Source organism: Leopardus geoffroyi, chromosome B3 (assembly GCF_018350155.1).
Source record: "Leopardus geoffroyi isolate Oge1 chromosome B3, O.geoffroyi_Oge1_pat1.0, whole genome shotgun sequence".
NCBI lineage: Eukaryota > Metazoa > Chordata > Mammalia > Carnivora > Felidae > Leopardus > Leopardus geoffroyi.
Genome location: NC_059337.1, coordinates 88,305,871 through 88,427,132, shown reverse-complemented (window position 1 = coordinate 88,427,132; position 121,262 = coordinate 88,305,871). Strand labels below are relative to the sequence as shown.

The 121,262-nt window shown below is 36.2% G+C and overlaps 1 protein-coding gene across 16 annotated transcripts; it reads right to left on the bottom strand.

The window, feature by feature from the left end:
- Window positions 1–2,915: 2,915 nt before the first annotated feature.
- Window positions 2,916–114,145, bottom strand: MIA2 (MIA SH3 domain ER export factor 2). 16 transcript variants are annotated; one of them, XM_045450767.1, is made up of 31 exons: window positions 113,826–114,145; window positions 110,952–111,085; window positions 108,323–108,409; window positions 101,587–102,790; window positions 93,584–93,802; window positions 93,377–93,477; window positions 78,774–78,905; window positions 69,683–69,704; window positions 69,503–69,591; window positions 63,169–63,240; window positions 61,040–61,066; window positions 59,187–59,297; window positions 58,471–58,542; window positions 51,599–51,703; window positions 46,864–46,986; window positions 45,242–45,350; window positions 44,514–44,522; window positions 43,965–44,011; window positions 43,111–43,201; window positions 40,838–40,976; window positions 36,519–36,620; window positions 35,532–35,592; window positions 34,473–34,508; window positions 30,640–30,707; window positions 28,998–29,080; window positions 27,241–27,369; window positions 23,453–23,611; window positions 10,675–10,797; window positions 5,657–5,715; window positions 4,554–4,788; window positions 2,916–3,483 (listed from the first exon to the last, which is right to left on the bottom strand). In XM_045450767.1, exons 1-31 carry the CDS (start codon window positions 113,938–113,940, stop codon window positions 3,317–3,319), a joined length of 4,230 nt encoding a protein of 1,409 aa, XP_045306723.1. In that variant the 5' UTR covers window positions 113,941–114,145; the 3' UTR covers window positions 2,916–3,316. The 16 variants fall into 16 exon arrangements, with proteins under 16 accessions (XP_045306723.1, XP_045306722.1, XP_045306724.1 ...); XM_045450766.1 differs by lacking the exon at window positions 44,514–44,522 and having other exon boundaries at window positions 45,230–45,350; XM_045450768.1 differs by lacking the exon at window positions 44,514–44,522 and having other exon boundaries at window positions 113,826–114,144.
- Between the last annotated feature and the right edge of the window lie 7,117 nt (window positions 114,146–121,262).

Sequence of the window (121,262 nt, the reverse complement as noted above, 5' to 3'; positions counted from 1 at the left end):
CTGTGCTGACAGCTCAGACCCTGGATCCTGCTTCAGATTCTGTGTCTCCCTCTCTCTCTCTCTGCCCTTCCCCTGCTCGTGTTCTGTCTCTCTCTCTCTCTCTCTCTCTCTCTCAAAAATAAACATTTAAAAAAATTTTTTTTAATAAAAAGAACATACAAATAGTAAAACACACAACAGAAAAGACATGAAGAATTTTTTAATTAACACATGATAATGGCAAGTAATATGAGGGAGAGAAAAAAAGAAGGGAGAGGACTTGGCTCAAGTATAAAGTTAACCAAAATATGTCATTATTTTAGGCTATTATTGATAAACACAGGAAAAGAGAGTGGGGTAAGAAAAAAATCACTCATTGACCTTGATATTTAAGAATATTCTCTTAAGGGTGACCCAGAAATGATACTGGGATTCACAGAGAAGGAAATGTAAACTTAATACATAATTTGGCCTGATAGTGAACAATATTTAAATAATGATAATGATGTAAATGCTGTTTATTTTGAATTTTAGTTCAACTATGGACCAAGTATAGAAGATGGTTATGCTTGTAGGCATATTATTATTAGCAACCCTGAAAATATAATGTATAGCTAAAAGAAAATAGGATTTTGACCAGAGTTGGGGAAGTGGGGAGAGGAATAAAGGAAAAAACTATTAACAAAGGTTTAATTTAAAATTACAAAGGTAACAACAGACAACTTTAACTTGGATAAATATCAAAAATGAAGAGGAAAGGAGAATGGGAATAGCAAGAGTGTGTGGGAAGTCCTAATTTTTCATCTCAAGGAATCAATACATGAACTGATAAATGTAATAAATCAAGTTGATAAATCAAGGATCAGAGGCATAAGCATACCTTCTAAAATTCTAAAACCACCAGAATTAAATAGGAAAAAAGGATTAAAAGAGAGCCTAACTAGGAAGTATAATTGGGAAAAAGAAATAAATGGGAGAAAACTTGCTATTCATCCTAAAATACTATCATTTGATTTATCCCCATTTGGTTACAGTCTTTAATTAAAAAATATTTTAAAGCTAAATATGTTCATTTACTCTGGAACCCCAAAGTATTCTAAACTACTCAGCCCATATCAAGTCTTTCTGTCTTCTACCGTGCTCTCAACTGTTCTCCTTGCCTCCTCTATGATTTTGCTTCTTCACTTCATTGCTGTTCTCTCTCATGTTTGATTTGCCCTCTCTTCTCTCTTCTCTTCTGTCTTAAGTCAAAATAGTTCTCCTCCATCCTGGTGCAAACAAAAAAGTTCCACTTGAATGGAATGTTCTCCATCACTATTGTTTCTCTTTTTCCTTTGACTTTACAAATTTCCAAGTAGTCTAGGGACGCCTGGGTGGCTCAGTCAGTATAGCGTCTGACTTCGGCTCTCTGTATGATCTCACAGTTCGTGAGTTCAAGCCCTGTGTCTTAGCGCAGAGCCTGCTTCAGATTCTGTGTCTCCCTCTCTCTCTCTGCCACTCCCCTACTTGTGCTTTCTCGTTTAAAAATAATAAATAAGCATTAAAAACAAGTAATCTATTTCCCCTAAAACCTGGCTTTTAAACACTAAGTGTAATGATAGTCTTATAGTCCTCAATCTTCATAATACTTTATCCAAACAATTCATTTCATGAAGCCTTTCTGTTTAGCCCTTTTTCCTAAGGCGAAGGTGAGAATGGAGAGGAAGTAGAAATACCTCACAAGAAGTGTTCCAGAGAACACCTGGGGAAATGCTGGCACAAAGGTTCCAATACAAGTACAGATTGCTTTGTTCAAGAACATTTAATCTTTAGAAAACAGATGAACATAAGGGAAGAGAAGCAAAAATAATATAAAAACAGCAGGGGACAAAACATAAGAGACTCTTACATATAGAGAACAGAGGGTTGCTGGAGGGATTGTGGGTGGGGGGATGGGTAAATGGACAAGGGGCATTAAGGAAGACACTTGTCAGGATGAGCACTGGGTGTTATACGCAGGGGATGAATCACTGGATTCTACTCCTGAAATCATTATTGCACTATATGCAAACTAACTTGGATGTAAATTAAAAAAAAAAAAAAAAAAAAGAATATTTAATCTTCTGTGTTTTGGCACTGAAGAAAACTTCCAAGTAAACAACTAAACTAAAATCAACCAGCTTCTCAACATAAGTATTGTAATATTTATTAGCTATACTTATCTTTCCTTTCATAATCATATTAATGTGCACGAAGACTAATAATAGAATACAAACCTGAGTTAAGGAAACATTCAAAAGATATTAAACTGAGTCCCAATACAATATTCCTAGAGTGAATTTCAACATTCCCCACTAAAAACAGTAAATACCTTACAAATTAAAAGAAAAGCAAGCCAGAAAGAAAACTGTACAGGATGCTACTGAGTGAACTGTGAACACCCAGTGAACTGAGTGAAGATCCAAATTCTAAAAACTTACCATTAAACAATATCCCAGTTTTCTCTGAAATATAATCAACGTTGAGGCACCTGGGTGGCTCAGTTGGTTAAGCATCAGACGACAGTTTAGGCCATGATTTCACACTTCCCGGGTTCGAGCCCCACGTGGGGCTCTGCGCTGACAGCTCAGCCCCTGGAGCCTGCTTTGGATTGTGTCTCCCTCTCTCTCTGTCCCTCCCTGGCTTGTGAGCGCTCTCTCGCTCTCAAAAATAAATAAAACTTTAAAATATATATATAATCAATGTTGACTTTTAAGTGTATTAACCTGTTGCTTTGGTCACTCATGTTCACTTCGAAGAAAGAGTGCACATTCTTGGTAAGATAATCAAATGGGCAAAACCCATATAAAGCACTAGTTTTGAGCCCCAAAGCTATTGGGAAAAGTGAAAAAACTAACTTAGTGAGTCACATTTAGGGAAAACTAGCTGATTTTATTATTATCAATACCAAACAAGTCTTTAAGTCAATTAAAATTTATTTAATTAAGCATAAAGTTACTTTCACATTTGTCTACAACCATAGTAAATACAGTTCTTGGCAAAAAGACACAGTCTTTGGAGTTTAAAACATCCCCAACTGCAAGATTACATATATAAAACTCCCATTATTGTTTATGTGATAGTGAATTCATTAATCAAATTAAAATAATTATACTATCTAGAATAAAATAAAAAGGAAATAATTTACTCATAAGATTCATATTTAAATCATCTTTATTTACAAAATACTATCCTGAGAATTAAAATTCCATTAAGCTTCAATTTGAGCAAAAGTATAATTACTTAAGTAACAGAAGTTACTTAAACTGAAAATGAGAGAGAAGTCAAAATTACTTTTGAAGAGACATCAAAAATATTGTCAAGTTTCTTGTTGTGGTTCTGGATGTTCAGTAGTAGGCTCATTTGAAGGTGGAATCAACCCTGATGGGAACTCACTTCTACTTTCTGGATGTGGGGGTGGGGGGAAAAATCCAGCTCTCGGGGGAAGATAATGAGGAAAACCTCTCGGTGCATAGACATTTCTCACTGTTCAAAGAGATTGGTAAAAGACATTTTTTAACTTTAAACACCTGTACCGCAGCCCTAATAAGTGATTAGCTTATAACTTACAGTACCTATATTTATATTCAAAAAGTGACACCACAATAATTATTTGAGCTAACAAATGAATTTTTACAACACTGAGAAAAAAACAGACTCTCTCTCTTCAACTGCATAGGATTGAAGGGAATATTATTAATTTTAGACAGTTTTAATTTTATGAAAACCTAACATCTTAACATTTTTGAAAAGAACAGAAATGATTTCAAAATACATAAACATTACTTTTAAAAGTTTTTATGTAATTTTCACCAGACTTAAAATTCAGATCACTAATTTCCAATTCTAATTGGATATTATCCTAAAACATTTAGTTATATCAAAGACTGTCTTGGAATTCCCCAAAATTCACTTTAATTCACCTTAAACTTTAAAATAGAGGAGAAATAAGGTGAGAAATAACCATATCAGGCACATAACAACCTTCTGCCTAGTGTTTGGTAACCATGTATTTATTCTACAGAAACCTATAGTTCTAAATGGCAATGTATAGATATAAAAGCAAAAAATGATTCCTTTTTTCTTATATGTGACGCTATGAAAAAATTTCAATGAATTCAACAATTAGTCCAAACACGATAAACATATTTTAGGTTTTAAATAAGTAGGACTACATAGGAACTACTTATGAAAAAGACTTTTAAAAACACTTTAGCCAGTAATTTTAATGTTAAAATATATGTTGTAATTATTTTTACTAATTGATGCAGTTACCAGTTTCTATCAAATAAGATATAAATAATTTTGGTCTTAACATAAGACTGCTACAAAAGGCCAATGATTTTCCCAATTACTGAAACACAGAGTAATTCCCATATTATTAGGATGAATCAAGTTGAGGCCTCATTACAGTCTACTAATAGTTGGCTACCTTCCCAATTTGAAGAATAACAGTATACTTGTGGTGAGAAAACTTAATATATGAATAGGAAATAGAATTATATCTTTGATTTACTCTATAAAACACATATTAAGTTCAAAGAAAAAAAACATACCTGCAAATGGAGGATGTGGTGGGCCAGGGAAATCCCTTGGTGGGAAAAAATCTCGGGAAGCTCCATACATGCTCCCTGGAGGAGGTGGAGGAAAAGGAGGACCTCTTCTCATGAAGGGGCCCCTTGTATCCATTGGAAACAATGGACCCCTGATTGGAGCAAGAGGTGGAGGAACAAAGCCAAGGCCAGTTGCTTCACTTTCGGCAGGGAGAGATGAATCAGGCACATTTAAATTCTATAACAAATTGACATACAGCAGTCACTAAAACAACAGCAAAATTTGCAGTAATGTTGCTGAAAACCTTAGGTTTAAAAGAAAGCACCTAGGCACCTCGCCAGAAAGCAGTCTATAACAGTCTTAACAGTCCCCTGAGAAAGATTCAGTTTTCTACATCAGACTGATTTTTGCTATCACAAATATTAACTCAAAAGAAAACAGTTTTAACCAAAACAAAGTAATATTCTGGCTAAAGATAAAACAGAGAGGGTACCTGGATGGCTCAGTCGGTTAAGCATCCAACTTGATTTGGGCTCAGGTCTTGATCTCACAATTTGTGAGATCAAGCCCCACAATGGGCTTGTGCTGACAATGTGCAGCCTGTTTGGTATTCTCTCTCTCCTGTCTCTCTGCCCTTCCCCCTATTCACACGCTCACTCTCTCAAAATAAATAAATAAATAAAACTTGAAAAAAAAAGAAAAATAGTTGAAGAGTATCAAAATATACATTCTTTATCAAGCATATACTGAAAAAAAGAAAAGGTGTTTATATTTTCAACATAAAGTGACCAAAAGCAAAAATTGTAAACATAGTAACAAAAATATACTTTAAAACATTGAAATAAAAATCCAAGGGGGAAAAATCCAAATTCTCATTTAACTTTAGTAAACTAAGACTCTAGTCTGTAAATTGTACTTTTTCACCACAGAGTACAATCCAGAAAAGAAACAGCTATAATGCTATGCAGGAAGTATATATAGTTGTCAAAATGGGAGAAGTAGTTTTGTATCAACAACTATATTGCCAGCTAAATTTCTATTCTAGTAAACCAAGAGACTGGAAAGCTCCTGAATACATGGATAAAATTCCATTTTCAATACTTACACCAAGATCGTCTTTGCTATCATTTCTACTGGATTCCATTTCTGAAGACATTGGCCCATCTAAACATAAAAATTAAACCAATTAAAATACGTAACTGTAGGGGGACCTGGGTGGCTCAGTCAGTTAGGCATCTAATTTCAGCTCAGGTCATGATCTCGTGGTCTGTGAGTTCAAGCCCTGTGTCAGGCTCTGTGCTGACAGCTCACAGCCTGCTTCAGATTCTGTGTCTCCCTCTCTCTCTCTGCCCCTCCCCGCCTCATGTTCTGTCTCTCTCTGTCTCTGAAAAATGAATAAACCTTAAAAAAAAATTTTTTTTAATACATAACTGATCACTCCATTCCTAGAATACCTCCAGATCACAAAGAATTGATATTTCCCCACTCCCCCTGTCAGTACCTAAACCAGCCTGATACCAGCATCCTGCATTAGGGCCACAAGAACAGCTTCAGGACACTGGAAATTTTGGCACATTCAAAGTTCTGCAAAGGCACATGGCAGAGATTTTTGTGGCTTGTTCCTAGGCAACCCTGCTGTAAGAGCATCATAAGGAGATTTCTGGAAGGTAGCATCCCTCTCCCTTCTTCCTCCTTTCCTTCCTTTCCTTTCTCCCTCCCTCTCTTCTTCCCTCCTTCCTTTCACTATTTCATTCTACCTTCCTAATTCCTCCATCAGGTAACACAGACTAGCATTTGAACTTAGCCATTATTTGAAATAAGTGTTCCTGGACTTTGTTATCATCAAGAACTGCTCAGTCTATGAGAAGGTAAATTCAAACAACCCTCTTCTCTGACCACAACTACCTATCCTTGCCTAGCCTACTCATTTAGTTATTCTCACTACACCTGTTCTTGTCACTGAAGCTTCCAGTCCTTTGGTCTAACTCTTCAGTTTCCTCCTCTCCTCATTTTCTTCCCTAATTAACTGGACTTCAAGGTCCATCACTGCATCCAGTCATCAATGTCCTTACCCCACTGGCCATATTTTACATGTGCCTGACAATGTTCCAGCCCTAGATTAATCCAAGTCTCCGATTCCATTCTGCCTACACCTGAGCTATTTACCACTTCTGAGGGTAAAATAAACCATAGATTCGTGTATAGATAGGCTCCACTCCAAGCTGATGGATTTCTAGCCATACTTTCAGCTGCTCAGTGATTAACTTTCTTTGTCTTCCACATCATGTTTCTCCTCGGCATTTTAAACCTCCATTCTCTTCAAACCTACTACACTAAGTCCCTTAGAAACTCCCTTAACTTTTTGTAATCAAACAAATAAATGTATCAGCAACTATATTCCTATCATCTTTCCTCCTATTATCATGGAAAAGGATCCTTATAGATGATTTTTGCCCTGATTCTGTGCTCAGCATCCCACCCTTACAGCTTCCTCAGAGATCTTCCTCTCTGTTACCTCCCTCCTCCCTTTCAGCTAAACCCATTCTATTAGCAAGTCTCTCCCAACTACATGAGACAGAAAAATGAGACAGAAAAAGGAAATTCCCCTACAGCTATCCTTCTCTTCTGTAATCAATAACTGTTCTATATATATTGTTTGGAATGCCTCTCATTTTGGGCTGCTCACACTGCCATCTATTTACAACATCCACTACTCCACTGAAATTACTTTTGTGGAAAATTAAAAGACACTTTAGTCCTCATTTTATATTACTTCTCATCCTTGTTGACTACTCTCTCCCTCTTTAAATCTTCTCAGCCTTCAATTTTTGTAATGGTACCCTTCTTTCTCTCTATCTTTCCGTGCTAGTCACTCTTCAATCTCTTTGGTGGGCTCCACTACCATAACATCCTTGACATCCTTAAATGGTGGTCTTCTCAGAGTTCTACCTCAGCCCTATTCTTTCATTCTCTTTTGAAAAATCCCATCCACTCCTACAGCTGTAATTTGATATATACTACTAATGATTTCCAGACATGTAATTCAGATCTAGATATTTCCCCTAGGACTGGAAAGCTTGAACTGCCTATTTGAATACTCATACAGGTGTATCACAGGTGTTGCTAATTTTTAAAGTTCAAAATGCAACTTATAATCTTTCTTGTCAAACTTGCTGCTGCTCCTTTTTCAATGAATGGTCCAGATGCCACAGCCAGGAACCTGGGCATCAGCCAAGACTCCTCGTCTCCCCCACAATCCCACATGCTTTCAATCCTAAATCCTCCTAATTCTATTTTCTCTAGGTCTGTTCACATCTATCTCTCCCCTCTGTTAAAACACCACCCTCACCCATGTAGATTCCTGTCACAGTCTCCTAAAAAGCTACCCTGCCTCCAATCTTGACTGCTCCCTCCAATCCATTCACATAATACAACGACAGTAATTTCTCTAAAATACAGATCTGATGATATTGTCATTTTTAAATCCTTTAATATGTTCCATTACCCTATGAATATGGTCCAAATTTTGACCAGCTTTGCAAGGCCCTAAGAACTCTATGCACTGCTTAACCTTTTTACTACTTGTTTCAGTATTCCCTGACTCACACTCCATGTGGCAGCCAGAATTTATTAGGACATCTTAACTCTTAATAGCATCTTTAAAGATGCTATTCTCTTCTCCTAGAACATGATTGCCATTATTTTGATCCAACTAATTCTGGACCTTTAATTCTCAGCTTAAATGTACTCCAGGAAAATTCTAACTATCCCACACTCGAAACACCAATACCTCATCTTGGTAAGTGCCCCATATGGTCCCATAGCATTTTGTATTCATTACTTTGTTACTGTGTAGTGTAACTGCATATAGGTCTTTACTAGACCTCAAGTTATAAGGAATGCTGAGCTCTATTCACCACTGAAATACAGCAACTACCATAACACCTGTCAAATGGTAAGCTTTCTATAGACATTTAGTGCATCGAAAGTTAGATCCACTACCATCTCATTTCAATAATGGATAGGGATCAAGACCATTGCTCTGGACAGACAAGCTTGAGTTCAAGTCTTGCCTCTGATACTTCCTACCTGAGCACCATTTTGAGACTTGATTTGTTCATCTGTAAAATGAGACAATAGCGTCTACTTCATAGGTTCATTGTGAAGATTAAATAATTCACTTTCATTCAACAAATGTTTATGAGCACTAGTGCTAGTCAGATTTTAATATGTTTCAATCAGAACTCTCATCATTCTTCTCCATGGGACATATACTGACAAACCAATAATAATATTTATTATTATATATTTATAGAACTTTTACAAAAGTTTATACAGAACTTTTCTATTTACAAAGTACTTCAACACATATTAATTCACTTAACTTCATAAGACTTTGTCAAGTGATTAATATCTCAGTTTTATAACCATTATTCATCAATGACTTGAGCTCTTTTCTTTGTTTTTACTTATGCTGTTCATCATTACTGACACAGATCCCCACCTCTCAACCAATTTTTCAAATTCCCTCAAAAGCAGCTCAAATGCTACCTCCTTCATGGAGTTTTCCTTGATCCTTCAACTACACGAGAGTTCTCTCAGTGAACACAGCATATTTTCTAATGGAACGTACTATTCTGATCAGTATTAATTAAAGATAAAGATTTCTTTCTCCGCATTTAATTACTAGCTTCTTACAAGCAGAAACTACATCTTATTATAATTACGTTATCTGCCATATCATGTAGGGCACCTTCTAAATAGTAGTCGCTTAAAAATTATCTGATTAATTGGATATTATTCAATAACAACAAAAAAAGGACATGTAAAAAATCTTAAATAGCATTAGTTTAAAAATAAATATTTAATCACATAATACTTTCACTCCATTAAGCTTGAATTAATGGGGGAAAACAATCTCAAAATCCAAAGAGTTAGAATTTATTTCATTATAACTAATAAGAGAAAATCCAGGCCATACATCTGCTTCTTTGCTTATTATTCAAAAAAGATTGATTTTCTACAATAAATAAAATTCCGTTTGCTGAGAAAACCTTCTACCAATAAATTTATTTTAATTTTCTATTTACTTTTCATTTTTTTAATATTAAACAGTTTGACTGGTACACTGGATATATATATTTCCCGACTTCAGTGGTTTGCTGTGAGGTGGTTTAAAGAAAAGAGTGCCTGGGGAGACTGAGTGGCTCAGGTGGTTGAGTGACCAACTTTGGCTCAGGTCATGATCTCACAGTTCATGGGTTTGAGACCTGCGTCAGGCTCTATGCTGACAGCTCAGAGCCTGGAGCCTGCTCTGGATTCTGTGTCTCTTTCTCTCTCTGCCCCTCCCATGCTTGTGTTCTCTCAAAAATAAATAAATATTAAAAAAAAATTTTTTTTTTAAAAAGAGTGCCTGACAAATAGTAGGTTACTCAGTAAATGTTAGTTAAATCTAAGTAAGAAATGACTAAATAAGGTAACCTGTTAAACCAGCAACAGAGCATGCATCCAAATTATTTTTCTGGTGGATTTTCACATATGCATTTACACTAGCTTACCCTCCCTGATTACAAAACAGGATACATGTAAGTGGACTGGAAAAATTTTTATAATTAATCATGGAATAGAGGAAAATTTGCCATCAGAGGTACATATAGTAGACCCATTACAATAGTGCCCAAACCAACCATTAACATATATGCAGATGCCATGGGTACAAACAATATATCAAGAAACATAAAACTAGAAAGTTTTCAGGAAAGATTTTGGCATTAAGAGCTATTGGAGGTAGGGGCACCTGGGTGGCTAAGTCCATTGAGTGTCCGACTTCAGCTCAGGTCATGATCTCATGGTTCATGAGTTTGAGCCCCCATGTCGGCCTCTCTGCTGAAAGCTCAGAGCCTGGAGCCTGCTTCAGATTCTCTGTCTTCCTCTCTCTCTGACCCTTCCCCACTTGTTCTCTCTCTCTCTCTCTCTCTCAAAAATAAATAAACATTAAAAAAAATATATTTTTTTAAAAAGAGCTATTAGAGGTAGCAGTTACTAGTCCTTTTTTCAGCTCCCAATTCTTTAGTGTGCCATCATTATTAAAAAACACATACACATACACAAAGTATTTCTTACCCAATTTATCCAAAGATGGCATATTAAAACTTCTGAGTTCTGCTGGTCCGGACAGTCTACCAGAATTAGAATAAAATCTGTCTTGCCTTTGTGGAGGAAGAGATGGATCAGGATATGGTTGGCCTAGAAAATAAGTTTTTAAAATATTTTCATCAATATAAAAATAAATCAAGTTTACTTACGTTTAATATATTGAATATAGACATTTCTCTTGCTTCCTAAAAATTGACCTATATCCTTGGTAGACAATAGTAAGTAATTTTAGGAAAATTATTTACTAAAGGCAATAACTTTACCTTTGTAGTAAACACAATTATAATATGCTACTCTAGATTTTGAAAGTTTCAGTTCAGTGAAGGAAGTAAATACATCAACATATCAAAAACATCACTGAGAAGATCGCTACTGACAAAGAAAAAAGAGAGTATGTTGTAAGCATATCAAGAAATTTAGCAGAATAGACGATGATAAAAGAAATAGTCACCAAAGCAAGAAGTATTATTCAGAGGTCATCAAGGATGAAATTTTTAGTAACTTCAATATTTTGGAATTTAGCATCCCTCCAAAATGAAAGGGGAAGATCTCTCACTCAATAGATGAATGGAAGGTTCACAATGCTCAGATTAAGGACACCTAGACAGACACAAATCTGGGCACAGACTCTGACTCAGGTGCTTCTACAGCTAACCACCTTTGCCCCCAGGTGTCACTTATGATAACAAAATGATCATTCCTGGGTCCTTGTAGAACTCCTCATTCTTGAAAAAATAGAAGTAGTCCATCTCATCTTGGCTAGGCGATGGCAGATTTTTATACATTAGGTATGATATGCCCAACTCCAAAAATAAGAGGAAAGTCAAAGGGGGTGAATTATGTGACTCTCTCTTATCCAGATGGATAAGGAAAAACAGCTGCAAATTGCCTTCCGTGACTATTCTAAGCAGCAATTCATAATGCGAACTCCATACAATGTTGGATAGGTCACCCCTCATCTGACTCAGCCACAAGGGACCTTACTGACACACCTCTCCCACACAAAGCCATGAAAACCACTTGGCATCAACCAGAGTTAATAGAATTATATTTAATGAGCTCCCAAGGGTCAAAGGATGTGCATTAGGAGAGAAAGATCTGGACAGGCTCAGGCTCATTTCCTCCCCCTTTCAGAATCTTAGCAAAAAGCTGTCTCTAGGAGTCTGAATTAGCCCAGTGAAAAGAAAGGCCAATATAACCACTGAGATCTAAAAGGAGTTTTCCCTTTCTACCGCAAACATGGGATTAATTAAATGGCAGAATTTGGCCAAGGGGATAAAAATGGGTAAACCTGAAAACTTCCCACCTCTTTCTTAATCAAGTCTCAAGATACCATACCATATCATTATTTTGCTTCTAAATTACATCTCCACAATATCAGCAACCTCAGAAATAAAAAATTTTGCTACAAGCTTACTATTTTATAAATCATATACCCATGTTGCCCTCCACTGGCCAATATAATTAACTCCTTAAATCTACCAAGACCTATTGTGTACGTGGCAGTAGTGATACAAAGCTGGTTTTGATACAGTCCATGCTTTCATAGTCTAATGGTGACAGAAATAAATACAGTGTGGTCAATGCGTTAATAAAGAGGTATACAAATTATATGAGTGGTAGCCTAATGAATTTTGATTGGAGGAATCAGAAATGGTGTTGTTACCAAGGAGGTGAAGCTTGCCCTGAGAGAAAAGGACAGATGAACAAGTAAGCAGAGTATTATGCTCAAACACAAATACACACACACACACACACATAAACACGCCCACAAACACATACACACATGCAATATGATAAAGCTATAACCAATGAGACTAAAATAGAGAAAATAAAGACATAGTTCCTTGCTTGCTTGCTTACCCTTGTTTTTTTACCACCCTTATAAAAGAAGACATGATTAAGAAGAAAGAATGGGAGAAGGAAAAGGATCAGGGGGAAAAAATGAATAAAGGCTGTCAATAAGTGTACACAGCATTCTGAAGCAGTTTCATAAACTAGAATTTGAGTAAAACCCAAGATGTCTATGTTAAATAAAAATGCTGTTCATCTCTTTGCATTCCATAACAAATCTTGGACTGTGATAGTTCCCTCAGTACCTATTTTAATAATCTGGGGTTCTATCACATAAGAGAAACATCAAGTTGGTTAACAAGAGAAGCATAAAGATGGATAAAGGATTGGGATTTTTTTTTAGGTTTAATACTGCCTAATAACCAAGTACAATAAACATCTTCACTCACAACATGAAAAAAATAGTTTATCCTAATAATTAAGGAATTTAAATGGAATGAAAAGCAAAATTTCCAGAAAGCAGATGATAGCAGCATTGATACAGATAGGTTACGAGTCTGGAATAAAGAGACCAATGGTATAGAAAGAATGTCTAAGAAATAGATCTATGCAAATATGGACATTTAAGATAAAAGTAGTATCTCAAATTGATGAACCAATATATAATATTAAAATAACTGTCTATTCAATGGAATAAAATAATTCCTCGCACTAAACACTAAAACAGAAATCAAACCCAAATTGAAAACTTAAAAATTAAAACAAAATTTTAAGATTTTTGAAAGAAAGAAAACAGAGAATATCATTTTGATCTAGGGACAGGCCTTAAACAAAACAAAAATTCCATAAAAATAAACATGGATTAACTTACCCATAAGAAAATTTGAAACTTATGTATAACAAGAGCATGCGTAATAACAAACCAATAGAGTATTGCAAAAGACAAAAGATTAGTATCCAAAATGTACTAAGAATTCCTATGAAGGGGGTCCTGGGTGGCTCAGTAGTTAAGCGTCTGACTTTAGCTCAGGTCATGATCTCACAGTTGGTGAGTTCAAGCCCTGCATCAGGCTCTCTGCTGTCAGTACGGAGTCTGTTTGGGATCCTCTTTCTCCCTGCTCCTCCCCTGCTTGTGTACATGCTCTCTCTCTCTCTCAAAAATAATTAAAAAAAAAAAAATTAAAAAAAAAAAAGAATTGCTAGCAAGCAGGAAATAAAATGGGTCAGGCAATTTGCAGCAAATAAATACAGGTAATACAAATGACCAATAAACATGAAAAGATGTTCAAGCTCACTAATCAAAGAACTACAAATAAAAAGGAGATAATAATTTTAACTCCTATTGCTGGAAATATTCAAAAAGTTTTATATCAAGTATTGGAGAAATAAGTACTCTCAAATCCTTTATGTACAGCCACTCTTGAGGACAATATGGCAACATCTATTAACACTAAAAACAGGGCACCCTGGTGGCTCAGTCAGTTGAGCTTCCACTCTTGATTTCAGCTCAGGTCATGATCCCATGGTTTCTGGGATTAAGCCTTGCGACAGCCTCTGCACTGAGCATGGAGCCTGCTTGGGATTCTCTCCCTCTCTCTCTGCCCCTACCCTGCTTGTGCACGCACATTCTTTCTCTCTAAAATAAATAAACATTTTGGGGCTTCTGGGTGGCGCAGTCGGTTAAGCGTCCGACTTCAGCCAGGTCACGATCTCCCGGTCCGTGAGTTTGAGCCCCGCGTCGGGCTCTGGGCTGATGGCTCAAAGCCTGGAGCCTGTTTCCGATTCTGTGTCTCCCTCTCTCTCTGCCCCTCCCCCGTTCATGCTCTGTCTCTCTCTGTCCCAAAAATAAATAAACGGTGAAAAAAAAAAAAAATTAAATAAATAAATAAATAAATAAATAAACATTTTAAAAAATGATTCTTTCTCCCTCCCTCTCCTACTCATGCTCGCTCTCTCTCTCTCTCTCTCTCTCTCTCTAAAATAACAAAGAAAAGGAAGGAAGGAAGGAAGGAAGGAAGGAAGGAAGGAAGGAAGGAAGGAAGGAAGGAAAGGGAAGGGAAGGGAAGGGAAGGGAAGGGAAGGGAAGGGAAGGGAAGGGAAGGGAAGGGAAGGAAAGGAAAGGAATGGAAAATATGCTTATCCTATTACTCAGCAATTTCATTTCTTCAGCTCATCTCTAAATAACATATATGCAAGGGGTATTAACTGCAGCATTGTTACTAACAGTGAAACACTGGAAACACCCTAAATGCTCATCAAAGAACATTGGATAAATACATTGTGGTATATTTATATACAGAAATACTATATAGTAATTAAGGTAATAAACTTTATATTAAAATAGAAAGAAATCAAGAACATAATATTAATAAAAAACTTGATAAAATAGAAAAAAACTTTTTTTTTAAATTATATATGGTCTGTAAGTTTACACACACTAAATGCATGAGTAGTCACCTCTGGGAAAGAAGGATAGTAATGGCTCCAGGAAAGGAAGTAGAATAAACTCATTTATATAGTGTGCTATTTTTTTCTTTATATGTTTTATTTACATGCTCTCTCTCTCTCTCTCTCTCTCTCTCTCTCTCTCTCTCACCTGAAGCAAATATTAACATGCAATTTTAGAAGGTAATAGGCAAGATTTTACATTATCTTTGTTTTTGTTCCTTTTTCCATAAAACAGGAGTAACACTCCTGAGTGTTAGAACAATCAATAAAAAGCACTTAACATAATAACTGGTGCAAAATAAGCATCCAAAGTAACTACATGAGAAATTAAACATTTTATATTTATAAACCATATAAAAGCATAATAGTGACTGGTCTCATTCAAATTTATGACCATAAATTTCAAATAGATACTCAACACTGCCCTGTAATCGTACTACACTCCAGTGAAGTTTGAGTTCCTTCACTCTACTAAATGGCTATTGTGTATCTTTTTCTCTCTCTTCAAATCTCTGACAACTCCCTCCGCTCATCCCAAGTTAATGATCTTGCCACACCAAGAATTGATGGAACTAGACAGCTTCACTCACCCTTACCCAGTCTCTACATCTGTACCTACTTGTGCCTTCCTTCTTTTTCAAATGAATAAAGTGACTTAGCTCCTAATTTCTCACTTACACTCTGGATCCCATCCTTTCTGTTTACCACTCAAGTGTTTCACTTTTATAATTATACTGTCTCCCATACATCATCAATTTCACTTTCTACCTTGCATTATTCCCATCAGTAAATAAATGTTGCAATATTTTCCATCTTAAAAAAAAAAAAAAAAAAAACTCTCCCTCCCAGCTACCATTTCATCTCTCGCTTTTATTGAAAGCAAGATTTTTTGGGGCACCTGGGTGGCTCAGTCGGTTGAGCATCCGACTTCAGCTCGGGTCATGATCTCGCAGTTGTCGAGTTCGAGCCCCGTGTCGGGCTCTGAGCTGACAGCTCAGAGCCTGGAGCCTGCTTCGAGTTCTGGGTTTCCCTCTCTATCTGCCTCTCCCCTGCTCATGCTCTGTCCTCTGTCTCAAAAATAAAGATAAACATTATAAAAAATTAAAAAAAAAAAGAAAGCAAAATTTTTCAAAACATCGTCTACATTTCTCCCCACATCCTACTCTCTCCTCAATCTACTCTCTTCATAAAGATTGGAAAATTAAAGATTTTTAGAGTTAATTAAACATGTATAGCAGTAACCTGTCTACCAAACACAACCAATACAAATCATTAGAATTTATATAGGATCATTACAAGAAGTGATAGTGATACAGGAGATATACACTCCAAAACAAGGGGTAGCCCAAAAATGTAGAAACAACTTTTTTTTTTAATTTTTTTTTTCAACGTTTATTTATTTTTGGGACAGAGAGAGACAGAGCATGAACGGGGGAGGGGCAGAGAGAGAGGGAGACATAGAATCTGAAACAGGCCCCAGGCTCTGAGCCATCAGCCCAGAGCCTGACGCGGGGCTCGAACTCACGGACCGCGAGATCGTGACCTGGCTGAAGTCGGACGCTTAACCGACTGCGCCACCCAGGCGCCCCTGAAACAACTTTTAAGCAAATACCATTCCCTAAGAGGATAAAGGCATCATTGAAGCTGTTAGGACACCTTATTAAGTATATGAAGACTCCAAAATCTCAACAAGGAGATCAAAATGGGCCTAACTTAAGACCAACTCTTATTCCATCAAGTGAATCTTGTATAAAAGAATGTTCACCATGAAGAACAATTATCTGCATAAAAGTTTACAAATTAGAGCCAGTAAAGTAAAAATCTATGCCTGCACTTCTAATGCTATCTAAAGTTGGCTTTATGCTGCTTTTGTTTCTCAAGGTAAAATTTAAAACTATCATCCTCAATTTGGCCGTATGTATCTCTTATTCAGCCCTTCAAGAGATAAAGCATGTTTTTAAACATCCAAGGCTGAAGACCAGACTTAATTCATAATACTATCAAGGTAGAGCTGCTAAATCTCTTTGCTACCCCTCACATATCTTATCCAAACTAGTAAAAGATAAGCAATGACAAAAATAAGAGAAGCTACATACACACTTCTTGCTCTTTTAACAGAAACTCTAAAAATATTAAAGCTTTAAAAAAGGAGGGGAAGTGACATAATCCTCCTTTAATTTACATCTGTCTACTCTAGCAGAGAATTAAGATTCTTCATTCTTTTCCATTACTTCTTCCTGATGGAAAAGGAGGCTGTGTGGCCAATTATAGGAGTATAAGGATATTGAAATTAGTGCACTAAAATCAAAAGGAGCACTGAAATCAAGAAAACCAAGGAATAAAAAAATGAAAAAAAACTAAAACTTTGTTTCATTAAAGTATCTGTGGTTTTCTTACTCTTTTTTCTCAGCTAAAATACTACCAAAAATATTTATATGAATTTAGACATAAGTAATACCTTTCTTGTTGGATTCTTACTAGCTTCATTTATGTATGACAAATCATTACTCTGATTAATACCTGCAGTAGAAATTAACTATAACTTCTTTGTGGTACAATTCTCAAGAATTATTTAAAAGGCTAAAGGCCAAGGTTTCTGCAGATTTGTTCCCTCATGGTCAAAAAGATATCATTTAAAGCCTAGCAGCATTAGTTTTCTTATTTGAATTATTTGCTACTAATACTGTTGAAACATGTCACTAATCATAATTTATATAAGATACAAGAATATTTTAAGATTCATGACTCTTAAAACATAATGGTAAATGCTAAATGTTAGTTAAGAGACAGTATTTTAAGATTTTCTAAAAACTCACTTAAATTATTACTCTTTGTTTTGTAAAAAAAAAAAAAAAAAAAAAAGAACAAGTGCAAAGAAAGCAAGGCAATTACTTAGGAACCATTTATTAGAAAAACTAAACAAAAAATTACATTATTTCTTTCTTCTAAAGAGTAATTTTAGGGGCACCTGGGTGGCTCAGTCGGTTAAGCGTCCGACTTCAGCTCAGGTCATGATCTCACAGTTTGTGAGTTTGAGCCCCAGGTCGGGCTCTGTGCTGACAGCTCAGAGCCTGAAGCCTGCTTCAAGTTCTATGTCTCCCTATCTCTCTCTCTCTCTGCCCCTCCTGCCCCTGCTCACACTCTGCTTTCTCTCTCTCTCAAAAATAAACATTTAAAAAAAATTTTAAAGAGTCATTTTAAAATCTAAGACATTATAGTATACAAATACATTTTTTACATATAGTTATACAAGTGAAAACACATTGTAAAAGTATAATCCCTGTGATATACCGCATTCATGATCTCAATTCTTCACCATTCTTGTACCTTTGTCTTCAAGAGGCAGAATATATTTCCTGCCCACTGATTTTAAATTATGTCATGTGACTTGCTTTGGTCAATCAAATGTTAGCTGTTCTGACTCAGAGAGATTTAAAAAAGCATGTTTTTGCTTTTCTACTCCTGTACTTCAGCAACAAGAATGAGAGACTCAAAGAATGAAGCTCCATTTCTTATGGAGCAAAGCACTGAGTCAAGTAAGTCACTTTGGTTAAATTTCTGTTGCATAAGTTCTTATTTATTAAGAACTTACAGGGGTACCTGAGTGGCTCAGTCAGTTAAGCATCCAATCCAACTCTTGATTTCAGGTTAGGTTATGATCTCATGGTTCGTGAGACCAAGCCCCATGTCAAGCCCTGTGTCAAGCCCGCCTCCAGCCCCACCACCAGCCCTGCATCAGGTCCCGGAAGAGGCCCCACAAGTAGAGTGTGGAGCCTGCTTGGGATTCTCTCTCTCCCTCTCTCTCTGCCCCTCTCCTGCTCCTGCACTCTCTTGCTCTTTCTCTGTCTCTCTCTCAAAATAAATAAACTTAAAAACAAAAACAAAAACAAAAAATGAACTTGTAATGGGTGAGTTATTTAGAACATATTCTTGTTAAAATTCTAATCCAATTATTGTATGATATGTGAATGTTAACTTATTTATATTACCCATCAATAACATTTTTTTCCTGCAAAGTTGAAAAGATTTCTAAGTTCCTAAGATGAAGAAAAATGAACTGAAAACAGCCTTGATCTGAATGCTAGTTATACAAATGTGCTCAAATTATGAAAAGACCAAGTTATATGCTAAAGAATACTTGCACTTCTTGTATATGTACTGTATCCAATAAAAAGGATTTCATTTTTACTTTTGATTTTAAAATAAGGATTCCCAGAAAGCTGCAAAAATAATACAGAGGGAAAAAATAATAATAACACAGAGAAGTCCTACACACCCTTTAGCCCATTTCCCCCAATCTTCCGTAACTAGTGTGCAATATAATAACCAGGAAACTAATACTAATACAATGCAAGTATATAGTTCATGCCAACTTATCACATGTGTACATGTGTGTAATCACCACCACACTCAAGATACTGAACTATTCCATCACCAGAAAGATCTCCCTCATGCTACCCTTTATAGTCTCATCCACACACCTTCCCTTACTATCTCTAACCCATGGCAAACCCCTAATCTGTTTTCCATTTCTATCATTTTGTCAGTTCGAAAATGTGATATATATGTAATTATACAGTAGCTGACCTTCAGAGATTGTTTTCATTCAACATAGTGCCCTTGAAATTTATCCAAATTGTTCATGCATCAACAGTTATTTCTAGTTTGATTCCACTGTAAACACAGAATACCATATATAATTTCAATTATTTTCAATTTGTTTGTTTCATGGCCCAGGATATGATTTATCTTAGGAAATGTTCCTTTGGGGCTTGGAAAGCATGTATATTCTGCTGCTATTGGGTGGCATATTCTATAAATGTAGATTAGATCCTATTGGTTAACAGTATTATTCAGTTCTTGTATATCCTTGCCAAATTGTCTAGTTGTTCTACCAACTGTAAAGAGAGATACTGAAGCCTTCAACTATAATGGTACATTTACGTTTCTCCTTTCAGTTCTATCACTTTTTACTTCACATATTTTGTAGCTCTCTTGCTTGCTATATAGACATTTGCATTTGCTATGTCTTCTTGATGCTTTTTATCATTATGTGATGTTTTTCTGTCTCTGGTAATTTTCTTTGCTTTTAAGTTTACTTTATCTGATGTTAATAATAACCACTCCTGCTGTCTTCTGATTAATATTTGCATAGTATTACCTTTTCCCATCCTTTTACTTTCAACCTATCTACTTATACTACTATATTTGAATGAGTTTTGCACTTAGCAAATAGTTGAGTCATGGTTTGTTTTTTAATTCATTCTACCAATTTGTCTTTTAACTGCTGATGTTAGACAATTTACAATCAATGTAATTAGTAATACGTTAGGGCTTAAGTCATTTTTTTTGTGTCTATTTGCTCCCTATATCCCCTCTTCAAAGTATTTAACAGTGCAAAAACAAATGATTCCTTAGAATTATAGAATTTTTTATATTTCTGCTTACTTGTCTTAAATCAAAAAAAATTTTTTTAATTCTTGCCAAGTTCTAACATGTTAAGGAAATATATGAAATTTACAAAGCATGTTTCATAGGACTACATTATAGAAAATCTCAGATAACTACAGAATCTATATTCCTCAGAAATTCACTTATTTCAGTTGCCATTTTTTATTTTTTATTTATTTATTTATTTATTTATTTTTTGGTTTATTTTTAGGACAGAGAGAGACAGAGCATGAACGGGGGAGGGGCAGAGAGAGAGGGAGACACAGAATCGGAAACAGGCTCCAGGCTCTGAGCCATCAGCTCAGAGCCCGACGCGGGGCTCGAATTCACGGACCGCGAGATCGTGACCTGGCTGAAGTCGGACGCTTAACCAACTGCGCCACCCAGGCGCCCCTCAGTTGCCATTTTTTAACATGAGTGTTTTTTAAACTAAAAAGATGACCCTCATGTCAGAATGATCATTCGTCTTCAAAGCAGCTACTATAAAATTATGCTTATGACATTTAAAAAATACTTACAATGAATAAAAAGAAATCTCAGCAGACAGTAAAAGTATTAAAAAAATGAAAATTCTAAAACTGAAAAATACAATATCTAAAATAAAATTTTTCCACAGGGCATTTGGGTGGCTCAGTCGGTTAAGCCTCCAACATCGGCTCAGGTCATGATCTCACAGTTCGTGAATTCGAGCCCTGCGTCAAGCTCTGTGCTGACAGCTCAGAGCCTGGAGCCGGCTTCGGATTCTGTGTCTCCCTCTCTCTCTGCCCCTCCCCCGCTCACGCTCTCTCGCACGCGCTCCCTCTCTCTCTCTCTCTCTCTCTCAGAAATAAACATTAAAAAAATTTTTTAAATAAAATAAAATAAAACTTTTCCTGGATAGGTTTAATATATATCAATAGCAAAATAAAAAAAAACAAAAATAATTTTTTTTTAAATTAAAAAATATTAATAGAATGGAGATGACAGAGAGAAGAGTCAGTAAACTTAAAGACAGATCAATAGAAATTATTCAACTTTCAAAAGAAGAGAAAAAAAACTGGAAACAAAATGAAAAGAGACTTAGGGATCTATGAGATAATACCAAAAGTCTAAAATTATAGGCTTCAGGCAATTTTTAAAGGACATGTAAAAAATTTTCTAATTTTATGAATGAACAATAACAAAGTCAATACTGAATTCTAGTCTCAGCTATCTACCTAGCTACTTTAACCTAAGACTGCCAACTAATCTCTTGGAGGACTGCGTGCTCTTTCCATATAATAAGGGCAATGGTTTTATATGGATTAGTGGTTTTTAGATTTAGCTATTCCTCAGAACCTCCAAGGGAGTATTTTACAAATATAGGCCTTACCTCTGAAGTTCATGTTCCAAAGGTCTGATCAGAAGGGGGACCCAGATATATCTGCATTTTCTTGAAGTTTCTTAGGCTACTTCTGAAGGTAAGCCAACTTTGAAAACCACTACACCAGATTTTACTTGGAGAGTTAGCGCATATGACAGGGATTCTTGGTATTAATAGCTTGTAAATTCTCAAAGGAAAGTTCTCTATACAGATGTAGCGATACGATAATACACCAAAATCTTGCAATCGAGTTCTTAGAGAAAGGGGCTGTAGGTTATTATCTTTATTTTTATCATAGCAAAACTTTTAGTGAATGTTAAAGTCAAGAAAGAATTTTTGAAAGATGTTCTGTGCCACTCCCCTAAAAGATTCTTTTTTTTTTTTTTTGAGAGACTGAGCGTGCAAGCAGGGGAAAGAGGTAGAGGGAGGGAGGGGGAGGGAGGGAGGGAGGGAGGGAGAGAGAGAGAGAGAGAGAGAGAGAGAGAGAGAGAGAGTCTTAAGCAGGTTCCACACTCAGAGCAGAGCCTGACATGGGGCTTGATCCTACACCCTACACCCCTGGGATCATGATCCGAGCCCAAATCAAGAATCAGACACCCAATCAACTGAGCCACTCAGGCTCCGCAGGAGCCACCATTTCTTAGAACATATACACACTACTAATACAGCAAGAGCTGATTCTTGGAATTAAAGTTATTTTACCATGATATTCTTACTCTCTCCAACTCCTCAGGAAGGAATCTGAAGTAGTATGTTTTTTTAAATTTATACAAAGCAGGCATAGCTCACTTCACATAAGAGGTGTCCCTGAAACACTGCATAAATAAAAGTTTAGCAAACTAAAAAATTTTAAATACATTCGTTGGGAGAGTAAGAGCTATTAAAAGAATAGCAGTTATTGCCTTCCTTCAGGATATTCTGCTGTGACTCTTCCGGTAAATATATTTATTTTAGCAGTTAATCTAAGGTATACCGTTTAATGAAGAAAGACAATTACAAGAAGGTGAATAGTGTAATTGCACAGAAGTGATGAGGGGATTTTTCTATTTATGTTTATGAACATATACAAAAAAAAAAAAAAATCCCTAAAATATATAAAACTAAATACCTGGAAAAGCATGCTAAGATGATGAGGGAGATTTTTTTCACTTTCCTAATTACACATTTCTTCATTGTTTGGACTTTCTAAAATAAACATGTATTACTTCTATGAGCAATAAAAATAATAAAGATATTCCATGAGAGGGTTGGGAGGGAAACAAAGCAGCTTTCGGTAACATGAACAATTACCCCTAATTATTATGGTTAGAAATTTGTGTTATTATTGTTTTCCAATATGTATCAGTTTTTCTTAAAACAGGACATACAGGGGCGCCTGGGTGGTGCAGTCGGTTAAGCGTCCGACTTCAGCCAGGTCACGATCTCGCGGTCCGTGAGTTCGAGCCCTGCATCAGGCTCTGGGCTGATGGCTCAGAGCCTGGAGCCTGTTTCCGATTCTGTGTCTCCCTCTCTCTCTGCCCCTCCCCCGTTCATGCTCTGTCTCTCTCTGTCCCAAAAATAAATAAACGTTGAAAAAAATAAAATAAAATAAAATAAAATAAAATAAAATAAAATAAAACAGGACATACATGTACTCCTCTTTTCTTCCATTCTTCTGTGTTTCATATACTGCTTACCTTTGAAATATAAATAATTACACTCTCTCCATACCTGATGGAGGGATCATCATCCTACGATCCTGCTCCCATGGAGGTGAAAGGGACCCAGTGTCAGAAGGTGCTCTATGGGCATCAGTTAACCTATCACAGCTTGATTCTCCTCTTTCATTGGTATTCTGATGGTCCAGAGGATTCCCTGGGCCTCTTGAGCCTAATTAAAGAAAAAATTACAATTCTGTTTTATCTAAGAAAGTATTATAAGACCTATCATCAAATGAAATCCAGGCAGCTTTTAAAAAGTGAAAACAATCAGATTCCAACGAAGTTTCCCTAAGACATATTAGACTGTAATTCCATCCTACCAAAGCCTAGGACAAAGACTAGGACAATGAGGAAAAAATAATCTTGCCATGTGTATAAACAAATAATTGCCTATAAAAGTCATTTATAAATGTTACCACCATCATCATTTACATAGAAAATCAGTGGCTAAATTATAAATTAATTATAAATTATAAATACTAACTCTGAAAAATAAAAGTATGAAGTGAATTACAAAGTAAAGACCTCTATATCAGATGGAATAACATAATTATGAGGTTTTTGTTGCTTACACTAATATGCCAATAGTCAAAAAGAGCATGATTCTTTTAACACAGTCATCTTAGAGGTTATATACCTATTTCAATAATTCTACAACTATTCAAAGTATTTTTAGAACAACTCTTTTAGAAATGTACTTGGATTAACTTAAGAGACACTCAAGAAATCGCATCTCAATGCTGAAACAGGATTCTACTTCTGTCCGAAAATGATTTTAACCAGTCTAATTACAAACTTTATACCCACCAGATAAATTTGGCTTTAAAGGGCTTTTAGCAATTTCTGAATATCAAATTCACCTTCAAAAAGAGCTCACAACTCTGAAGGCAAGTCTAAAACAAAAGTTTCAAAAACAACAGCACTGTTGGAATAAATACTTTGAACAAGGTAACACTCATTTGGGTAAGGAAATCTGGCATGCTTACATTTATAAAGAAAGACCATCATTATAAAGTTCCCTTCTTATGACCACAAAAAACACAGTACCTCAATTAATATCACATATTCAATTAAAATGGAAAAAACAAATACAAAAAATTTTTTAACATTAAATAACAAAATATGTTAGTACTTCATTTATCTGTCACTGAGGGGGGAATGCAGTCCTCTCAAAACTATATTGCCCAGAAAACAAAAGCTTTTTTCTTTTTAACCTTCTAAGGAATAGATTTTTAAAAAAAAATTTAATAGAAATCTTTCTAAAATGTCTCCACAGTTCAGAACACCTTTAAGAGACTAAAACTAATTCAACTTTTCTTGGTAACTTGTACAAATCAATATAAGAATCTTTTTTAAAAAATACATAATAATCTTTAAAAAAAATTTTATCTGCTCTCTTTTGTACAGTCAGGAGGTAAACTGACTTTTATATTCTGAAAGTAAGTCAACTATCTCTTTTCCTCATAGTTGTATATTCCCCAAATCTTTCTTTCCAGCTTGTTCATCCTTCTAATAAGGTCATTAGAAGAAAAAGCCTAGGAAAGCAGAAAATTAAACTGGAAAAAAAATGTGCGTCAATTAGGCTGAGTTCATCTAGTGTGAAGCACAGATCTTTAAAGAAGACATTCAAAGACCTTCTCTTGATTGCTTCCTTTCAGAAGACCAAAATACAGGCCAACCAACTGACTACCAGGGAAAAAATTACAAACTTAAAAATGCTAAAGGTTAAAATTTTCATTTAGACTAAAAGTTACATGAAATTTACTCTAAAAAATTATTTTCCTTATGTTCCATCTGATTCAAACATATATCTCATTCAAACTTTCAAATTTAAAAAGATAATAAAAGGAAGGAAAAGGGCACTATTCACCCTTCTTCAGTGAGTCATAGTAACTTTTACTCCAAAGCAACTCTTTTAAGACCTACTAATAACTTACCTAAAACTTCTGTAGCTCTTCTAACAAACAGTAAAACACCCTTGCAAATAATCTAAACACATCATTTCTCAAAAGTAATAAAAAGGAGAGGAAAGTAATTTAAATAGGAGAGGAGAAATCAAAGGTAATTCTTACTTATTACAAATATCCAATTGACTACAAGCAATCCTTGACTTATGTCATTCAACTTCTAGTGATTCACATTTGCAATTTAGCCAATTATACCTTTATTTCTAGGGAACTGTTTTTCAGATTGCTGGCTGCAAACCATCATGGTGCATGAAATTAGTCTTAATGAGCAACTTTTTTAAATGAAATGGAACAGAAATGAACACAAAATACCAGAAAGCGTCAAAAATAGTAAGGGTAGTACTACTTCATGTAAATGGCTTCTATTTACATTTATGTTGGCATGTAATGTGACATGATATAAAATATATTTCTTAATATAGGTCAAAAAAACAGGGGGAAAATGGATTTGAGGGCACACATGTGAATTTCAAAATTAGTCTCCTTCCTCAAATGCTCAAAGGAAAGGTCTCCCAGGGCTCCAAGGGTCAGTCTGCAACTCACTCTTTCCCTAGGAGTTTTCAGTTCAAAGCCAACACAAGCAAAAGTTCTCTCTGAAATATCCCCAGGCCGTGGGTCCAATCAGCAGTGGGACTGGGAAGTGGGAGGGACCAATGGGAAGTATACCAAACTGAGGATACAAAGACGTAAAGAGGAAATGGGCAAAGGGAGAATATCCCATAACCCATAGAAATTTTATTTTCTCATTCTTTGGAGGGAATCCCAAAGAAAGAGCTCCAAAAATATTTAAAATAATGGCAGTTTCAACAGAACAGGACAGCATCCCTGAGAGACTATTTTTGGTAAGTAGTAACCATTTGAGTATATGAGCTGTGAGAAGTTGGATTTAGTTTGGTGTTTTTATTTAGTCTCATTACTTTCTGTTCCTACCTCAGACTCAACATGCTAGATTCACTGATAAAAAGGGGGGAATAGAGACACAACACTGATGAAGAATGTTATTAGCTCTTATACAACACAGATTTGGGGCTAAAAACCTAAGACTTTTGGCTTGGGAATGAACAGCACTGTTTACCTTTTAATTTTGCCACAATTCAAGGGAAAATTTTAAAGCAACTTGACAAAGTGAGGTGAGAAATCAAAAGAGGAAAACTCCAGGTACACAGGTAACGCCAGGATGAGCGCTGATGAAGTAAATGGAGAATGACCAAGAGCTAATGCATAGGCTTGAAGTAGCTGCTAAAATTTGCAAAACCCCATACAGGGTAACAAAGCAATCTTGGGTCAGTTTCTCAAAGTATTAAATCATTTCCGTCTCCCTTAAGGCTCCCATCAAAACTCTTCTTGAGGAGTACTCAAGATAGTACTTCTGTATTACTCCACTCTAAAAAGAAGGTTCTTTCTTTTACTTTCTGATTTTGTAAAATAAAAAGATCATGATAATGAAGTAAAAAAAGATTTTAGAAATTCTACATTTTAATAATGTTTTGTTAAAATACAATTTTATGCTAGGTTATATTGTTATCATATTTCATGTATTCTTCATAAAGTGTTGTATTATGTAGTATAATATATAGTTTTTAAGAAGTCAAATGATCTAAAAAGATTAAGGGCTTGACCAAAACATAACCTACTATACCTGTTTCTAAGAGAAAAATATGGTAAAATTACATGTCATAGAGCTCCTTTTCCAAACAAAAACCCACAATAAGTGCAAGGAATGCCTGTATTTTCCAAAGATTTATTTTAAAGATCATTTTAAAGATAAGTTGAGATGAAAATATAAAGTAAGGAAGAAATCTAGAGTAATAAAGATGTTTAAACAATATACCTCTTCCTCCTCCCCCTGGAAGCAAAGGTGAGAGTCTGAGTGGACCCTCCAACAAAGTTGGAGGGGAGAGAAAAGCTCTCGTTTCAGATGAAGGTCGACCCAATGGTGAGGGACCATATGGGGAATGCTCTGGAATAATTAAAACAGCATATTTAAATTCATAGTTTCAGTTAGCTACACTATAGATTAGAATCCCATTTCAACAATTTCCATCAAGTCACCCTATTGTCAATTTAAGTTTAATCCACATCCTAAACACTCTGGGTTTTATTAATACGGGATAGAATTAAATATGGAACCCTGTGGTTTAAAGTCTGTCTACCAAGTGGACACTGTAGTCAAGAAAAATATTATTCTCTTGGTAATAATACACTTAAGTAACCATACAATATTAAGCAAAGGATACTGGTGATATTTTAGAACCATGAGAGGATTTGGGGGCCATGAAGTTTGTTTGGTTTTGCTTTTAATGGCAGTATGCTTCCAGACATTTCAGCTGATAAGAGTTGTAATATGGAAGGGCTCAGTTGAAATTAGGGCCAGATAGGCTAGGCCATGTTGAGCCATGAATTATTTGAGTGAAGCTCAGATTTTTCAAAATAGAAATGCAAAATCCTCTGAAGCATCAGAAACAACTTTTGATTCATTACCACTGAAAATTCAGTTTACATATACTTATTTATCAAATAAATCACTTTCTAAACCATATAACCAGGAGCCCTATCATTTTACAAACTTCACCACTCCCAAGTAATGATTATGCTTCCAAAGATCTAAAATCAACATCAGAAAGCAAACTTAAATACCACCAAAATAATACTTTTTAAATATGTTAAATTTTATTATGTAGTTTATATAACGGTCAAATGCAATTACAACAAACGATCAAAGCATTATTTAATCTTTTCGAGACTTCTGCATTACGTTCAGTCAAGAATTCCTTCTGTATAATTGCCCCCACTCAACCTTTTGTTACTATTTGAAATTAATAACCTGTTATTTTGTAATGTAAAAACATTTTCATTCTAATGAAATTAGACTCTCAAAAGTGATTTTTACAACTTTGAAATGGTTATTAAAATGGGATTCTACCTATATAAAGTTAGGTTTATTTTCCCTGCCTTAGATGCTTAATTCCAATTCAACCAAAAATTATTTTGAAAAATTTAAACTACTTGGAACAGTATGAGATCATTAAAGATGCTAACTCATTAATGAATAGACAAAAATATTAAATACATCTTCCAAAGACCTGGTCATCTCTTGGAGGTAATTAAAGCAATCAAATCTCAGATTATTAATGTTTTCCCACCTTCTTAATTGATACTTTTAAATAATTAAAAACATCTGTTTTAAATCTTGTTTTTATAATTCAAGCAAATCCCAATGAGTAGTGGATATATAAACAGTCACAATGTTATTCCCTTTAAGCACTCCTTACTCATTTTCCCAAGAAATATTGAGTACCTTACTACATGCCTTTCACTTTGCTTTTCAAAGAGCTCAATGTGCTAAATATACATCATCTTACAAAAGCCCACTAAGAAATAAAGGCAGCAATTATTTACATTATTTCCAGGGTAACAAAACTCAGAAACTTGGGAGATTTTGATAGAACTCAGATTAGAATCCTGGCTCCAAAATCTAAAATATTTATAAATAATAGTATTAATTTACACTAATATAAAAGGTATGTGCAATATATACATATATATGTATTTTAAATGAGGGTTTAAAAAAAAAAAAAAAAAGACTACCTCTGCCAAATGCTGTATTTGGAACATCAAGTGCATAAGGATCTTTTTCTAAAAGTTCAAATTTAAACTCTGTTTCAGTTAATCTGCAAATAAAGAACAAACATCTCTAAGTTACTCATCTAAGAAAAGCACCCACATTTCAAGAAAAATGCCTCTTCCAAGTACAAGGATCTCTTCACTATCTCAATATTTACACAGAAGAAACAAATCTTTTAAAATTATTCTGACCAGTAATAAATGGAATTGTTGAATCACTAAATCATACACCTGAAATATAACACTGTGTATTAACTACACTGTAATTAAAATTAAGAAAGAAAACAAAATAAACAAATAAATCAATATTCTGACCAAAACACCTTTTCATAACAGGTAATAGGGTTCTTTCTGCCTAGTGATAGTGACGTTTTACTGAGGTTTGAAATCACTTTGTTTTGTTCTGTGTTCAAAACTAGACTTCAGTGAATACTATTACACAGAATCCAAATTTTAGAAATAGCAGGGCTTTCCAAGGTCAACCAGTTCTAATGTATCAGTTTACAAGTAAGGAAACTGAGCTAAAAGTTTACATGATTTATTCAAAATTAAAGTAACAGGATTAAAACACAGGGTTCCTAGCTCTGCATCACACCTGCTTTCCATTGTAATGTTACCCAAATGATTCTAATCACAACACAGAATAGAAATCCAGTGAACTCATCCTACTACTTTATTCCTAAACCTTTTATCTTAAAATTGTGACATTTTAAAAGAATCTTATTTCTAGTTCTTGATCATAAGATCTGACATAGAACATTTAATCATGCAGTTTTAATTTCAAAGTAGAAAAGACAAGCAAAAAGACTACACTATCATGGAATAATGTTAATGGTACATTCTGGCAAGAAATTAGAACACCTGGGAAGAGATGTTTGCTCCTAGAAAAGCATTTATTCTTCCCTTCGATCAAACATTGTAAGCTTTTATTCTTTCATTTTATTATTGCATGGCAATGTCGCCCAATACAATAAAACAAGAGAATGAGAGAAATAATAAAAATGGATTCTACCCATATCTACTAAAAGATGCCAGTACTCTGAGAATTACCACATCAGAGATCTATCTTTTCTCTTTCCATCCCTTGTAACTGCCTTCTTCCTACTCTAGTTTTAAAAAAACAAACAAACTGGGGTGGCGGGGCGGTGCCTGGGTGGCTCAGTTGGTTAAGCCGCCAACTGCTGATTTCAGCTGAGGTCACAATCTCATAGTTGGTGAGATGGAGCACCGTGTTGGGCTCTGCACTGCTGCTTAGGATTCTTTCTTTCTCTCTCTCTCTCTCTCTCTCTCTCTCTCTCTCTCTCTGCCTGCCCCTGCTCACATGCGCTCTCTCTCTCTCTCAAATAAATACGCATGAAAAAAAATTTTTTTAAGTTATGCTTTTTACAGAAGAACATGTAAACAATTTACTTCTCTTAAAGTAACCTAAGACAAATGTTTCAAACAAAAAATCTAGTACCTTATAATAAAACTAACAAATATTTCACCACTAGATATGCTGGATTCACTGCAAGTTTGTCCCTACAAAAATATTATATAATAAACAAAATACAACTAAAAATAAAGTAATAAATAAAGCTTAAAGTGTTCCCACTAAGATACTTACTTTTGTCTACTGTGAGCATTTTCTTTCCTTAAATCATTAAGATTTCTTTCAGCAGTCCGAGCTGCCAACTTAAAGAAAACAATACATTTTCATTTTTTTAAATACGTTTTTAAAATAACACTTATACAAATGTAAAATGGAAGATAAGCATTCATACATATCACAATACATTAGAATGCATTTCAGTAAACTCAATGTAAAAAATTTTTAACTTACAGAATTTTTTTTAAAGGAAATGAGTTTCCTATAACCAAAAGACATGAGTCTAAGGCTGGAGTTTGATCATGTACTTGCCAACAAATGCGGTTATCTAGATGTGAAGGCAAGAATTAGCACTATTTGGTGCTGTCAATATCCAAATAACATGATAGAAGCAATGTAAGAGGACCCAAGCTTAGGGTGATGGGAATGGAGACTCAGAGCTTAGGGTGATGGGAATGGAGACTCAGAATCATTATGCACAGGTACTCTGGCTATAAAAGCAGATAACCAACTCTGGAGAGAAATCACTATAATTCTGTGAAACCATAAAGACCTAAAACAGTTTCACAACATGCCTGTACAGGCCATTTTTTTAAATCACTGAATATAACCAAAGCACGCAGTCTGTTTGTTAAGATCATATTCCCATTCTCATAAGCTCTCACATTGGTCTCGTGATACTTTTATTTAATAAAAGATTCGGGGTGCCTGGGTGGCTCAGTTGGTTAAGCATCTATCTGACTCTTGATTTCGGCTCTGGTCATGATCTCACAGTGTGTGAGATGCAGCCCTGCATCGGGCTCTGTGCTGACATCGCAACACCTACTCAGGATTCTCTCTCCCTCTCTCTCTGCCCCTCTCCCGCCCATGCACAAGCACTCTCAAAAACAAGTAAATAAACTTAAAAAAAAAAAAATTAGAAAATCAGAGTATGTATGCTATGGGAAAAAAACTTACACCTATAATAAACAGCAAGAACATACAATATTCCTAAATAGTTTGTGGGCAAAGATTAAACTTGTATGGAATACTGTATGTTTCCCAGTCATTCTGTGAACTCTCTAGTTAAACAGCAGCAGCGTATGGAGCATCAGACCTGTCCAAACTAACGCAACGCACTGGGGCAAACTTATCTATTATACAAAGGCAAATTAACTCAACCTAGAACCATAACTTTTTACAGGTTAAAAGAACTGTACTATCAAATGTATTCACTTAAAATTGTGAACTACACATTAGAATTGACTTTAACTGGCCAAAGAATAAAGTATGTTAAATACACACACACGAACAAAACAAAACCAAACCCTAGCTTAACCATATTTTAGCATTCATTATCAAAAAGATTCCAATGTAAATCATTTTCTAGTATATAATGATATAATCAATTTTGTACTAACAAAAACAATACTACACAATAACAATCTTAGTTAATAAAATATCAATTCATTCATTTAGCAATGTGTTTTAACAACACAGAATCAAAACTACTTCTAAATGTTTTCTACACAGTATAGTATTACATATTTACTCTTAATTATAGGAGACAAAACAATACAAAGTTACTAAGTCAAAAAAAGTAAATCCTAGTATGATTATAGTGCTATCAATATTAAAGATAAATCTACAAAAAATATATAAGAATAAACAGATGCTAAATGATTACAGGCTTTTAAAAAGTTTACACTTCAAAGGTTAGGTAAAACTATAATTTCAATGAATGACCACATTGTATTCAGATATTACTTACAATATGCAAAAAAGCATTCTATTAAGTGCAGGTGTTAAGCCCCTATCTTAAGAAGCTTAAATCTGTGGTAAGGACAACTATTGTACTTGTCACAGAACACATAAAAACAAAGTATTATATGAGTTCAAAGGAAGAAAACATTAACTCTAATAGGAGGGAGCAAAGAAATGCTCAGAGGAAAAAGTAACATCCAAAATTATAAAATTATTTATAACAGTAAAAAAGTGGAAACAAACTAAACATTTGTCAAATGGGAAAGGTTTACATAAATTATAAAATATTCACAGAAAAATATCTATAATATATTAAGAAAGCAAGAACATAAAAACACTAATATATAGTATAATTTCATTTTTTAAAACATATACATGACTTATGTCTAAATATACTTAAAATATAGAATAAATTAAAGTGATACTGCTGATTACTTCTTGGTACATCCTTTGTAAACAGTCTGAACTTTTTTTATTTAGTCAGTATACATTACTTTTACAAAATCTAAAAAAATCTTCATTTTTAGACATTAAGGGTATTTTTTGCATATTTTAACATAAAGTCTGTCATTTACTAAACAAGAAATTCAATGTATAATAACAGAGAAGCCACAGATTTAGAATCTAAAAAGTCAGATTTTTAATCTCTATTCTTCATTCTTTGATCATGTGACTTTGGGCTATTTCCCCACCTGTAAAACTTAACTTATAATATCTATTTTATAGAGTTGTTGTGTGAATTCAATGAGTAATATACACAAAATGCCTTCAAGTACAGTGCCTAGAGCATTAAGAGATTAGCAAACATCAATTCCTTTCATCATGAAAAAATAATCTTTTTCTTTTTAACTTTATTTTTTATTTTTTTTAATTTACATCCAAATTAGTTAGCATATAGTGCAACAATGATTTCAGGAGTAGATTCCTTAGTGCCCCTTATCCATTTAGCCCATCCCCCCCTCCCACAACCCCTCCAGTAACCCTCAGTTTGTTCTCCATATTTATGAGTCTCTTCTGTCATTAAAAAATAATCTTTACCTTAGTATTCTGACTGTGGTGCGGAATGATGAAAAAAACTAAATTCATCTCCAAGCCCAGTCTAATTCATTAACAAATCTTCCACTTGAGCCCTCAACACAAAATCTGAGAAACGGGAAAAGCTTTGACATTCAACATGTCTAATTTCTCAACCTATACCAGAATCTCCACTCCAAGAAACATCCACCACTAAGAAATATCTCCCAAGCTTCAGTGTAACAAGAGTCTACTAACAGTTAACATACACTGAGTGCTTACTACGTGTCAGGCACCTAACAGGCTTACATGAGTTATTTATTCATCACTGTAACTCTATAAAATAGGTACTACTGATATGTCTACCTTATAGGTAAAGAAACAGGTAAAGAAACAATTGTTGTTGTTGCTACAGGTGTTGGAACCAGGATAATAACCAAAACTGGGTAACTCCAGACCCCATGTGTTCACACATTGCACAAACTGTCTCTGCTTTAAGACTCCTAGGGACAAGTCCTCTGAAGGCCAGCTATTAACAACAGTTCTACAAATTAGATGGATCATTCTTACAATTAGTCAAAAGCCACATCCTTATCATTTCCTCATAGAGTTCTTCTGGAACACTGACATGCCACTTCTCATGATGATCTTTTTCTTGATGTGTATCAAGTAATTCAACACTGAGAATCAGATAACTGAATTGTAAAGCTTCTACAACTAGAAGAGGCTTTTGATATCACTTAGTTCAATCTGTTGTTTTACAGACGAGTAAACAGACCCAGTAAGTTTAAGTAAGTTGTCCACAAGTAAATCAGTGGCAATCCAATGCTCTCAAAACAATCCATAAACACTGCATCACCTCCCCCAAAAGAGTATAAGCTCCTTGCAAAGTAAAAGCAGAGAAGGAAAAATCAGATTTTGTGAATAACTGTTATAACCAAGTATTTAGTTCACAAAAACATAATTTCACTACCAGCAAAATTAAAAGAAATTTATTTAACACTACCTTAATTTTTGGTGTGAAAGTGTATCTTTTAAACGGCTCATTTAAATTAGAAAAAAGAACAATCTGACAAAGAGAATTTAATACTTACCCAATTATCATGTGCTTTTTTCTCATGGGAGATAATCTGAAAAAGAAATTCATTAAAATACTACTGGTTTTCTTTGGTAAAAAATCTCACACTACCACTATGATTTAGTACACAATTCATAAACTCGAAAATAACTCCAGCATCTCTGAAAGTCAGTAACATTTTTTTTTTTTAATTTTTTTTTTTCAATGTTTATTTATTTTTGGGACAGAGAGACAGAGCATGAACGGGGTAGGGGCAGAGAGAGAGGGAGACACAGAATCAGAAACAGGCTCCAGGCTCTGAGCCATCAGCCCAGAGCCTGACGCGGGGCTCGAACTCCCGGACTGCGAGATCGTGACCTGGCTGAAGTCGGACGCTTAACCGACTGCGCCACCCAGGCGCCCCCCAGTAACATTTTTAAAGCAAATTTTCATATACACATGACTACTCTATCACATTTTTAAAACAAAAACTGAATGTAAAGACAATTTTTGTCTAGTATATTTTTGTTTTATGCAAAAATCAACTACAATGAGTTGCTGACTAAGAGATAATTAGTCCAAGTAAATATGAGACTCCAGTGCTGATATATGTTTATTTATTTACTTAATCCATATTCCCAAAGAAGCAGGAGACATGCCAATTTTAAACAATTTTAAAACATGGCAATTTTAAACTCTTGGGGCACCTTTGTGGCTGGGTCAGTGGAGCATCCAACTTTGGCTCAGGTCATGATCTCACAGTTTGTGAGTTTCAGCCCCACACTGAGCTCGCTTCTACCGGCCTGTGAGCGCAGAGCCCACCTCAGATCCTCTGTCCCCCTCTCTTTACCCCTCCCCTGCTTGTACTCTCCCCCAAAGTAAATTTTTTTAAATAATAAATAAATAAGTAAATAAACAAACAAACAAGTATTTTATTTCAGAACACTTGGCTCCCTATAAATGTTCCACAGCCACATGCAAAACCTCAAGAGACGTGGTACAACTATCAAGTAACTATACTCTTGCATCAAAACAGAGATACCAATTCGAACAAATCAGAATTGTTTAATACACACACACACACACACACATATACCTGCCCTTGATAAGAATGAATGGTTCTCTCCAATTCTTCTTCAAGATCTTTGGCTCGCTTTCTACAAGGAATAATCATTCTACTATTAACATGTACTAAGAAATGACAGAACACACTATGTCTACTGAAAATATTAATTAAAACACCTAGAGTGTTTAATATAAAAATAACTCCAGAACTCCACACTAATCACCTTTAAGACGTTCTAAAGTAGTATATTTTTTCCTAATATAATTTTAATATTAATTATGCTTTAAGAGTACTACTACTTGGGTTTACCTAAAACCAAAGGTTATGCCAAGATTTATATGGTATATTGGTTTGTTTTTATTACTAAGAAGCATGCACTTGGAAGAATTATTCAGATGTCTGTAATCTTAACAGAACTCTAGGAAATTAAAAGTCTCTGTGAAATAAAATGTTACTTACTACCTTTATACAACTAATAAGATAATTCCTTCTTTTGGACAAAATCCAAGTTTACTCTTCCTAATGTAAAATTAAATATCACAACTATTTGGGATACTGCTAAAACTTGCCCCTTATTTTCTCTAGGTTTTCTATGATTTCCACAGAACTAATGACAAATGAACAAGGGAAAAACTAGACTTATCAATACTTCAGAAGTGGCTCACTCTTCTCTTTGAGGCATACTTCTCAAATTCATTAATATTGTATATATTCTTCCCCATTAGAACCAAAGAGGAAAGACCTTGAAATTAATGGATATTCATAAATTTCTTGATATTAACATAATAGGATTTCCCTATTTTAATGCGAGAGATTTAAAATCATGTACACTGAAAGGAAACATTTCTCCTTTTTATATTTTCTGTATAATTACATAATAAAGCAAGATATACAAATGAAAAATAATGACAAATATCTTGGGTTTATTTGGGGGAGCTGCCTTATTATTTTTTCTAGTATTAGGTTTCTGGATACCCTCCCCACCTGAAAAAGAAAAGAGTGAAAAATATTCAATACCTATAGGTCTCCAGCTCTTCAGCTGCATGACTGATCTTTTCATCTGCTTTGGAAAGTTTCTCCTCTTTCTCTAATCGGTAATTTTCCTCTACTGTTAATTTCCTTGAAACAAAAAGTGTTTTGTTTTGTTTTTTACTGTATGTCATAAGATAATCAATTATATCTTTTTAATAATATCACAACTGGTGCGTCTCATAAAACAATTTGCATAAGACCACTAAAAACATCACATGCAAGAAAAAAAAAGTAGCTGCATAAATATTCCTGGTGTGGAAATTAATATAAATTCAAATTATAAACCACCTTGTCTAATATAGTATTATTAACACAAAAGATTCAAGAGTTTTCTATAAGACTTTTATCATGAAAATAAGATCAAAAGTAAATATTAGTAAAAACTATCATGACTATATATTATTTATCAAGCCTTCTTGTATAAAGCAGCGTGACATTTATTAGACAAGAAGTCACCAAGTAATAAACTGAATTTCAATAATTTTTAAATTGGTTGTTAAGTTGTTAACACGGTGATTAAGCTTCTAAGACAGTTTACACGCATTTAAAAAAAAAAATTATAATGAACCCAAAGTAAATAAAAGTAGTACTAGTAGTCCTATCTACTACTTTTAGTTCTTTTAATAAAAACAGCTAACTTACTGAGCCATTAGCATGTGCCAGAAATTGTTCTTAGACTTTTACATGTATTACTACCCTATGTAATTATCACAACAGCTCTATAAAAAGGGAAAGGAAACACAGAAAAACTAAATAAGTGAACATAGGCATAGAGCTAGCAAGTAGTGACTCCATTATACTCTATTACCCCTGTGTTTCACATGGTATCATCAGTAACACTGGTCCCTCAAGAAATACTGAACACCACAGGAAAACACATATGGAGTCCTAAATGTGAATGTCTCCCCCTCTTCACGAACTTTGGGGAAGAACATGACAAACTATTGAAGAAATCCTACATGGTAGCAGTAAATGTTTTATATTCCATAAACTACATTACCAATTGCTAAGAAATTACTCCCTAGGTCAATCGTTTCATAGGGTTAGAAGAAAATAAGTCATCTCCTCAGAAAAAGCATCAAAGTATGATGGGCTTGGATATGGAAGGAAGTGTGTTTTTACAAACCCTAGATTAAAAAAATGGCCAGAATTGTCTGCTGTAGAGAGGTAAAGTCTATGAACCTCCCCTTGAATTTGGATAGATTCATTAATGATGAAAATGGCATTATAAAAGAAGCCTGATGATATGATCAAAAAATAATGACATCTTACTTCACATATCTAAAGCAACATATCAAACTTGTATGCTATACTATTTCACTTCTCTCCAATATTTGAGTGATGAATGTTTTAATTTAAATGTAAGAATGGAATACACAGTATTTTGGAAAATTGAAGATATTTCAAATTAATGAATTGATGAAATCACAATGTGAACAACACATACAGGATTCTATTCAGTGTCCCATCCTTGCTCTTGAATATCTACAGAAAACACCTTTTTTTTTTAATTTTAAATATTCCTCATCAGAATTCTATCATCAACCATGTATTTTTATTTTGTTCAAAAGATATACTCAGAAGTATTCCTTTCACCTCAAAATAATCCCATTTGTATCCAAATTTTACTTATATCTTTCATCCTAACCTAAAAAGGGTGCACGCCTAAGTTTACTGAAAGAAGCCATGAGTCATCCACTCTATAGCTCTTCCATTTAGTCAAGTTTATTTTTCTTTCATATCCTGGGCAGTCCCAACTGGCCCAGAAGTCCGTGATGAACAGCAAGTTTTTGATTTTTAATGGATTCCAAAGAATAATTAAGTATACAGGCTGGCAATGACAGAGCTTAACAAATCCCCCATCATCCTGATGGCAATGGAATGTTGGTATTTTCTACCAGTTTCCAAATATATAAAACAGAATCTCATTCCCACTACTTATGTTCTATAAAGTCATCCCAAATCCTAAATTAGCAAATGCTGAACCATTGCTCTTAAAGGAAACAGAGTTAGGTTTCTGGGTGCTCTGTTCACAGCATTTTCATCAACCCACCAACATGTAACCCTGTGTTCTGTTTTTCAGTTTAAAGATACCTTATTTAACATATATTGTTGGTTCATTACTAATGAACTCACAGCCAACAGCATTATAACTCAGGCTGAACATAGCTTCTCTGACACATGTGCTGTCTCTATAAGACACATCACAGTCTTCTTGCACTTAGGAACACTAAACAGCATTTTAGCATGATACCTGGGGATCATTTTAAAACAGCTAAATCAAAAATAAATAAATAAATAAAATAATAAAATAAAATAGATAAATCACCAACAAAAAGCACAAAAATGTGGCATTACATATAGTGCAAAAAAGGACACTTGTTTACAAAATGAGAGCTGAAATAAGAAGGAAGACTGGGAACATACACACTGGGAGATTCAAATTTCTTGCTATTCTGTGCATGTCTGAGAATGACCACTAAAGCTCCTGAGTACTGGTTTTAGGATAAAAATAAGTTTTCATTGGTTCAGGTCATGATCTCATGGCTCATGAGTTTGAGCCCCGCGTCAGGCTATTTGCTGTCTGCTTGTAGCCTAGAGCCTGCTTCAGATTCTGTGTCTCTCTTGCTCTCTCTCTCTGCCCCTCCTCTGCTCACACTCTCTCTCAATAATAAATTTTTTAAAAAATTAAAAATAAGTTTTCATGGGGCACCTGGGTGGCTTAGTTAAGTGTCCTACTCGTGATTTCCACTCATGGTCAAGAGATCAAGTGGTGAGTCAGGCTTTGCGCTGGTCATGGAGCCTGCTTAAGAGTCTTTCCCTCTCCCTCTGCCTAACCGCCATATGGATACACACACAAGCACGCTTTCGCTCTCTCAAAAAAAAAAAAAAAATACAGGGGCGCCTGGGTGGCTCAGTCGGTTAAGTGGCTGACTTCGGCTCAGGTCATGATCTCGTGGTCCGTGAGTTCGAGCCCCGCGTCGGGCTCTGTGCTGACAGCTCAGAGCCTGGAGCCTGTTTCAGATTCTGTGTCTCCCTCTCTCTGACCCTCCCCCGTTCATGCTCTGTCTCTGTCTCAAAAATAAATAAACATTAAAAAAAAATTTTTTTAAAATACAAAGTTTACACAAGTAGGCGAACTTGCAAATACAGAATCTATACATGATGAAGATCAACTGTAATAACTTTCATTAAAGGGGCTTGAAATTATATTAATTAAATCAAGGAACATTTTATTTCCTTTTATGATGAAAAATATGTCCTATAGTAGTATTTGAAAATCTGGAGTCTCCAGATAGATATCTTAACAGTCGTTTGTGCATCTATGCATTTAGAGATCAGTACACACATGCACAGAAATCTCTCAATCCAATATATAAAAGTACTAAACATATCTATTCATATACTCAACAAACATTTATTGAATAACTACCATGTGCCAAGACATAATATTAGGCACTGGAAATACCGAAGAAAAGAGAATAAAGTAATTCTCTTACGGAGTTGACATTTAATGTTGGGGGGGGGGGGGGAGGCCAATAAATTGTCAGAGGACTTTAAGGGCTATGAAGAAAAATAAAGCAAGATAAGGGATAAGGGAATTGCAGGTATTATCTTAGTTAGGGTAGCCAGGGAAGGAGTCTCTGAAGCAACATATGAGCCTAGATCCAAATGAAATGAAGGATTCAACCTTATACAGGGGAATGCCAGTCCAAGAAAAGGAGCAAGTACAAAAGGCCCTGAGGTATAGATGTGCTTGGCATACTAATGATCATCAAGACCAGTGTGGCTGGAGGGTAATGAAGGAAAACTAAAATGAATAAGCTAAAATTAAAGAGATAACCAGCAAAAAAAAAAAAAAAAAAAAGAGGTAGACAAAGGTCAGATCTTACAGAGTCTTGTAGGCCATGTAAAAGCTTTGGATTAAATTCTCACTGTGATATGAAGGCACCTGGGAGTTTGCAAACAAGACTGTGACAACACCCATACTTTATGCTTCAGAAGGGTCATGCCACTGAAAACAACTATGCAGGAGGTCGAGTGGAAAGAGACTATTTATGAGGCTACGACAATAAACCAGGCACTAACTGATGATGGTTTAGATCAGGGTCTAGTAGGGAAGGTAGTAAAAAATGGTCAGATTCAGAATAAAAAGTATTTCAAGATCAAGTAACCTTCTTAAAAATGAACTGATGAAATATTACCCAATCATAAATTGAGCGCTCTGAGTATCACATAAGCTGCATATGCATTAAACTATTTTACTTGCCATACAGTGGAGATATGAACAAAATCTTTATTACCTGTGAAGTGTCATTTCATTTTCTTGATACAGTTCAGTCATTACTTTAAGTTTCTGCTGAAGCTTTTGATTCTCGTTTTCAAATTGTGTATTTTCTGACTGCAAAGATGCTTGTTCAGTCTGGAGATTTTTAATACATTCTATAGAAAATTTTTAAAAATCATAATTAAAGGAGTAAATATTTCTAGATGCACATTCACATTTTATAAAGATAAAAATTAGCAAAAAATAATAAATTATTCATAAATTCTTTCCAACAACAGAAAGTTTATAAGGGATTTTGTTCACCTAAATGCTTTTTAATATTTTAATTAAAGAACTATATAAACTGTTATAATTTTTTTTTTTTTTTACTCCAAGATTTCCCAAAACCTTCAATATTCTATTTCTAGCATTTAATTGTCAGTTAGGAAACCAAAAAATAGTAAAATTTCTCAAGAAAGTTTTGGAGATGAGAGTTCTGAAGGGAAATATTTTAGTTCAACATTTCCTATGAAACTACTTAAACATGATGAACGCCTATTTTTATCTCATAAAAAGTGTACTAGTTAATAACTTAACTTCTAGCCAGCCCTCCTTTTAAGCAAAATTTGGATATATGTAACAGGTCAGGCCAGAAATTTGGATCTTCTGATAAGAAATCCTACAAAATCATGCTAGCTTAATCCAGATCAAGATTGGAGAGGTACACCTGGATGGCTCAGACAGTTAAATGTCAGACTTTGGCTCAGATCATGATTTGGTGGTTCATGGGTTTGAGCCCGACATTGGGCTCGGTGCTTGGGATTCTCTCTCTCTCCCTGCCCCTCCCCCACCTCAAAATAAATAAATAAACTTAAAAAAAAAGATTGGGGAGAAAAATACCAGTTTTAGCTTGTTAACTGCTAACCCACCTAAAAGAACTATCTAGGAAAACAAAAAATAACAATTCTAAATAATGAATGCTATATAATTAGTACATCAATTGTTTTTATTTTTTATTTTTGTTAAATTTTTTTTTAATGTTTATTTATTTTGAAGGAGAGAGAGACAGAGTGCGAGCAGGGGAGGGACAGAGAAAAAGAGGGAGACACAGAATCCAAAGTAGGCTCCAGGCTCCGAACTGTCAGCACAGAGCCCAATGTGGGGCTTGAACTACGAACCACGAGATCATGACCCGAGTGAAAGTTGGATGCTTAACCGACTGAGCCACCCAGGTACCCCCATCAATTGTTTTTAAAACCTCATTTCTCTTCCAACATCATAACCCCACCTTCTGAATTCCTCTAAAATTGAAATGCCATCTCCCAAAACATGTGTATGAATCATCACCACAAATCTTTTTTTTTTTTTTTTTTTTAAAGTAGGCTCCATGCCCAAGGTGGGGCTTGAACTCAACCTGAGGTTAAGAGTTGCATGCTTTACTGACTGAGCCAGTCAGGTACCCCCACCACAAATCTTAATACAGGACAAAACTTACTCTGTTTCAAAATCACAAAATCATACTAACATACATTAAAATTTTAGTAATGGCATACTACTTATTCTAATGGTATATAATTATTCATCTATTAATTAAACATATATATCAAAAGGATAGCTTAAAATAAATATGCTACCAATAAATGATTTTAATGTCACACCTGGTCTTTCCACAGAAATTTTTAAATCTACATCAGAAGAAATCTGTCAACCCAGGCTTTAAACCATTGCCAAGAACTGTCATATAACAGACATTACTGTTGAATATCATGTGGTAAAACTGGATCATAGGGATGATCTTATAAAAGTTAATAGTTTTAATTTACTACTTTTTAATATCTAAAACCATGTTACACATACAACACTGAAATTCAAAGGTAAGTAGAGTTTTACATGTTTTTTTAAATAATTTCATTAGTTAAGATTGGAGAGGGGTGCCTAGATGGCCCAGTCAGTTGAGCGTCTGACTTTTGGTTTTGGATCAGGTCATGATCAGGTTTGTGGGTCGAGCCACGAGTTGGGCTCTACACTGACACTGTGGAGCTTACTTCGGATTCTCTCCCTCTCTCTCTCAAAATACATAAATTAACTTTAAAAAATAAATAATTTCATTATTTTTATTTCATATGGATATGGAAGAAACTGATAGGACTTTACCAACAACAAAAAACTTAGTACTAATTTTTCACAAATTAGAAATAAAAGTCAAAAAAACAATCAAATTGGACCTTTGCATAACTGATTCAATTAATAGTACCTTTCTGCAAAAGTACCTTTATTTAGAAAGACTTTAAAAGTATACAGATATCCTACCTGTAAGCTCTTCCTTTGTCTTATCTGCTTCAGATAATTGAATGTAAATTTGGTTTCTTTCTCCTTCTAAGGTTTTTAAAGATGCATTTAACTTTAGAGAATGGGAAAAGGAAAAAAACAACATTAATCAGTTATTCCAAAAAAGGAAAAACAAAAAATCTCAATATATCATTCCAACCTTTTAAAGTTCTATTACTTTGATGAAATGATCACCTAGAATGCAATAACCAACAATGCAGATTCCATCTCGAAAAGTTAACAAAGTGATTAGTAGTCGTAAATGTCAAAAGAGAGGTAGAGAAGATCAGTGTCCCATCCTTAAAAAGTGGCTATTTTCATTCCATTTACCTTCAACCCATAAATTTTAATTAAAGTAACCTTCAAACTACAGTACCACAACTTCAAATAGATCAGTAAAGATCAAGATACCACTACTATGATGCAAAAGAAAAGGGATAAACCAGAAGAAAATGGACCAAGCATTTACTTCTCAAATTCGGATATGGGGCAACAGGAATAGGAAAATGCTAAGACCAGAGAAAGAAGAATGTTCAGACAGAAATATGAAAAAAAATATGCTAAACATTTTTTATTTATTCCTTATCTTAAAATATTTGTGCAGACCTTAAAATTTTTTATTATGATAAATTCTAAAAATAACAATATGAATTTCTAAAGTTATTATAAAAAGAAAAAAGCAACTGATAAAGAAAATTCTGCTCACTTTGGAAAATTTGGAATCACTTCTATGGTAACTATAAAACAGACTTTTTAAAATAGTTACTAAGGACATATGGCTTTAATCCAAATTCTATTTCTTTTCTCTATCTTTATATTTATATAGTAATGCAAACCTTAGCAGCATGAATCAGTTTCTTCAAAGCTCCTTTTGGTTGATTATCTATAGTAAAAAATAAAAACAACATTAAATTGGGAAAATAGTGCCATGCCACAAGAGACATCCAAATGATTTTACTAGTTCATGCAACTAGAGCCTTGTAATCTCTATTCTTGCTACAATAAGGAATTTGAAATAAGGCAGAATGGCCTTGGACATGCTCCCAAGAAGATAAACAAAAAAGCACTGCAAGTACCATAATATTGTCAAACAGATTCTTCACGACTCTCTCTAGAAACAAGTTTGTAACAAGAATCTGGTATTCACCCAATACAGTCCACCGTCTCAACTATTCTTAGGATCCTTCAGCATATAAAATATAAGTGGAATTATACTCCAAATTAAAATAACAATAAACGAGCATGCATTTTCTATTACAAAAAGAATTGCTTCTTGCAAGACAAAGCAGAAGTAAAAAAGTACAAACAGAACCAACCGTATGGGACTGTAATTTTCTTCCAAGCATTAATGCTATCATCAAAGAAAAATTTTTTAAAAATCATACCTTCTGTTCCTTAATACAGGTGTTAATATGTAAGGGGTAGAGAGAGAAAAAAGAGAAAGGTCACAAAAGTCAGAAGAGCTACCACGGGGAGAAACTAGTGAAAGATGCACAAAACACTTCTGTACTCTTTTTGCAACTTCCAATGAATCTGTAATCATGTCAACGTAAAATTCTCTTTTCAAGTCAAAGGAATTGGTTTGAAAATACAGGGAGCAGCTACAGTGAACCTAACTCCTGCCTGAGTTTCCAGACCACAACCAGCAATGGTGATAACAATTTGGGGTGGCCAAGATTAAAGTACTGAGCCATCTAATTAATACAAACTATCCTCAGGCATTCACCAATATAACACTCATTTTTCAAACTACCCACCATCCACCCAATTAGCAGACATGGCAGGAAAAATAGGCCCTGAAATGATTATGATGCAATGTGAAAATCGCTATAATGAGGATTTGTACAACATATAAAAAGAACAGGAAGGAAAGAGGCTGTAAGTCTGTCTGAGGAGATGGAGAAAGATTACTGAAAAAGCTGTATCCCAACTGAAGCTTAACAATAAGGAACGGTGTGAGAGGGACAGAGTATTAGAGACAAATGGAGAAGATGTGCCAAACGAGAATTGTATAAAGAACATGGTACACATAGGAAACTAAAAGCAAATACAAGAGCTACTTATCATTTTTAGCAAAAGAGGATGAATCACGACTTCATACCCAACTGCATACCATTTTCTGATTCACTCTTCATTTCCAATTCCAAGTTATCATCATTTGTTAGGTCTTCTCCAAGCACAGCAGACCAATCTTTCATCTTTATCAAACGTTCAGTCAGAGACTTGACATTTAGTAAAGAGAGAAAAACAGAAAGAGGAGGTAATAACGCCATTTGCTAACTGATTTACAACTTCTGAATGTGTAGTTACAGTTTAAAAATCAATCTACATAGATAACAGTACATGACCTCTTATTCACCAGCTGATATTGAGACATATACTCTGAAAAACTATAATATTTATTGACTATTAAACTCTGCAAGTTAAAAACCACACTTGGTTATTCCTAAATCAAATACGATACTGGATAATGGTCCATTTTTGCTAAATATACTGCCTGACTATAAAGTAACAAAATATTTACTATATTACATTCTTTCCATACCACAAATAACAGTAGCCATTAACCAAACAGTAAATTTTGTGTGAGGTCAAACACCTGCAAGTGAGGTACATGATATATAAAAAGAACACAGGCGAGCCTGGGTTCTATCATAAAATAGAACCTAAACTGGTACATTACAGGTCTTCCAACAGTACTTTTTTGATTTTCTTGAATAAATAAAGAATTTTCATTGTAAATAATGAAATGACTATGCCATATATTTCTGTGGAAGGACCCACCTAAAAACCCACTCTGCTCTGTAATTTCTACCCTTTGATCTGTCCCTCTTGAGAGTTCCAGGCAAAAATAACATGGCCTAAAGCTTTGAGTAGAGCTTGAGATTAGCACCTCATTCTTATTCTGCTTAGGAAGAATCTCAAGTTCTTTAGTAGAGTAAGTTTAGGGAAAAAATAAAAGAACATGCCAAATCATGAAAACAACTAAAGCTGGAATCTTCAAAAAATTCATAGCAACAATGTAAAGAGGATAAATGAATAGGTTTCAAGACGGCAATGTTCACTTCACTGCATAGATTACAGAATGTTAGTTTTATATCTTATTACTTGATACTCACACCTGAGTATGTTTGCAGCTTGAAAGCATAAGATTTAAAAGAGAAGGCAGGAAAAAGGGCTAGAAAGGGCAAATAAGGAGTAAGGAAAAGTGAACAAATCCTAAAAGTAAAAATAAGTTACCATATTCTTATTAGAGTCAAGTTTCAATTAGACTTATTTTTTGAAAAGTATTTATCTCCGTGAGAGTACATACAATAGCTAATCTAGGTATTACAGATATTCAGCCAATACATATAACTTCATCTGTCCAATTTCTAAAATTCTTTCCAACCTCTTTTTATCAAAAGAAACAGATGGCAGTCTAAAAGACAAAGGTAAAATCCATTATTCTTTTTTCTCTTCACTCAATACCTAGGCTAAAATACAAAGGAAAGGACAAAAAGGACATACAGAATGTTGATATATAGACTACAAATCTAAAAGTCTTCAAGGAGCATTTGGGAGCAAGATGATAATATCAGTACAAATTAAAATGAATGCCCAAGAAGTACACACCCTCTAATTTGACCAAATAAATTATAAAAATAAAAGTTTCAAAAAACAAAAATTTTCAAATTTCAGAATTAGTATAACATTCTAGCTGCCTCAGTCACTAAAACCAGAAGGCCCATTTACCTTGATCTGATTTTCTTTATCATACAGAACTTGCTCTGCATATGCTTTGGACTCTTCAAATGTTATTTTCTGTTTATTAAGTTGACCCACTTGTTCTTTCCATTCTTCAGCTTCTTGTAAAAGCTAAAATTCAAACCCAACCAAGAAAAAAAAAGCAACTTGTTATTTTTCATTCTTAGGTGTGAATGAATTTATTTATATATACATACATGATTTTTTTTAATTTTTTTTTAACATTTATATATTTTTGAAAGACACAGAGAGAAGGAGCACTAGTGGGGATACGCAGAGAGAGAGAGAGAGAGAGAGGGAGACATAGAATCTGAAGCAGGCTCCAGGCTCTGAGTTGTCAGCACAAAGCCCAATGTGGAGCTCAAACCCACAAACTGTGAGATCATGACCTGAGCTGAAGTCGGACGCTTAACCAACTGAGCCACTCAGGTGCCCGTAGGTATAACTTTAATAGATGTTATACGACACAATGTGTTGCTGAGAAGGGAAGGAGAGGGTTAGACAGGAGGAAAGAAGGGAAGGAAGGGTGGGGTCCTGTTTTCAAAGAACTTTCAAGAGGGGTAATGTAAAATAAGAGACACTTAAATATTGTTCAACTGATTTACATAATAAGTTTTTATTAAATAAGAGGTTTTTTGAGACATACATATGTTAGATTTGGTCATTTCTTACCATCCCTTAAATAATATATAACATGCCATAACTTATCTGTACTAAAATTTGTTTTTTAAATCGTGCTATTTTGTAGTTAGGATAACTGAACTTCCAGAGATACCATTAATATGGAATACATCAAATTCTGCATAAACATTCTTTTACTTAGTATATACTTTTATAGAAAAAATTTTCTGAACATGATACAAAAGGGAAGGATCGTTATAAAACACAGATTTGACTACATAACACTTAAAAACCTCACAAATCAAAAAATAACAAAATCTAAAAGCAAGTAACTAGAAAGGAACTCTTAAAAATATATGCGGCAAAGGATTAATAATCTTAAGATGCAAAGAGCTGTTAGAAGTCAAAAGAAAAATAAGAAAAAAAATGAATGAGCAAGCAATTCACAAAAGAAATGGCCCATAGAAATATAAAAGTCCAAATCTATTAAAACTTTAAAACTCTATTCTATCAAACAATAATTATTGGATTTCTCTGCAAAACTAAGGCATCTTTCCTAGCACAAGAAAACTAAATTTTTTCTATGCGTGTATAACACAGTAAGAGAACACCAACAGATTAAAAAAAAATGAGGATTTTCTTGAAGAAAAAACTTTGAATCTGGTTATTAGTGGACTCTAGTGAATGACTAAAGAAATTGCATACCCAGCATGCAGTCTTAAGAAGTTAGAGGAGTATATTAGAACATGGCATCAGTGAATGTAGGATAGTTTAAGAACTTGAGTGATTAAAAAGGAGTTAAATGAAAGTAGATGTAAAGAATAAGACAATCTAGGTGAAAATTTTTCAAGATAGAAAAGGTCAGTTTTGATTATAACAGCAAATTTAACACAGCATTTACGACCACTTTCTCCTGAAATCTACTAAGATAAGAATAAATTTACTAAAAGATTTAGGGGGGGGGAAAGAAGCATAAACCCACAAGAAAAAAAGAAAACAGGTGATGAAGAAAAAGGTAATTCTGGAAGTGGAAAGAAGAAAGAGATATAAGTATAGTAAGAAATACAGCAGAGCAGACAAATCTGAAATCTACATAGAAGATGGGAAAGTCCAAATGTAAGTTGACTTAATACAACCCAAAATGCTTAGAATTTGGAGGCACCAATACTAGGGCTATAAGTAGGATTGAAAAGAGGAAGACTGAAAGTTTATATAAAAAATGAAAAACAAAAAACAAAAAAACAGAAAGTCCCTGCACATACATACACATACATTTTGACTCTCCATCCATCCTTCCCACTCACCCATATCTCTCACGTGCATGTGCGCACACACACGCACACACATATACGTCTGGCAAAAGCCTAGAAGGTTATTTTCTGGAGAGGTAGAAAATGAAACTCTGGGACACGTGGCCCAGATGAAAGTGTGAGTAAAATATTGAAAACATAAAAGGATAAAGTAAAAGCTGACTTACTGGATAGTGACACACCAACAACCCCCACCTGTCTTAGATGCTTGCCACACTGTTGGCAAACAGGCTTATCCCTCTCAAACAGAAACTGTGGAGGAATTATCCCTGTGGAAAATGATCTTCAAATACCAACAACTGGGGATCTTCCAAGGAAAAACCCTAGCCAGATTACCCTACAGAACAGCCTCCCAGTAACACACACTGAGCTTCCAATTAGATATGAAGAGCTTCACTATCAAATGAGCAGACTGCCATGAATCACCTAATAACTGACTTTAAAAAGAAACTTAGTCGGGTGCTTGGGTGGCTTAGTCGGTTAAGCATCTGACTTTGGCTCAGTCATGCTCTCACGGTCTGTAGATTCGAGCCCTGCATCGGGATCTGTGCTGACAGCTCAGGACCTGGAGCCTGCTTCGGATTCTGTCCCTCCCTTGCTCATACTGTCTCTCTCTCTCTCTCAAAAATAAGCAAACATTAAAAAAAAAAAAGAAACTCACAGATAAAAGACATAGACCAAAACAGAAAATAAAGGAACTCAAAGTAAACAAAACAACTCAGGGAACTGAAAAACACTTCAAAAAAGAAAATAATAATAATAACAATATCCTCAGCAAGCTAAGACACGGCATCCATAAATGAAAAAAAGGCATAAGCAAAACAGGGGCACCTGGGTGGCTCAGTCGTTAAATGTCTGACTTCGGCTCAGGTCATGATCTGGAGGCTCAGGAGTTCGAACCCCGCATCAGGCACAGTTCTGACAGCTCAGAGCCTGGAGCCTGCTTCAGATTCTGTGTCTCCCTCTCTTTCTGCCCTTCCCCCCACTCGTGCTCTGTCTCTCTCAAAAATAAATAAAAACATTAAAAAAAAGAAAAGGCAAAAACAAAATAAAAAAGACCACTTACAATTGAAAAATATAGGAGAATAAGTCAACAAAACTTGCAAAGAAAGAAAACAAAGAGGACATCTTTTGGGGGTGGGGGCAGGGGAGAGTGCATGCATGCACACATACAAGCAGAGGAGGAGCAGAGACTGAAAGAGAGAGAGAGAGAGAGAGAGAGACAGAGTCTCAGGCAGACTCCACGCTCACTCAGCCTGAGCCTGACATGGGGCTCAATCCCAAGACCTTGGGGTCATGACCTGAGCCAAAATCAAGAGTCAGACACTCAACCAACTGAGGCACCCACACAGCCCAAGAGGACATATTTAAATAACTACTATATAATCATACAAAAAATCCCAGAAAAAGCATGAAATAATTTCCCAGAACTGAATCAAAACCAAGAGTTTCCATATTAAGAGTATGAAAAAAGACTCACACATCATCATGACATTTCAGAGAATTAGAAACAAGGAAAGATATAAAAGCTTCCTGGGATGGAACAGGTGGCTGGCTCAGTCAGTCCGTCCATCTGACTCTTGATTTTGACGTAGGCCATGATCTCACAGTTTTGAGATTGAGCCCTATGTCAGGCTCCAAGCTGATTCTCTTTTCCTCTCTCTGACTCTCTCAAAATAAATAAATATTTAAAATCTTTCAGGGAGGAAAAGAGCAGATCACAAAAAGATTCAGCAATCCAAATCTCATCTGACTTCTCAAAACCAATACTGGAAAGTGAAGACAATGGACCAATATCAAAATTTCAAGAAAAAAAACTTTTCCAATCCAGAAGATATCCAACCAAAATGTCAATAACCTTGAGAGAAGACATTCTTAGGCATGCAAAGTTTTTAAAAGTTACCTTCTATACCTATGTCTCAGGAAGCTAATCAAGAAAATTAACCACAAAAGAGCAAGTCTTGGATACAGGAAACAGAAGATCCAACACAGGAGAAAGACAAGGGAATAGATGGGAGTGAAGTGAAATCTCAGGACAACAGAATCATTAACAGACCTAGAGAAAAAGTTCCTATTGGACCAGGAGGATGGAAGGCCTCAGGAAGGATTGCTTCAAGAAAAAAATAAAATTAGTACATTAACAAAGCATTTGAATGCACAGTTATTCAGCATCTCCAGAAGACAGATCTCCATGGTATATAGGAAACAAAACTAACCCTAGAGCAAATAAAATTTTGGGTAAAACAGAACATGTAGTAAGAGCACATCACGTGGCTTAGCTATAACATTTAGAAAACTGTAAATAATGCAATCAAATGAAAAACTGTCCCATGGAAAAATTTGAACTGTATTGGGAGAATAGTGAGACAGTAAATATATGTGGGTGTGTGGGAGTATCTCTACATATGAAGAAGGAAGAAGCTAAATCCTCATTTGCTCTAACCACCAGAACTGCTTCTATCTTTAGGCCCCGGACCCATAGCTTCAATCATTCTCATGGATATTCGCTGCCTTCCTTCAGTCTGGCTTTAAGGAGTTGGTCCTAAATCCTATTTGCTGTGATTATTAAAATTTGCCCTGGCTCGTTTTCACTACTGGAGGAAAAAGGTAACAGGAGTATACACTTTTGCACCCTCTATAAAAGACATATCAAAGGATATTCAGGAGACTGTCCTCCTTTCCTGCTTTCCAGGGAAAGCCTAATCTTGCCCCCAGGATGGGTCAGTCATGAGTATGCCCAGAACATTTATAACTATGTAGTCACAGTTAAAGAGTCCCTACAGAGTACAAACCTGTTTCTGGCTTTCCTGAAGTTGGGAATTTTCACTCAAAGCATCTTTTATAGCTATCTTAAGTCGTTCTTCATTCATTTGAAATATTTTGAAGGTCGTTTTGGCCTAAGTAAAACACAACATATCAAGCTTATAGGAATTAATTTAATATTATAACTTTTTTATACATACTCCCTAAAACATGGAATTAAAGTAAAAAAAAAAAAACATGACAATATTAATAGGAAAGACAGTACAGGCTACCAGAAAAAACGCTACCAGGGTCCAGTCAAGGCTCTGCCACTACCTTGCCATGTGACCTTGGACAAATGATTTAGCCTCTTTTAACCTTTTATGTGCTTTCTAGCAAATTTTGTTAACTTTTTATTATCTGCTTCTTTTTTTTTAAATATGAAATTTATTGTCAAATTGGTTTCCATACAACACCCAGTGCTCATTCCAGAAGGTGCCCTCCTCAATAGCCATCACCCACCCTCCACTCCCTCCTACCCCCCATCAACCCTCAGTGTGTTCTCAGTTTTTAAGAGTCTCTTATGTTTTGGCTCCCTCTCTCTCTAACCTCTTTTTTTTTTCTTCCCCTCCCCCATGCACTTCTGTTAAGTTTCTCAGGATCCACATAAGAGTGAAAGCATATGGTATCTGTCTTTGTCTGTATGGCTTATTTCACTTACCATAACACTCTCCAATTCCATCCACGTTGCTACAAAAGGCCATATCTCATTCTTTCTCCTTGCCACGTAGTATTCCATTGTGCACATAACTACAATTTCTTTAACCATTCATCAGCTGATGAACATTTAGGCTCTTTCCATAATTTGGCTATTGTTGAAAGTGCTGCTATAAACATTGGGGTACAAGTGCCCCTATGCATCAGCACTCCTGTATCCCTTGGGTAAATTCCTGGCAGTGCTATTGCTGGGTCATAGGGTAGATCTATTTTTAATTTTTTGAGGAAACTCCACACTGTTGTCCAGAGTGGCTGCACCACTTTGCATTCCCACCAACAGTGCAAAAGGGTTCCCCTTTCTCCACATCCTCGCCAGCATCTATAGTCTCCGGATTGTTCATTTTAGCCATTCTGACTGGCGTGAGGTGATATCTGAATGTGGTTTTGATTTGTATTTCCCTGATGAGGAGCGATTTCATGTGCCTGTTGGCCATCTGGATGTCTTCTTTAGAGAAATGTCTATTCATGTTTTCTGCTCATTTCTTCACTACATTATTTGTTTTTCGGGTGTGGAGTTTGGTGAGCTCTTTATAGATTTTGGATACTAGTCCTTTGTCCGATATGTCATTTGCAAATATCTTTTCCCATTCCGTTGGTTGCCTTTTAGTTTTGTTGACTGCTTCCTTTGCAGTGCAGAAGCTTTTTATTTTCATGAGGTCCCAATAGTTCATTTTTGCTTTTAACTCCCTTGCCTTTGGGGATGTGTCGAGTAAGAAATTGCTGCGGCTGAGGTCAGAGAGGTCTTTTCCTGCTTTCTCCTCTAGGGTTTTGATGGTTTCCTGTCTCACATTCAGGTCCTTTATCCATTTTGAGTTTGTTTTAGTGAATGGTGTGAGAAAGTGGTCTAGTTTCAACCTTCTGCATGTTGCTGTCCAGTTCTCCCAGCACCATTTGTTAAAGAGACTGTCTTTTTTCCATTGGATATTCTTTCCTGCTTTGTCAAAGATTAGTTGGCTATACTTTTGTGGGTCTAATTCTGGGGTTTCTATTCAATTCCATTGGTCTATGTGTCTGTCTTTGTGCCAATACCATGCTGTCTTGATGATGACAGCTTTGTAGTAGAGGCTAAAGTCTGGGATTGTGATGCCTCCTGCTTTGGTCTTCTTCTTCAAAATTCCTTTGGCTATTCGGGGCCTTTTGTGGTTCCATATGAATTTTAGGATTGCTTGTTCTAGCTTTGAGAAGAATGCTGGTGCAATTTTGATTGGGATTGCATTGAATGTGTAGATAGCTTTGGATAGTATTGACATTTTAACAATATTTATTCCTACAATCCATGAGCACGGAATGTTTTTCCATTTCTTTATATCTTCTTCAACTTCCTTCATAAGCTTTCTATAGTTTTCAGCATACAGACCTTTTACATCTTTGGATAGGTTTATTCCTAGGTATTTTATGCTTCTTAGTGCACTTGTGAATGGGATCAGTTTCTTTATTTGTCTTTCTGTTGCTCCATTATTAGTGTCTAAGAATGCAACTGATTCCTGTACATTGATTTTGTATCCTGAAACTTCGCTGAATTCACGTATCACTCCTAGCAGACTTTTGGTGGAGTCTATCAAGTTTTCCATGTATAATACCATGTCATCTGCAAAAAAGTGAAAATTGACTTCATCGTTGCCAATTTTGATGCCTTTGATTTCTTTTTGTTGTCTGATTGCTGATGCTAACACTTCCAACACTCTGTTAAACAATAGCGGTGAGAGTGGCCATCCCTGTCGTGTTTGTGATCTCAGGGAAAAAGCTCTCAGTTTTTCCCCATTGAGGATGATGTTAGCTGTGGGCTTTTCATAAATGGCTTTTATGATGTTTAAGTATGTTCCTTCTATCCCGACTTCCTCGAGGGTTTTTACTAAGAAGGGATGCTGAATTTGGTCAAATGCTTTTTCTGCATCGATTGACAGGATCATATGGTTCTTATCTTTTCTTTTATTAATGTGATGTATCACATTGATTGATTTGCGAATGTTGAACCACCCTGCAGCCCAGGAATGAATCCCACTTGATCATGGTGAATAATTCTTTTTATATGCTGTTGAATTCGATTTGCAAGTATCTTATTGAGAATTTCTGCATCCATATTCATCAGGGATATTGGCCTGTAGTTCTTTTTTTGCTGGGTCTCTGTCTCATTTAGGAATCAAAGTAATGCTGGCTTCATAGAATGAGTCTTCATAGAATGAGGGAAGTTTTCCTTCCCTTTCTATTTTTTTGGAACAGTTTGAGAAGGATAGGTATTATCTCTGCTTTAAATGTCTGGTAGGATTCCCCAGAGAAGCCATCTGGTCCTGGACTCTTATTTGTTGGGAGATTTTGGATAACTGATTCAATTTCCTCACTGGTTATGGGTCTGTTCAAGTTTTCTATTTCTTCCCGTTTGAATTCTGGAAGTGTGTGGGTGCTTAGGAATGTGTCCATTTCTTCCAGGTTGTCCAATTTGTTGGCATATAATTTTTCGTAGTATTCCCTGATAATGGCTTGTGTGTCTGAGGGATTGGTTGTAATAATTCCATTTTCATTCATGATTTTATCTATTTGGGTCATCTCCCTTTTCTTTTTGAGAAGCCTGGCTAGAGGTTTATCAATTTTGGTTTTTTTTTTTTGTTTTTGTTGTTTTTTTTGTTTTTTTCAAAAAACCAACTCCTGGTTTCATTGATCTGCTCTACAGTTTTTGTAGATCCTATATTGTTTATTTCTGCTCTGATCTTTATTATTTCTCTTCTTCTGCTGGGTTTGGGGTGTCTTTGCTGTTCTGTTTCTATTTCTTTTAGGTGTGCTGTTAGATTTTGTATTTGGGATTTTTCTTGTTTCTTGAGATAGGCCTGGATTGCAATGCAGTTTCCTCTCAGGACTGCCTTCACTGCATCCCAAAGCGTTTGGATTGTTGTATTTTCATTTTCATTTGTTTCCATATATTTTTAAATTTCTTCTCTAATTGCCTGGTTCACCCATTCATTCTTTAGTAGTGTGTTCTTTAATCTCCATGCTTTTGGAGGTTTTCCAGACTTTTTCCTGCGGTTGATTTCAAGCTTCATAGCATTGTGGTCTAAAAATGTGCATGGTATGATCTCAATTCTTTTATACTTATGAAGGGCTGTTTTTTGACTCAGTATGTGATCTATCTTGGAGAATGTTCCATGTGCACTCGAGAAGAAAGTATATTCTGTTGCTTTGGGATGCAGAGTTCTAAATATATCTGTCAAGTCCATCTGATCCAATGTATCATTCAGGGCCCTTGTTTCTTTATTGATCCTGTGTCTAGATGATCTATCCAATGTTGTAAGTGGAATACTAAAGTCCACATTCTTATCAATAAGGTTGCTTATGTTTGTGATTAATTGTTTTATATATTTGGGGGCTCCCATATTCGGCACACAGGCATTTATCATTGTTAGCTCTTCCTGATGGATAGACCCTGTAATTATTATATAATGCCCTTCTTCATCTCTTGTTACAGCCTTTAATTTAAAGTCTAGTTTGTCTGATATGAGTATGGCTACTCCAGCTTTCTTTTGACTTCCAGTAGCATGATAGATAGTTCTCCATTCCCTCACTTTCAATCTGAAGGTGTCCTCAGGTCTAAAATGAGTCTCTTGTAGGGGCGCCTGGGTGGCGCAGTCGGTTAAGCGTCCGACTTCAGCCAGGTCACGATCTCGCGGTCCGTGAGTTCGAGCCCCGCGTCAGGCTCTGGGCTGATGGCTCAGAGCCTGGAGCCTGTTTCTGATTCTGTGTCTCCCTCTCTCTCTGCCCCTCCCCCGTTCATGCTGTGTCTCTCTCTGTCCCAAAAATAAATAAAACGTTGAAAAAAAAAAATTAAAAAAATAAATAAATAAATAAAATAAAATAAAATAAAATGAGTCTCTTGTAGACAACAATAGATGGATCTTGTTTTTTTATCCATTATGATACCCTATGTCTTCTGGTTGGAGCATTTAGTCCATTTGCATTCAGTGTTACTATTGAAAGCTATGGGTTTAGAGTCATTGTGATGTCTGTAGGTTTCATGCTTGTAGTGATGTCTCTGGTATTTTGTGGTCCTTGCAACATTTCACTCACAGAATCCCCCTTAGGATCTCTTGTAGGGCTGGTTTAGTGGTGATAAATTCCTTCAGTTTGTGTTTGGGAAGACCTTTATCTCTCCTTCTATTCTAAATGACAGACTTGCTGGATAAAGGATTCTCAGCCGCAATTTTTTGTTTATCACATTGAAGATTTCCTGCCATTCCTTTCTGGCCTGTGAAGTTTCAGTAGATAGGTCTGTCATTAATCTTATCGGTCTCCCTTTATATGTTAGAGCATGTTTATCCTTCGCTGCTTTCAGAAATTTCTCTTTATCCTTGTATTTTGCCAGTTTCACTATGATATGTCGTGCAGAAGATCGATTCAAGTTACGTCTGAAGGGAGTTCTCTGTACCTCTTCGATTTCAATGCCTTTTTCCTTTCCCAGATCAGGGAAGTTCTCAGCTATGATTTGTTCAAGTACACCTTCAGCCCCTTTCTCTCTCTTCCTCCTCTGGAATCCCTATTATACGGATATTGTTGCGTTTCATCACATCACTTAGTTCTCTAATTCTCCCCTCATACTCCTGGATTTTTTTATCACTTTTTCTCAGCTTCCTCTTTTTCCATAATTTTATCTTCTAATTCACCTATTCTCTCCTCTTCAATCTGAGCTGTGGTCGCCTCCATTTTATTTTGCACCTCATTTATAGCAATTTTTAGCTCCTCCTGTTTCTTAGTCCCTTGATCTCTGTAGCAACAGATTCTCTGCTGTCCTCTATGCTTTTTTCAAGTCCAGAGATTAATTTTATGACTATTATTTTAAATTCATGTTCCGTTATATTGCTTAAATCATTTTTGATCAATTCGTTAGCTGTCGCTACTTCCTGGAGTTTCTTTTGAGGAGCATTGTTCCCTTTCATCATCTTGAGTAGTCCTTGAGGTAGCTCCAAACTGCAGGGCACTTCCCCTGTGCTGTCCGGAGAAAGTTGTGTTAGTGGGCGGGGCCACAGTCAGACCCGATGTCTGCCCCCAGGCCGCCGCTGGGGCCACAGTCAGACTGGTGTGTACCCTATCTTCCCCTCATCCAGGGGCAGGACCCACCGTGGAGTGGCGTGGCCCCTGTCTGGGCTGCTTGCATACTGCCAGGCTTGTGGTGCTGCTTTGATGGGATCTGGCATAGTAGCTGGGGTGGATCCACAAGGTGCACAGGGCGGGAGGGGCAGGCTTAGCTCGCTTTGCAGTTGTTGTCCCGTGTGGGAGGGGCCCTGCGGCACCGGGAGGGAGGCAGACCCAATGGAGGGATGGATCCACAGAAGCTCAGGGTTGGGAGTTTGCGCTGTGCAAGCAAGCAAGCAAGTGATGGGAACTGTTTCCCTTTGGAATTTCGGCTGGGGGATGAGAGAGGGAGATGGCGCTTCCCAGAGCTTTTGTTCCCCAGCCGAGCTGAACTCTGTCTTCCAGGGCTCAGCAACTCTCTCTCCCAGCGTTGTCTTGCCCTCCCCGCTCTCTGAGAGCAGAGCTGTTGACTATTAACATTCCAGATGTTAAGTCCTGCTGGCTGTCAGAACTCACTCTGTCCAGCCCCTCTGCTTTTGCAAGCCAGACTCGGGAGCTCTGCCTTGCCGGACGGACTCCTCCTCCACTGCCCAGACTCCCTCCTGCCAGTCCATGTAGCACGCACCGCCTCTCCGACCTTCCTACCCTCTCCCTGGGCCTCTAGTCTACGCTTGGCTCCAGAGAGTCTGTTCTGCCAATCTTCTGGCAGTTTTCTGGGTTATTTAGGCAGATGTGGGTGGAATCTAAGTGGTCAGCATGACGTGGTGAGCCCAGCATCCTCCTACGCTGCCATCTTCCTTGTCTATTATCTGCCTCTCTTAACAGAATTTAAACTTATTGAGAGCTTTTCTATTTTATCCACTAATGGTAAGTGCCAAGCACTTTCAAAAGTGGTACACAGCAAGAGCTCAATAAATACTTGTCAAATAAAATAAAATGAAGTTTCCTAAAGTACCTTCAATAAAAGAACTATATCTACGACACCTATATCTCAAATTCTAGTATTATATCTCTTTCTTGAATCATAAAATAATAAAATTAAAATGATTTTCAAAAGCAACAGACCTTCTAGACTAATTCAACTTACTTCAGCCACTTGTGATTTGAGAGATTTTGATTCATCCTCTAGAGACTGTATCCTTTTTGAAATATCCACCATCTGGAAAGACAGTATCAATCTATAAACAAGTATTCACTAAATTTTTTTGGTTTCCAAGAGGCCATATATCTTAGATATATTGTTATCCTAACACTTTCACTCAAAAAATGCAGACTTAAAATTAAGAAAACTTGTCAGCCATATGCTTAAAGGGATTTTATATGAAAGTTAGACAACAACAGTAATTCATTTCATGTTTACTCTTCATAACATTTAAGTTCTATAGGCTCAAGATAAATCCCCTAACATCACATCTTACTAAATAATCTCATACACATCTAGATCTTCCTTACTACAGATTTTAAAATAACAAATAAAGGAAAGTTAAAATGTTTTCAAAATGACTTATGAATAATAAAAAAATCCACTAAGTATGTGATAATTCAACTTTATTTATGTAAGCTACTTCCATAGTACACATAGAAAATTTCTGTAACAATACGCAAGAAACTAAACATGGTAACGGTAACCTGTAACAAATAAAAAAGCTACTGGATCTGGAAATTTTTACTCTCCCCTTAACAGCTTTCTGTATTTTTTTGGATTTTTTAGAGTACATATAATACTTTAACTGATACCTATTAAGTTTTTTAAACTCAATAAATTTCCTTTTCCTGCAGTCTCCTCAAACACAAATACCTTACCAATTCATCTTGTTCAGAATGCTTAGATTTCTCTTCTTTTAATTGGTTTTCCAGAAAAAGTATTTCATCCTCAAGTTCAGATTTAGAGCTGTTCAGCTTTTCATAGACTGCCTAAAAGAGAAAGCCAATTTATAAGATAGACATAGGATTTTTTGGTTATGATAAATCAGATGAGTATAATCAAATACATATATTTCAAATTAAATAAATTTCATTTACATATTAGTTCATTTTCATAATATTTAAATAACAGCAATACTAGCAGAGGTCAGCAAACTTTTTCTATAAAAACCAGTGAGTAAATATTTTAGGCCTGTAGGCCATGTAGTCTCGGTCCCAACAACCCAACTGTGAGCATGTAGTGAGAAAGCAAAGACATTATGTAAATAAATGAGCATAACTGTGTTCCAATAACATTTATTTACAGGGGCACCTGGGTGACTCAGTCGGTTAAGTGTCCGACTCTTGATTTCAGGTCAGGTCATGATTTCATGGTCGTGAGATGGAGCCCCATGTCAGGCTCCACACTGGGCATGGAGCCTGCTTAAGATTCTCTCTCCCTCCCCCTCTGCCACTCGTGCACTTGCATGTACTCTCTCTCTCTAAAAAAAAAAAAAAAAATTTTTAATTTTATTTACAAAAAAGTAGAGAAACCAAACAATCTGATTAAAAATGGCAGAGGACCTACATAGACATTTTTCCAAAGAGGACGCGTAGGTGGCCAACAAAGAAATGAAAAGATCCCCAACATCACTGATCATAAGGGAAATGCAAATCAAAACTACAATGAGGTATCATCTCACACCTGTAAAAATGACTAAAATCAAAAAGACAAAAAGTAACAAGTGTTGGCAAGGATATGGAGAAAAAGGAACCCTTGTGCACTGTTGCTGGGAATGTAAACTGGTACAGCCACTGTGGAAAACGGTATGGAGATGTCTCAAAAAGTTAAAAGCAGAAATACTATATGATCCAATAATTCTACTGCTGAGTATTTATTCAAAGAAAACTAAAACACTAATTCAAAAAGATATACACACCCATATGTTTATTGCAGCCTTATTTACAATAGCCAAAATATGGAAGCAATATTAAGTGTCCATCAATGGATGAATGAATAAAGATGTGGTACATATACAAAATGGAATATCACATAACCATAAAAAAGGATGAGACCTTGCCATTTGTGACAATGTAAATGGACCTAGAGATATTATGCCAAGTGAAATAAGTCACACTGAAAAAGACTAATACCAAATGATTTCATTCATATGTGGAATCTAAAAAACAAAACAAATAAACAAAAAACAGAATCAGATCTACAAAACCAGAGAACAAACTGATGGCTGCCACAGGAAAGGCAGTGGGGAGATAAGCAAAATGGGTGAAAGGGAGTAGGAGATACAGATTTACAGTTATGGAATGAATAAATCATGGCAATAAGAGGTATAGCACAGAAAATATAGTCAAGACTGTAATAGCGTTGTAAGGTGACAGATGGTAGTTGCACCTGTGATGAGCATAGCATTAAAGTACAGCGATACTGAATCACCATGTTGTAACATGTGTGTCAACTACACTCAAATAAGAAAATTAAAAAACAAAAACAAAACAGAACAGGTGCAGAACCCAGAATATACTTTGCCAACCTCTGCTCTAAAGCATTATAAAGGAAAAAATGAGAAGTCTGATTTAATATAACTAAAGATATAATAAAAAATAAAAAATTAATCAAGATTGCTTCATAGTAATATTCTGAATTGAATTATGACATATTTTCTGGGACCTTTTAATTTTAAATGATTAATCACTGAATTATTCCAATTTGATTTTAAACACTGTAACAAACATACCTCTGATATTTGTGATCCTTCAACAAACTTGTTTAAAAAAAAAAACCAAAAGATTCAAAGAATTTAATGGAAGCCAAGAAAAAAGAAAGAACAAGTACATACTATATTATAGTAGTTAAAACACTTATTTCTATATATTTTCCCAAATTTGGTTACTTGATTATATGAATTCCCGGATTTGAGTCAAAATTAGTCTATTGTTTCGATTTTATCTACCAATTCAACCATGAAATTTTTGTAATTCTATCACATATAGTTTATGCTCAATTACATTTACCAATTTTAAAAATAAACACTACATGGTTCTTCAAATTACTAAAATCAGACAAAAACTTCCAAAATGTTGATTTAAATTTTACTGCTAGGTCATGTAAATTCAACGCCTTAAAAATAAATTGGTATGTTTTATTTTACCCACAATACTACCAACTTGAATAAATGCTTTTGCTGTCCAGTTTTTGCTCTTCTGTTAGCCGGCTAAATTCCTTATACAGTTCCTTTTTTTTTTTTTTAATCAAACTAGTAAGTTACTACTGAAACAGTAGTTAAAACAGGTCAATAAATAAAATAATTTCAACATGTTCTTGAGGATATCAATAGGTAACAAATGAAGAAGGAAAAGATTAAGAAATATATTTCATTTGGAATTCTATTCATAACTTCCTTTGGACTCTACTAGTTAATTCTGAAACATGACCTATAGACTTTTTTAGTTTTTATTTTAATTCCAGTGAGTTAACATCCACTGTTATAGACTTTCTGATGATTTTGGACATCAGTGATTCATAACAGACAAGCTGCACTAACTAAATATGTACACCAAAGGTACTAAGTCCATTGTTTTCTACTTTATTTTAGTATGCTTTTTACAACACTTCCAACTCTAACCAGTAATAAGACACTCCTATTATTTACCTTAATTTGTTGCAGCTTAGCTAAATGACAAATTTTTAGTATTTCCCTTCTTACTACTGGCCAAATCATACCTGGCTCAGGAGGGCTGACTATACATATCTCTTCCAAACTCCACATTCAGTAATATCATGTTGGTACCTTGAAACTGGGAATATTTACACAATCGAACCCAGCAAATGCTACAAATAAGGACTCTGGCTTTTCAGAGAGCCAGCTGTTAAACATTTACCAGAACATCACTGCTTAAAGCTTTGGTCTAGGGGGCCCTGAGTGGCTTAGTCAGTTTAGCATCCAGCTCAACTCTTGACTTGGGCTAGGTCAGGATCTCACGATTTGTGGGTTCAAGACTCACGTCTCTGCGCTGACAATGCAGAGCCTGCTTGGGATTCAATCTCTCCCTTCTCTCTGCCCCTCTCCTGCTCGCACATCCTCTCTCTCTCAAAAATAAACATTAAAAAAAAAAAACAAAAAAACTTTGGCCTAATTCTAGTCAGCTCTTGATACACTGGGAATGAAGTAAAGGCAAGTACTACCATAATTTACATAATTTATTGCCAGCTACTCCTAAATTTATGAAAACAAATCCTATTTTTCCTTTCTAGAGAAAACTGGGTCAAAAAAAGGGATGGTTACCTTAATACATTTCTCAAGAATGAAGAATAAAGAGCTTGTATATGGCCTTAGATTCTAGTAAACTGGTAAACTGAATATGCCTCACTCAAAACAAGTTAGCAAGAGAGCTCAAATTTTTAAATATTTTATTAAAAATTTATAAAATTAAATATTTATAAAATATAAAATTTTATTTATAAAATATTTTATACTAATGTTCTATTTCTTATAGTTAATGTTTTATTTAAGTTTTAACATCTAGAAATGCTCTTACACATTTAACATAGTTTTGAGAAGATACACTCTCTTGAAATTTGTTGTTCAGTAAGAATCTTTCTCCCAGCTTTTTTTTTTAAATGTTTATTTATTTATTTTAAAGAGAGAGAGAGAGAGCATGCATATGCAAGCAGAGGAAGGGCAGACAGAAGGAGAGAATCCCAAGCAAGCTCCATACTGACATAGCAGAGCTCGATGCAGGGCTCAGACTCACGAACCATCAAGTCATGGCCTGAGCCAAAATCAAGAGTCGGCCGCTTAACTGACTGAGGCACCCAGGTGCCCCACCCCCATCTTTTATAATTATATGTATTATTTGTTTTTACCTCCAAACTTTGCGCTTCTGTTGACTCCTTCTCAAAGCTGGCATCCTTCAAAGATGATTCTAAGCCTTCATACTGAAAGAAAGCAACACTGTAAGGAAAAGCTCTATAAATTTTATTCCATATTTATCTGAATAGGCATCTAAGAAGCAGACAAAATCCACATCCACGTGTATGTTAAATTTACTTCAATTTACTTAGCTTTAAGTTCTTCAAATATGACCACTATAATAGAGACTGGGCAGCTAACACACTGGCTTGAACAACAAATGACAGAACTTCACCCTTAAAACTAAGAGAACTGTCCCAAGTCCCTATTCACTGAAGAGAAACTAACTCAAACTGGCCATCAAAATTTTCACTTGTAATTCAAATCATACAACAAATAAAGTAGGCAATATTAAATCTTTAAAGGTGCAAAATAAGGAAAATGAAACATACAATGAGATAAGATTTGGCAAAATGCACTTATTTCAATGCTTTAAAAAAAAGGTGATTAAATAGAAGATTAGGCTATTTGGACGAACCTTCCACACTAAGAACAAAAGATGGTCGAAAACAAAACACAACAAAACAAAAACAACAGGACATGTCTGAAGGCCTTGGAAAGCAAACCAAATAGTGAGAATTTATGATAGAACAGGGTATCCTCAGAGAACCAAGTCCAACATTTGACAATTCTTTCTCCCTGCCCAAAAGCAGAGGATGATAGGACAAGAAACCCAGCAGAGATTTTAGTAGAAGTGGGGACCTGAGAGGGAAAAACTTGGGAGTTCAAGACCTAATGAATAGGATGAGCCACAAAGCTCAGGTTTTATGATGGGGCTCTGTGGTAGGCTGAAAAAAGACCTCTCCAAATTCTGTCCTAATCCCCAAAATTTCCAGATGTGATTAAGTTAAGGATCTTCAGATGGGGCAAATATACAGGATTATCTTGGCGGACCCAACATAATCCCAAGAGTCCTTAGAAGAGGGAGGTAAGAGGATCAAAGTTAGGAGAAGAGACAATGGGAAGATGGAAACAGAGACTGGAGCAATATAGCTAAGAGCCAAGGAATATGGACAGCCTCTAGAAGGTGAAAGAGGCAAGGAAAAGATTCTCTCCTGGTGCCTCCAAAAGGAAAGAGATCTGCTGACACCTTCATTTTAGTTTTATATAAGACTGGTTTTAGATGTATGACCTCCAATGCTATAAGAAAATAAGCCTGTGTTACTTTATGTTACTAAGTTTGTGATAATTTGGTACAGCAGCAATGCAAAACTAATACCAACCCACACTGGCTATCTTGTAAGAAAGTCTAAACCAGAAACAGACCAATCCCTTGAAATGAGGCCAAATTTCCAAACATTTTAATCTGTAATTAAAGTAATCTATGATTTGTGATGTTTCAGCCTAGCTGCCTATGAGAAGCAACAGCAAACCCTCACTACAGAAACATCACCCACAACTTCAAATTTTTCTCTACAAATAACCTGGCATTGACCAACACAAGATTTGACTAAGAACCAAGAGAAAAAATGAACAAGAGAAACAGACTCTTGAGGGATGCAAATAATAGAGTTTTCAGTCAGACATTAAAATAAGTAAGTTTGGGGCACCTGGGTGGCTCAGTGGGTTAAGCCTCTGAATTTGGCTCAGGTCATGATTTCACATTTGTGGGTTTGAGCCCTGCATCTAACAGCTCAGAGCCTGAAGCCTGCTTTGGATTCTGTGTCTCCCTCTCTCTCTCTGCCCCTCCCCTGCTTGTGTTCTGTCTCTCTCTCTCAAAAAATAAAATAAAAAAATGTTTTAAAAAATTTTTTTTAATTTTAAAAAAATGTAAAATCTTAAAAAAGAAAAAAATTCCAGCTAATCCATTTGCAGAAATTGCAAGCTGATCCCAAAATTCACAGAAAATGTAAAGGACTCGGTGAGAATAGTCAAAATGATCTTGCAAAAAAAATAAACAAAGTTAGAAGACTTACACTTCCCAACTTCAAACCTTTCGACAAAACTACACTAATCAAGACAGTGTGGACTTGGTATAAAGATAGACATAACAGATCAATGAAATTGACTGAGAAGTCGAAACTTCACAACTTTAGTCAATTGATTTTCAACAAGTTACCAAGATAATTCAGTGCAGAAAGAACAGTCCTTTCAACAAATAATGCTAGGAAAAACTGGATATCCACATGCCAAAGAATGAAGCTGGACCCCTACCTAATATAATTTACAAAAATTAATTCCAAACAAATAAAAACCTAAACATAAGAACTAATCCCATAAAACTTTTAGAAGGAAATATAGGTGCAAATCTTTGTGAGTTGTTTTAGGCAATGGTTTCTTAGATATGACACCAAAAAAAGTATAACCAACAAAAAAAAAAGTAAACTGAGCATCATCAAAATTAAAAACATTTGGGGCCACTGGGTGGTTCAGTCAGTTAAGCATCCAACTCTTGGTTTTGGCTCAGGTCCTGATCTCCTGGGTTCAGGTCTCAAGTCCCACATTAGGGTCCATGGTGACAATGCAGTTTGCTTGGGATCCTCTCTCTCCCTCTCCCTCTCCCTCTACCCCTGCCCCGCTTGTGCTCATGCATGAGCACATTCTCTCTCTCAAAACAATAAATAAAACTTTAAAATAAAAAAAAAAAAAAAAAAACTGAAAACATTTGTTTCAGGAGCACCTGGGTGGCTCAGTCGGTTAAGCTTCCGACTTCAGCTCAAGTCATGATCTCACAGTTCGTGAGTTCGAGCCCCATGTCAGGCTCTATTGACAGCTTAGAGCCTGGAGCCTGCTTCAGATTTTGTGTGTCCCTCTCTCTCTGCCCCTCCCCACTCACACTCTCTCTCTCTCAAAAATAAATTATATAAAATTAATTTATTAAAATAAACATTTAAAAAATTTTTAATAAAAAAAATTTATGCTTCAAAGATACCACCAAGAGAGTTGAAGAGACAACCCACAGAAATGAGAGAAAATACTTGCAAATCACATAATCTAATGAGAAGTTCACATCTGTAATATACAAAGTTACAACTTGATAGTAAGATGAAAGACCAATTTAAAAATAGGCAAAGGAACTGCAGAGACATTTCTCAAGAAAAGATAAACAGTCAATGAGCACATGAAAAGATAAGTACTCCTCATAATTAGCCATCAGAGAAATGCAAATTAAAATCACAGTGAGATACAGCTTCATACACACTAGGATGGCTAAAATCAAAAAGACAGATAGTAACAAGTGTTTGGAAAGACGTGGAGAAACTAGAACACTCACAAACTTGTGGTAGGAATGTAAACTGGTATAGCCACTACAGAAAACAATTTGGCAGTTCCTAAAAAGTTAAACACATATCCATCAATTGCACTCATAGGAATATACACCAAAGAATTGAAAACACATATTCACATAAAACTTGTACACAAATGTCCATAGCACCATCACTTGTAGCAGCCAAAAACAGAATAATCCAACTGACAAACACATACATAAATTGTGGCAAAGAAGAGTATCTGGCAAAAAAAAAAAGTACTGATTCATACTACAACATGGATGAACCTTGAAAACATAATGTAAGTGAAAAAAGCCAGTCACAAAGGACTATATATTATATGATTCTATTTATGTGAAACGTCCAGAATAGGTGAATCTAATGTTTATTTTTTTTTTTTTTTTTGAGAGAGACAAACAGACAGAGAGAGAGAGAGAATGAGTGGAGGAGGGGCAGAGAGAGGGAGACACAGAATCTAAAGCAGGCTCCAGGCTCTGAGCTGTCAGCAAAGAGCCCGATGTGGGACTCGAAGTCACAAACTGTGAGATCATGACCTGAGCTCAAGAAGGACATTTAAACAGACTGAGCCACCCAAGTGCCCCAGAACCGGCAAATCTATACACAACATGGATGAAACTTGAAAACATTTTACTAAGTGAAAAAAAAAACCAGACACAAAGAACCACATGTTGTATGATTCCATTTATGTGAAATGGAACACAGAGCAAACAAAGTTATAGAAAAAAAAAAAAAAAGGTAGATAAGTTGTCTAGGGCTTGGGAGTAGGGGAAACTGGGTGAAGGGTGATAACTAAGGGCTACAGGGCCTCTTTGGGGGTAATAATAAAAATGTACAAAAATTATGGCAATGGATGAACAGCTGTAAATATACTAAAAGCCAGTCATTTGTATACTTTAAATGGCTGAACTGCATAGTGGGTAAATTATATTACAACAAAGCTGTTAAGAAAAAGCTATACTATCGGGGTGCCTGAGTGGCTCAGTTGGTTGAGTGTCCGACTCTTGATTTCAGCTCAGGTCATGATCCCAGGGTGTAAGACCAAGCCCTGCATCGGGCTCCATGCTTAGTTCTCAGCATAGAGGCTGCTTAGGATTTTCTCTGTCTCCCCCTGTTCTTCTCACCCACTTGCGTGTTCTCTCTGTCTAAAATTTTTTTAAAAAATTTTTTTAATTTTTAAAAACAAAGAAAAAGCTATACTATTTAGATGACTTTCAAAAATCACCAGATACCAGGGAATAAATCTAATAAAACATGATGAGGACCTCAACACAAAAATTTAAACAATAACAGAGAGGTTTTAAAAGATGTTAATAAAGGGATATACTATATAGTCCACGGATAAGAACTCAACATTGTAAAAATGTCAATCCTCTCCAAATTGATCTATATATTCAATGTAATCCCAACTGAATTCCTAGCAGCCTATGTGTGTAAACTGATGAACTGATTTAAAATCTATATAGAACACGGGGCGCCTGGGTGGCGCAGTCAGTTGAGCATCCGACTTCAGCCAGGTCACGATCTCGCGGTCCGTGAGTTCGAGCCCCGCGTCGGGCTCTGGGCTGATGGCTCAGAGCCTGGAGCCTGTTTCCGATTCTGTGTCTCCCTCTCTCTCTGCCCCTCCCCCGTTCATGCTCTGTCTCTCTCTGTCGCAAAAAAAATAAATAAACGTTGAAAAAAAAAAAATTTTTTTTTAAAATAAAATCTATATAGAACAGCAAAGTACCAAGATCACCAAGACAATCTTTAAGAACAAACATGGAGGTTTACACTGTCAGCTATCAAGAATCGTTACAAAAAGATAGATTAAAAAGCATGATATTGGCACAAGAATTTAAAAAACTGACCAACAGAACAGAAGATATTATAGAAATACTCAAATATATACAGCACTTGATTTAAGATGACACCACAGAACAAAGGAAAAGATGGTCTTTTCCATAAACGGTACTGGTTAATTCAACATCCATCTGAAAAACACTGAATCTTGACTTCCAAATCACACCATTACAAATTCAACTACAGGTGAATTAAAGACTAATTAAATTTGGGTTAAACTGTTTTCCCCAAAATTTATATGTTGAAGCCTCAGTACCTCATAATGTGACTGTATTTGGAGACAGGCCCTTTAAAGAGGTGATTAAGTTAAAATAAAGGCTTAAGGATGGGCCCTAATCTAATCACATGATGTCCTATAAAAAGAAGAAATTTGGACACAAAGAGAGATACCAGAAACAAGCACCTGGACAGAGGAAAGACCAGGAGAGGTCCAGGGAAGCAGGCAGCCACATGCAAGCTAAGGAGAGGAGCCTCGTAAGAAATCAAACCTGTCAACCCTTTGATCTTAGACTTCTAGCCTCCAGAACTGTGAAAAAATTAATTTCTGTTGGGTAAGCCACCTGGTCTGTGATATTTTGTTATGGTGGCTCTACCAAATTTATACAAAGACTAAATGAGAAAAGTAAAACAAAGCTTCTGAAAGTAGCACAGAAGAATATCTTCATAACCTTAAGTAGACAAAAATTCTTAAATAAGAAACAAAAAGCAGGCATCATAAAGACAAGATTAACAAATGAGACTAGGTTAAAATTAAGAACTTCCGCTTACCATTGAAATAAAAAGGCAAACCACACAGTGAAGGAAAATATTTGCAATACATATACCTAACAAAGGACTTGTGTTCAAATATAGAAAATATTCTACGTATCAAAAAAGAAAAAGAGATAACCATACCTTTTCAAATAAGAAAAATAAAAACAAAACAAAAAACCCTTAAACAGGCAACTTCACAAAAAAGATATCCAAACAACCAATAAACATATGAAAAAGGTGCTTAACCTCATTAGTCAGGGAAATGAAAATGAAACCACAATAAAACATCACTATGCTCTTACCACAGTGGTTACAATTAGTAAGACTGGTAATATGAAGAACAACTGAACTCTCACACTTTGCAAACAAGCATTAATAATCTTAAACTTACACAGAAGTTTCTGCACTGCAAAGTGTAAAGTCTTCCAGCTCTAACACGTATGTAACATTTTCAAAAATGTCTTACCTCTTTCTGAACAAGGCTAAATTTTTCAAGTAGTTTACATTTTTCATCAAGCAGTGTAGAAAGTTCTATAGCCAGCTTGTTCTCTCTTCCTGAAAAAAAAATTGTATTATATGTAAATTGTTTTAAGCTTCAAAATTATGAACAATAATGATGAGATCTATAATAGAAAAAAGAGCTTACCCACATAAAGCCGGCTTCTAACCTGAAAAAAAAAATTCAACAAAATTATATTAAAACAAATACATATTTAAGTAAATCTGACTTATTTAACTTCTATTACGAACTTAAAAATAACTGGTTTCTGGGGTACCTAAGTGGTTCAGTTGGTCAAGTGACTGACTTCGGTTCAGGTCATGATCTTGTGGTTCGTGAGTTCGAGCCCCAAATCAGGCTCTGTGCTGACAGCTGGAGCCTGGAGCCAGCTTCAGATTCTGTGTCTCCCTCTCTCTCTGTCCCTCCCCCTCTTGCAGTCTCTTTTGCACGCGCGTCCTCGCACTCTCTCTCTCAAAAATAAACATTTTTTTAAAAGTTAACATAAATAACTGGTTTCTTACTGCCTTAGTATGAATACACATTAACTGAGAGTGTTCTTTTTCCAATGGAAAAAATGCTACATATTAAAGTCTATTGAAGATTCACATTGTATATAAGCATACTGAAGGTTCTGAAATAACTCAACCTTAAAGACAGCAGTTTCATTTCATTTAGTCCATTGTTCTTCAAATATATTTTACCCTAAAACAGGTTCCTTCCTATTTCAGGAAGCCCTTATTAACATCATGTTTTCCAAAATAACAGTTTGAGAAATGTTTACCACAGGACCATGGATCTGAATAGACTTCAACAAATGAAGGAAAAACTCCATTTGTAAAGGGATCAGGCTTAGGGAACTTAAATGGGGACTTAAATCATCTACAAAGATGTATAGGTATAAAATTAAAAAACAAAAGTTTTAAGGTCAAGGTACAGTGGAATCAGTATCAATGAGGACTAAATCAGCGCACTAAATCACATTAAAGAATGATCTCAAAAGGTAACAGGAAGCTGAAAAAAATTAAAAAACAAAAGTTAAGACACATGGAAGACAGAAGTAGAAGGGACAAAATCCAAAAAATAGTCTCAAAAAGAGAAAACGAAATGTAAAATGCAGAAGATAACTCCTAAAATTAAAAAAAGATAAAACAGGGGCACCTGGGTGGCTCAGTCAGTTCAGCAACCATCTCTTGATTTCAGCTCAGGTCATCACCCGAGGGTGATGGGGACTGTGCTCCATATCAGGCTCCACGCTGAAGAGTGGAGCCTGCATAAGATTCTCTCCCTCTCTCAGCATGTCTGTGTGGCTCAGTCGGTTGAGCAACCCACTCATGATTTCAGCTCAGGTCATGAACCCAGGGTTGTGGGACAGAGCCATGCATCAGGCTCCATGCTGACTGAGTGTGAAGATTCTCTCTCCCTCTACCCCTCTCTCCTCCTTGCACTCTCTCTAAAATAATTTTTTTTATTACCAAAAAAAAAAAAAAAAACATTCTGTCTCTGTCTCCTCTCCCCCACTTGTGCTTTCTCTCCCTCTATAACAATAAGTAAATTAATAAAAATAAATAAACAAGCAAACAAGCTCTCATATTAAAAGATTCCAGAGAATTCTAAAAATGTTTTAAAATATTCAAACTTAGACACATTATATTGAAATAACAATGTCAACTTAAAAGATTCTAAAAGCTTTCACAGAGAACAGATCATTTATAAATAAGAATCACACTGCCATTAGACCTTTTAATAAGTAACATGAAACGTAAAAAGACAAGGAAGTAAGGCTTTTGAAGTATTAAAAGGACAGAACTTTGAACCTAGAATGTTTATATGAAACAAATTACCATTCCAACTGAGGACTGAACTCAAATATCCTCAAGCACTCAAAATAAAGTCGCAGAAGGTTTGCCACGCAAAGATCTACACTAAAAACAATTTTGAAAGAAGCATTCAAATATGGGAAAAAGTAAATCCAGGAGACCCTCAAGAGATACATCAAGTAAGGGCCAAGTATCTTGGCAATAATTTTTGTGGTTTGTAAGGGATAGAGACAGAGTAGAGGAGAAAGTTAAAAACAAAGAAAAGAAGAAATATATCTGAGTAGTAAAGTGAAAGAAACCAATGGATGTGAGAGTATGTTAAGGTTCTTGTCTTCACTGTAAAAAGATTTACTTACCAATGTAAAAGAATTTAAACATAAAAAGTGGAATAAACAAACAAAGCTGAAAGAATTTAGTCCAAATATATCAATAATCATAACATATGTAGACAGACTAAACAGTGAAAAAACAAGAGATTGCCAGAATAGACATAAAAGAAATTTACAGAGGTACCTAGTTGGCTCAAACAGTTAAGCATTGGACTCTTTATTTTGGCTCAGATCATCAGGCTCATGATTTTTTTTTTAATTGTTAATTTATTCTTTTAATTTACATCCAAGTTAGTTAGGATCTAGTGCAACAATGATTTCAGGAGTAGATTCCTTAATGCCCCTTACCCATTTAGCCCATCCCCCCTCCCACAACCCCTCCAGTAACCCTCTGTTTGTTCTCCATATTTAAGAGTCTCTTATGTTTTTGTCTCCTTCCCTGTTTTTATATTATTTTTGCTTCCTCTCCCTTATGTTCAGCTGTTTTGTATCTTAAAGTCCTCATACGAGTGAAGTCATATGATATTTGTCTTTCTCTGACTAATTTCGCTTAGCATAATACCCTCTGGTTCCATCCACATAGTTGCAAATGGCAAGATTTCATTCCTTTTGATTGCCATTGTACACATCTTCTTTATCCATTCATTCATTGATGGACATTTGAGTTATTTCCATACTTTGGCTATTGTTGATAGTGCTGCTTATAAACATTGGGGTGCATGTGTCCCTTCGAAACAGCATACCTGTATCCCTTGGATAAATACCTACCAGTACAATTGCTGGGTCATAGGGTAATTCTATTTTTAATTTTTTGAGGAACCTCCATACTGTTTTCCGGAGTAGCTGTATCAGTTTGCATTCCCACCAGCAGTGCAAAAGAGATCCTCTTTCTCTGCATCCTCGCCAACCTCTGTTGTTGCTTGAGTTGTTAATGTTAGCCATTCTGCCAGGTGTGAGGTGGTATCTCATTGTGGTTTTGATTTGTATTTCCCTGATGATGAGTGACACTGAGCATCATTTCATTTATCTGTTGCCCATGTGGATGTCTTCTTTGGAGAAGTGTCTATTCATGTCTTTAGCCCATTTCTTCACTGGATTATTTGTTTTTTGGGTGTTGAGTTTGATAAGTTCTTTATAGATTTTGGAGACTAACCCTTTATCTGATATGTTATTTGCAAATATCTTCTCCCATTCTCTCAGTTGCCTTTTAGTTTTGCTGAATATTTCCTTCACTGTGCAGAAGCTTTTAATTTTGATGAGGCCCTAATAGTTCATTTTTGCTTTTGTTTCCCTTGCCTCCGGAGACATGTTGAGTACGAAGTTGCTGCAACCAAGGTCAAAGAGGTTCTTGCCTGCTTTCACCTCAAGGATTTTATTTATTTTTTTTATTTTTTTATTTTTTTAATATATGAAATTTATTATCAAATTGGTTTCCATAATACCCAGTGCTCATCTCAAAAGGTGCCCTCCTCAATACCCATCACCCACCCTCTCCTCCCTCCCACCCCCCATCAACCCTCAGTTTGTTCTCAGTTTTTAACAGTCTCTTATGCTTTGGCTCTCTCCCACTCTAACCTCTTTTTTTTTTTTTTTTTCCTTCCCCTCCTCCATGGGTTTCTGTTAAGTTTCTCAGGATCCACATAAGAGTGAAACCATATGGTATCTGTCTTTCTCTGTATGGCTTATTTCACTTAGCATCACACTCTCCAGTTCCATCCATGTTGCTACAAAAGGCCATATTTCATTTTTTCTCATTGCCACGTAGTATTCCATTGTGTATATAAACCACAATTTCTTCATCCATTCATCAGTTGATGGACATTTAGGCTCTTTCCATAATTTGGCTATTGTTGAGAGTGCTGCTATAAACATTGGGGTACAAGTGCCCCTATGCATCAGTACTCCTGTATCCCTTGGATAAATTCCTAGCAGTGCTATTGCTGGGTCATAGGGTAGGTCTATTTTTAATTTTCTGAGGAACCTCCACACTGCTTTCCAGAGCGGCTGCACCAATTTGCATTCCCAGCAACAGTGCAAGAGGGTTCCCGTTTCTCCACATCCTCTCCAGCATCTATAGTCTCCTGATTTGTTCATTTTGGCCACTCTGACTGGCGTGAGGTGATATCTGAGTGTGGTTTTGATTTGTATTTCCCTGATAAGGAGCGACGCTGAACATCTTTTCGTGTGCCTGTTGGCCATCCAGATGTCTTCTTTAGAGAAGTGTCTATTCATGTTTTCTGCCCATTTCTTCACTGGGTTATTTGTTTTTCGGGTGTGGAGTTTGGTGAGCTCTTTATAGATTCTGGATACTAGCCCTTTGTCCGATATGTCATTTGCAAATATCTTTTCCCATTCCGTTGGTTGCCTTTTAGTTTTGTTGGTTGTTTCCTTTGCTGTGCAGAAGCTTTTTATCTTCATAAGGTCCCAGTAATTCACTTTTGCTTTTAATTCCCTTGCCTTTGGGGATGTGTCGAGTAAGAGATTGCTGCGGCTGAGGTCAGAGAGGTCTTTTCCTGCTTTCTCCTCTAAGGTTTTGATGGTTTCCTGTCTCACATTCAGGTCCTTTATCCATTTTGAGTTTATTTTTGTGAATGGTGTGAGAAAGTGGTCTAGTTTCAACCTTCTGCATGTTGCTGTCCAGTTCTCCCAGCACCATTTGTTAAAGAGGCTGTCTTTTTTCCATTGGATGTTCTTTCCTGCTTTGTCAAAGATGAGTTGGCCACACGTTTGTGGGTCTAGTTCTGGGGTTTCTATTCTATTCCATTGGTCTATGTGTCTGTTTTTGTGCCAATACCATGCTGTCTTGATGATGACAGCTTTGTAGTAGAGGCTAAAGTCTGGGATTGTGATGCCTCCTGCTTTGGTCTTCTTCTTCAAAATTCCTTTGGCTATTCGGGGCCTTTTGTGGTTCCATATGAATTTTAGGATTGCTTGTTCTAGTTTCGAGAAGAATGCTGGTGCAATTTTGATTGGGGTTGCATTGAATGTGTAGATAGCTTTGGGTAGTATTGACATTTTGACAATATTTATTCTTCCAATCCATGAGCAGGGAATGTCTTTCCATTTCTTTAAATCTCACCTCAAGGATTTTAATGGCTTCCTGTCTTACATTGAGGTCTTTCATCCATTTTGAACTTATTTTTGTGTATGGTGTAAGAAAGTGGTCCAGTTTCATTTTTCTGCATGCCCTGTCCAGTTTTCCCAGCACCACTTGCTGAAGAGGCTGTCTTCATTCCATTGGATATTCTTTCCTGCTTTGTCAAAGATTAGTTGGCCATACATTTGTGGGTCCATTTCTGGGTTCTTTATTCTGTTCCATTGATTTGAGTGTCTGTTTTTGTGCCAGTAGCGAACTGTCTTGATGATTACAGCTTTGTAATACAGCTTGAAGTCCGGGCTTGTGATGCCTCCTGCTTTGGTTTTCTGTTTCAAGATTGCTTTGGCTATTTGGGGTCTTTTCTGGTTCCATACAAATTTTAGGATTGTTTGTTCTACCTCTGTGAAGAATGCTGGTGTCATTTTGATAGGGATTGCATTGAATATATAGATTGCTTTGGGTAGTATTGACATTTTAATAATATTTGCTCTTCCTATCCAGGAACATGGAATATTTTTCCATTTTTTTGTGTCTTCTTCAATTTCTTTCATAAGCTTTCTATAGTTTTCAGTGTGTAGATTTTTCACCTCTTTGGTTAGATTTATTCCTAAATAGTTTATAGTTTTTGGTGCAATTGCAAATGGGATCGATTCCTTGATTTCTCTCTCTATTGCTTCATTGTTGGTGTATAGGAATGCAACCGATTTCTGTGCATTGATTTTATATCCTGTCACTTTGCTGAAAGGCTCATGACTTTATGACTCATGAGTTCCAGTCCGGCATCAGGTTCTGCACTGAAATGTTGAGCCTGCTTAGAATTCTCTCTCTGCCCCTCCCCCGCGTGCTCGCACATGCATGCTCTCTCTCTCTCTCTCTCAAAATAAATAAACTTAAAAAAAAAAAAAAGAAATTTACACAGGTTGCACATTAAGTAGAACATCATAGAAAGGCTAAAATGTACAAGGACAGAAAAAGACCTATCAAATATCACCCAAAAAAGTTGCTATGGCTATAAAAATGAGAGATAAAAGAAACCTTAAGACAAAAGAATCACTAACATTAAAGAGAGTTACCAGATACTGACAAAAGGTTCAATCCACCAATAAGAGATACAGCAATTCTAAACATGTATCCATCTTATAAAATATGCTCAAAATATGTTAAGCAACAATTGCAGAACTACAAAAAAATTATAAATCTATCAAGAGAGTGAAATTCAGTCAAATTCTCTTCATTCTTGATAGATAAAAGAAAGGAAACAAGAAAAGAACAAGAATATAATACATGAACAACACAAATTAGTCTTCCCCTAATTGATGAGATACAGAATGATATACATGTATTTGCTCTCAACAGTAATCAGTGGAAAAGAATAAAAAAAAAAAAAAGATCTACACAGTCCATGCATTTGAACTCTTAATATGTGGCATGGCAGATGAGCAGGAAAATGGTTGTATCTTGGAGTTAAAATTAGACCGAATCTTTACCCCATTCCAGGCAAAAAATTACATTCAAGATGGATCAAGGACATGTTAAATGCAAAATTTTCAAAGAATTTCTGTTCTCTGATAGCAGACAAAAACATGGTAAGAAAGATGAAACGATGTTTCATACTGCGACACTGGCAACAAGGATAGCTTAAAAGGTACAAACTCACAACTAGTAGCAAATAAGCCCAGAGATCTAATGCACAATATAGTAACTATAAACAACACTGTATTATAATCATCAAATCTGCTAAAAGACTAGAACTTAATTATTCCAATCATAGAAAAAAAAAAAATTAACACATAATGCAACAGAGGTGCTAATTATCATCACTAAAATGGAAATTATAATATATAAATGTATCAACATTTATAACATTAATTAACATGTGTAAACCTTAGATTGAGAAAATGTTACATGTCAAGTATACTTAGACAAAAACAAAGAAATTATGAAAAATATTTTAAAAAGGAAAAAAAAACAGGTGTGCTCAGTTGGTTAGGCATCCAACTCTTGATTCTGGATCAGGTCATGACAGCACAGAGCCTGCTTGGGATTCTCTCTTCCTCTGTCTCTGTACCCCCAAACTAAATAAATAAACATTTAAAACAGAAAAAAGAAAAAGGAAATGGAAAATGGACAAAAGACTTGAGGAGGCAGTGTACAAACCAAACAAATGGCCTTTTAACACATGAAAAGATGCTCAACCACAGTGGTATTCCACGAAATACAAACTACAACCACAATAAGAAAATAAATGCATACCTTCAAACATGGCTAAAATTTAAAAGTCAGTCAATATCAAGTGTTAGTAAGTACGTGAAAACAACTAGAACACTCATTAATTTCTGGTAAAAGTGTCAACTAGTATGAAGACAACTTTGAAAAATAAATTTGGTACATCTACTAAAACTGAGTACATCTACATATACTATGATGCAGCTATCTCTCTCCTAGTTATATAAACAAGAGAAATGTATACATATGTTTCCCAAACAGCCCATAAAAATGTACATAGCAACACTTTCCATACTAGCCCCAAACTGGAAACAACCCAAATATTCATCAACAACAGAATGTTAAATAAAATGTGGCATATTCATAATCAATCAAAACTAAAGACACCATCAAGAATATATAAACTACTCATAGAAAAATGGCAAAAGACCTAAATAATTATTTCCAAAAAGAACAAATACAAATGGCCAATGAATTTATTAAGAGATTTCAATCTACTTGGTGATCAAGAAATTAAAATCAAGACTATGATAAGACTCCATTTTATACCCACTCAAAATGGCAATAATAAAGAATGTCAACAATAACAAATGTTGGAGAAGAAAGAGAACAAGTGGATCTCTAGGAGCTCCTATATATTGCTTGTGTGAGTGTAAACTGGTATAGACAATTTGGAAAAGAATTTGTCATTATCTTTTCAAAATAAAACCTCCACATACCCTATAACCCAGTAATCTCACATTAAGTTTACTCCCAAGAAAAACTTACAAATATACTACGGGAGACATGTATAAGAATATACACAGCAGCACTATTTGTAACAGAAAAAAACGTGGAAATAACCCAGATGTCCAAAACCATAAAATCTACATATAAACTGTAGCATATGCTTACAATGTAATATTCTAAAGCACTCAATATGGAAAAAACCATAGCCCCATCCAAATATATGGATAAATCTTAGCAACAGAGGATGGACTAAAAAAGTTACAAGATATGTCTTATGGCATTATACCAAATAAAATTATATATTATACTTGAGAAATATATGTAGATATGACCACCAAAAAAAAAGAGAAAAAATTTAAGGCATGGGAATAATAAACACAGGATCCAGAACAAGGTTACCTCTAGCACAAGGAGAAAAGGGGATGAAATGAGGGAAGATCACCTAATGTAAGTGATAGTCCATGTTTTGGTTTCAAGTTGAGTGGTAAATTCACAGATTCTTAGTATATTGTTAACAATAAACACAGATTAAAATAAATAAATAAATAAATAAATAAATAAATAAATAAATAAATAAGAAATACAGGTAGGGTATTAGTGTAGAATACTTCTACAAATAAAGTCTTTAACATTTTTACACTTAGAAAAATTCTTCTAAATCCATATTCAATTTCTAGTAGCCACACATTAACACGAGGAATACACATAACAGGCTAGTACGTTTGCTTAAAATAAAAGATAGATTTCTTTTTTTTTTTAACTTTTTTTTAAATGTTTATTTCTTTTTGAAGGAGAGACAGAACATGAGTGGAGGAGGGGCAGACAGAGGGAGAGACACAGAATCCAAAGCAGGCTCCAGGCTCTGAGCTGTTGGCACAGAGCCCAACACAGGGCCTGAACTCACAAACCGCGAAATCATGACCTGTGCCAAGTTGGACAATTAACCAACGGACCCACCCAAGTGCCCCAAAAGATATATTTCTTATGTTAATTGTTCAACCTGAAGACAGATGAATATTCTCTTAGTATTGGTTACTTACCGATCGAAAACTTCTCCACAAAAACAAGAGAACAGCAAAAATTCCAACAACACCTGCACATATTACCATTTCCCATGGGAAACCATAGGGATTAGGACCTGGTCTCATATCTTCAGGCAACACTGCCACAACCTTCAAGACAAAGAAAATTAACTTCTTAAAAATGCACGTTTGATAAAAAGTGTTGATTACAAACTGCTTGCTATACGTGGAATGTTTGTGGCCCCACAAAATTCCTATGTTGCAACCAAATCCCCAGTGTGATGGTTATTTGGAAGTGGGGCTTTAGGGGTGGTGATTAGATCATGAGAGTGGAACCCTCATGAATGGGATTAGTGCTCTTATAAAACAGACCACAGAGAGTTCCCTTGACCTTTCCACCATGTGAGGTTATAAGAAGAATGAATCAGGAAGCATATCCTCACCAGACCCAGGATCTGCTCCACCTTGATCTTGGCCTTCTCAGCCTCCAGAACTGAGAACAATGTTACTTGTTTAACAGCCACCCAGTCTGTGGTATTTTATTATAGGACCCCACATAAACTAAGACACAAACATAAGTACAGGTTTATGTGTAAACACTCTTAACACCCATTTCATGAAATAAGCTGCCAGACTACCAAACAGAAGGTATCACGTGTATTTTTCTGGCAATTTTCAATCATCAAGTGATGAAAAATAGCAGTATGGTGAAACGCAATGATTTCAAAACTAGAGTTCTACAGAGATGCCTCAGATTTCCGAGAATAAGAGGAGGAGAGATGGCCAAAGAAAGAATCTGAGCTCAGGTGTTCTTATCCTGCTATCAACCAGTTTAGGTTTTATGTATAGAATATACTGGGTTCCATTTAAGATTTCCCCATGGGGGGGAAAAAAATAGATCTGCAGCTTAGAGGAAAAAAAAAAAGGTTGAAAACTAATGATGAAGCTTTGGGTTTAGAATCTGAATGCCTCTATCTACCCTATTTCTGTGGCTCCATTCTCTTATCTATCATGGGATTAATGCTGTTTGAACATGCATGACAGGTACTCAGGAAAGGTTAACCATTTCCATCAATCCTCTTTCAAAAACCATGATCTTGTAACCATGGCCTTTCTATACTACTTCTCTCCCTCGCAGGTCTTCAGCACAAAACAGCTTAAGGCTTTTACAATTCCTTCTATATTTCATCTTTCTCTGGGTCAGCTCATTATTCATCCTCACCCAATGGGGTTATTCTTTTCTTTGTTACCAGGCCCCAAACATTACTCAAACACAGAAAGGAGAATAGTACGGAGAAAAAGAAAAATGTCCTTTTAAGAAAAAGCCTGGAGAAAAAGAAAAATGTCCTTTTAAGAAAAAAACCTGCAGTCTAATCAGGTCTGTTTCTTTCCAGCGTTCAACCCAAAACCCACATGAAAAATCTTTACCTTCTAAGATCTTTCTACCTAGAACAACAGCCTTTAATGTCTAATTCTCATTTCCCAGATCTGTTTTATAACTCTGATCCATATTAAGTACCCCTTCCAAACTACTGTCTATTGTTCATTAATCTGTATTAAATAAACCTGATTATACCTCTTCTAAAAAAAAAAAAAAAAAAAAAAAAAAACCTGTAATTTCTGCCTCTCCCTACATTACCCCCGTTACTAATTCACCAGAAATGTGTTAGTATTTCTTAAAAATTTCCATCAAAGAAAAGCCCAGGACCAGATGGATTCACTAGTGAATTCTACCAAAAGTTTACAAAAGAATTAATTCCAATCATTCTCAGACTCTTCCAAGAAACGAAAGAGAGAACTTTTCCTAATTCATTTCATGAGGCCAGTATTACCCTAGTATGACAGCCAAACAAATATATCACAGGAAAAGAAAAACACACATCAATTTATGATGTAAATGCCAAAGTTCTCAACCAAATAATAGCAAACCAAATCTAGCAGCATATAGAATGAATTATATACCAAGTGCCATTTATACCAGATACAAGGTTGGTTCAACAAATAAAATTAAATCAATATTATATACCATATTAGTAGGAAAAAAAAAAATCACACAATCATCTCAATAGACACAGAAAAGACATTTAACAAAATCCAACATCCTTTATGATCAAAACATTCAACAAATTAGGACTGAAGGGAATTTTCTCAACCTAATAAGGGACATCTATGAAAAACCAACAGCTAACATCTTACTTAATGATGAAAAATTGAAAGCTTTTACCTCAAAGCTGGAACAAGGGGGACACCTAGCTGGCTCAGTCAGAAGAGCATGTGACTCTTGATCTCAAAGTCATATAAGTCTGAGCCCCACGTTTGGTATAGAGATTATATGAATAAATAAATATTAAAATAAAATCAAGACCAAGAAAAGGATATTCACTCTCTCCATATTCACTCAATATTGTACTGGAGGTTCTGGCCAAGGCAATTAAGCAAGAAAAAAAAATCAAAGACACCTATATTGTAAAGGAAAAAGTAAAAATACCCCCATTCTAAGATCACATAATCTTACATACAGAAAATCCTAAATAATCTTAAAATTCTAAAATAAGAAGTCTTAATAAGAAACTATTAGTGCTAATAAACAAGGTCAGCAACATTGTAGGATACAAAAATCAATACAGAAAAATCCGTCCTATTTTCTATACAATAGCAATAAACAATCTGAAAATGAAATTTAAAAAATTGCTATTTACAATAGCATCAAAAAGAGTAAGAGACTTAGGAATAAAGCAAACTTTATACTTTGAAAACTACCAAACACTGTTGAAAGAAATTTAAGTTCTAAACAAATAGAAAGACATTCTATGTTTCAAATTAGAAGACTTAATACTGTCCTGATGGCAATACTCCCCAAACTGATCTACAAAATCAATGCAATCCCTATCAATAGTCCAACTGCCTCTTTTGCAAAAAAAGGACAGACTGATCCTAAAATTTATAGAGAAATGCAAGGTATATAGCAGTTCCTTCTCTATAGCTATATAACCATACACAGACAGACAAACAAGAAAAACAAAGAAAAGAAAACAATGTTGGAGTACTCGTACTCCCCTATTGCAAAACTTGCCATAAAGCTATCATAATCAAGACAGTTTAGCAACGGCCTAAGGATAGACATATGAACAATGGAACAGAAATGAGTATCCAGAAATAAATTTATGGTCAACTGATTTTCAACAGCAGTATCAAAATAAATCAGTGAAGGGGCGCCTGGGTGGCTCAGTCAGTTAAGCGTCTGACTTTGGCTCAGGTCATGATTTCGCGATTCATGAGTTCGAGCCCCGCATCAGGCTCTGTGCTGACAGCTCAGAGCCTGGAGCCTGTTTCAGATTCTGTGTCTCCCTCTCTCTCTGCCCCTCCCCTGCTCATGCTCTGTCTCTCTCTGTCTCAAAAATAAATAAAAACATTAAAAAAAATTTTTTAAATAAATAAATAAATAAATAAATCAGTGAAGAAAGAACAGGCTTTTCAACAAATGTTACTAGTACAAGTGGATCTCATACCATAATTCGAAATGGGTCACAGACCCTAACGTTAGAGCTAAAACTCTTAAAAGGAATCATAGTTGTAAATCTTTGTGACCTTTTTTTTTTTCTGGAAGTTTATTTATTTATTTTGAGAGGGGGAGGGAGACATAGAGAAAGAGGGAAAGAGATAGAATCCCAAGCAGGCTCTATGCTGTGAGTGCAAAGCCTGATGCAGGGCTCAAACCCACCAACCGCAAGATGAAATCATGAGCTGAAATCAAGAGTCAGAGGCCTAACCAACTGAGCCACCCAGGATCCCTGTAACCTCATTTTAAGCAATGGTTTCTTAGATATGACACCAAAAGCACAAACGACCAAAGAAAAAATAAATTAGTTTTCATCAAAATGTAAAACCTTTGTGCTTCAAAACTTTTTTACTGTATTTATTTATTTTGAGAGAGAGTGTACAAGCAGTGGAGGGGCAGAGAGAGAAGGAGAGAAAGATAATCCCAAGTGGCGCTCAAACTCACAAACTGTGAGATCATGACCTGAGCTGAAATCAAGAGCCTGACAGTGAACCAACTGAGCCACCCAGGGACCCCAAATCTTCACGCTTCAAAGGTCACCATCAAAACAGTGAAAAGATGGGGCACCTGGGTGGCTCAGTTGGTTGGACGTCCAACTTCGGCTCAGGTCACGATCTTGTGGTTCATAAATTCGAGCCCTGTCAGGCTCTGTGCTACCAGCTCAGAACCTGGAGCCTGCTTCAGATTCTGTCTCTCTCTCTCTCTCTCTGCCCTTCCCCCGCTCACTCTGTCTCTCTCCCTCTCCTTCAAAAATAAATAAACATTAAAATAATAATATTAATAAAATAAATAAATAAAAATAAAAAATAGTAATTTTTTTAAAGTGAAAAGACAATCCACAGACTGGGAGAAAATATCTGCAAATCATGTATGTGATAAGGATCCTGTATCCTGAATATATTAAAAAAACTCTTATGACTCCAACAACAAAAAGGCAAATAACCCAACTTTTTTTAAATCGGTAAAAGAAAGGAATAGATATTTCTCCAAGGACGATACACAAATGGTAAATAAGCATATGTACAAATGCTCAACATCATTAAAATTAGAGGAATGGAAATCCAAACCACAATGAGATACCACTTTACACTCACTAAGGTGGCTAAAAACAAACAAAAAAAAATTATTGGAGAGCATGTAGAAAAATTAAAACATTGCTGGTGGAGATGTAAAGTAGTGCAGTGTCTGTGGAAAACAAAAACTTAAACATATGGTAAATATGACCCAGTAATTCCACTCCTAAGTATATACCCACGAGAACTGAAGACATTCACAAAAAAACTTATACACAAATGCCCACAGCAGTATTACTCATAATAGCTAAAAAAGTGAAAACAACCCAAATGTCCATTAACTATATGGATATTCAAAATGTGGCATATCCATACAATGGAATATTTTTCAGCCATAAAAAGGAATGAAGTACTATTACTAGTTACAATATGGATGAATCTTGAAAGTATGCTAAGTAAAAGAAGTCATAAAGGCCACACATTACAGGACTCCATTTACATGAAATGTCCAGAATTGACCAATTCATAGAGACAAAAAGTAGATTAGTAGTTGTCAGCGGATGGAGAGAGGGGAGAATTGAGAATGACTGCTAATAAGTACAGGGTTTCTTTTGGGGGTGCTGGAAATATTCTGGAATTGTGGTGATGGCTGCACAACATAGTGAATATACAAAAAAAAAAAAATCACTGGACACTATAGGGGCACCTGGGTGGCTCAGTAGGTTGAGCGTCCACCTTCAGCTCAGGTCATGATCTCGCAGTTCATGAGTTCAAGCCCCACGTAGGGCTTTGTGCTGACAGCTCAGAGCCTGGAGCCTGCTTCGGATTCTGTGTCTCCCTCTCTCTGCCCCCCCCCCCCCCCGACTCATGCTGTCTTTCTCTCTCTCTCTCAAAAATAAATAAACATTGAAAAAAAAATTTTTAAAGATAAAAAAATCACTGGACACTATAAAAGACTGAATCTTATGTGAACTATAGCTGAACAAAAAAATATTTTTTCAACTAAAAAAAAAAAAAATTAAAAAGCAGAACGATGTTGTGCCATCCTAGCCCCCAGGCCCATGTGGTGAGCATAGCAGTTTTTAGCAAAGAAATCATCCAGGTAAAAATACATTCACAGGAGAAAAAATTCTGCAAGAATTCTGCAATTCCTCATGTGTCTCTCCATTCACAGTCCTATAAAGACTAAGTTTTGATTATTGTTTTTAGTGAAGAAAAGGAAATATGTACAATCAGAAATCATCACTCATGCCACAATATACTTCTCTTCCAATAAACCCTCTTTCTGTGAATGAAGAAGCTGCCATAGCCAGAAACCTGGGAGTCATTCTAGATGCCTTCTCTCTCTCATTCTTCACATCCAACGGACAAAATCCTACCCATTTTGGCTCTTAGCTACTAAATATTTTCCCCATTCAATATCCTCTTCTTTATCACTACTTGACAACTCTGTCATCTCTTCCCTACACCCTGTTTCTAGTTTTGTTTTCCTTACATTTCATCTATACACTACTATTAGGAAGCTCTATTTAAACCAAAAGTCTAACCACTGAAATTCTTCAAATGCTCTCCAGCACCTACATCAACTGGAACCTACTTATGTCTCCAGCAACCATTATTGCACATCATTCCGAGCCCAGTTTGTACTCTAGTAAAACTGAGTTCCCTGCACAGACGATGTTGTTTCATGCCTCCTCTGCTTAAGCTACTCGGTTAGCCTGGAAAGGCTTTCCTAAACACTCAAGAAAATACAATCTCTCCCACCCTTCAATTTCCTTAGCACTTTCTGTGTATGCTTTGATAAGCACTTCATTGGTTTCTACTTTGTACTGTTTTTTTTTCTTTTTTGTCTTCTCTCCTTTAACAGACAGCATGATACCAGAGGCCCAAACTCAGTCCATTTAGATTCTCCACAGAACTGTCATACACACACACACACACACACACAAAATCACTATACACGCTATAATTGAATGACTGAATACCATAACAGTATTTTTAATACAGATAACAAGAAACCAATAATCGCAACTGCCCCAATATTTTTAAAGACTTTTTAATGCAAATAGTCTAAAACATAGGGATAGAAGTGCTCCAAAACATGTCACCAAAGACACCGATAAACACTTGAGAAAAATCTATGCAACCTGATTATAAACTGATCTTAAAAATATATAGAAATTTTGAACACTGGGAGTTCATGATCTCCAGATTTTACATTAGCACGACGTTTTATACTAAACACACACACACACACACACACACAGAGAAAGAAACGAAGAACAATCTCAAGGTAAAGTATCTCAAAAGAGCATTCTTTAGTAAAAGAAAACGCAGAATTATAATCCCAACTCCCCATCCAGGCTTAGGTGTCCTTTCAAGACAACTAGAAGTTTCAGCACCAAAGGGAATTCATTTCAGAGGATCAGTCCTTAAGTTTCTCACAGTGGGAGAACCACGTGTCACTGACCCGTATTCAAAATAAATAACATGACGGAAAGGGAAATCGTTTTAGGAACCCGAAAACATTTAACACACCTTTGCAAAATCCCGCTAGACAAATGCTCTTTTCACCTTCCTGATCTCCTGGTCCCCTTCCATCACCTAAAAAACCACCTAAGCCGCCTATGAACCAGCCTCGGACACAGGCCCGAGCCCGACAGCAGGTGAGGACTGGCTTCAGGACCTCTAGCCACGGCCGCTCAGACCTCAAAGCCAAAGTCGGCGGCTTCCTTCCCCAGGAGGCTCCTGCGACCCCGGGGCCAAGTAACACTGATCGCGCCTGGACTCACCCTGCGTAGCTTTTCCAGGACCAGACCCAAGTACGACTGAGGGGCAGACCCGGGCCCCTCCATGGCGCCAAGGCTGCCTCAGCTATAGCGGCCGCAGCCCGGGCCTGGCGGAGCCACAACAAGCAGCAGAGAACACACAGCTTTCAGTCCGGAACCCAAACCTGCACCGGGCAACAGGAGCAGACCACTGCTGAGCCGGCTGCGGGGGGTTGCTGGAGAGAAAGAAGCCGACAGGCCTCAAGTGTGCAAGGCTCTCCAACCGGGAAGTCTCGCCTCTAGTTACACTCTATGTTCTGAACATTCGGAGGTCCATACCCATCCCTCAGGAGCCTGCAACTAGCCCTCTCCTCACCGTCCACCCCTCGATTTGGTTTCGGCCAGGCCGAGGCGGGTAGGCTGGGAGGCGGGGACGCCAGGATGCGGTAAGTTTCCCCTCCATCTTAGCGCGAGGTCCGTAGACGTGTCCTTGCCTTTCGTTCTTAAAGGGGCCGGCGCTCTACCTGGCCAAGCCGACCACCCTTGGAAGTGGAGGGTCTCGAGGCAGAGACAGTGGAATTTGGCCTCAGGCTCTGCGCTGTAGTGTGGGCCACTAGCCCAGAAGAGTGGGGTTACGGCTCAGGACTCTCCCCCCCGCCCCCAAAATCTGGCCGCAGTAGCGGCTAGGCTTCTCTTGGAGATCCCTAGGCGTGAAGCCTCACGGGGTGAGCGCGGCGCGGCCCGGCCCCTCGACCCAAGGGCAGACGCCAGGCCAAACACCAGCTCCCAGCACTTTCCTCTCGCAGAACGTCAAGAGTCACCCCCACTGAAGCCCTGACGGCATCGTACCCCGGGGAACGCTGCTGGCCCAAGGAAACCGGCAGCCGCCTTCTTTCCAGTCAGAAAATGGCCTGCAGGGCCCGTGCCTGTGCGTACTGCCAACCGCGTCCGGACTTTGGACTTTGGACAGGAAGGCGTCTCGGGTCAGCTGTGGTTCAGACAGAGTTTAACCTCTCCCACGCTAGAGAACTTCGATCGGGTCTCCAATGCCCAGAGGAGGTTCGAGTGGTTTACGCATGTCTACCTAAGTTACCTGGGCACTTGCTAGACAGAACTGTCTTAAACTCTATGAGCTCCTCATTGCCCAAATGCCAAAGCAGACCCCTGTGGACCTTGGCTGGACGACTGCTGTTCTCCTCTGAGAAGGGGAGCTAAAAGTAGCACCTTGCCTTCTAAATTTAGGACCCTATTTTTAGGTATGTTGAATAAAGTACGGAGGGCTGGATTTCTTCGTGGGAGACTTTTAGCTGACATAGGTGTAAAGGATACCCTTGGGTCTTCCTTGCCAGCCATGATAATCCTCAACAAGCTCGGCTTTCTACAAGTCCTCAGGGAAGCGACAAAAAGGAGCAGATGCTTCTTCCTAAACAGGTCACCCGAGAAAACTCAATAGTTGAACAAAATCTTGAATCCTTAGGAAATTTCCCTAATGTAAGCTGTCAGCAACAATTGTGCCAGAAAGAATTAAAAAAAAAAAAAAAATGGCCAAGTTCACAGCAAATGATTTGAGGGCCCAAATGGGGCCTAGTTTTTTGGAACTCAAAGTGCTCTCTTTTGCCACATCAGCCTAAGGAGTTTCAGGAACAACCGGTATCAGAAACAGAAATTGCTTAATAATTCAACATTTTTAAGATATTACACAACCTTCATATATGCTGGTCAGTGTGTATTGAAATTAAATTACGTTAATAGCTTATTAAAGTCAAAACAGAAGCATAACCAGAATTTTATACTTAAAATTTCAGAGAATCTTAGAACAATGCATTTAGAGCATTGTATTACTTGATAAAAATTCTTTAATGTCTGAACATTTTCAGGAAACTCTAAAATCATTTTCAGCTTTCAGGACTTATTTATAACCTAAAACATTTTTTTAACTCTTTTACCCACCCCTAAAGCAGTCTGTGCCCTTTTCCAATTTTTCAATAATTACCATTCCAAATATTAGGAACATAGATTAGGGACAAAAGAATAAACGAAGTTTTTGAAAACTCTAAAAGATTCCCCTGTAGCAAAAACACAGTAAAACTTAAACTCGGTGCCAAATTCAAACCTAATTTCTCTTTTGTACACTTAATAGTCATATAGAAACTTACCTCTTCCTCTAGATCTTTCAATTCCATTTTTTAAAAAGTTCATGTTAAAATATCTTAACATATAAATAAAGTTCTACTAAGTTCCCCATATCCTTGAGAAAGATTTCAGATTCTAATACATCCTGCACTCTTCTGTTTAACACTGACTGATCCTGTTTTGACACTTGTGTGGTAAAGGGGTACTGTAGGTGGAGTTGTGACTACCAACCTATAATCCAATTTCATGGACATCACTCCTTATTAAATTTTTTTTTCCTTAAATATCATTTGCATTAGTATCCTCTTAAAAATCTACAATTGAAAAGAGATATCCTGAATTTGATAACTGATAAAAGTTAAATTGAATGTTTTATTTATAGTCTATTCATATAGAATACATAGTTTTAACTATATAAAAGACATTCAAAGATTGTTCTCAAGAAGACATGGGATTTTGCTGTCTTATCTAGGCCTGCTTTGAAGGAAATGGAGAACAAATGCTCCTATGTTAGTCACAGTAACATTGGAAACATGCTAACCAGTAAACTTTGTCCTCAACCTAGAAATTGATTTCCCTTATGCGGGCCCTATTGCAAAGCTAAGTAAGTACTAGTTACGCCCATTTAATTAAACATAATTAAACGATGTCGCAGGCTATAGGATCTAGTCCCTTGGAAGAAAACCAAACATGCTGAGCCACACTTTCATTCTGTGTACTAGCGATTTAAGAGTTGTTCTCAGAGCATATTGAATCAGGAGTTACCTGTTGAACAAGAGCTAGGTAATTTCCATTGTTTACTCCACATATAAATGAAACATTCTAGTTAGGAATAGATAAATGTTAGAATTCAAAGAGTCTCCTCAATTATGAAATAACCTAGATAAAAAGTATTAATTCCTATTACAAACAATTCAAAGAAAGTTATGTTGTGTACAAAATCTAACTGAAATTACTAACAAATAGAAACAATTACCTGAAACATCTAGATAAAAGAAAAGGAAATCCTTTCACCTAAATTTAACTGGAAAATTGCTCAGATTTTCCATTTACTTGCAGCTTTTCAAAACTATGTTATGGGAGTTTAGTAGATGCACGAAGATTGTTAGAATTCTAGACCTGGCAGGAAGTCTTCAGGACATTTGATCCAAATATTATGAACTTAAAGCCCTATAAAGGCCGAACAGGTGAAATAAATGCAGGGAAATGAAGAATTCCTGTGTATTCAATGCAAGCACTATTCCCCTTGAGTTTTTTTGGCCATGTGGAAATGAAAGACTATATATTACAGTCTTCTACTTTTTCAAGAGAACCCAGAAATTCAGATTTTTGTATTAACTCACCTTTTAAATATTGGCAACTGGTTCATAATTTTTTAAACAATGCACAAGTCAGCTTTAACCAGCAGTCTGTCATCTGGTCTCAGCTTCTGATGCTAGAGTTTTAAACTTGAGACTGCCCTACAGAATAAGTGACTTTCCAAGGTCACGAGATAATTTTTTTAAAAAAATGTTTTTTTAATGTTTCTTTATTTTTGAGGAAGAGAGAGAGAGAGACAGAGTGTGAGTGGGGGAGGGGCAGAGAGAGAGAGAGAGACACAGAATCCAAAGCAAGCTCCAGGCTCTGAGCTATCAGCACAGAGCCCGACATAGGGCTGAACTCCCAGACCTCGAGATCGTGACCTGAGCCAAAGTCGGACGCTTAACTGACTGAGCCACCCAGGCACCCCAAGGTCACAAGATAATTAACACAAAACTAAATTCAATATTTCATGTCTAAAAAATGTCAACCAAAATAGTTAAAGTAAAATGTGTTTAACTATATCTACTGAGTCCACAAAAATAAACATACTTGGCATAGCCTTTACTAAATAAGCACTTAGGAGCAGTGAATATGGCATACTGATTAATAAATTATTGTTATTTTTTAATTTAGTAATTTCACTAGTATAATTTGAGAGGGAAGGGTTGACAGGGGAGGGATGTGTCAAGAGGACATACAAATAAGCAGAACTAATTCCATGGGGAGTTGAAAGTTTTATTATATCTTTTTATTTTTTTTTAATGTTTATTATTTATTTTTGAGAGAGACAGACAGAGTGTGAGCGGGCAATGGGCATAGAGAAAGGGAGACAAAGCAGGCTCCAGGCTCTGAGCTGTCAGCACAGACCCGACACAGGGCTCGAACTCACAAACAAACCACGAGATCATGATCTGAGCAGAAGTCAGATGCTTAACCGACTGACCCACCCAGGCGCCCCTATTATGACTTTTTATAATCATTACTATTAGTTTTTCTTTTCTCTTATGATGGAGCAGATTTCTAAGTAAAGTTTTTAATCAACATCTTTAAGACCAAATCATACAGAGTAAATTAATCACTATTCTGGGCTTATTTACCAGGTAAGGTCAACTCTCTGGAACTTAGCAAAGAAATAAAGTGAAGAGGAAGCCTCTGAAAACAAAATGGTATATGTTATTAAGCCCAGTTTTCACTAAGATTCTTATCACAGTCACCACCATCTACCTGGTCACCCAAGCTAGAAACCTGGTAAGTTATCCTCACTTTTCCATTTTCCTCCCATGCTACATTCAATCAATCATTAAATCCAATGAATTCTGTCTACAAAAGATCTATCTAGTTTGTCCTTTCAATCATTTTAACAACCACCATCAGATATTTGATCAAAAGTTTAAAAACGTGGCTAGTGGGCCAAACTCGATCCAAAGAACATTTTGTCTGACCAATATGGTACTTCTTTTAGTTTGTTTGTTTTAAAGTGTATTTATCTATTTTTGAGAGAAAGAACAGAGGGGAGGGGCAGAGAGAGAGGGAGAGAATCCCAAGTGGGCTCTGTGCTGACTCAGTGAATATTTGCTAGCATTAAAAATAAAGAGATTTCAGGGGCGCCTGGGTGGTGCAGTCGGTTAAGCTCCGACTTCAGCCAGGTCACGATGTCGCGGTCCGTGAGTTCGAGCCCCGCGTCGGGCTCTGGGCTGACGGCTCAGAGCCTGGAGCCTGTTTCGATTCTGTGTCTCCCTCTCTCTCTGCCCCTCCCCCGTTCATGCTCTGTCTCTCTCTGTCCCAAAAATATATAAACATTGAAAAAAAAATTTAAAAAAAAATCAAGAGATTTCACACAAAATATCCACATCTCCACTTTTCTTGAAATATCAGAAAATCTGGTAAAACCAGGCTAAAGGTAAATAGCAGCTACATCCTTTGGAGAAAGCATACACACTCTAGTTAGTTACAGTTCTCATCTTTACCTATGCTTCACTCGTTTCATTTGAGTTTATATACCCTGTTTTAGACCTTCACCATTTATTTCCTAAACTAATACAATAAGTCTTCCTTTTAACATTTTATTTTATTATTTTTTTAAGTTTATTTATTTATTTTGAGAGAGAAAGCAAGCACAAGCAGGGGAGGGGCAGAGAAAGAGGGAGAGAGAGAGAATCCCAAGCAGGCTCTGCACTCTTAGTGTAGATGTGGGGCTGAGTGCCTGATATGGGGCTCAAACTCACGACCCAGTGATCATGAACTGAGCCGAAATCAAGAGCCAGGCACCCAACCAACTGAGCCATCCAGGCACCCCTAAGATTTTATTTTTAAGTAATCTCTACACCCAATGTGGGGCTTGAACTCACAACCCCAAGATCAAGAGGCGCATGCTCTACTGACTGAGCCAGCCAGGCACTACCCCACCTTTTTTTTTTTTTTTTTTTTTTTACAGATTTTACAATGCAATAAATTCTTGACCAGGCCTGCCTTTGGTCTTTACCTGTTTAATCCTTATTTGATATTTGATAATATTGACAGATAGACTTTATAAATGCAACTTTTTCATTTTACTCACTGCTTAAAACTTCAATAGTGCCCCATTATCTACAAGATAGAGTTCAAATTCCTATTATAATATTTAAAGCTATTCTTGATTTAATCCCTATATAATCTTCATTATCATCCTATTTTTAATTAGACTAAATTGGTTATAATTCTCCAAAAATGCATGATCTATTCCACTTACTTTTAAAAATGCTCTCTCCTCAACCTAGAATGCCCATCTTTTCTTTGTGTGGCTAACTCCTCCTCTTCCTTCAAGGTAAGCTCAAGTATGATCTCTGAGACACTTTCCCAGGCTTCTCTTCCCCCACCATATCCAGCTACCACTTCTGGTCAGTCTACTAGAGCATCCGTAGGGTGATTAATGTATCAGTAGCCTCCTTTGTCTATTACAGAACTGTATTATAATTATTGCTTTTTTTACCTATGTCCTCCAACTAGAGTAAGCTCCTTAAGGCAACTACTGTTCAATTACATCTTAAAATGTAAGAAGATAAAAGTGCTTCTTCAATAATTTATATGTTAGAGTAGATGAGAAAAGGAAATAACATTTGTAAAAGGCCTTCTATGTGCCAAGTACTATAGCTAAGCCCTGTGGAATATCTCATTTACAATAAATGAGATAAGATTTAATAGGATTTACAATAAAGGGGTGCCTGGGTGGCTCATTCAGTTGAGCGTCCAACTCTTGATTTCAGCTCGAGTCATGATCTCACAGTTTATGAGATTGAGCCCCGCACTGGGCTCCGTGCTGGCAGCATGGAGCCTGTTGGGATTCTCTCTCTCTCCCTCTCTCTCTGCCCCTCCCTCTGCCACCCCCACTTTCAAAAGTAAGTAAATAAACATTTTTTTTAAGTGGAAGATTTTGGAATTTTTGTTATGGCTTGGTTAAATTTTGAGATATTTGTTGCTTTTGTAAGAGTCTTATAATGTACCATTTTGAGATCCCAGCTATCATTCAGATATTAACAATTTGCTTAAGATTCATTTTAGTTCCTATTATTTCCAAGCTATATCATTCAGTATAATTCTCCTGATTTGAAAAAAAAAGGGAATAAAATAGAAAGAAAGAAAAAACAATGCTCATGATCAACAAAACTTAAGGAAAGGTTAAAAAAATCCTTAACAATATCCATGCAACAAAACATTCATGTAAGGAGAAATCCTACATGTAAGATTTTATAGAAAGACCAACATTATGTAACATTTGCATAAGAGGATTCACTTAAACATCATTTTCAATTACTCCTATATTTAGAAAATAGGTAAAATTATTGCAAAAGATTTAAAAGGTCAACTTACCCTTTCTGTAAGAATTATAATTGATGAAAATGCAGAATTCATGAAATCATAAATGTCAATTTGAAATAAGTATTTCAGAATCTGATACTCAGAAGCATCTTCTGTCAATTTATAAATAAAAATATGTTAACACTTGATGTGATATACCTTTTGCATCTAATTTCTTCCTTAATTGCTGCATTAGAGAACAAATAACTTGTTTCTTACCTTTTTGAGCAATATAATTTTGAGAAGACAGAGAGTAATCAGTTGAAAACATTTGATTGTTTGGCAGGGTATTTTCCACAGATCTGTCTATTTCCTGCCTGGTAGGTCCTTCAGTATCCAGTGATGTTTTTGATTTTTCATCATTATTTTTAGAAGATGGAGTTTCGAAATGTACTTCCTTATTAATTCTTGTGGTTAACTCTATTTCAGATACCATATCTGTGAATAAATATAGAATTGTTTAGGGGGGTTTGTTGTGGGCTTCCGTTTGTTTTCTAGGCAGGTCATTCTTTGAATTTTTGTGGTCATTGTGATACTTCATTACAGAAAGAAGTCCATAAAACATAAACTTCAGCTTGCATTAGTTCCTACTGCGAATGTAATTAATTACCACAGACTTAGTGCCTTAAACAATACAAATATATTCTCTTAGAGTTCTGGAGATCAAAAGTCCCAAAACCAGGGTGTTGGCAGGGCTGTGTTCTTTCTGTTGGCTCTAGAGGAGAAATCTATCTCCTTGCCTTTTCTACTTTTTTGAGCCACCTGCATCTCTTAGCTCATGGCTCCTTCTTTCATATTCAAAGTCAGCAGTACAGCATCTTATAACCTCTCCCTTACTCTAACCCTCCTTCCTTCCACCTGTAACAAACCTTGTGATACTGGGATAATCTCTCCTTCTCACATCTGCAATATGACATTTTGCCATGTCAAGTAACATATTCACAGAGTCTGGGAATTAAGACATGAACATTTTTGAATGGTCATTATTTAGCCTACCACAATGCTTTTCTTTATTCTTTTACCAAGGAAGAATTTTTAAGACTGTATACAATTCTATTCTCTACATTGCCTTTTTGTCCTAAAAACTATTAAAAAAAATAATAATAACATAACTGTCAACAAAGATGCTGTTGTGCTATTATATAAGCTTATGACTAAGAATAAGACATTAAATAGCTCTCCATAGGATTTCATTCCTGTTAGATATATTTATTATCTAAGAAAGTATAATATTTAAATCCTATTGCAAAAATATATATCCCCGCCATTCAAGAAAATTAGTTACGATAGATTTTTCTTACTTTATCTGTTAGAGAACCAGAAATAGTCAAAATGACCAAAATTATTTACCATATCTACAGCCTCATTTTTTATACAAAAGATTTATTTAAAAACCAGTAAGACCCTACTATATCATGACCTTGTCACACTGGGCTTTTAACACAAGACTTGCTCTACAATACTGGGAGGGGGCACATAAAACAAATCAAATTGATTCAGAAGCATAGCAATTAAGAAATAAAGTAAATTTATTTTTTATTTGTTTTAATGTTTACTTGTTTTTGAAAGAGAGAGAGAGCAAGATAATGACCTGAGCCAAAGTCGGATGCTTAACCGACTGAGCCACCTAGGTGCCCCCCAATGAAAGTAAATTTCCTTTAATGAGAACTCAGAATTAAACTTCAGAGGGACTCAACATCATACTTCCATTCGGGGACTTGATACAAAAATTTAATTTGAACTGCTATTAGCAGGTGGCAGGAACCACCTTCAAATGAATCTTCAAATTAGAAAATACTGTTTCACCACCTGTTGGGGATAAGTTGAAAATGGAATAATTTAGTATGGTGAGTAGCTATTTTGATGATCACCTTGCCTGGATACTTTCCCATAACCATTCTGCTGGTTGCTGTAATCACCATATATATGGTAGTTGTTGTAACCAGTGTAATAATATACTCCATAACCGCCCATTCTATATAATGAATAGAACAAACTGAGCCAGTTACACAAAGAAAGACAATATTAAAGTTCACAACAATTAACTTCCAAGTTCTGAAACCTAGTCCACTAGGTTATACATGTCTACAGTCCATAGTTGCCAGGATGTACTATTAAATATAAAAGCCATTATCACTCAAAGTTTTAATGAGATTGCTCCAAAGAAGAAAGAAAGCCCACTACCAAAGAAACTATATTAGCCATTTGCACAGAAAGGTACCCATAGTCTTAGGATATTTGAAACAAATTTGAAAATGACAAGGCACCAATCAAATCTCAGGTATTGTACTTTTTCCATTCCCTTGGAGCTTTGTTAATTTCAAAGTCCAATTTTTGTTTCCCCTTTCAGCCCATGTCCAGTTTATAGCATATCATATTATCCAGCAGGTATATTAGAAAACAATGAATAGGGGCGCCTGGGTGGCTCAGTCGGTTGAGCGACCGACTTCGGCTCAGGTCATGATCTCACGGTTTGTGAGTTCGAGCCCCACGTTGGGCTCTGTGCTGACAGCTCGGAGTCTGGAGCCTGTTTCAGATTCTGTGTCTCCCTCTCTCTCTAACCCTCCCCCGTTCATGCTCTGTCTCTCTCTGTCTCAAAAATAAATAAAACATTAAAAAAAAAAAGAAAACAATGAATAAATAGAAGCTTTATAAATCCTAAAATCAAATACATCCTTTACATCAAGTGAAAAATTTGAAAGATATGATTGAGAGCAATCTTTATTCGTTAATAATTATAAAATGTTTTATATTTTATTTTTTAAAGGTTCTGAAGTTTGCAATTTTTAAAAACTTGTTAATGTTTATTTATTTTTGAGAGAGAGAGAGAAAGAGAGAAACAAAGCATGAACAGGGGAGGTACAGGGAGAGAGAGAGACACGGAATCCAAAGCAGGTTCCAGTCTCTGAGCTTTCAGCACAGAGCCTGACATGGGGCTTGAACTGACAAACCTTGAGATCATGATCAAGCCAAAGTCGGACACTTAACCGACTGAGCCACCCAAGGACCTCATAGGATATTTTCTATTTTAAAGCACATTATATAATTTACTAATTTACTAGAATATGTTGTATAAAAAATATATAGATAGTATAAGTTCACACTATATTCTTGACTTTATTTAAGTTATTTTGGCAATTAAGAAAAATTGACAGCATAAAAATAACATTTTGTATGTTTATGTTGACGAAATAGGGAAAATACTGATACTTTTAAGTAGAATATAAAAGTAAAAAACTCAAGATATTCTCATTCAGCTGTTAGTAAAATACATTCTTCCATGAGTATACACAGGTATGTGCTTATTTTCACTTTCAGACCCAAAACACCATAAAGTTGTGCTTAGAAATCAAATTAAAATCAACATGGGGCACCCGAGTGGCTCAGTTGGTTAAGTGTCCAACTTCTGCTCAGGTCATAATCTCATAGTTCATGGGTTCGAGCCCCGCATTGGGCTCTGTGCTGACAGCTCAGAGCCTGGAGCCTGCTTCAGATTCTGTCTGTCTGTCTCTCTCTCTCTCTCTCCCCCTCCCCCACTCGCACTCTGTGTCTCTCTCTCTCAAAAATAAATAAACATTAAAATCAATACTAAATTACGTTTTAGATTTCATTCATATACTATGAATGTGTCTGGCAAAGGCAAAGCTACATGTTTTCTTAATTTGGTAATCTCATGGAATTAACATCTTGCTTCAATGAGTGTCCTAAATTTGAGAGAGAATTCAAGAAATTATAAATCTTCTCACTGCTTTTTTACAGACGTCATAAATCTGTACTGTCAGAGAAAAAATTTATATAAGTTTTGCATTTCAGTGTAAGAAGGCTGAGATGTAATTAAAATATTCCTGATTTTTCTGGTTTTATGCTACATATTAAATATTTAAATGTGTATACCTTTCAATGATAATATACCTGAGTTCAAATTTATAATGAAAATACATATGCATGTCTTTTGAGAACCTTCATTTTAAAAGGATTATTTGGGGCGCCTGGGTGGTTCAGTCGGTTAAGCATCCAACTTCAACTCCAGATCATGATCTCACAGTTTGTGGGTTTGAGCCCCACATCGGGCTCTGTGCTGATGGCTCAGAGCCTGGAGCCTGCTTCAGATTCTGTGTCTACCTCTCTCTCTGCCCCTCCCCTACTCGTGCTCTGCCCCTCTCTGTCTTTAAAAAATAGATAAATGTTAAACTAATTAATTAATTAAAGGATTATCCTTGGGGCACCTCAGTGGTTCAGTTGGTTGAGCATCCAACTTTGAATCAGGTCACGATCTCACAGTTTTTGAGTTCTAGCCCCACATTGGGCTCTCTGCTGTCAGCACAAAGCCTGCCTTGGATTCAGTCTTCCTCTCTCTCTGCCCCTCCCCCCTTGCAGGACTCTCTCTCAAAAATAAACATTTAAAAGGATTATCCTTCCCCAAAATTAATTTAAAAAAATTTTTAATTTGAAACATATATGTCAAAGTTTACCACATTTGTATTGTTGCATCAGATATTCATGTGCATACTAATAGCCATTTATTTTAAGACAATTCAATTTTCAAACATAGTTTAAACCAATCATTTGACTGAATTAACTAATCAGAGTTAAAGGGGAAAAAAGTTCTAACCATTCCTAGCCTAAAGTATTCAGGTAAAATGTGGGATTTACTTCTCAGTTACTTTTTTGTTTTTACACTTATTTATTTATTTTGAGAGAGAGAGAGAGAGAGAGAGAGAGAGAGAGAGCATGAGCAGGGGAGAGGCACAGAAAGAGAAAGAAAATCCCAAGCAGGCTCTGCATTGCCAGCACAGAGCCCAATGCGGGGCTCAAACCTACAAATCATGAGATCATGACCTGAGCCAAAACCAAGAGTCAGATGCTCGGTTATTTTTTAAGACAAGGATAGGAAAGTATCAGTGCAGTTCTGAAAAGCAGTATTATTGCTTATAATAAGACAATTATTCAGTGTCTATTGCTCTTTCAATTATGAATTTAACATGGCAGTTTGGTGCTGTCACTTATTTAGCCTTGTTCAAAAGATGAAAGTCCCAAGTAGGCAAACACAAATCAGTAACTTACTCTTACCTGTGGACATAAAAGTTAAAACTGAGCAATCAGCTCAGGAACCTGAATACAATGGGACTGTTGTAAATGCAGGATTCAGTGATCTACAATGATGTTTAATGGCATTAGGGGGAAAAAAAAAGGCTTAGTCTATTATTAATTACACTGAAACTTGTATGTGTTTAAATTCTTTTAAAATATTGTTTTAATTGCATTTAAAATAAATACATATGTTAAGAAAAATGAATACTTCCCATAATATCTTTTAATTAAATTAATTAAATTAATTTCAGGGTATTATTTTCACATGACTTAAACCAAAGCTTTAGGACTTACATTAGATGTGTAAATCTTGGTGACTCAGTCAGTTAAACATCCAACTCTTGATTTTGGCTCAGATCATGATTTCCTGGTTAGTGAGATTGAGCCCCAAATGGGGCTCAGCGCTGACAGCAAGGAGCCCTCTCGGGATTTTCTCCCACTCTTTCTGCCCCTCCCCCACTTGTGCACGCTTATGCACACATACACACTTACGCTCTCTCTCTCTCAAAATAAACATTTTTTAAGAAGGATTTACATTAGATACAGATATGCCTTTCTTACAATTGTTTGTAAACAGAATTTTAAGTCAAATAACATAATGAAGAACGTTTTATATTTAGCTATACTTGGAAAATTCATTTAAATAAGTTCAATTGGAGTCCTTTTGTAAAATAGTTAATATTGCAATATAAATAACTTCCCTAATTTATGTGTTTTGTAAATACCTATATCAGTATATTAGTTTTTCTGTAAATCTGGTTATCTCAGGTTTCAGCCTTTCATAAATATTGATTTAAGATCCAGTGATTCATTTTTTTAATGCAATCTTTCTGATTAACGCAAGTTTTCACTTGATATTTCCTAAAAGAGTTATTGAAATTATCTAAAAATATTGGTTGCTATAGCTGTTTCTCCAATAGCCAGAAAGTAGGGCCTATGGATTTATCTGAATCCTTTTAGTATTACCTTTTTAAAATAAATTTTAGGGGCACCTGGGTGGCTCAGTCAGTTAAGTGTCTAACTCTTGACTTAGGCTTAGGTCGTGGTCTTATGTTTCATGAGTTTGAGCCTTGCATGGGGCTCTGTGCTGCCAGTGAAGAGCCTGCTTGTGATTCTGTCTACCTCTCTCTTCGCCCCTCCCCTGCTTGCCCTCTATCTCTCTCAAAAAGAGGGAAGGAAGGAAGGAAGGAAGGAAGGAAGGAAGGAAGGAAGGAAGATTAAAAAAATAAATAAATTTTACATGACCCCAGGTTGTTTTGCATTTAATTAATATCATAATATTTTGGAATAATCTACTTTATATATATAGAATGACCTATCTTTTTTAGAAGCTTAAAGGAATTTCCTAATATTTTCATAAAATCCCTCAAAATTAGTTGTAATTGCATAAATGTCCTATTCTCGTTTGATCTCCTGTGTTCCTATTTAGAAATTCTCACCAAAATAATATAAAAACAGGGAGGGAGACAAAACATAAGAGACTCTTAAATATAGAGAAATACAGAGAACAAACAGGGTTGCTGGAGGGGTTGTGGCTAGGGGAATGGGCTAAATGGGCAGGGGGCATTAAGGAAGACACTGGGATGAGCACTGGGTGTTATATGTAGAGGATGAATCACTGGAATCTACTCCTGAAATCATTATTGCACTATATGCTAACTAACTTGGATATAAATTTAAAAATAAATAAATAAATAAATAAAAATAAAAAAAAAAGAAAGAAATTCTCCTAGCATCACTATATGAAATAATAAATAAATTCTACTAAAGTGATGTTCAGTATGCCTTGGAGTTTTTATAAATATGCTTAAAATATTTTCATATATCTATATTTTAAATCTTCTTTATTTCATATTGTTTTGATATTGTTTTGCTTTATTTTAGTCTCATTTATTCTTCTCAATTACTCTTATCTGCTTTTTCACAAATATTCCTTTAGGATCCAACAAGTGTAGAACAAAATCATTTCCTCTTTAGGCTTTGACAATCTATTTTTAGTCATGCATTACACGTACCCATTTCTCATTTAGCAAAGGGTAAGAATATAAGTCTACATTCTGGTTGAAGGTATTAATTCAGTTAAGAGCTCACATTTTGGAGACTATTAAGAAATAACATATAGTTCTTCTGAAAATTCAAGAAAATCAATCATTTCGAATGGAAATTATGTGTTTCCTGAGTGTGCAACATTGTTGATCTCTTCTTATGAAAGGTTATCTATCATCCTAAGGTTCAGTTGTTCCTGTATTACTGGCCAATATTTGCAGTTTCTAATCTGTCCATCAGAGAGACATCAGAATGGAAATGTGAGAAAGTCATTTTATATAATTCTTTACTTAAAGTAGAATCCACGTTTCTAATCATAGAAATTGCTAAGTACTTAGATGCTAGATCTAGAAGTAACCTGTGATACTCTGCCCCTTTCCATAGTTTTCTGTTTAGCTCCCAGAATTGATAGAAAACCGTTCAAATATAGTTATATTGGGAAGGTGTTAATAAGCTAAAAAGTTAATGTAAATGAGCAGAAATCCTCATTAATGAAAATAGAAAGTCAGTGCACATTGTCGAAATTAATCAAAGCAGAACAATATAAAGATTCTATTTAGAAAATAGAGATAAATACTAAAAGAAATTTGCTTCAAAGAAAGAAAAAGAAAGAAAGAAAGCAAGAAAGCAAGAAAGCAAGAAAGCAAGAAAGCAAGAAAGAAAGAAAGAAAGAAAGAAAGAAAAATTATTGTCCCTGGGACAGAGGAGAGAGTAGAGGTGGACAGAAGCAACAAGTTGCTTTTGTATAAAAAGAAAAAAAAATAGGCTTAGCACTATTTATATAAAACCTGTTTACGTATACTACTTTGATAAAAATTAAAATTTATTGTAAAATACCTTAAGATCTTCTTGGAATATCTATGTATCTCCAATCATTCTTTTTACCTTGGTACTTTATTTTATAATACTAAGATCTAATTCCCAGAGTAAACCAGAAATTAATAAAAGGGTAGTTGATAAGATTGTTATTGACTTTTGAATATGCTGAGAAACATGGATTTCTGGATTTTTTAAATCTGATTTGTACTTATAAGAATAAATTATGTTTAAAAAATAAGTTACATAATAGATATTTTTATACAAACCTGACTGACTGTATCTGCTTTTCAGCATCATAACTTTCATATTATCTGTTTGATAATTTTCAACTGAAAATTCTTCTGTTTCATCATTGTCAACTACATTATTTTCATCCTGCATCTGTTTGGGAGATGGCAATTCTGTTTCCTTCGGAATGTCCTGGAAGTTCCAAGGATTGTCAAAATTATATAAGAAATTTTTAAAATATGGTAATGTATCAGAATCATCTGTTTTCTCTAAGACTCTTTCATTCCCTACTTGATCTTCAGTTTCTATAATTTTTATTGTTTTTATTTCTTGTTCCTTATCAGGGTCAAATTTACTTTCTGGAAGATGTTCATGTTTATCTCCTCCACTTCCTTCTTCACTTTTTCCATCATCTGACATAATTTTATCTTCATTGGTATATACAAAGCCTAGCATACCAAAACCGAAATCAAACCAATTTGGTTTGAGAATTGAGCTATCATTGGTGATTGTGTCTTCTTTTTCTGTTAATGTTTCTGTGCATGGAACTGTAGATTCTTCCTCAGATGGTATGGAATTAGGAGCATCATGTAGTGGTGAACTTCTGTCTTCGGGCAATAATTCAAGCCCTGTATCCTCACCTCCAAAACCTAAATAACTTGTAAAACCACCCCCAAACCAACCAGTGGCTTGAGGACTGATGGAACCTAGTTCAGACTGTTTCTTTGGCACTGAATTGAATTCCGATTCTGGTTCTTGATTTTGTTCTGTCTGGGGCTCATCATTATTTAATTCCTCTAGGTCATTCTCATCTTTTCCTGCTACTTTTCTGCTTGGAAATGAACTTTCTTGTAGAGGCTCAACAACTGATTCAAAAGTCTTTCCTTTAGCTTGTTCTCTTCCAAATCCAAACCATCCTTTCACTTCAGACACAGTTGAAGATGGTGGGATATGAACCACTTCAGGAATAGAATCCTCTTCCAGATTTCCAGCTTCCAATTCTTCCCAATCTTTTGATTCACTAGAACTTCTGATATCTTCAGGAGCCTCCAATGCTGGAAATTGATCTTCCAACAAAATACTTTCAGAAGTTGAATAAAATCCAGATTCTGTCTGAAAATCATTTTCATATACACTTAATTTTTGGTCTTTATCTTCTTCATAAGGATATATGTTTTTGCCATCACTGTCTTCATTTTCAAATGTGTAGCTTACTCCAAGAAGACAAAGAAAATCAGATTCCTAATAGAAAAAAAATTATGATTGACATAAATACACTAAAATTCCTTATTCCTCCCTAAATCATTTAAAATGAATGACTATGATTTTCCCAAGACCATAAAACTAGCTCGACACACAGCATAAACTAAAATCAGATCTCCTAACCTCAAACATTTATATCACAACTGACTGCTCAGGGTCGATGATACACCTAAATGAAAAATCAAGGCTTTGAGTATATTCTGAAAATAAACTCCTGATGAAAATGTATATATGTCCACAAAATCTTGCTTCTCCTAAGAGTGCACTGAACAGGCACATTCAGCTGCGTGGTGATTTAAGAGAGCGGAATTTCACAGCACATGATGACAGTTCAGACAGACCAGAGACTGTAAAGCATGGAGGACTGGTTAAAAGTTGCAGTACAGCACAAAAACAGACACTCAGATCAATGGAACAGAATAGAGAACCCAGAAATGGACCCACAAACGTATGGCCAACTAATCTTTGACAAAACAGGAAAGAATATCCAATGGAATGAAGACAGTCTTTTCAGCAAGTGGTGCTGGGAAAACTGGACAGCAACATGCAGAAAAATGAACCTGGACCACTTTCTTACACCATACACAAAAATAAACTCAAAATGGATGAAAGACCTAAATGTAAGACAGGAAGCCATCAAAATACTAAAGGAGAAAGCAGACAAAAACTTCTTTGATCTTGCCCTCAGCAACTTCTTACTCAACATGTCTCCAGAGGCAAGGGAAACAAAAGCAAAAATGAACTACTGGGACCTCATCAAAATAAAAATCTTCTGCACAGCAAAGGAAACAATCAGAAAAACTAAAAGGCAACCAACAGAATGGGAGAAGATATTTGCAAATGACACATCAGATAAAGGGTTAGTATCCAAAATCTATAAAGAACTTATCAAAGTCAACACCCAAAAAACAAATAATCCAGTGAAGACATGGGCAGAAGACATGAATAGACACTTCTCCAAAGAAGACATCCAGATGGCCAACTGACACATGAAAAACTGCTCAACATCAGTCATCATCAGGGAAATTCAAATCAAAACCACAATGAGGTACCACCTCACACCTGTCAGAATGGCTAACATGAACAACTCAGGCAACAACAGATGTTGGCAAGGATGCAGAGAAAGAGGATCTCTTTTGCATTGTTGGTGGGAATGCAAATTGATGCAGCCACTTCGGAAAACAGTATGGAGGTTCCTCAAAAAATTAAAAATAGAACTACCCTATGACCCAGCAATTGCACTAGTAGGTATTTATCCAAGGGATACAGGTGTGCTGTTTCTAAGGGGCACATGCACCCCGATGCTTATAGCAGCACTATCAACAATAGCCAAAGTATGGAAAGAGCCCAAATGTCCATCGATGGATGAATGGATAAAGAAGATGTGGTATATATATGTACAATGGGGTATTACTCGGCAACCAAAAAGAATGAAATCTTGCCATTTGCAACTATGTGGATGGAACTAGAGGGTAGTATACTAAGTGAAATTAGTCAGTCAGAGAAAGACAAATATATGACTTCACTCATATGAGGACTTTAAGACACAGAACAGAGGAACACAAGAGAAGGGAAGCAAAAATAATATAAAAACAGGGAGGGGGACAAAACAGAAGAGACTCTTAAATATGAAGAACAAACAGAGGGTACTAGAGGGGTTGTGGGTAAGGGGCCTTAAGAAATCTACTCCTGAAATCATTGTTGCACTAGATGCTAACTAATTTGGATGTAAATTAAAAAAAAAATTTTTTTAATTGCACTAAAACATTTAGGCTTCTTTTATTGAGATATTACATAGCCAGTTGAGGTGGGGAATCCTCTTGTTCATCTCACAGAACAACCAAATAATCAAGAAGAAAAATGGTTAAGTTATTATTATTACTACTATTTTTTTTTTATTTTAAATAGTCTCCATACCCAATGTGGGGATTGAACTCACAACCCAGAGTTCAAGAGTCACGTGCTCTACTGACTGGGCCAGCCAAGGACCCCAAAATTGTTATTTTTTAATCTCATGGTATGAAACAGTGATATGTGCTGCTCTTTGGATATGATCATTATGAAATGAGAATACAGTTCAGAACTTTTAAAAAGTAAACTTCAAAATTAACATTTTACAATGTTTTAGGCACTGCAATCTAGTAAGTGCTTGAGAACAGACTCTGGAACCAACCATCTGGGTTTAAATACTGACCCTGCCAAGTTCATCTCTGTGATCTTGGGTGAATTATATGACCTTTCTATGCCTCAGTTTCCTCATCTGTAAAATGAGAATAATGACAGTACCTACTTTATAGGGATGTTGTGTTGTGAGGATTAAATGAATGAAATGCTTGGAATAGTAGCTGTCTATAGTAAACACTAAACTAACCTAGCCCAAGTAACACTACCTCAGATGACCCAGTAATGCAAGAGGGAAAAAGCCCAACACCTTGCTTCTATTCAGTGCAATTCTGAAAGGCCATCCCAGGTTCAGAATTCCTTGAATCAACTGAGACCTTTGTTGCGACTACATCACAGTTCAACTTCTCTGTCTAATCAAAGCTGCTTTTTCTTTTGATCCCTCACAGGTGCTATTCCTGAGTTTTCCCCAGGAAACCTCGTGAGTGCAAAGGTCTACCTCAGAGTCTGTTCCCAGGGAACTTGACCTAAGAATGTAGGGTGTCTGTATACTTACTATGTGTTCTGCATTGTTCTAGATGCTGAAATTCTACAGTAAACAAAAGGGAAACAAAGTAATTATGAAATCTAGTAAGTGCTATGGAGGACATAAACAGGAATCTGTGGTTAAGATGCAGTAATTCCACAAGAATCATGAAAGCCTCTCTGAAGCACTGATGCTTAAGTGGTGACATAAAGGATAAGAAAGAACCAGCCAAGTGAAAAACTTGGGGGAAAGAATTTCAACAAAGGCAACAGCCTGTTTGGGTCTCTGGGCTGGGAAAGTGTTTGGCATGTTCTAAGAACAGTCAATAGGGGAGTGTGGCCTGGGGCATAGTGAGCGAGGGGAGAGCTGGAGCAGCTCAAGTAGGGCCAGGGTGAGGAGTCAGGACTTGATTCTAGGTTCAATAGAAAGCCATTAAATGGCTGTAAAGCAAAGGAATGGCATCTGATTTTTTTTGGGGGGGGGGGGGTTGGTTTTTGTTCTTATGAGATCCATTGCTCCATTACTTTTTGGAGAATGAATTTGAAGAGAGCAAATGTAGAGATGAGGAAATCATTTAGAAGGCTATTGTAGTATTCTATTTTGTTTGTTTTTTTAATAGGCTTCATGCTCAGCACAGAGCCCAATTCGGGGCTTGAACTTACAACCCTGAGATCAAGACCTGAGCTGAGATCAAGAGTCAGATGCTCAACTGACTGAGCCACCTAGGCGCCCCTATTGTAGTATTTTTTTTTAATTTTTTAAGTATATATTTATTTTTTGTATTTTAAGTATATATTTATTTTTTGAGAGAGACAGAGACAGGATGAGCAAGGGAGGGGCAGAGAGAGAGAGAGAGAAAGAGAGAGAGAGAGAGAGAGAGAGTCCCAAGCAGACTCCACACCACCAGCATAGAGCCAGATCTGGGGCTCAAACCCACAAAACTGAAGGTCATGACCTGAGGCCCAAACCAAGAATTGGAAACCTTACTGACTGAGCCACCCAGGCACACAGTATAATATTCTAATCAGGCTACCCTATGACCCAGCAATAGCACTGCTAGGAATTTACCCAAGGGATACAGGAGTGCTGATGCATAGGGGCACTTGTACCCCAATGTTTAGAGCAGCACTTTCAACAATAGCCTAATTATGGAAAGAGCCTAAATGTCCATCAACTGATGAATGGATAAGGGAATTGTGGTTTATATACACAATGGAATACTACGTGAAATGAGAAAGAATGAAATATGGCCTTTTGTAGCAACGTGGATAGAACTGGAGAGTGTTATGCTAAGTGAAATAGGTCATACAGAGAAAGACAAATACCATGTTTTCACTCTTATGTGGATCCCAAGAAACTTAACAGAAGACCATTGGGGAGGGGCAAGAAAAAAAAAAGTTAGAGAGGGAGGGAGCCAAACCATAAGAGACTCTTAAAAACTGAGAGTAAACTGAGGGTTGATGGGGGGTGGGAAGGAGGAGAAACTGGGTGATGGGCACTGAGGAGGGCACCTGTTGGGATGAGCACTGGGTGTTTTATAGAAACCAATTTGACAACAAATTTCATATTAAAAAAAAAAAAGAAATGATGAGGCCTTGGATTAGGGCTATGGGGAGAGTGAAAATGAAGAGTAGACAATATACTCCATATATATTTTGGAGATAAAACTGACAGTATCAGGGATACCTGGCTGGCTCAGTCAGCAGAGAATGTGACTCTTGAGCTCAGCGCCATAAGTTCGAGCCCCACATTGGGCATGGAGTCTACTTTAAAATAAATAAATAAATAAATAAATAAATAAATAAATAAATAAATAAGAATTCTGTCTTTAAAAACAAAAACGAAAACTGACAGTACCAGAAATTATACAGTAAATTGAATGTTAATCCCAGAATTTATGCTGGGAAAGAGCCACATAATAGACAGTTTGCGTGACTAGGCTGACTCACTTCACACTGACCTTATTTAAGGTGAGTTGCCTTAGCCTAGAATCTGAATTAAATGGGCTAATCAGACTCACATATTGAAAAGTCACCTTCTGGGGACACCTGGGTGGCTCAGTCAGTTGGGCATTGACTCTTGATTTTAGCTCTGGCCACGATCTCATGGTTTGTGACTAAGAGTGAGAAGTCTGCTTGGGATTCTCTCTCTCTTCCTCTTTCTCTGTCTCTCCCCACCTTGTGCGCTCACTCTCTCTCTCTCTGTCTGTCTCAAAATAACTGAAAATAAAACTTTAAATAAATAAATAAATAAATATTTTTAAAATTAAGTGAAAAGTCACCTTCTGATTCCCTTTCTCATTACCAAGCCCAACATTATCAAATCCAACATTATCGAGCTCACTTAAAACTCAATAGCAAAAGAGGTTGCACAGATATAAGACCCAGAGGGAGTGATGGGAAATAAATTTTGTCCCAGTAGGATAATAACATTAGTAATAATATCTAATACTTATATAGCACTTACTAAATGCTGTTCTATAACTTTACCTATGTTCATCTTTCCCCTAAATTTGTGAAGTAGCACCATAATATAATCATTATCTTTATTTTACAGATGAGAAAATTAAGGCATACAAAGCCATAGTCAGGCTTTGAACTCAGTCTACTTCCATAATCTATGTTCTTCACTACTACACTCTACTGCCTGTCAGTTTTTCAGAAAGCAATATGCCTGTCATCAACTTTGTCTTAACCTAATTTTATTCACATATTCAAACTATTCTTAGAGTGAGTTCCCAAACCAACTATTTTATGTATTCACTATACAAGATACTTAACCAATAGACACTTATACTACAGAAAACTATTTTAGCCAAGAAAATTTAAATGCAATTAACAACTGAAATGTTATTTAATACTCACTTTAGTTGATATCTGAACTTCCTCAGATATGAACACCTCTTCAGTCTGGACTGCGTCTCTGGGAAAATATCCAAAGTCCTTTCCTTTCTACCAAAATGAAGAATGAAGATTAACAAGGAAGAGTTATCAAAGCAATAATAATTATTGGGCCTAATTTTGTCCCATGTCCTTGGCTTTCATCTATATTAAATCACAAACATTAATTGGCTTTCATTTGCTGTCTAAAAGAAAGTAAGTGAAATCATATTCCTTCTTTTTTTTTTTTTAAGATTTTCTTTTTAGGGGTGCCTGGGTGGCTCAGTCTCTTTAAACGTCTGTCTTTTTTTTTTTTTTTTAAGTGAGCAGCAGGCAAAAGTTTATTAGAGTATAAGATCAGAAAGTAAGAATACCATGGGAGCTCTCTTTACACAGAAGTGGCATTCAAAAGTGAATACCCTGTGTCTGACTCTTGATTTCAGCTCAGGTCATGATCTCACAATTCATGGGATCAAGCCCCACGTAAAGCTCTGTGCTGACAGTGCTTGGGATTCTTTTCCTCTCTCTCTCTCTGCCCTTCCCCATTTCTCTCTCTCTCTCTTTCTCCCTCTATCTCTTTCATTTAAAAAAGATTTTGTTTTTAAGTAATCTCTACACCCTATGTGGGACTCAGATTTACAGCCCCCAAGACCAAGAGTCACCTGCTTTACTAACTGAGCCAGCCAGATGTGCCTGTTATTCAAAACAATAGTATTAATTTGAGGGAACAAAGAGCCAAGTTGTAAAATGTCACTTTTTTAAACTTCAGAGGGAAAACCATCCTACATACTCATTTTCTTCCTTTTTATGTTTGTTAATGACCTTCCTTACCCAGGTGGACCACAGATTTACACTAGTAAACATGGGCTATCAAAAGGCAGAAGAATGGTGGCAGTAGCCAAGTTAGATGGAGCTGTGACATATTCAGCATTTTTTAGGATAACAGAATCAAGTAAGATGTTTAACTCTGAAGGGCCAAGATGGATTCATCAATACAGCAAAGATCTGTAAGTCCTCCAGGGAGGATTTGGTTCCATAAAACTTTTCTGGGGCTACCTTGGTAGCAGAGATCTTCTTAATCCAGTTTAATTACATGTAGGATGTCCCCTGAGAGTGAAGGTTTCAGCACTCTTAGCCCATTTCCTATCCCAGGCAAAGTTGAAACGTGTTTTGGTCCTTTCATCCAGCACCATTACATCTCAACTGTGATTCTCCAGCTCTGCAGTTGCAGCAGCTGTTTGGAAACTGACAGTCTGTGGGTGAATTCCATAGTGTGGTCTCTTAAACAGCTGCCTGCCTGGGTTAATACCTAATGCACAAAACTAAGTATGCTTGAAACTTCACCCTGGCTCTACATATTGCATGCCACTTTTGTGTGGAACTATCATTCTCATACATAGTAAGCAAGAAAGAATGCTTTCTTTTTCTCTTATGATACCTACTGTGTCATTTTTCTTACAGCTGCATTGGTTGTCTCTAATGTGTTCAAAGACATACACTGGCATGTTTAAAGGACCATAGCAGTAAGGAATCTTGGGAACTACAGAAGCCAAATCATTCTGGCCATTGAGAGTCAGCCGTTCAGTCATACAGCCCCTGCTGCTAAAAAAGCAGGATAGATCCAAGTAGAATCTTCTTCAAATAGTGATCACAAAGGCTACACAACAGAGAAATCTGATGCATATTCAAAATGGAAATGATGGGGGCGCCTGGGTGGCTCAGTCGGTTAAGGGTCCGACTTCAGCTCAGGTCACGATCTCGTAGTCCATGAGTTCGAGCCCCGCGTTGGGCTCTGGGCTGACAGCTCAGAGCCTGGAGCCTGCTTCCAATTCTGTGTCTCCCTCTTTCTGACCTTCCCCCGTTCATGCTCTGTCTCTCTCTGTCTCAAAAATAAATAAACATTTAAAAAAAAATGGAAATGATGTGTGCATCAGGTGGGTCATGCTTGTTCAGCTTGGGAGTAAAATTGCTTACCATAGCATCTTTTCATTATCGTTGGTGTTGCCTAGATGTCCCATAATCTCCGCTGGCACTTTTAAAGTAATTTTATTCTCCAAGTAAATATAAAACCTAAGTTCAGAAACTATGCATGATACATAAAAATAATTTCAAGACACTCTTAAGTTCTCTATCCCAACCAAACTGCCTTCCCAAAACACTACTTTGATAGAAATTCTGAAACCAAGACTGAACATGACCATTTTTTGTTTGTTTAAATGTGTTAAATATTTATTTTTTTTTTCCAACGTTTATCTATTTTTGGGACAGAGAGAGACAGAGCATGAACGGGAGAGGGGCAGAGAGAGAGGGAGACACAGAATCGGAAACAGGCTCCAGGCTCTGAGCCATCAGCCCAGAGCCCGACGCGGGGCTCGAACTCACGGACCGCGAGATCGTGACCTGGCTGAAGTCGGACGCTTAACCGACTGCGCCACCCAGGCGCCCCTAAATGTGTTAAATATTTAAATCAATAAATATTTTAAATATATATTACATATATGTTATATATGTAAAGTGCTTTGAAATTATTAAAGTTCCTTTAGAGATGAAAAGCAGCTTTTCTGTGCAAGCTAGTCATTTACTCTGCATTCAGTTTTTAAGACTAGATACTTACACTTCCTGCCCACAAATCTTCTCTTTCTCCTGCAAGTTTAACATAAACAGATATCTCTTCTCCCTTAGTGAAGTTCAGGTATCGGCAGTCAGGTCCTCTGTAATCTCTCATGGCTAAGACTCTGCTTATTAAAGCTATGTAAACATGTGAAGAAAAACACACAATTTAAATTAAAATGTTATTTATCTTCCTCCCATCTTGCCCTCCTCCAGTATATCCTATGTATTTCCAAATGCTAATTGCTTCATATCATTTATCACCTCAAAAACCTACATTGACTTCCCACTGCACACAGAATAAATTCTAAGCTCTTTGGCTTGGTGTCCAAGGCTATCCATAACCTGCTCCTCTTCCTTATTTAAAATGACTTCCTTGGGGCGCCTGGGTGGCGCAGTCGGTTAAGCGTCCGACTTCAGCCAGGTCACGATCTCGCGGTCCCTGAGTTCGAGCCCCGCGTCGGGCTCTGGGCTGATGGCTCGGAGCCTGGAGCCTGTTTCCGGTTCTGTGTCTCCCTCTCTCTCTGCCCCTCCCCCGTTCATGCTCTGTCTCTCTCTGTCCCCCCAAAAAAATAAATAAACGTTGAAAAAAAAAATTTAAAATGACTTCCTCTTATTCCTTTACAGTCAAGTTAATCTGTCCATTGTCCCTGGAATATGTTATTACCATCTTGTCAGGAAGGAAAGGTAAAGATAATTCGTTTTCTTCCTGGTACCTACTACAGTAGTTAGTCCCCCTTATTTGAGGGAGATACATTCCAAGACCTCTGTGTCTGAAACCACAGATAGGGCCAAACCCTACATACTATGTTTTTCCCTATGTATACATACATATAATAAAGTTTAATTTATAAATTAGGTACAGTAAGAGATTAAAAACAATAACTAATAGTAAAATTGAACAGTTATAACAATATACTATAATAAAGTTATGTGATGCTGGGGCATCTGGGTGACTCAGTCGGTTAAGTGTCCAACTGCAGCTCAGGTCATGATCTCACAATCATGAGTTTGAGCCCCGCATTGGGCTCTGTGCTGACAGCTCGGTGCCTGGGGTCTGCTTCAGATTCTGTGTCTCTCTCTCTCACTCTCTGCCCCTTCCCCTGTTCTCTCTCTCACAAAAATAAACATTAAAAAAAATTTTTTTAAATAAAATAAAAGTTATGTGATGTGATCTCTTTCTCAAAATATCTTATTTTACTGTACTTACTCTTCTTGCAATGATGTGAGATGATAGAATGACTAAATAAAAGGAGATAAAGTGAGGTACATGAGGTAAGCACTGTGACGTAGCATTAGGCTACTATTGACATTCTGACTGTATGTCAGAAGCAAGATCATCTGCTTCTGGGCCATGGTTGACCGCAGGTAACTAGAACCATGGAAAGTGACCCATGGGTAAAGGGGACTACAGTATATTCTAGGCATTATGATAGCTCTTTCATATCTTTATTTTATTGAATCCTCAAAACAGACCTATAAGGTCAATAATCTTGTATCGATCTAACAAATGATCCTTTAAACCTTAGAAAGTTGGTCGCACACTTGATAAATGGTGGAGCCAGATTTGCACTGAGGTTATTTGCACTGCAACATCTGCCTTCCATATTCTGAGCTTTTTCTTTCTGCTCTTTCCTTCAGAAACTCTTCAGTCTCTCTTCATGGTCAACTCATATTCTACTTCTTCTATGAGACATCCTGAATTGATCCAGCCTGTTCTGCCCTTCTCTGAACTTCAATATTACCTATTATTCTTATGCTGTATTGATATTTACTTTTTCATGTTGACCTGTCACTAGAATGAAAATTCCTGGAGGGCAAGAAATTTATCTGACATTTCATTTTATTCTTAGGTATACACTCCTACCCCCCCAGACCCAACAAATAATAGGCCCTCAATAATTATGAACGGTCATAACCCCATATACTAGATCTAGCCCTTCAATACATAAAGTAATATACATATTACCTATTATAATTATACTAACATATGTAAAACATTTTGATTAAGTCATACAATTAAAGTTAAAATAATGTTATAAATTACTATGAATTTGAATGTTCCTTTCTATGTTTGGTGTCTGGCCCTAAGGAAACTAAGATGAAGAATAAAGAAGGAAAGAAAGATTATTATTGTTATAAAACATCATCTAGTAAATCTCTATATATCAAATTGCATATCCAAATGATTAAGGAAAATGTGTACTCATAAAAATTTACTTATAAATTATTTACATTTCTACTAATAATATTTTGGATTTTTAATTTACATATTGCAAATTAAAAATAATTATCACATACTAGAGAGATAGAATATATGTAAAACAATTGTAATATATTGTGATACTATTCCTTTTGCACCATAATGCTAATAACAGAAAATAACTTCATAACCAGTAAAATGAAAATTAATTTTTCTTTGTAAAAGAAAGGAGAAATTTAATGTTCAAGGATATAAATAAAATTATGCACTCCTAACACTGATTTTAATATTTTACATAATAAATGAACACAGAAATGATTGTTTGATAAAGTTTAGACAATAATACAAATCAATACAAATCAATTATAGCTATCTTAAAAATTAGGAAAAGTGCTGATTTGTTTGTTTTTGAGGCCTGGATTAATATCTTTATAATTTCCGATATATTTATATACCAGGCTGATTTTTGCCCCTTGATATATTTATATTAAAAACTATTACAAAATGCTTTGCTTCTAGCATTTTCTTTTTTTAGTGAAGTATATTTTATAGCTGCAAATATTTCTCAATGATATTAATGCTTACTTCTATCATACATGCCCACAATAACATATTATGTCATTTCAGAACCTCAGTTTAAGAGGAAAAGAAGGCAAAAAAGAAAAACAAACTTACTTTCACATTCCAAGTCACCACATTTTTTAAAGTCTGCCAGCAGTTTTGTGCCCTCCAGACACTTTGTCAGAGAAATTACCAAAAGGAGAGTTCTGTGAACTCCAAGCGCCGCCATGCTAAAATAAGCAGGAATCTCAAACAAGGTTTAAACCAATTGTTTAGGCCATAGACCTGTTTATGCCAGTCAAAACAAGAGATATCCCACTTTCTCTACTAAATTTAAGACAAAAAGTTTTGTTTTTTTTTAAATCTCTTGATAATTACATTTTTCAATTGGTATTTAGATTTAACTTGAGGGACAAACGCTGTCTGTTCACAATCTGCAGTGTCAGGTCTCCAGATAATACATAATGGTTTAATAATTAACAGATTTTTAGTTGGACTCATGGATTGTAAAAGTGACCTGTGTAAAACCATCTGACTTAAAGGTACCTTGCATTCAACAGGACAGTTCTTAAACCTGTTTTAGAATTCATCTCTTTCTGTTAAAGTCTTCAGGTAGATCAATCAATAAATGCAAACTGAGTATTTGTCTCATGCAAATACCAACATCAATGGAGAAAGTATATAGTTATATGTAGACGCAGTAATAATTTATATTAAAAGCATGGTTTTGAAATATGATGAAGGTTATTTGAAAAAAGTCCCACTTTCATATTTTAAAAACCTTCAGTGTTACTATGAAGTTGAAAATTGTAAGAGTAATAGTTAATTGGGGCACCTGGGTGGCTCAGTTGGTAAAACGTTTGACTCTTGATTTCTGTTCAGGTCATGATCTCACATTTTGTAGGTTTGAGCGAGCCCCATGTTGGGCTCTGTGCTGACAGTGCAGAACCTGCTTGGGATTCTCTCTCTCCCTCTTTCTCTGCTCCTCCCTGGTGCGTGTGTACTCTCTCTCAAAATAAATAAATAAACATTAAAAAAAAAAATGAAGAGGGGAGCCTGGGTGGCTCAGTTGGTTAAGTGTCCGACTTCAGCTCAGGTCATGATCTCATGGCTTGTGAGTTCAAGTTGCACATCAGGCTGCGTGCTGACAGCTCAAGCCTGGAGCCTGCTTCAGATTCTGTGTCTCCATCTGTCTCTGCCCCTTGCCTGCTCATGCTCTGTCTCTCTCCCTCTCTCTCTCTCAAAAATAAACATTAAAAATTTTTTTAAAAAAAATAAAAAGTAAAAAAATAAAAATAAAAATAATAAGAAGAAAACTAGTTAAAATGTGGCAAGTACTTCATATGTTCCAGGTATTGTCTTAAACAATTGTATGATTTAACTCCCACATCAACTGTCTAAGGTAGGTAATATTATCATCCCCATTTTGCATATGAGGTAACTGAGGTACACAGAGATAGATTAAATCACTTGCCGATAGCCACACAGTGAGTGGAGAAGAAATTTAAATCTAGACACTCGACTCCCCCTATTCATACACTATACTTTGCCACAACAGAATGATGTCTATTACCATCTGAAACAAAACTATTCCAGACACAACAAGTACAGTATTATTCCATGTATTTAAAATTGCATATTTCTGGGGCACCAGGGTAGCTCAGTCAGTTAAGCTAAGGTCATGACTCAGCTTTTTTTTTTTTAAAAAAAAAAGCTCAGCTGAGGTCATGATCTCACGGTTTGTGAGTTTGAGCCCCTCATTGAGTTCTGTGCTGATGGCTCAGAGCCTGGAGCCGGCTTCAGATTCTGTGTCACCCTCTCTCTCTGCCCCCCCGCCCCCCCCCCCCCCCCGGCTGGTGCTCTGTCTCTCTCTGTCTCTCAAAAATGAATAAATGTTTAAAAATTTTTTAAATAAAATAAAATTGCATATTGCTGTCACTGGAGAGAGATATCTACAAGAATCCTCCCCCATACAGTGAGAACATATAGTATGATTCCAAATTGTGTTCACTTTTTCTTTGTACTTTATTTGCCTTTTTTTTTTTTAAATCAGGGACATAGCAAAAATAAATAAACAAAAAAATCAGGGGCATATCTTGTTGTAAAATAACAATAAAGCTATGAAAATCAGTTATTTGAATGTTATTGCTGCTTAAAAAGAATCAAAGCCCTATATTGGGACTTTCTATGTAAAACACTAGATCTCAGTAGATCTGGGGAAACCACACCTGTCTACTTCAATCTTGAGAAAGTATTTTTCTAAGTCCTTCTTTGCTGTACCTCTTCTCTATATTTGGGCATGCCACAGTGTACATGGTTTGCAGAATATAGCAATTGTGTGACACCACACTTCCCTCTAGTGCTTGACATAAATAAATATCTAGCACCTGAGCAAGCTAAGGTGAAGGGCTTTTATTTCAGGATCCTAAAACAAAACAAAACAAAACAAAAACAGTGTTTTTCGTTCGTTTTCCAAAAACAAACTTTAGTAAGAAGCCGCCTGTGTCAGATCAAAGATTTTTACATCTTTAGAAAGAATCTGATACAGCATGAATTTGAGGATCATTTGGCTTGCAATTAGAACACTGCATAGTTATATACATGCACACCCAAAAAGCTTTAGGTTAGTTTCTTGAAAACTTTTACAAGTCTAGAAACTTGTCAAAGACATTTAAAGAAGGATTAACTCTTCAGCTTCAAAATTTGGCACAGAATTATTTGCATAATTTATAATATCAAATCAAGAATATTTATTAAAATTATTTATACTTTTTGTATTCAATATTAAAGACATTACAGCTAAATTGTGAACTAATTACTTTAATTTTGTTTTCTAAGACTTTTTTTTTTTTTTAATTTTAAGCAATCTCTACACCCAGTATGGGACTTGAACTCACAACCCCAAGATTAAGAGTCACATGCTTATTTTGTTTTAAGTTAGGAACCCAGCTAAATTTAAATTGTCTATTGATTGGCTTTAAGGAAATGTGAGTCAAGAAAAACAGGAGAAAATTCTTGCCTAAGATACTAGCCTGGAGATTTTCTTCTACTAGAAATGTTCCTACTTTCTTACTATATAATATACTCAGATTATTTCACTGTATTTTCAGATCATCACTTAAATATAATTTAACAAGATATCTGAAATGTGGTAGCATAATGTCAACCATCTCTAACAGACCCAAGTGTAGATGTGGTACATGAAAGAGATAAGAACATTTGGTTTACAGAAACCAAAGCATCAGGGCACCTGGCTGCCTCAGTTGGTTAAATATTCACCTTCAGCTCAGGTCATGATCTCACAGTTTGTGGGTTCAAGCCCTACATCAGGCTCTGTGCTGACTATTCAGAACCTGGAGCCAGCTTTAGACTCTGTGTCTCCCTCTCTCTGCCCCTCTCCCACTGGCACACTGTCTCTCTCTTAAAAATAAACGTTTAAAAATTTTTAAATAAGAAACCAAAGCATCAATTTTTACCATAAAGATGATCATATTATGCTATTTAGATATTATCTAATTGCTGATGCATTTTTCAGGTCAAGTGTTGGGTCAATATTAAAATATAATACTGCTAGACATTTAGATGGCTAACAGACACATGAAAAGATGCTCAACATCACTCATTATCGGGGAAATACAAATCAAAACCACAATGAGATAGCACCTCACACCTGTCAGAATGGCTAACATGAACAACTCAGGCAGCAACAGATGTTGGCGAGGATGCAGAGAAAGAGGATCTCTTTTGCACTGCTGGTGGTAATGCAAATTGGTGCAGCCACTCTGGAAAACAGTATGGAGGTTCCTCAAAAAATTAAAAATAGAACTACCTTACAACACAGCAACTGCATTACTAGGTATTTATCCAAAGGATACAAAAATGCTGATTTGAAGGGGCACATACACCCCAATGTTTATAGCAACACTATCAACAATAGCCAAATTGTGGAAAGATCCCAAACGTCCATTGACTGACAAATGGATAAAAGAAGATGTATGTATATCACAATGGAGGAGCACTTTGGTGGCTCAGTCAGTTAAGCAATTGACTTTATCTCGGTTCATGTTCTCGCTGTTTGTGAGTTTGAGCCCCAGGTTGGGCTCTCTGCTGTCGGCACAGAACTTACTTCAGATCCTCTGTCTCCTCTCTCTGCCCCTCCCCCGCTGGTTCCCTCCCTCTCTCTCTCTCAAAAATAAACACACTTTAAAAAAATAAATATAGGGGCGCCTGGGTGGCTCAGTCGGTTGAGCGTCCGACTACGGCTCAGGTCAGAATCTTGCAGTTCGTGAGTTCGAGCCCCGCGTCGGCTCTGTGCTGACAGCTCAGAGCCTGGAGCCTGTTTCAGATTCTGTGTCTCCCTCTCTCTCTGCCCCTTCCCCGCTCATGCTCTGTATCTCTCTGTCTCTCAAAAATGAATAAACGTTAAACAAAATTTAAAAAAAATAAAATGAAATAAATATATATGGAAATGCAAGCTGGCGCAGCCACTCTGGAAAACAGTACAGAGGTTCCTCAGAAAACTAAAAATAGAATTACCCTATGACCCAGCAATTGCACTACTAGGCATTTATCCAAGGGACACAGGTGTGCTGTTTTGAAGGGACACATGCACCCCCATGTTTATAGCAGCGCTGTCAACAATGGCCAAAATATGGAAAGAGCCCAAATGTCCATCGATGGATGAATGGATAAAGAAGATGTGGTATATATACACAATGGAGCATTACTCGGCAATCAAAAAGAATGCAATCTTGCCATTTGCAACTATGTGGATGGAACTGGAGGGTATTATGCTAAGTAAAATTAGTCAGCCAGAGAAAGACAAAAATCATATGACTTCACTCACATGAGGACTTTAAGAGACAAAACAGATGAACATAAGGGAAGGGAAACAAAAATAATATAAAAACAGGGAGGGGGGACAAAACAGAAGAGACTCACAAATATGAAGAGCAAACTGAGGGTTACTGGAGGGGTTGTGGGAGGTGGGATGGGCTAAATGGGTAAGGGGCATTAAGGAATCTACTCCTGAAATCGTTGTTGCACTATCTGCTAACTAACTTGGATGTAAATTTTAAAAAATTTAAAAAAAATTAAAATAATAAATATCATAAATTGCAATATATATACATACATATATATAAACACATACACAATGAAATACTACTCAGCAATCAAAAAGAATGAGATCTTGCCATTTGCAACAATGTGGATGGAAATGGAGTGTATTATGTAAAGTGAAATAAGTCAGAGAAAGATAAATATCATATGATTTCACTCATATGTGGAATTTAAGAAACAAAACAGATGAACATACAGGAAGGGAAGGAAAAATAAGTTGCAAACAGAGAAGGAGGCAAACCATAAGAGACTCTTAACTAATAGAGAACAAACTGAGGGTTGCTGGAGGGGTGTTGGGTGGGGGGATGGGCAAATGGGTGATAGTCAATAAGGCAGGCACTTGTTGGGATGAGTGATGGGATGACTGGGTGTTGTATGTAAGTGATGAATCACTAAATTCTACTCCTGAAACCATTACTACAGTATTAACTTTCTTTGATTTAATAAAATTAAAATAAATAAAAAAAGTTTAAAAATTTAAATTAAAAAATAAAATATAATACTGCTGCTGAGGAAGATTTCATGGTAACAGTCAGAAATACTGATTTGGAAGAACTATGGCATTCTTCAGAGATGATACAGGAGATAAGAGTACTTACTATATAAATCTAAAGAATGAATCATCAAAGCCACACATGTTCAGTATCTTAGAGCTAATATCACAGAGCAACCCTTTCCATGACAATACAAAGACAAAATCATGAATGCTGTGCTTCTGCTTGGTGATGTTATTTCTGATGCTATATAATCAGAAATACTATATGTTTCTGATACTATACAATCTGATACTATACTATCTTGTCTCTTAGTACATCAGATTTCCTAAAATGGGAACATATTTTCTTTACCCAGCTGCCTGTTACTCTATAAATACGTAAGATAGAGAAACTTGATTAGAAGTTACATGGGATAAGCTGAACTAATTAAGCTGGGATAGTTTTTACTAGGGAGAGGGTACTAGAACAAAGCCTTTGAAAACAGTTACCATGGTAGATAGATGTGCAGTGAGAGATAGGCCCAAGAAAGATTAAGATTCAGATTGGTGTGGAAGACATAGAGATGGCCCTTCCATAGTCTCTCTTTAAGGTAAGACCTTCTGCTCACCTGCAGGGAGTACAGGTAGCAGATAGGCTCTGGCAGACAGCGACTTCAAGGTCTGTCTCAGCTGCAGAGAGCCATCTTACCCAAGATCACCCCTTCCTGCATGATCTGGCGAATATAGTGGATAAATGACAAGAGAGTACAAAGGTGCGAGGCATTTCAGCCCAATTGAGACACTCTGACAGGCATTCCTCACTCCAGAGTTCCCTGTTGGGTTAACTGAAGCTTTGTAGAGCTGCACTGTAGTTTGACTTCACCTTTTGCCTAATCCTGCTTTCTTCCCCTTCCTTTCATTAGTGGTGATCCCTTGAACCCCTAACTCTTTTCAGCATCTACTTCTAGAGAACACAACCTCAGACACTAGTGATCCAAAGACACAAAAGTGGGAGGTGGCAGAACATGCACATTTGGGGCCACAATATGTGCTTGTCACTCCATGGCTCCTTTTACCTTTGTTGCTTTTGTGTTGCTGAAGGCCATGTTTTAATTCTGCCCGCTTTTTCTTATTCTGCCGGTATTGGAGTTCTAACAGGAGATAGACAGGTGTTCCATTTTGAGAGATGGCACTACTCTATCATTGAGGAAATTTTCATGAAGGGCTGTTTGCAACAGTGTGGACACTGTTCAGGGTTCAGGGAAACCACGAGGCATGTAACATCCCCAGCATGAAGGAACAGTGACCACTGTCTGGAGAGAACTATGGGAGAGGGCTGCCGAACAGGAACTTGAAGACATCAGTAAAGGAACTCAGCCAGGAAAACATCACTCTTTTACTTTTCTGAACTCCAGGGGTAACTTTCATTGACCAAATCCAGCCAGATGCCAGAGAATAAGGGAACCCTTTGAAGTAGCACTAAAGATCTGTGTTCCAGGGACACAGAACACAGTGGCAGAGTGAAGAGTGGATTAGGAGGAGCAATGAGAGAATATCCCACCCACTGTCATCATTCCTTTACTATGTGGTTTTTTTTTTTTTTAATAGTATGCAACATCTTCGACATCTTCAACATACATGTGAGATATTTGCTGATCAGGGGGCTGAATTGATTAGTCTCATCTATGTATTGGAAAGGAATTTAATTTTGTTGAGCACCAACTTTGTACTAGTGAGCTTAATATTTCAAATATAACAAAATTTCAAATATAAATCTTATCCTTCAAGGTAAACATTATTTATTGAATGCCCATAAAGTGTCAGACACTCTTCTAGGAACTGGAGATATAGGAGTGAACAGGACAAAGTCCTTGCTTTCATGGGCCTCGCATGCTAATGAAGGAAGGCGGAAAAGAACAAGCAAACAAATAAATGAACAAGATAAGTGCAGGTAG

Excerpts from the sequence above, each read along its gene's own strand:
- MIA2 (XM_045450766.1), bottom strand. The coding sequence starts at position 113,940 with ATGGCGGCGCTTGGAGTTCACAGAACTCTCCTTTTGGTAATTTCTCTG. Across the intron at positions 111,086-113,825 it reads TGGTGACTTGGAATGTGAAA|CTTTAATAAGCAGAGTCTTA; the intron begins GTAAGTTTGTTT and ends ATGTTTACATAG. Across the intron at positions 93,478-93,583 it reads AAATTATATTGCTCAAAAAG|AAGATGCTTCTGAGTATCAG; the intron begins GTAAGAAACAAG and ends ATAAATTGACAG.